The following is a 144179-nucleotide window of genomic DNA, read 5'->3' as shown; positions in this document are numbered from 1 at the left end:
TTTTGGCGGAATTTCCGTACAGTTATCCGCTTCAGTTGTAATAATGACCATCTGCATATTTCTTAACTTTGGTGTCTGTTTGTCGGTTTGATTGTATGAATTATTATAACTTGAAAACTACTGAATATATTTCTACCAAACTTGATATTTAGAATCCACCTGTCCTTGTGTAGGTTTTAGGGCCAATATTATTTCTGAATACCTAAATTTACTGGGGGTTTATCCGAAACCGGAACCATGATTTTGCACTTCCTCAAAATATGCACATCCGAAATTAATCGAAATCTACAATCCTTAATGGAAATCAATTTCTAAAACTTTTGTTTTCATGTCAATTTTTCGACAGGAGGATTAATAAGTGAGATATCATGAACGGTTGGTTTTGCAGGTTAAGTCCGGCGGACGTAGCCAAAATGTGTTGTACGTGGAGCAGATTCCTTATCTATCTATATAAATAAAATCGTAACGACTGTGTGTGCCTGTACATTGACTATTTTGGTGAAATTTTCGTACAGATACCCGTTTGAGGGGTAAAAATGATCGTCTGCATTTTTTTTTGGTTTAATTTCCTGAAAGTCATAATTTTTACCCCCTCACCCAAAATCCAGATTGCAGCATAATCTGCCAGACAAGCAACAAAATTGAAATTTGGCAAAATTATACGTTTCAGCCTGTAACGAACGAAAACCTTCACAGATCTTTAATTTTTCATTTTTTATCCCCGAAGAATATCGTAATATGGAAGCAATTTTAATGATGGTGCAGACCTTCGTTTCGAGGTATTTCGTGGGATAAACGGGAAGTCCTATCACATAACAGATGGCACAATCTTCGTTGAATTAGGAGTGATCTTCAGCCTTGGTCTTATGACTTTTTTCGTATCTGTATCGCTTATACGTTAAAATTGAGAAATTGAGACGAATCTAAGTAAATTTGGACTCTTTACCTATAAAATTCATGCTTTCAATCACTTACAGGAAATATAGTGTGATCAAACTCTACACGAACATTGGCCCACCCAGTACCCATATGTGAGCCAAATGCTATGTCACATAATTATCCGAAAAGTAATGCAATGTAAGATAATCTTGCACAAATTTCAACCTATTCAACGTTTCTGACTCAATCTGACTCATGAATAGATGAGATGCGAGAAAATATCGTAGGACCAGCCATTTAGATCGCTAAATACTGCGCCTTACGGTACTATCCTTTGTCAATATGACGTACCGTTTAGCAGCAGTTAATCTGTAAATGGAGGTCTGCAATATTGTAAACATGCATATACTTTCGTATGTCCATCTATATATATTCACTAGCGAATGTACCCGTGCTTCGCTACGGTATTCTGCATTGTATTCGAATATCGAAGTAAATAGTGTACATGCAGTAAATAAGATTGTTTTAAAATTGCATGTCTCTTAGTGTTATCCGAGAAAGAGCATGGGGAGGTCCCCGTACGTTGTTTCCAATGTAAAGTGTTTGTTATGGATTTGTGATATAACGGCAGGCTCACTTGCCTACTGCCATTCACAATCGAGTTGGGAAGTTTGCATTATAATTGCAGGCCCCATTGCCTACTACGCGGACAGAATCGATTTGGGAAGTTTTCGTTAAAATGGAAGCCCCCCTTTCCTACTTCCAGACAGATTACAGTTGAGGAGTTTTTATTATAATGGCAGGCAATTACCCTACTATCACTCGAAATTGAGTTGTGCAGTTATCATTATAATGTCAGGTCCAGTTTCCTACTTCCAGCCAGCTTACTGCCAGTCACACCAAGTTGGTGAGTTTCCATCAAAATAGCAGGCAACTATGCCTAATGCCAGTCACATTTTAGATGAGGACATTTCTTTATAATGGCGGGCACCCTTGCCTACTGCCAAACACAATCGGGTAGGGGAGTTTTAAACAAAACTGCATGCTCACTTGCCTTCTGCAAGTCAAATCGAGAAGTGAACTATTCATTAAAATTGTAGGCCTTCCTTACATATGACAGTTACACAGGAGTTGGAGAAGGAATCCTTTCATACGGCCAGTCAAAGTCGGTGTGAGGAGTACTGATTACAATAGCAGACCCACCCTCTCTCGATCGCTACAAATCGACATCGGTGAATATATATAGATAGGCATACGAAAGTATATGCATGTTTACAATATTGAATACCTTCATTTACAGATTAACTGCTACTAAACGTACTTCATATCGTCAAAGGATTATACCATAAGACACGCCGGATTTAGTGGCCTAAATGGCTGGTCCTATGATATGTCATCTATTCTTGGGTCAGATTGAGTTAGAAACGTGGAACAGGGTAACGTTTTTGTAAGATTATCTCACATTACATTACTTTTCGGATAATTATGTGACAGCTACATACAGAGCATTTGGCTCACATATGGCTACTGGGTGGGCCAATTTTCGTGAAGAGTTTGATGATTCTGTATTTCATATAAGTAATCGAAAGTATGAATTATGCATGTGAAAATTCCAAATTGACTTAACATCGATTAATAGAGAAAAATCAAACGTAAAAGGGATACAGATACGGCAAAAAGTCATAAGACCAAGGTTGTAGATCATTCCAAATTGAACGGAGATTGTGCAATCTGTTATGTGATAGGAATTTCCGAAGGTCTGCACCATCATTAAAATTGCCTGCATGTTTCGATATTCTTCGGGGATAAAAAGTGAAAAATTTAATGATCTTGGATGTTTTCCGTTCGTTACAGGCTAAAACGTATAATTTTGTCAGATTTCAATTATCTTCTTTTTCTTCTGGCAGATTATGCCGCAATCTGGATTTTGGGCGAGGCGGGTAAAAATTAGGACTTCCAGGAAACTAAACCTAAAATTATGCAGATGGTCATTATTACCCCTTAAACGGAAAGCTGTACGAAAATTACGCCAAAATAGTCAGTGTAGAGCCACACAGTCGTTACGATTTGATTTATATAGATAAGGAATCTGCTCCATGTAAAACACCTTTTGGGCTATGTCCGCTGGACTTAACCTGCAAAAGTGACCATTCATGATATCTCCCTTATTAATCCTCCTGACGAAAAAATGCACATGAAAAAAAGGGTTAGAGGTGGAATTCCATCACGTTTGGTCGATTTTCAGTCAGGTTGGTCTTGTTCTGTATATATTGTGGAAGAGTAAAATCACCATTTCGGTTCCCTATAAACCGCCAGTCCATTCCGGAACATGAAATGTTATTTACGTTTAAAACCTTCCTTTGGACAGGTGGATGCTAAATATAAATTTTGGTTCGAATGTCTTCAGTAGTTTTCAAGTTGTAAGGAATACGCTTTACACGCACCCGCTCGTGAGTAAAGTCCGATGGGACTTGTACAGAAAAACGGTCCGTTAATGATATCTCCCTTATTAATCCTCGTATCGAAATGATGCATATGAGAAAAACGGTTTAGAAATTAATTTCTACCAAGGTAGGTATATTTCCATTAAGTTTGTTTGTGTATATTTTGTGGAAGTGCAAAATCACTGTTTCGGTTTCGTATAAACCCCCAGTCAGTTCAGGGATTTAGAAACAATATTTGCCCTAAAACCTATCAAGGACAGGTGTATTCTAAATATGAGTCTTGGTGGAATACATCCAGTAGTTTGTTGCACTCGCGTACATACGGCGTGATTAAGGAAGAAATAATACAGTTAAGAAAGTTGAAAGTAATAGAAAATTGATTATAACTGAGGACAGCCGGATAACGACAAATATGTAAATGCCAAGTGAATGTATTGGAAAATCAAATGCCCCTCAATAAATAATGCTAGTGTGAGTTATGGATATAATAAAGCGGTAACAGAGGAGAAATTTAGGTCCAGTGATTCCTAGGTAAACAAATAATAAGAAGATGACTAGTGGTGTTATTACTTAATCTATTCGAGGGCGGTTATAACATCCAACGATATTCCGCCAATATCCCGCAGATAGGCCGATTGCCTTCTACCCAAGGAACAACCACGAATTTAAAAGCATGATGAGGAAAATGGCAATACGTTACTTCCCTACTGGCATGCAGTCAGAGACGTTGCCATGGTAACCTGTAGGTTCGTTGTTGGTCTGTCGGTCACTCAATGCAGAGTGGTGGTGGTGGTGGTAATTATTGTTTTAAGAGGAAGTACAACTAGGCAACCATCCTCTATATAACACTAATCTGAGAGAAAAATGGAAGGAGTCCGACACTTCGAAAAATGAAGGTATCGGCCAAAGGAAGACAAGCGCCACGAAGGGCGTGAAAATGAAAGACTCCCTAGCCCTCGCAAACCTAATAGCGTCGGGGTCGGAAAAGAACAAGAGTTGACCAAGGAAGGTCGGATAGGAAAGATGAAAGTGAGGAGCCTGGCACAAGTAAGTGGAAGCAATGCCAGGACTCAGCTAAGGGCCCCGTGGTCGCCAACCCACGCTCCAAAGTTCAGAGCCCCTGAGGCCTCAATGCAGAGCATGATACCAGCGGAAAATTGTAAATTTCTCCGTCATGTGAAGAGTAAGGTAAATTATGAACATAACGAAAGTTGTTTATGATGAAGAGACGTTTCACGTACGGTAAACGAAGTTTGCAGAAAATCAATAGTATAAGAGAAAATGGAGGAAACCCATTCTGGTTTTCCTATAAACCCCGCATCTATTCAAAGATTTTAAAATTATATGCATATCGAAACCTTCCCCGGGATGAGCATACCCTAAATATGAAGTTTGGTTGAGATCTATCCAGCCGTTTCGAAGTGAGGGTGGAAAAACCATTGTGATTTTCCTATAAACCCCCGGTCTATTCAAAGATTTTAAAATAATATGCATTTCTAAACCTTTCCTGGGATGAGTATACTCTAAATATGAAGTTTGGTTGAGATCTATTCAGCCGTTTCGACGTGAGGGTGGAAAAATCATTCAGGTTTTCCTATAAACCCCCCGTCTATTCAAAGATTTTAAAATGATATGCATATCGAAACCTTCCCCTGGATGAGTATACTCTAAATATGAAGTTTGGTTGAGATCTATCCAGCCGTTTCGACGTGATGGTGGAAAAACCATTCTGATTTTCCTATAAACCCCCCGAGTATTCAAGGATTTTAAAATGATATGCATATCGAAACCTTCCCCGGGATGAGTATACTCTAAATATGAAGTTTGGTTGAGATCTATCCAGCCGTATCGACGTGATGGTGGAACAGACAAACAGACAGACAAACAGACAAACAAACAGACACGAAACGTAAAAACCACCGATTCGGTCTTGAGTTGACTTAAAACGGATAAATATCTGAAAAATTGGCAAAACAAAAGAAATTACAGACAGCGGACCCCCTACAATTTTATTTATATAGATTGATGTCGATTTGTAGTGATCGAGAAAGGGTGTGTCTGCTATTGTAATCAGTACTCCCTACACCGACTTTGATTGCTGGCAGGAGGAATGGGGTCCTTCTTCAACTCCTGTGTAACTGGCATTAGTAAGGAGGGCCTACCATTTTAATGAATATTTCACTTCTCGATTTGTCTTGCAGAAGGCAAGGGATCGTGCAATTTTTGTTCGAAAGTCCCCTACCCTATTGTGTTTGGCTCTAGGCCAGGGTGCCCGCCATTATAAACAAATGTTCCAATCTAAAATTTGACTAGCGTTAGGCTTCTATTTTCATGGAAACTCACTAATTCTGTGTGACTGGCAGTAAGCTGGTTGGCAGCAGTAAAAAGGGCCTGTCATTATAATGATAACTGCACAACTCAATTTTGACTGGTGGTAGGGAAGTTGCCTGCTATTATAATACAAACTCCTCAACTGTAATCAGTCTGAAAGTAGGAAATGTGTCTGCCATTGTAACTAAAACTCCCCAAATCGATTCTGACCGCGCAGTAGGCAATGAGGCCTGCAATAATAATGTAAACTTGCCAACTCGATTGTGAATGGCAGCAGGCAAGTGAGCCTGCCGTTATCATCACAACTCCGCAACCCTCACTTTACATTGGAAACAACGTATGGGGACCTCCCCATGCTATTTCTCGGATAAGGCTAAGAGACATGTAATTTTAAAACAATCTCATTTACTGCACGCACAGTCTTTACGTCGATATCCGTATACAATGTAGAATACCGTAGCGAAGCACGGGTACATTTGCTAGTAATAATAATAATAATAATAATAATAATAATAATAATAATAATAATAATAATAATAATATGGATAAAGTGTGCCTTCTAATAATAACCCAAGTGAAAGCTTAAGGAACTTAAACTCAACTTCAAAACTTTCAAATACAGACACGCAACTCTTCCTTATAGCCTATTTCTACAATTTTACAATTGATCCAGTTCCTGACAATTTTCCAAATAATGTAAAAATAAGGCAGTTACAGAACTATTTCCCCTGAACGATATAACCGTGACGATAGATGGGCAACACAAGTGCTCAATGTAGCCATGCGATATTACATTCAGTAATACATTAACATGTATATAAAGTACACCGATAAAATTGTAATTCGTAAATCAGAAGTATGAATTTGTGAAATTGTGTCTTTGACTTGGTTTAGCGTCAGTTAATGAGCACAGCAATTTACTACTCGCACCTATCACATACGTTTCCCGCTTAAAACTATAAAAGATCACTCCACAGCGTAAAGCAACATTGGTTCTGAACAATTTGATGATACAGTCCTCTATCAGGTCATTTGGTAAAGAATGACAAGTTTACGGGGGTACAGAACCCAATTCATTCACATTGTTACTTCCGAAACCGCTCGTGGTTAGTTAGTGTGCTTTTGACGTATTATTATTATTATTATTATTATTATTATTATTATTATTATTATTATTATTATTATTATTAAGCCCACATCTATTTCTGATTAGGTATGGTGTTCTTTTCTGTGCAATATGTATTCCGATATCTCCAGCACATCGGCTTCTCACCGCTGGATAACCGTGGTTCAAATCTCGGTCACTCCATGTGAGATTTATACTGGACAAAGCGGAGGCCGGACAGGTTTTTCTCCGGGTACTCCGTTTTTCAATGTCATCTTTCATTCCAGCAACACTCTCCATAAACATTTCATTAATTTTCACCTGTCATTCATTAATCATTGCCCCAGAGGAATGCGACGGGCTTCGGCAGTCGGCACATTTCCTATCCTCGCCGCTAGATGGGGACTTCATTCATTCCCTTCCTGACCCGGTCAAATGACTGGAAACAGGCTGTGAATTTTCACTCTCATTAACCTCTCGTAGTCTCATTCTTGGCTTTTGACAATATGAAAGTGACTGAAGTTTGAGCAATACTAATAAGAGCATTCCTTATGCAGGCGGTCACGATAATGAACGCTGTTGCTCATAGAGTCGTTTGGCAGACTGATCTGTAATAGCCCCTTCTGGCTTAGAGAGGAAGGCAATGGTAAACTGCCCCACTCCTCATCTCCCTAGTCCACCTCCTTTGTTACGCATTGGCTATCTATGACAGTCGATTGGCGCGGGGGTGGGGGTCCAAACAGAGGCCTGAGCATATATGTAATAATATGTAACATTAGTTTTGCGTACCACGAACTTCTTTTACGGTTTTCAGAGACGCCAAACTGCCGGAATTTTGGTTCGCAGGAAATCTCGTACGTGCCAATAAACCAACCGACACAAGGCCGCGTATTTGAGCACTTTCAATTCCACTCGACTGAGCCAGGATCAGACCCATCCATCAACTTGGTTCTACCGTCTGAGCCACTGAGCCCAGTATATGGTACTATTTATTTATTTATTTATTTATTTATTTATTTATTTATTTATTTATTTAAGAGCTCGAGGGTCATGACACTCTTCTTGTTGTCTGTTCCCACACTAATATCCCACCAGCTCACACATTTGCAGTACTTATCGAACACATGATTCGTAGTTTACGACTTTCATTTACTTCTGTGATCAGAATAGCAAATCGTCGAGGAACGCGCGATTAGAATAATCGATAACGAAGACATTCAGTGACTCATTTGTATTCCGTGGATTATTTTAGCGGATGAGTGACAGGAGTGTTACGTAACGCAAGTTAACTTTATCTACTTATCATCTTGAATAATTCTACCTTAACAGCCTAGTGATTCATGCTGATGAAACTTGCGCTTTTGAAGTTTTCTTGTTTAAAGTCTCGGAACATAGTAGTGATGAGTCTTGAACTGGGTAACCGAAAACCTCACATCCTATTTATGAAAGGATGCAATCAATGGTAGGGAATAAGTTGAATGAAAACCTGTGCAGTTTCAGACCACGAAGGGGCTATCTAGACCAGATTTACAGGATGCATGAAGTAAATTAAAATTACTTAGAGAGGAACAGACAGTGTTGTTTCGTAGATTGAACGAAAACGATAGAAAACTATACTGTACATGCTGAGGGGTTATGGGATCAATGCATTCATGTCGACAATTGGGTCATATTAATAATTGATGGCAGGTTGAATTTTCGGTTCAAAGTAGTTACAGGAGTTATCAATCTATCAATCATACTGATCTGCATTTTGGGCAGTCGCCCAGGTGGCAGATTGCGTATCTGTTGTTTTCCTAGCCTTTTCCTAAATGATTTCAAAGAAATTGGAAATTTATTGAACATCTCCCTTGGTGAGTTATTCCAGTCCCTAACTCCCCTTCCTATAAATGAATATTTGCCCCAATTTGTTCTCTTGAGTTCCAACTTTATCTTCATATTGTGATCTTTTCTACTTTTAAAGATACCACTCAAACTTATTCGTCTACTAATGTCATTCCCCGCCATCTCTTCGCTGACAGCTCGGAACATACCACTTAGTCGAGCAGCTCTCCTTCTTTCTCTCAATTCTTCCCAGCCCAAACTTTGCAACAATTTTGTAACGCTACTCTTTTGTCGGAAATCACCCAGAACAAATCGAGCTGCTTTTCTTTGGACTTTTTTCCAGTTATTGTATCAGGTAATCCTGGTGAGTGTCCCATACACTGGAACGATACTCTAGTTGGGGTCTTACCAGAGACTTATATGCCCTCTCCTTTACATCCTTACTGCAACCCCTAAACACCCTCATAACCATGTGCAGAGATCTGTATCCTTTATTTACAATCATATTTATGTGATTACCCCAATGAAGATCTTTCCTTATATTAACCCCTATTAGATAAGGCAGTAATCCTTCAGCCTTATTGTTCGTAGTATACATGGAACTGGTTACACGGTTCGAATTGTGTAGCTGTTTGTTTGTATTTGGGAAGTAGTGGGTTCGAAATCCACTGTCAGTAGCCCTGGAGATGGTTTCCATTGTTTCCAATTTTCACACAAGACAAATGGTGGTGCTGCTACCGGTAGCAGGTAGGGACCCTCTTCGGAGGCAGCCCTGCCCAGGGAGTGGCGCCCCTGCCTATGTAAGTCCCAGAGTACACTGGCCCGGTGTGTATCATCTGGTAAGGGTCCCAGCTCAGGGTACGAGTCAAGACTTCAACGGCAGTGAAGGCGGAGATGAAGATCATTTGTACGACGGAAATGGCAGAAGATGCACCCTTGCTTTTTGGGATAGTAATAAAAGGCCTATTTAAAATCCAGGTGCGTCTGAGTTGTATCCACCGGCTTCCTGGTCCGCGTCTGACACCTTGTGGGTGCGGTGGCAACAACAAGCTCCAGGAACTAACAATCCCTGGTTCTAAGCACCCAGCACTGCTGGATCTCCTATTAAAAGCCAAACATGATTCGTGAGCGTAGTAACAACATTACCCCAGGTGGTACCCAATCCACCCGTCGCATTGAGACGGCAACCAGGCTTTCGGATTCTGAAGACATGGGAGAGAGTCTGAGCTCTCTGGTAAACTGTCCCACAAAACCCCCACATACATTGATACATTTAATATCAACACTTTGATTCAACCAGGAAAATTACTAAATTTAGTTACAGAACTTGATGGGCAAAAAAGTTCTTATCCTTGCCCTGCAGGAAACTCGATTTACTGATGAAGCAACCTTGGATTATTGAAATTATCCTCTATTCAAAAGTAAAACAGACCAAAAGATTCTAAATAGGGCCCCTTTATTTGGTAAGAGCTTCGTAGTACATAAAAGTATACTGAACTCGATCCAAGAAGTTAATTCCATCAACAATCGTCTAATGACCATGAGGATTCGGTGTGCCAATAAAAAGTATACATTAACAAATGCACACGCCCTTACAAATATAGACAACAATAAGACCCGCCAAAAAATTGGACAAATTTTGGAACAAACGTGAAAATGTAATGTCAAAAATGCCAAAGGATGACGTCAAAATACTCTTAGGCGATTTCAATGCACAAATTGGCCGATAAAAGGAATACAGGAAAACCGTCGGACTCTACCCAGCGCATAAATTTACCAACAAAAACGGTTCAAGACTCATTGAACTATATCAACAGTGCAACCTTACAATCAAATCCACATCTCTCAGGAAGCATCCCAAGACACAAAAACCTCGAGGTCCCCCATTGAATCCATTGGCGAATTTCAGATTGATCATGTAGCTATCTCATATCCACCACAGAAAGAGGTACACGATGTACAAGTGAGAAGAGGAGCAAACATCCGCTCTGATCACTATCTGACAAGAGTTAAAGTAAAATTTACTCCAAGAAAATAAAACCCCAAGAAACAGAAACTTGACATGAAAAGGATTCCTGCTACCGATCTAAAAGAAGCATGGGAAAATCAACCAGCGAAAACATGGGAAGAATTCCACACCAAAATCATACAGAAGGCACGAGAAATGGTGCTCTTAAAGAGGAATACAAAACACCCCTGGTGGAACTCAACATGTGACCAAGCCCTAGAGAAAACAAAATCTGCATATCAAAAATACAACAGTAGAAAATCCCAGAAAACTCAACAAGAATTTTATGATACCAGAAAACAAGTATCCAAAACCACCAGACAAGAAAAAAAAGAAAACACCTGAAAGAACAACTGGACTCAATTGAAGAAAACTTTAGAAAGAACAACACAAGGGGTTTCTACAGAACGTTCACAGAAAAAAAATCAGAGGATACATTCGACAGAACTTATGTTTCAGGAAACAAGACGGACAAATGGTGAGCTGGAAAATATCCTGAAAGAAGAGCGAAAAATCATTAGGAAAATTTTAGGACCAAGATACACAGAAGAAGGGTACCGCCTCCAAACCCGGAAATCCACAGAAAAATGATCTAATATTGCGGCAGACCTCAGTAAAAGAAGGCTAAAATTTTATGGACATGTTACGAGGCTTCCAGAAACCAGACCAACCCACCAAGTTCTTGAAAGAGTTAATAAACTGAAGAATTTCCCTTGGATACAACAAACAAAAGCGGACATGAAGAACGCACAAATTCAACCTGAAGACATTTTGAATCGAAATATATAGAAAGAAAATTGACAAGTAGGAAGTTACTCCAGAGAATGAAGTACCAAAAAGAGCAGGTGCCAAGTGGACGGATGAAAGAAAGAAGATCTTTTAGTCAACAGATGAAAGCATCATGGATCCTCTGCAAACAAAATCATGAAGCTTCGTGTTTTCCGAAAGGGACCATTCACGCATAATAATAATAATAATAATAATAATAATAATAATAATAATAATAATAATAATAATAATAATAATAATAATAATAATAATAATAATATATAGGCCCACGAATAAAACTATGTCTGTTTTATAGATCTAATTTAGTTCAGGATGACCCTATTAGTACACACGCGCATATATAGCCTACACACAATTATATTCAACCATAAATGACTACACTCCAGTAATTGCTGTCTATTTACTAGCTCACAGCAGGACTCCTGCTGAGCAGTCTTCTCCTAGTACAGGCTATAATCCTTACTAACGGGCTCCAACTTTCATTTTCGCTCGCACGCTCAGCCAATTCACACACAACAGTTGCATACAGACAGGTATGAACACAGGGCTGCTGACCACCACAACACACGACGACTGTTCCTTGGCTAGACTCCAGAGAAAGTCCGCCACTCACATAATCAGCACAATCAATTCATGTGGCCGCTCCCCAAAATGAATTACTCAACTCCAAAATGATGCGTACAGTTAACCTTGGGATGATATAAAGCAGTTACACGGCACAGACATGAAAGTGACAAGATATAACTCTCTACTCATAGGACTATACGACAAGCATGCTCCAGTTAGTCAAGCTAGAATCGCTAGCTCGCCTGCAACTTGGTTAACTAGCGATATAAAAGCAACAATGGCTCGCCGTGACGCAATGTTCCAACGAAACAAATAATGAAGCAGATTTTGAACAGTTTCGTCCTTTACGTAACAGAACAAAGCAATTAATTCGCAATAGCAAATTTCATCACATTGAACATATAACAAGGAACTTAAATGCACGTGAAACCTGGAACCAACTTCGAGCTCTGGGAGTTGGAAAATCCCAAGAGCCACATGTGCCAACTATATCTCTCGATACACTTAACTCTCACTTCGTAACTAACCCAATAAATAAATCTCAACCTCAAAATCATATCCATCTAAATAAAAGATGTGACCCTACAGAAAACGAACATAATTTCTCTTTTCATTCCGTCAGTGTAAATGATGTAAAGCGTATTTTGAATTCAGTTAAGTCACAAACTAAAGGAGAAGATAACATTCCATCAGGCTTTATTAAAAAAACATTATTGGCGCGGTCCTACCAATTATTACCCCTATTGTAAACTACTGTCTCACCACAGGGACGTTTCCAAGTGCATGGAAGGATGCTCTAGTAACCCCATTATTAAAGCATACCACAGCAAATGCGCCATCTGATTACCGGCCTATTTCGATTCTTCCCCCCCCCCCCCCCGTCTCTCTCTCTCTCTCTCGAAAGTTCTTGAACGAGTTGTGCACGAGCAGCTAGTAGAATTCTTAACCAGACATTATCTTTTCGACCCATTGCAATCTGGCTTCAGAAAGGGACATAGTAATACGACTGCACTTCTTCGGGTAACAGATGACATAAGATTAGCAATGGACAAACGGCAGGTGACGATACTGATACTCCTTGACTTTAGTAGTGCAATTGACACGGTAAATATAGACATACTATTATCCAAGCTCCACTCTCTGCATATCGGCCAGATAGCCCTACTTTTTTTAAGCCGTACCTTACAAAACGTTGCCAGTCGGTAGTGGTAAACAATTAATGATCCCAGTGGGCTGTAAAATCATCCGGTGTCTCTCAAGGATCTGTTCTAGGACCCCTATTGTTCGTATTGCATATTAATGACATATTATCCACACTTCAGTATTGCAACTACCACTTATATGCTGAGATCTTCAGATATACAAACACACCACTACAAACAATTTACATGAAACAGTTCAGCATATTAATTCAGATAATGAAAGGCTTACTGCCTATTCTAAAAACAACCACTTAATCCTAAATCCTCGTAAAACACAAAGTATTATCATAGGAAGCTATACATTATTACATGTAATAAGCAATACCAATCCTCCTCCAATCATAATCAATGACATTGCTGTACCGTACCTTAAAAATATAACTAATCCTGGAATCTCCATCAATGAGAATCAGACCTGGAATGAACACGTAATGTATGTAGAAAGGTTCGTGCAGCTCTGTATCCCCTGAAACGTCACAATAATTATTTTCCTCAAAAACTTAAATTAAAATTAATCTAAGCACTACTATTCCCAATTTTAGACTATTGTGATAGGGTACTAGTCAGTCTGAATGCTGAACAAGCTTTGAGACTTCAACGAGCACAAAACTCATGCATACTCATGCCTTCCAACTGCGACATGACGCTCATGTTACACCATATTTCAAAACATTGGGCTGGCTACGCATAAATGAACGAAGGAATTTTCACCTAATGACACTTGTTTACCAAGTGTTCTCGACGAACACTCCTACTTACTATCTTCTAATTTTCGTTTCCTTTCCTCATTCCATGAAATTGATACCCGTTCTGGTTCCCTACTTGAAATTCCACTAAGTCGAACGAATTCCTACAATCATTCCTTTTTAGTTACTGCATTGAGAATCTGGAATATACTCCCAATGGGCATTCGGCACCCTACTTCCTCTCATAAATTCAAATCTGCCTGCCGAAAGATTTTCCTGGGAACATATAACTGAGTTCTGTGAGTAATTGTGTGTATGTTGTGTGAATGGGTTTTCTTCTTCTATTATGCACTTCAGTCATTATTTTTATTATAACTATATTTCCTCTTTATAGTATTATTATTATTATTATTGTCACACTAATTGCCGTACTGATTTGTAACTTTTTCTTGGAATTATCTGTTCGCAGTATTATTTCTTTGTAGAATTACTATGTCTTACCTTTATGTTTACATTTTAAAATTTTATTGTGTATAATGGTTAAGTGTAGAAGAGGACCGTGAGCCCTAACTTCGCCACAAATGCAAGTCAGGAATAAATAATAAATAAGTAAATAAATATGGAAAACATATATGAGGTCGGGAATACACATAAGGTATAGCGGGCATAGCACGTTACTCGAATCCTTCCTTATGTTATTTCTACCACGCTGATAAACGACGGCAGATATATACCGTGCGGTTAGCGGCGCGCAGTTGTGAGCTTGCATCCAGGAGAGAGTGGGTTCGAAAAAGAATATATATGTATATACATACAACGATCCGAATGACAGGATCAGTTACAATCATAATCATGCATAAAATGCATTGCCATCACTAGCCTACAGAGAGGCTAGACAGCACGAAAATCGTAATATAAAGGTTTTTTTCTATTTGCTTTACGTCGCACCGACACAGATATATCTTATGACGACGATGGGATAGGAAAGGCCTAGGAATGGGAAGGAAGTGGCCGTGGCCTTAATTAAGGTAGAGCCCCAGCATTTTCCTGGTGTGAAAATGGGAAACCATGGAAAACCATCTTCAGGGCTGCCGACAGTGGGGTTCGAACCCATTATCTCCCGATTACTGGATACTGGCCGCACTTAAGCGACGTAATATAAGCAGGCATCGTCAATCGAGAGTGAAATGCCTTCGGAGCTAGTTTGCTCCTCGCTCTCGAGGAATGAGAGCAGCTTAGCGAGCAAGCAGGGGAAGAAGTAGGGGAAGTGCATGACGTAGTACGTACTGAAGACCAGTGGCGCACAGGTATAGTACGGGCACGGTATGCAACCCGCCTGCCCGCTGCTCTCTTGTCACGTGACTGACAGCCGTCCCGAGCTGAGCAAGTAACACCGGCTCCCTAGAGCAAGTACGTGATGACGTCTGATATAAAGCATAGACCCAAATGTTTGTACTAGAGGACTCCGGGATCGTTCCTAAATATAATATAGGAGGTTGGGAGAATATAATAGAACCATTTACTTACAATTAATTTATATATAACATATTATATTTCCTTTCAGCGGAAAACAGAACAAACAAAAAATCATTACAACAAGGAAATACCTGATCAATTTAACAGTGTCATCCATGGCATTTGGTAATAGAACAATCCTCTCTAAGTTCAAAAAGGATTTATACAAATAATGTGAGATCGATAAGGCTGATAGTAATCTTAACTTGAATTCAATTCAAACCCTACAATCTTCACAATCTTAATTCGATAATTGCAAAATACACCTTTTATCAATGAACAAATCGTCTCCCAAATGAAAGGGTTGCAATATTAACAAACTAACATCACGAAAAAGATTAACAACCGAAATGTGAACACGACACGCCTATGAGGTTTTCACAATGAGGAAAATAAATGACAATAATTAAAAGCTGACCGAGTCAGGCAATAACTCGAGAATTTACAAAGACATTTACATTTACAACAAGCCGTTAGACGTAAAGGGTGTTAAACAATCTGTTTGAGACTGATATAGATAGACTTATAATCAACACTATTCCAAGGGATCATGTTTTCTCTGCACTTATATGGGCATTTATAAAGTTGAATAAAGAAGGCAATGGCAAAGAAGTGGGAATAAAAGGAATTCGGGAAGTACAAAGAGAAGAACACATGAATTAGTCCATAAGGAGGTCATGGCAGGCACATATTCAGATTCCGTAATCTGCCTCAATATACATGATATTTGGTTCCGTCCCAAAGAAAAAAAAAAACAACTGTCCAGAATATAGTTCAGGTTATACGTGTAGATCACTCTCCCAAATCCCGCCAAAGTTGCCATAGAAGAGAATGACAGATAAGCCTTTTGTAAAGTTGTCTCCATATCACTCGCATGATGAAACCTCTCTCTCTGATGAAGTCCTTTGTGCTCATACATGGACTATGATGGAATGTGAAGGAATCAGCTGATCGTCCAATATGGCGGCCAGCCTTTGGTCGGCGGGAGCGGGTGACAGTTCGTAAAGTAGAAGGCGGACAGTAGAAGATAAGTCCCAGAAATATGTGACTGTCTGAAGCGGACCACACAATGGGAATTTGATAATAATTTGATAATAATTAAAATTAAATCCGATAAAATATTAAATGCGAGTAACAGACAATACCATGCGCTCATTTATTTTTGCGTGACTATGCGTAAGAACGCATCTTGTAAGAATAAATATACACTATAATGAACACGCCGGATAAATTGCGTATTTGGGAGTTAAGCAAATCTAATCTTCAGTCTTCCAGATTAGGTATCTCCAAGGGTGTCCTCTTCATAACCTAGGTAGAACAAATGTACCTCCACTTCTTAATTATTTGGTCAGTGGCTGTCTATGGTGCTTGAATTGTGACTATAGGAACACACTTGCGAACTCCTATATCAGTGGCAGCCTACACCATAGCAAATCCATGGTGGAACGAAATATTCACAAATATTCTTCACAATGCTGTCGAAAATATTATTAATTTACAAGAAGCTTTTTATTTTTATAAATTAACATCGGGTAATAGATATCGAAAGAGCTCTTTATACAGTTGATTGCGGTATTTTAATTAATAAACTGGAAGAAACTGGCGTGAGGAGTGTTGATGTGATCCATGAGCATGTTGTTCTAAATAATTATTTACAAGAGTTGTTATACTGAATAAAGGGGCACTGAGAATACTTTTTAAATTGCCTATTGTAACTCATACTGAACAATTGTACAGGCTATACAATGTTCTATCACTTGATAGCCTAAGTCAGAAAGCTTCATTGGTCATGGTGCATAAAATTCCTCCTAATTTGGAAAAATTTCTAAAAATAGTTCAGTAATTCACTATTATAATACAAGAAATGTTAATTATAAGTAATTCATAGTGGCATTATTCTGGTAGTGTGCAGAATAAACTGCCAGAAATTATAAAGAACGCTTCTTCACTACAAATGTTCAAAACGAGGATAATGAACTGTCTTAAGTAAAGTAAGATTCTAGAGGTTATACATTTTGAAATTGGCTGTTATATTTTCTTTAATATATATATATATATTTACTTGCTTGGTTACTCTTACAGTAAAAATGAAATGGCGTATGGCTTTTAGTGTCGGATGTGTCCGAGGACTTTGGCTCGCCAGGTGCAGGTCTTTTGATTTGACGGCCGTAAGTGACCTGCGCGTCGTGATGAGGATGAAATGGTGATGAAGACGACACATACGCCCAGTCCTCGTGCCAGGGAAATTAACCAATTATGGTTAAAATTCTCGACCCTGCTGGGAATCGAACCCGGGACCCCTGTAACCAAAGATCAGCACGCTAACCAGTTAGCTATGGAACTCTTACAGTGTATCAGTATAAAACATTTAGACTAAAAACAATCTTAAACTTTAAGATTCACATAAATCATTCTCATAATCATAAATATCAGAATAAATCAACACAACCACTTATTCTTCATATAATGTACTGATAATATGCATATCATTATATTTCTATGATATATTCATACTGTGTTTTTTTTTACAAGCTGCTTATCTTCGCACTGACACAGATAGGTCTTATGGCGACGATTAGATAATAAAGGGCTAGGAGCGGGGAGGAAGCGGCCGTGGCTTTAATTAAAGTATAGCCCCAGCATTTGCCTGGCGTGAAAATGGCAAACTACCGAAAACCATTTTCAAGACTGCCGACAGTGGGGTTCGAACTCACTATCTCCCGGATGCAAGCTCACAGTTTACCGCACGGCCAACTCGCCCGGTTTGTGTGATGATAATGCGTGTGTAATGTGTAGTTCCTCGATCTAATCATGTAACCAAAATATTTGTTGAACTGTTTTGCTGTTACAAACTTATAACACTGGAGTGAATTAATTTCTTTTATAAATAACTTACTTTGTAGTCATTATAATATTACAATGTACTGCACCACAGTGAGCTTTAGATCAAGTGCCTTGACAAATACTGTTGTGCCTTTCAGCGTTCAGTCTGAAAGCCTCTGTGAATTTACTAAACGTCGCCACAATCCTCTATTTGCAACTAGTGCTGTGGCCTCATTTAGTTCTATGCCTCTTAGCTTTAAATCGTTAGAAACTGAGTCTAACCATCTTCGTCTTGGTCCCCCTCTACTTCTCTTACCCTCTATAACAGAATCTATTATTTTCCTATTTAACCTATCCTCCGCCATTCGCCTCACATGACTCCACCACCGAAGCCGGTTTATGCGTACAGCTTCATCCCTCGAGTTCATTCCTAAATTAGCATTTATCTCCTCATTCTGAGTACCCTCCTGCCATTGTTCCCACCTGTTTGTACCAGCAATCATTCTCGCTACTTTCATGTCTGTTACTTCTAACTTATGAGTAAGGTATCCTGAGTCCACCCAGCTTTCGCTCCCGTAAAGCAAAGTTGGTCTGAAAACAGACCGATATAAAAATAGTTTCGTCTGGGAGCTGACTTCCTTCTTACAGAATACTGTTGATCGCAACTGCGGGCTCACTGCATTCGATTTACTACACCTTGATTCAATCTCACTTACTATATTACCATCCTGGAAGAACACACAACCTAAATACTTGAAATTATCTACCTGTTCTAGCTTTGTATCACCAATCTGACATTCAATTCTGTTGAATTTCTTACCTACTCACATCAATTTAGTCTTCGAAATTCTAATTTTCATACCATACTCATTGCACCTATTTTCAAGTTCCAAGATATTATACTGCTGGCTTTCGGCACAATCTGCCATTAAGACCAAGTCGTCAGCATAGGCCAGACTGCTTACTACATTTCCACCTAACTGAATCCCTCCCTGCCATTTTATACCTTTCAGCAGATGATCCATGTAAACTACGAACAGCAAAGGTGAGAGATTACAGCCTTGTCTAACCCTTGTAAGTACCCTGAACCAAGAACTCATTCTATCATCAATTCTCAGTGAAGCTCAATTGTCAAGATAAATGCCTTTATTTATTTATTTATTTATTTATTTATTTATTTATTTATTTATTTATTTCATGCCTTCATTTGTGGCGAAGTTAAGGCTCACGGCCCTCTCTTACACTTAACCACATATCTAATAAACTTTATAAAACAGAATAATGAAATAATTTAATCAAATATAAATCCTAACTTCATTCATTCTTCCATTCATACTGCCATTCATACAAGCTGGTTATACATTTAATAGGTAATCTCGGCAAGGCCGCTTGAAAGAAGCTAACGAAGTGCAATTCCTAACACTAACTGGAAGGGAATTCCATAGCCTTGCACCAGACACTTGAAAGGAGCGGTTAAATGAAGATGAGCGATGCACAGGAATTGCGAGTGTCGTAGTCGATCGTGTGTTGTGTTCATGAGAGGAGGAGAGTAAATTAAACTTTGAGGATAAATACTGGGGTTTAGATTCATTCAGCAGACGAAATGCGAGAGTAGCAACGTGAAGATGTCGTAGTTCATCGATTTTTAACCAGGAGAGAAGTTCATAATAGGGGGAGATATGAGTTGAAAATTTAATTGAAAATATAAACCTAATGCATGAGTTCATTGCCCTCTGTAATTTTAGTGTCTGTTCCATGGTGGCATCTATCATTACAATATCACAATAATTAAGTATGGGAAATATGAGGGTCTGGATAAGTTTAATTTTCAAGCTTAGTGGAAGAAGTGATTGGCGAGTTTTGAGAGGGTGAAGTGACGAGTGAATTTTCCTACAGATGCTTGTTATGTGCTCACTCCAATCTAGTGTGTCACTTATGATAATTCCAAGATTTTTTACCGATTTCTGAAATGGTATAGCTACACCACAAAGCAAAAGTGAAGGCAATAATTTCTTATTAAGGATATTTAACTGCCTTTGTTGCCCTATTATAATAGCTTGTGTCTTTTTAGGATTAATTAATAAACAATTCTTATTAGAATAGGAGCTAATCAGATTTAAAATGGAATTCATCAGACTCAATATCAATAGCTTTACAGTGATCGATTTTAATAATCTACCTTTAATTCCGTAAATAAATAAATAAATAAATTAATTAATTAAATAATAAATAAATAAATTAAATAAAAGTATTGCGGTATGTATATGTGTGTGTAGTAACTACCATAACGGTCTGTAAAACGAATAATAAAATCTAAGTTATTTAGACCATCATCGTGTATTAAGAAGGGTAGTAAAATATATTTTGTTGCACTTCATCTGTTCTTAAGCCTATAGAGGTTAGATAGTAGGTGTTGAAAATCTGCATACCGAGTGAGTTGGTCGTGCGGTTAGGTCCGCGTAGCTGTTAGCTTGCATTTGGGAGACAGTGAGTTCGAACCCCACTGTTGGCAGCCTAAAAGATTGTTTTTCGTCGTTTCCCGTTTTTACATGAGGCAAATGCTAGTTATTTAAGGCCATGACCGCTTCCTTCTCACTCCTACCCCTTTTCTGTCCTATCGTTGCCATAAGACCTCTCTGTGTCGGTGCGACGTAAAGCAAATAGTAAGAAATATAAAAAATCTGCGCTAAGATGGAAAACAATTGTCTTCAACAATGACGAATGAAAAGCTCTCTGGTTCTTGGTTCATTTTCACTCATTCAACGAAATCTGTTCGTAATTATTCCGGATAAGCGCATCGAGTTAAGAACTACTATATTCTACCTGGTAACTTCAGTGGTTCAATCTTTTATATGCACACTATTTTCGTTTATGGAAAATTTTATGAAATGCTCATTTGAGGGAGTTTGGTTCGACAGCATTGTTATCGAGGTTCAAAGCTACCAGCAACTTTCACGTGCTTATCCATAATCAATTCAGCTCTACAGTAGTATGACTAAGTTCGCCTGGAAGAAAGCTACGTTTCCAGTTGAATGTAATGTCGTTGATGCTCCTGACAATGATAACCAAAAAACTGAAGATTCGAGTTGCTCAAATCCCTATTGAATAAATGATTTACTCATCCAGTGTGTAACCATACACTTTTGTACTTTAGAAATCCAATAACAATGTTTTATTTTCACGTCCCTCTAACTACTTTTACGACTTTCGGAGGCGACAAGGTTGCTGGAATCTTATCCAGCAGGAGTTCTTTTACGTGCCGGTAAATCCACCGACACCTGCTGACGTATTTTGTCTCTTTTAAAAACCACTGGACTAAGCAGCGATCGAACCCACTGACATTAGCTCACAAAGCTACTCTGCTCGACGGAGATGGAGGAAAATATCCTTCTGCCGTAGCCTTCACGGTAGGAAGAAAAGGATTCCAGAGTTTTCGATAGAGAAGTCACCAGAGTCAACAATTAACAAGCTTGTGCCTTCGGGAACATCTCAGTAACGAGCATAAACTCTTGTTACACTGGATGGCAGGAACTACCGACATTTATGAGCAGACAAAGGAGTCACGTAACAGAGATAAACCAGGATTATTATCCCTTCTAGAACATCTGGATGATCTATGGCTGCACTATGAGACAGTTCAGACGTTCATATGAGGAAGACCGACAGTAAGCTATAGCAGAACTAAGAATAAATAATGTTGATATGTACGGATGTGTTAGTACTTGATCTTATTAATATTTAATATTTTTCCCGACGGTACGTTTCATCCTTATCCCATCCAAGTCAGGGATCAAGCGTATGAACAAGTGAGAAAATATCGTTTTACACCTGATGGTGTTCTTGAGTGATGACGTTGGGAGCATTGAACAGGCCTACTTTAAAGATCCCGAGGAGTTCTTCTCCAGCTGCCACTCACAAACTACCGATTGAGTTGGCCGTGCAGTAAGGGTCACGTAGCTGCGAGCTTGCATTCGGAATATGGTGGGTTCGAATACCACCGTCGGCAGCTCTGAAGATGGTTTTCCATAGTTTTTCTGGCAAATGTTCGGGCTGTTCCTTAATTAAGGACACGGCCGCTACCTTTGCTACCTTTCCGGTCCTTCCGTCGCCGATAACCTTCGATGGGTTAGTGCGAGCAAAAGTATCCCTCACAAACTGATGGACAGGGGGGAATTGACAGTGTGGTTAGGGGCGCGCGGCTGTGAGCTTGCATCCGGGAGATAGTAGGTTCGAACCCCACTGTCGGCAGCCCTGAAAATGGTTTTCCTTAGTTTTCCATTTTCATACCAGGCGAATGCTGTACCTTAATTAAGGCCACGGTAACTTTCTTCCCACTCCTAGGCCTTTCCTATGCCTTCGCCGCCATAAGACCTATCTGTGTCGGTGCGACGTAAAACAAATAGCAAAGAAAAGTGATGGCATTGACTATTTAGGTAACTCAAACACCTAGGAATCCTAAATTGTAAAATCAATCCAGATTCTTATTATGTGTTCTACCAAAGCTATTACAAGTAGTTAATAATATTGATTTGCACGTTCTGGGCCGTGGAAATGGAATATTGTTCGAGGTTAACAATAAACTGAATATAATTATTAATTTTCAAAATTTGAAACTGAAATTGAATTGTATCCACAACTTGTATGCGTATTCATATTTTCATGTCTTCGACAGAGTAATGCACAAAACATATTTAACTGAAAAATATGTTACAAATCATGAACCTGATCTTAAAATCTGCATTCCAGTGAGTTTTACAGGAGAGGAAAGAACGGTTTCCATTGTGGAAATAACATTCTTCCTGATAGATTATGTTTTAAGTTACCTAAATATTATGTCTCTTTTTAAGCACCGTATTTAATATTTATCAAGGTGACTTGGAATTAGTAATATAATATGTAGCCGATTAAAGTCGTGCCAGCCGCCGCGGTTATACGTAGGGTTAAAGTAAAAATTATTAGTATAGAAGTTAGTAGGTTTTTACAAGTTTAAAGGTAGATTTTTAAGGTAGAATTTTGAATGTACGTAGAGCTTCAAGGGAGATATATGAAGCTTTGAAAATTGGATTATAATCTCGGATTAGATACCCTGTTATTCTAAATGTAAAGATTTTTACTTGAGTAGTAACCGGCATTGAGTTTCAAATCATCATCATTGCATTTAGGTGGTTTGGAAACAATGTTTTAATCTCATGCTTCTTTGTTTTTTTAGAATGTCCTTTAAAACGAGCTACCAAACCAAACCAAACCAAACCAAACCAAACCCCATGGCACTACAGCCCTTGAAGGGCCTTGGCCTAACAAGCGACCGCTGCTCAGCCCGAAGGCCTGCAGATTACGAGGTGCCGTGTGGTCAGCATGACGAATCCTCTCGGCCGTTATTCTTGGCTTTCAAGACCGGGGTCGCTATGTCACCGTCATATAGCTCCTCAATTCTAATCACATAGGCTGAGTGGATCTCGAACCAGCCCTCAGGTCCAGGTAAAAATCCCTGACCTGGCCGGGAATCCCGGGGCCTCCGGGTGAGAGGCAGGCACGCTACCCCTACACCACGGGACCGGCTTAAAACGAGCTAGAGAAGGTATTTTGTTTCCGCACTTTGTCAACGGTGGGTTCCAAACATCATCGCCTTAGACGAATTTCGATACCAAAAGAAAACGTTGAGATAAGGTTTTAGCATTATGTCGAAATGGGAAAAATATTAAATGTAATATTCATTGAATGACTTCGTAAGTACAAATATTGCAAATGTAGTGTAAGCAAGTGTAAGCAAATGTAGAATAAATTAGGGATAGGAATAACTATGTCTCAAACGTAGAACTGTGCACAGATGTGGGATGTTATTATTTCTCTGTATCGAACCACTAATCCTTGACTCGGTAAATCTCTCAACGCGCTTGTCTAAAAGAACAGGTCTTGAAATCTGATGCTGAATATGTTGTTCTGTGCCGGGATGAGTGGCTCAGGCGGTAATGCACTGGCTTTCTGAGTCCAAGTTGGTAGACTCCAGCTTGGTCCGATGGTGTTTGAAGCTGCTGAAATGCGTCAGTCTCTTCTTGGTAAATTTACCGCCATTTAATAGAACTCCTAAAAAAAAAAGTTAGCACTTCGGCGACTCCGAAAACCTTACAAATAGTTAGTTTCACATAAACATTATCATCATTATGTTCTATAGATTTAGCCCAAACATTATCCTAGCCTACCATTATTATTTCATTTTAAATTTCTAAATTTTTTAAATCTTCCGTGGAATTCTCGGAAATAGGGAAATATGACCCACGAAGAAGTTGAACGATAAACGTGAGAATTGTTGCCCAGTTCTACTTCTGCTTAAAACAATAACCACGACCACCGCCGCAATCGCCGACGCCGTCAGCGCCACAACTCCACGCCTGCTCTAAAGGAATCGTCCATGGAAAACGAGGTGAGAATATAAAAATATAATTGTATAGAACTCTAAAATTACTCAAATCCTGTACCGCCACTGGATATAACGATTGTCATTAGTTCTGCTTCGTTTAAGCACTCATTGTCTCCAAGTCTGCGGTGGTAGGTGCTTGATTTACACCAATGACCATCGCTCTCCTTTGTGTTAATAACACATGACAGGCTCTTGGGACGTTATCATAACTCAGATGAAGTCCCCCGCCCTAGTGTGTGTTTTGTGGCTAGTGGCCCACGTGAAGCCTGCGCTGTTACTGCGATTGTTTTCAAGAATTCTGCGTGGCTGGGCAGGGCTAATGAATATCAAACAATTAGGTAATGGAGGTTCTTAAAGGTGAACGAACAATGGCTTATAAATTGCATATTGCGGGGATTACAGCCTCCTCCACTAGCACACATGGCAGGCAAGGAAACGAGCAGATGATTCACGACGCTTATGGGAACAGCATTCTCTCTTCCTTGTAATTAATGTCGCTTGTTTACACTACTCAAGTAGATGGCTTGATTTGATGACAGAAGAATTTACCTGGTGCAGGGGGGGGGGGGCATGTACATCTTTCATTGGTTTAAACCTAGTTAATTTTATAGCTCGGGAACTATAAACTTAAGTAAAATTTTGTATGTTAAATATCGCTCCATAACAGGCAATGTATCTTCAGTGCCAATTTCCAAAATTTAATAGGAGACACACATAAAAAAAGAAAAAAAACATGGTACTAGGACTGGCACATCTCCGTATTTTCCGCGTTGTCCCTTATATGAAATCTTCCATAAAATGTTTATATGTTTTTAAAATCATGCGCAGAATAGGTGAACTGTAACGTAACTGCAACTCGATATTTTCTCAATAATCGGTAGCAAATTCCATACTTCCTATTAAACTTCAAGGTTTGATTCTTGTGTTAGTGAGCTACCTGTATGTCGAACCCATGTCTTGTTCCTCTACGGGGTCGGGTGTGAAGTGAGATGAATCTCCGTAGCGAGTTTGTACAACCGGATGCCCTTCCTGACGTCAAACTAATCACAGGAGTTAATGAAATAAATAATGTGATACTGTATATGATAGTAGGAAGGGAGAAGGTGAAACCCGGAAAAAATATTGGAGAAACAAGAGAAAGTGAAGAACGGAATTTTTGACGGAAGAGAAAGAAGGCTCTTATGTAGGCGTATGTTTACCTTACAAGTTGTCTGAAATTTCCATTATTTTTGTAAAGAATTTTTGAACCTTTTAAAATCCAGTCCAGATTTTGTTAATGCAGCCAAGTCAAGTTCGGAATATGATCTCACATAAACAGCTTCCTTTAAAATTAAAAAGAATAGTTTACACTAAACCGGTTTTGCAAGTTTAATACAAATTAAACAGGTTTTGCTAGTTGACGTTCGGCCATCTTGCAAACATATCCACTTGCAAAACCTGTAAATTCACCCTACACTTCCAAAATGCTAAATTAATATGTTTGAAATAACTGCATCATAAGCCTTCTCACATAGACATTTCTAGTAATATTTAATAATTATGAGAGAAAAGAAATTGGAAAAGTTTAAATACAATTTATTTTTATTCACTTTTTGAAAAATAAAGATAAAATGAAAATACAGCAGTCTGGGATACGAAGGTAAAGAATTTCACGCACTGATATTTCTAACAATATTAATGTACTTATGAAATTTTGGGTATCCTCTTCGTCTAACAGCTCGAAACGAGCGTCGACGTCGTTGGTGTTATCTGCAACTCCTAGGCGTTGTTGATCTTTGAAGATATCGGAGGAAAAAGGTCAGGTGTTCAGAATCTTCCCATTGATCTCCGTAGTGTTTCTTTAAAAGTGTTTGAATGTCTTCAGCTTTCTTTCATTTCAGAGCGACACATTTAGGGATAGGAACTGGAAGGCTCTGGTTCTTGAAACTCTTTCCTGGTTTGTTTAAATATTTGGGATCGCCACTTTCGAAGTTATAGAAAAGTTCTCCTTGCACCAAGCACACATTATTGCTATTGATTTTGGTGATGATAATTTTTTTCTTCTGTTTTTGCCTTTTGGAACTTAAAATGCCAGTTCCTTGGTTCTTAAATCTGTCCATCTGCAAACGTCGTCCAGTCTCGAACAGGGCAATCTTCTCCTCCCAGGCCGATGACGGTCGCGTGCTTCTTCACGATGTCCATGTAGATTTGTGACCTCTCAATCTCGACAATCTTCCGGAACTGTTGCTCTAAATTTCCGAATACTCAATCGGGAGGAATGAAAGAGTGTCACACAATAGGAAATCACATTTGAATTTCTTGAATTTTAGCGGGAGCCTCGTTCAGAAACCAGTGCATCAACATGCCTATCACAGTCTTGTTTTTATTTTTGCCTCTGCACCCATCTGCAAACAAGCGGAGCTTCGTTATTCCTTCAAAATCTGGTTGCTGGCATAGGTTTTGATGGATGGCGGAAGCTATTTGGTTTGATGCTTTGGCAAAATCAGTTTATAGCCATGTGTACGCGAACATGTTTTCCGGACTTTGGGAAGAGTGCGAATTTCCATGTACATTGTGAAGTTGAATAGGTACATTTGACGTAGAAAATAAGTGGCCTGATCCGGGAGTTTCGGTTGCACAAGGTTTTTCTTGCAATGAGAGCTGAACGTAAGCGTATCTTCTGCATTTTCTTTCAATCTTTCGTAGAACACGGCTGCTCTCTTTTTGTGTGCCATAAGTTGAAGTCTCAGATCTGCCTTCTCTTCTTCGGTCATTGCAGCTTGGATTCTTGACTGAATGCTTGCACATGTTGAGTAGGTGTCGACACTGGGCGAGCCGAAACTGATGTTAAAATATTAACAGAAAATTCCTCTATAGTATTCATACTGAACTGGAGTTTGCGGGTATTGTTCTCTGAACATCTGGTGCATCTTTACAATGGTAAGATCTCAGCTAAGGTACTGTCCTTCACTGTTCTTAGCTCTTGAGTGGTGAGCTTCGAGCGGTCTCCTCCCCACATTTCTGGCGGGGTTTCTGAACATCTCAGAATCTTAGAACACAAACATTGCAGCCGGTCTCTTCCCACTTGAAGAACTGATAGAAAAGTTTCTCAGCAGACTGGTATGTTTTCGGTGACACCTTCTCTCCTTTTTGGAAAAATGTACACCGTGCTGAATTGTCTTTTACTGCCCTCGGTGCTTCGTTTCGGCGTTGAAACTTGTACGTGTCGCAAGATGAAATTATTTTGTGCAAGTAGTGATTTTTCATCATTAATTTTTCGGACGTCTTGACAACTCAGTTCATTAGAGTGGAAGCACTTTCCTTTGTGTGAACAGGTCGGCATTTTCGGGAAACATTTGGAAGAGTACCTGACGAACAGAAAATCGAAATTTGTATCGGCTACGTTGCTCACTTATGATAATTCATATCAGTGTTGGGATAAATTTATTCTGTTACACTACATATACTGTTATTTAAACATAACATTTCTTACCTTTTTTTCTTAGCGACATTTCTTTTCCAGGTTTATGGACGTGGTTTCTTATCACGAGGAACTCCTGTCCCCTTGCAACCTCGTTCCGAGTTGGAATTTTGTGGGATAATGTTTACCTCCGCACGATCAACGTCTGTAAACTGAGCCTCGATTGCTACAACTTGAATATTACTTCTATTTATTTCACTGTCACTCATCTTCAATAACTATTACTTTAACGAATACTACAGTCCTTGCCATGCACACAATTTGGCTACGGTTAACTTCAACATGTAATAAATAGTCCTTTGCTGATTATAACCTATGCCACCTCCACAGGGTGGTTGAAAGCAGTGGTGTCAACATAACTCCGTGAAAATCCGTCAAACAAACCATAGAGAAAGAAAGCAAAACATTGTCTCTGAATCCTCTCAATGTAAAGTTCTGAGATTTTAACAGGGTTTGTATGTGTATCGCTCCCAGGCAGTCTTCTTGCGATTATGATTTAGCTGAATTTGCAAGTGGACTGTTTTTAACAGGTTTTGAAATTGTAGCCATTGCACTTTTGACAGATTTTGCTAGTGGACGTGACATTTTCATCGACTTTTCAAGCTATTTCAGCGGGTTTTGCTAGTGGATAACTTCAGATCTTTGTAGACGACACCGAGACCTTTCAAAGGATTATAATAGTTGATTTAAAAAAAATGTCATTTAACAGGTTCTGCATGTGGACGACTCATATATAGTCACTAAAAAGAGGAGAGCACAGTATTACGTGCTCCTCGCATTTAATAGCCAACGGCCGTAGCCGCGTTGAAACACCGGATCCCGCGAGATCTCCGAAGTTAAGCAACATTGGGCGTGGTCAGGAGTTGGATGGGTTGCCACGCGCTGTTACTGGGGCTAAGGGAATGGAGGAGCGGAAAGGAACTGGCCACCCTACCGCACGTAAACTCCGGCTCAGGAACACCTCTGCGGAGGTTCGGACCTGCCTTCGGGCAGAATAACCCTTACCTTACCGCATTTAATATTTGATCAGAATTAATTTTAATTATTATCAATTTTTTTATTCATTTCTCGCGTAGATACCATTCCTATGGATACCCGAAACAAACATTCCATCTAGAGTTTCAGTTGTTCCTGAGAAAGTGTACCTGCGAGGAACTTATACAAAACCATTCGCTTATTCTCTTTTTTCTTTTTTAGAGCCGCTATACCTATCCAGCTGGATTGTGTATGTAGTTTTCTAAATCCATGTCATAATAGTATTAAATCTGGCTTATTTTCACCTTTAATATCTTGCAGCCCTACATGGTATCAAAACTTCCGTGCATGGTAACACCATGGACTCACATTTAACGCTATAGTTGTGAGGAGTACCATTAAGCTTATTTAAAAAGTATCATAACAAAATGGCATAAAACGAAGTACCTAAAGAGAGCCAATGATTTAATAAACAACTCTGTCTTTTCATTCCATTTTTTTCAGTACTTCTATCTTCTGTTGACCTCACGAAAACATTGCACTACTAAATTTGATTAAAAGCACACGCAAACAGTAACATTCAGCCAAAATACGGTTGCTATAGACAACGTAAGCTCGATGTTAGATCATCGTATCTAACTTAAATAGAGGGCACTTGTGGTACTCTTTAAGTTTGTTTTCTTTTTCTTTCTATAATTTGCCTTATGTCACACCAACACACATAGGTCCTACGGCTACGATGGCATCGGAAAGGGCTAGGAGCGGGAAGTAAGCGCACAAGAAAGAAGTAGAGGGATATGATTAGTGGAAATGTGGACAGTAAGCAGGTTCAGAATTTGGAGGGAGAATGGATGGAATGCAGGGTTGCCGCAGAATAAACAGCAAGGGAATGCCTAGGAACAACTCTATGTAAATATGTGGAAAAGCTAACGTCTTGCTGGAATGATGACGTCAGGGCAGCTTGTAAACGTAAAAAGAGGACGTATCAGAAATGACTGCAAACAGGGAGTGATGCAGATAGGAAATCATACGTATATGAAAGAATCAGAGTGATATAAATCATTGTAAAATCCAAGAAGAAATCATGTGAAGATTTCGGCAATAATCTGTGAAACTTTCTAAATAGTAATAAAGAATCTTAGAAAGGGAAGGATAAAAAAAATGAATGGTATTTTGGATAAATCAGGTGAGCTCGCAGTAGATCCCAGGGAATCACTGGACGGATGGAAGGACTGTTTTGAAAAATCTCCTCATCATAATAGGAACTCTTCTGTTCACGTCGCGAACAACCAAGCTCTTGGGTAAGAGGACAACCATGTGAGTGAAATTAGGCTTGAGGGAGTGTAAAGGATAGTAAATAAACTCGATTTTCAAAAAGCAGAAGGAATAGATTAATCTAGATCTGAAGAGGTGAAACATAGTGGAAATGCAGGAATGGACCTGGTTGGATGAAAGCAGCAATTGCACCTCTCTGTAAGCAAGGGAACAACAAGGACTGCAACAACGTTCACAGTATTTCATTGATAAGTGTAACAGGCAAAGTATAGGGAACTACAAGGACTGCAACAGCGTTCAATGTATTTCATTGATAAGTGTAACAGGCAAAGTATAGGGAACAACAGGGACTGCAACAACCTTCAAACTATTTCATTGATAAGTGTAACAGGCAAAGTATAGGGAACTGCAAGGACTGCAATAACGTTCAAAGTATTTCATTGATAAGTGTAACAGGCAAAGTATAGGGAACAACAAGGACTGCAACAACGTTCAATGTATTTAATTGATAAGTGTAACAGGCAAAGTATAGGGAACAACTGGGACTGTAACAACGTTCAAAGTATTTCATTGATACGTGTGACAGGCAAAGTATTCACAGGCATTTTGAAAGGAGGGTACGATCAATGATTGAGAGTAAGTTGGATGAAAACCTAGTGTCTTTTTGGGCCACAAAGAGGCTGTTAGGACTAGTTTTTCAGTATACGCTAGGCAATTGAAAAATGCTACGGGAGGAATAGACGTGTTTGTGTTTCGTAGATCTCTAAAGGGATATGACAGAATAAACAGGGGAATATTGTTAGCCGTATTGAGGGACTATGGGATTAAGGGTAGATTATTACAAGTAATAAAAAACACTTATGTTGATAACTGGGCTCCAGAGAGAACTGATGATAGAATGAGTTATTGGTTCAAAGTACTGACAAGGGTTAGAGAAGGCTGTAATCTTTTACCCTTGTTGTATAAAGTGGCAGGGAGTGATTCAGTTAGGTGGAGATGTTGTTGATAGTTTGGTGTATTGGAACTTGGAAATAGATGCAAAGAGTATTTCTATGAAAATTAGAATTTCTTAGTCTAAAGTAAGAACATGCAGATAATTTCAAGTATTTAGGATGCTTTTTCCTAGACAATAGTGTAGTAAATGAGGTTGAATCAAGGTGCAGCAAAGCTAATATAGTGGGATCACAGTTGCGATCATAGTTTTCTGCAAGAATGATCAGCTCCAGGACGAAGCTATATTTACATCGGTCTGTTTTGAGATCGATTTTTCTGTACGGGTGTGAAAGCTGAGTGGACTTAGGATATCTTATTCATAAGAGAGAAGCAACAGACATGAAAGTAGCGAGAATGATCGCTGGTACAAACAGGTGCGAACAATGGCAGGAGGGTACTCAGAATGAGAAGATGAAGACTAAGGAACAAACTCAAATCTATATTTAGATTACCGTGTTATGTTGAGGTTCATTTCAATTTTACTAACCTCTTTCCCATTTACAGGATATCTCTTTCTTTCTTTCTTTCTTTCTTTCTTTCTTTCTTTCTTTCTTTCTTTCTTCTTTACAGTCTTTCAACAGATTTGCCACTTCGTATGTTTATTGTATGAAACATTGTTTATTTTTTTATTATGGGTTTATTCTTTTATACTCCCATCAACCACCAAATTATGCCTCTCATTTCCATTTTTGTTAACATTTGAGTCCTTGTTGCCATATTTCCTCGTATTTTACAGACTTATACTAGTGTTATTTTGGTATTACATTCTGCCCTTATTTCTTTGTCTTTCACTCTTTGGACAAACATTCTAACACAATCTCCTGTCATCCCTTGATAAATGTATTCCCCATTGGTACACTATTTGCCGGCCCCGCGGTGTAGGGGTAGCGTACCTGCCTCTTACCTGGAGGCCCCGGGTTCGATTCCCGACCAGGACAGGGATTTTTACCTGCATCTGAGCGCTGGTTCGAGGTCCACTCAGGCTACATGATTAGAATGGAGGATCTATCTGGCAGTGAGATGGCCACCGAAGTCTAACGACTGAGAGGATTGGTCGTGCTGACCACACGGCACGTCGTAATCTGCAGGCCTTTGGGCTGAGCAGCGGTCGCTTGGTAGGCCAAGGCCCATCAGGGCTGTCGCGCTATGGGGTTTGGTTTCGTTTGGTTTGGTACACTATGTAATTATGTTATATGTACGTCGCACTACTAAATGTCTGAAAGGCTCTTTGAAAATGAGTTGTCAAATCTCCGTTCCATTTTTTTACCATTCACATTTTTTTCTTCGCTATCCTAGAAACTACCAGATGACTCAATGTATTCTTTTAAATATGCATTCTTAATACATTACTCATCAGTGCTAGCGCACCCTGGCCTTCATAGCTTCCTCGGTATCTAACACTTGTACCTTGCAATTATCTGCCTCCAGAAAGCTTAGTCATGGTCGTCTTAACGGAGTGGCGGTATGGTCACCACTACTCTACTTACAATACTTTTCATAAGCAGTGACTTGAGGTGTTAAAATCTGTCATACTTTTCAGCTCAAAGTATTTACTTATCTTGTGCCGCAAAACGTGAAATAGCTCCGTTTATACATTATCAAAGGCTAGTATCCGCTCTGTATGGTTTGAATCGTGTTTTCCATCATATTTCTGAAGTGGAAAGATTTCTGTCCACATGACTTTTCTTTCAAGATACACTGACTGACAGAGCAAATGCAACACCAAGAAGGAGTGGTTCGAAAGGGATGAAAGTTGGGGAAAAAACAGAGACGGCACTGACGAATAATTGATGTTTATTTCAAACCGATATGCAGGTTACACAATGCGCACGGCATCGACTCAGTAGGATGTAGGACCACCGCGAGCGGCGATGCACGCAGAAACACGTCGAGGTACAGAGTCAATAAGAGTGCGGATGGTGTCCTGAGGGATGGTTCTCCATTCTCTGTCAACCATTTGCCACAGTTGGTCGTCCGTACGAGGCTGGGGCAGAGTTAGCAAACGGCGTCCAATGAGATCCCACACGTGTTCGATTGGTGAGAGATCCGGAGAGTACGCTGGCCACGGAAGCATCTGTACACCTCGTAGAGCCTGTTGGGAGATGCGAGCAGTGTGTGGGCGGGCATTATGCTGCTGAAACAGAGCATTGGGCAGCCCCTGAAGGTACGGGAGTGCCACCGGCCGCAGCACATGCTGCACGTAGCGGTGGGCATTTAACGTGCCTTGAATACGCACTAGAGGTGACGTGGAATCATACGCAATAGCGCCCCAAACCATGATGCCGCGTTGTCTAGCGGTAGGGCGCTCCACAGTTACTGCCGGATTTGACCTTTCTCCACGCCGACGCCACACTCGTCTGCGGTGACTATCACTGACAGAACAGAAGCGTGACTCATCGGAGAACACGACGTTCCGCCATTCTCTCATCCAAGTCGCTCTAGCCCGGCACCATGCCAGGCGTGCACGTCTATGCTGTGGAGTCAATGGTAGTCTTCTGAGCGGACACCGGGAGTGCAGGCCTCCTTCAACCAATCGACGGGAAATTGTTCTGGTCGATATTGGAACAGCCAGGGTGTCTTGCACATGCTGAAGAATGGCGGTTGACGTGGCGTGCGGGGCTGCCACCGCTTGGCGGCGGATGCGCCGATCCTCGCGTGCTGACGTCACTCGGGCTGTGCCTGGACCCCTCGCACGTGCCACATGTCCCTGCGCCAACCATCTTCGCCATAGGCGCTGCACCGTGGACACATCCCTATGGGTATCGGCTGCGATTTGACGAAGCGACCAACCTGCCCTTCTCAGCCCGATCACCATACCCCTCATAAAGTCGTCTGTCTGCTGGAAATGCCTCCGTTGACGGCGGCCTGGTATTCTTAGCTATACACGTGTCCTGTGGCACACGACAACACGTTCTACAATGACTGTCGGCTGAGAAATCACGGTACGAAGTGGGCCATTCGCCAACGCCGTGTCCCATTTATCGTTCGTTACGTGCGCAGCACAGCGGCGCATTTCACATCATGAGCATACCTCAGTGACGTCAGTCTACCCTGCAATTGGCATAAAGTTCTGACCACTCCTTCTTGGTGTTGCATTTGCTCTGTCATTCAGTGTATTTCCAAACATGTTAAGAATTATACAGCTATCGTGTAGAAATATGAAGAGCAGGCTGATGAATAAACAATATTTTACTTGAAATATACTGTCAGCTGACTGTATTAGAACGTGTTGTGTACATCCCAGAACAAAAATGGCCAACCGGAAAACTTCGGATTTCGCGTCCAATGCTCTGTGTGGTATCTGAGCTATAGGTATAGCACTACGGTCTCCGCAAGTGAGGAGTGGGCGGTGTACCACTCGTTTGATAAATTTCATGCCAGGAAGTCCACGTTTGCTACCTTCCCATTCCGAACCATTTTCTGTTCCTGCGTCCTCTGTCTGTATTGGTGCGACGTCCTTCTTCTTATTCTTAATCTGTTTACCCTCCAGGGTTGGTTTTTTTCCCTCGGACTCAGTGAGGGATCCCACCTCTACCGCCTCAAGGGCAGTGTCCTGGAGCTTCAGACCTTGGGTCGGGGATACAACTGGGAAGGATGACCAGTACCTCACCCAGGCGGTCTCACCTGCTATGCTGAACAGGGGCGTTGCGAGGGGATGGGAAGATTTGAAGGGATAGACAAGGAATAGGGAAGCAAGCGGCCGTGGCCTTAAGTTAGTTACCATCCCGGCATTTGCCTGGAGGAGAAGTGGGAAAGCACGGAAAACCACTTCCAGGATGGCTGAGGTGGGAATCGAACCCACCTCGACTCACTTAACCTACCGAGGTTGAGTGGACCCCGTTCCAGCCCTCGTACCACTTTTCAAATTTCGTGGCAAAGCCGGGAATCGAACCCGGGCCTCCGGGGGTGGCAGCTAATCACACTAATCACTACACCACAGAGGCGGACTTGGTGCGATGTTAACCAATAAAATCTGATGGAGACGTGTGCCAAAAACTTTATTCCTGTGCATGGTAATAATATCAGAGATGAAAATATGTTATTGTTAATCCATCAAATATACGATAATAAAAGGACATAAACTAGGTGTTCAGAAGAAATGCTTGCAGAAATCTTACACGGCTTGCTCACTTCTATATATGAGAACTGCAGTGGAACTGATTTAAGCAGATCTTAATTTTGAATGAGAGACGTTTACTTTGTATGGACGATATTCTCTGCTTTCACACTCGGTATTGTGATTGTATCTTAATCCAAGTCCTTGAGAAATTTTATTAACCAACACTACTAATTTCAGGGGTTACTTTAGAAAGCACACATGTCCATTACTGCTGGTTTTGAGAAAAGTGAACCGAGCTCGGTAGCTGCAATCGCTCAAGTGCGGATAGTATCAAGTATTCGGGAGATAGTGGGTTCGAACCCCTCTGTCGGCAGCCCTGAAGATGGTTTTCCGTGGTTTTCCGTTCTAGACCTTTCCTATCCCATCGTCGTCATAACAACTATCTGTGTCGGTGCGACGTAAAGCAACTTGTTAAAAAATAGAGGAAAGTGAAAGGAAAACTGCCTACAGCTTCTAATGTTTGGAATTTGTGTCCGGTTTTTATACGAATTATTTATCAGACCTTTTGTAATAATTCTGATCATCTTTGTAAAAATCGACTGAAATTTACTGGACACGTGTGATTTATGAAATGAATAAACTCTTGTCAGCAAAGACACATAACAAAATGAGGTTATCTAATGCTTACCAACATTTAAGCACACTACCTATCACAGTTTATTTATGTAATTAAGCTTCATATTTTTTCTTCATACAATAACATTTGTACGTCTTAACAATATCACTTATTACAGTATTTGATACCAACGAAAACCAGCCAGAAGAAGCCGATGCGGAAAAAATAATTTATGAAGAAACGGTGGACTTCTATAAGCAAAAGTGTAAGCTCTCATCTATCTCTGTAATGGACTTGATGTTAGGTGCTCGAGGCACAATACCTAAATTTGTTGTCAACTTTTGCAATACATTTGGGCTGAATAGGGATTTCATCCATAACATCGCCATTATTACTCTCAAGAAGTCCATCATGATCTTCAACAACCATGCTTGCGGACCTCAGATAAATGTTTGCCTACTCTTAAGCACATACTATCTGTACCCAATATTGTTGTTAAGGTACTTTTTCCTTGTGCAACTTGCAGTTGAAGGAAGATTGTATAATAATAATAATAATAATAATAATAATAATAATAATAATAATAATAATAATAATAATAATAATCTCCTTCTCAAAAACCAAGGTCATGTACATCCACCGCAGCCTCCAGAATTTGAACATGAAATTTGGCACAATCGAAAAAGTAACTGAGTTCCGATATCTCGGAGAAATTGTAGTACCAACAGGAAAAGAACAGAAGGCCCTCGAGGTCTGCATCCAGAAAATGAAGAGAGCCCTCGGCCGAACGCAAAACATTTACAACAAAAAATGCCTTTCAATTTTCACCAAAATTCGACATTACAACACTGTGATCAAACCTGAAATACTATACGCGAGTGAAACACTTTATCTCCACAGGAAAACAGTACTCAAAGACATCCTGAAAGAGGAACGTAAAATCATCAGAATAATTCTCGGCCCTAAAACTGACTGACGAAGGATACAGACTGCAATCTCGTACAAAAACCGAGGAGCTCTCAAACCTTGCGGCCGACATCAGAAAAAGACGCCTGAAATTTTACGGACACATCAAACGCCTTCCAGAAAACAGACTGACAAGAATCTTACTTGAGGCAAAGGAAAACATCAAAACAAATAGGCGGACAACGGAAATCCGCCAAGACCTGGAAATAAAGGAATCAAAGTGGCCGACATCGCTGACCGAACCTGCTACAGAACGAAAATCAGCAAGTGGGAAGTAGAGTCAGAGAGAAACCACAAGACGAAGACAGGAGCTAAGTGGACAGAAGAAAGAAGAACCACGATGAGAGAAAAATTGAAGGCTGCCTGGCAAAGAAGGAAATGCACAACTTCTAAGTGAGCTTTGCGTGATCATTTTTCTGGTCTTTTTCGCATCTAATAATAATAATAATAATAATAATAATAATAATAATAATAATAATAATAATAATCTTATGGCCTCAGCTACCGCGTGTAGACATTTTGAATTTGGCACCAATTGCTGTCTGCTCGTCAATTTCGACGTTCCGTTTCACTCTAGGCCTACTACAGTATATGGCAGACAGGGTAAACGGAATTTCTGTTGGGCGTCTGTGGCTACGACTTAATTAATTTTGCCGGGTAAACACCAAATGTGTTCACGGAGATCTTTTACACGGCGACATTGTACAACATGCAGTGTCGGATGCACTATTTTTCCGGCCTTAAAAAACCCGTCTACCTCTGTCGGCTTTGAACCCGTTATTTTGGGATCCGCAGGCGGGCACTCTAGCACTGTTCCACAGAGGCAGTTACTCTAGTACATCCTCCCTGTTAACATATTTAAGCACCTTCAAATATCACCGGACTGAGCCGAGATCGAACACGCTAACTTAAGCTCAGAGGGCCTGCGCTCATCATCTGATGTACTCAGCCCAGCTGAAGAAGAGGAGTCAAAGACGACTCCGCTAGATCAATGATTCCCTACTCGTGACTACTCGATCGATTCCATACATTTTCTCTACGATCTTCCACTTGTTTTCCTGCTTACAATATACACATTTAATTGCCAGCTCACTTGCTGCGTGTCCATTACACTCCTCCTCGTTTAATTAAAGTGTATATGGTCTGCCCTAGACACATACTAGACCACCAAGGAATCAGATTGTCGCAGAGATCAGATTGCCAGTGAGTGGTCTGGGCGCCACCAGACAGACTTGGCTCGCGACCCGCGCTTCCCGGAACGTACGCCGCTTACATGCTAACTAGGGGACATCCTGGTCGCCTCGCCATTCACTACATGGAAAACTGCCGGGTCTTAGGATACTCCGAGCACCCTCTTCGCGATAATAATAATAATAATAATAATAATAATAATAATAATAATAATAATAATAATAATAATAATAATGTCTACAACAATTAGCCTATCCTCGTTGGTAATACACTCATACAGCCCTACGAATGTTGACTGCTAATTGACTCAAGTTTAAGGGTAGTCTAATAAATTCAGAACTCCCCATACCTAGACCGCCATTTGAGAGAAAAGTCCGAAAGACACGTATCAGTAAATTGACTGGCTTGGTGAACTCTCTTCCTCGACAAAATTCCGGCAATTCAGTGACTTAAAATCTAGAGCAATTTAACGAACGTTAAGTATAAAGTTCCATTTTTTAATGTTGCCATTGATGCTTTCATGGCCCGTCCTTATGAACATGATACTGTTTGGGCTTATGCCATGTCAAGGAAATACGGTGAAATTCTTTACGTTTCGCAGAGAACTGTGCTCTGCGTCATCAGAAGAAATCTCAACTGTCCACGAGAAAGGCTTCTTAAACAATGACTCTTAGAAGTTAGACGTTATAATAGAAGTGGAAATGGTACGTTCATTCGCCACCAGATTGCTCCCAGGACGTGGCACAGCGCTAGTGTTCGAAGCGGAAGCTGACCGAGCCATCAGAATCAGTGTAAGAGGTTCACATAACATGTGTACGTAACGTATGGTATAGACACAAACCTGGAATGAAACATCTGGCGACGGGGAACGTACGAATTTGGAAAACACCGAGACGAAATAACAATAGTGAAGGGACAGGGAAGGGAACTACCTACGTAAATTCTTAATGGCTGACAACCAGGTATTACTTAATTGATAACCGGTGTCCCTGTTGAAATTGTTAGGATTTCTACGTATTTCCACAGCTTCCCGTATAATCCTGGAGCTGTAGTGTCTAGTGTAGGTAAGAGCTCGAGCACCTTGAAACATGGCATCATGACCCGACGATAGAGCGATTTGTCTGGTTGGTTGAGACGAATATTACGTTCATTACGTTTCGGCTATCTGTGGACCACGCCAATTCAACAGCCTCCTTCCTCGCTCTTTAAATCATTTGACGGTAAGATTCTCGCATACGTCTGCGAGGCATCCTGCACGTCTGCTCAAGACAGCGACAACGAGAGCCGCAGGCACATTTTACCGGTCGATGGTGGTGCGCCGAGATATCGATGTGGACCTTGAGCCTGAGGGCCTACATGGTTCAAATGCTAATCATTAGAGCCCGGATTCCCATGCAAATGCATGTTCCTGAGTAAGCTGCTTACACTTCTGAAACTTTGCAAATATCCATTTTATGACTAATCAATTCCAAATAACCGTACTTTTTCCGTGCATGTTTGCATGCTTTGGCCTTTTTGGGAGAAAATTCATGCATAATGTATTTTAGAAAATTTTGGATTTAATAGCGAATAATTGGATATTTATAATGGATTATATGACTTTTCTTCTGACTTTGACGCATATATTACATTAACTTGCATGATAGTGCTTTTTTGAACATTGGTTTGCAGAATTTGGGACCGTACGTCCACGTTATTTGTCTACCACAGAGAGAATATTTCTGGCATACTACTTGACAACCAAAGTTAGAAGTATAGAGGTCCTATATTTTAGTTAGCCAAGCACTTTCTTATCTGTTGCTTGAGTAAACATTGACAGAAGCGGGAAGATCCCCGCGTCGAACGCTCTAATCCCTAGAAATAAGGTGTCCCAGTAAAAAGTGAACCCTAAATTTTACTAAATGACGACTATTTCTTTTTTTCGTCTATGTTAGACGTTGAATCACACTTCTGTGACGCCGCGTTTCTAAGAGAGCAGCTTACAAACCTTGGTTTTGCACTGAATTGCAGCAATTGCTGCAATTATTTTTGTTTTCCTGGAATTTCCTACCCCGAACTCCAACTGGTCATATGTCTGAGGCCAAAATAATTGCGAAAAGAAGGGAGTTGGACAGCAGCACGTTAACACGCTTCAAATTGTAATTTACCGGGCGAGTTGGCCGTGCGGTTAGGGGCGTGCGGCGGTGAGCTTGTATCTGGGAGATAGCGGGTTTGAATCCCCATGTCGGCAGCCCTGAAGATGGTTTTCAGTGGTTTCCCATTTTCACACCAGGCAAATGCTGGGGCAATACCTTAATTAAGCCGCTTCTTTCCCACTCCTAGCCCTCACCTATCCTATCGTCACCGTAAGGCCTATCTGTGTCGGTGCGACGTAGAAGCAAATTATAAAAACAAAAAAAAAAACAAAAAAAAAGAACACCAGTCTATGAAGAGACCTCGTGTCTAAATGGATTGAGGGAGAGGAATATCTTAAGTTATTTTATTAAAAGAGATAATTTCAGGTATACTTCGTCTTAAATGTCTTCGTTCCAGTATGAACCTGCCATTTCTTGTGACGTAGGAAGATGATTTTCTGAGTTCAAGATGTTCTGTCAGATAAACGAATGAACGTAAATGAAGAAAATGCAGATAAATTAGTTTTGATACAGTGTTTCAAAAGGAAATGAAAATATAACAATTTGGAACAGAATTTTGATAGTGCATATTTTCTAGTTTATTGTGCATGTTCCACCATTTAATAGTGCATGAATGCATGCATATTATGAGATTTGATAGTGCATGGAAATCCGCCGGGCTCTACTAATCATCTTCTTCAGAACATACTAATGCACATGTCCTGTGAATATGAACTTCCTACCTCTAGTCTTTCAAGGTGTTCTGTTTTTTATGAACATAGTGTACAAAACACATGTGATGCACTACTTCTTTCGGAATATTTAGACCTCCATTTATAACTATGCAAAAAAACTGGATAAAGAATAAATATCTTAAAACTTCGATCTCTAATTCTACAACAGAATGTCAGCCATTTGTAATAAGCTGGTTATATAGAAATCACATTTCCCACCAGCAAAATCATAATCATTAAAGTACTATAAATTAGCGGAAAAAAATAAGTTCTATTATTAAAAAATGACTATTGTTTTCTTTACAGATACTATTTTTAACGTAGCTTAGTCATGTCAGTAACAGAATAAATATCCCCAATAACTTTGAATATTTTGCAGCGAAGCAGTCACTTAATTACATTCCAGTAGCAATGAAAAGGAATCCATTATTCTAATTTTATCTCATGAAAAATCCAAGAATTGAGTGAATGGAGAAATGAAAGCTTATCGTATCGTACTATCTCCTCCTGCAATCGTAAGTGTCTACTAACCAGCATCTGAGATCTGAATTTGCTCCAAGGCGATACTCTGCAGTTTGTACAAAGTAGATAAGATGGTTTGGCATGACAGCAGGCTTCATAGCCTGAGCCACGCCATATAAAACAAGTCAATAAATAAATAAAACAATTCAACAGCATCTCGCCAGCGATTCAGTGTACCGCAAGAGAATACTTTCCTCCCTCTTGTACTTTATCAACACGTTTCGTCATTGGTAAGAGAGGAAATCTTAACCTACTTTAAAATGTAAGCATTTCATTATGACGCGACGGTGAGACTGTGTCCGCCAATCTGATTGTGTCTCAGCCTGCCAGACTAAAGATTCTATAATGGCTGAATCTACTTGAAACTAATTTGGTAAATTTGGTGATGTACTCTGGATTATCCGAAATTCACATTTGGTGAAACCGTCGCTATTGTAAAATAAATAAATGAACAAATGAATGAATTAATTAATGAATGCAATAGAATATTCTTCTCTCCCAGTTACGGATGACCTTCAAGAGGTATTCATTTACTGTAATCGTAAGTAAATATATGGAGTTATATTTTGATAATACAAAATTTCAAATATATTCCAGTTAACAAAAGGAAATCATGCATATTATATCATATAAGGGCTTCTGGGGTTTTACATAGACAATTGTGGTGTCACATGGACGTAAACTCCGTCATAGTGTCCAAGATACCTCCTTATGTATATCTTTACTATTATCTACAAGCATATTCTGTGTTTTAATCTTCCTTACATATCTTTCCTACATTTCTCTGGTATTATTACATAGTTATGCAATCCTAGGTTTCTTCCATTCTCTGTTTAACAACGCCAAATGTTTTTTTTTTTTTTTTTTTTTTGCAAGTTGCTTTACGTCGCACCGACACAGACAGGTCTTATGGCGACGATAGGACAGGAAAGGGGTAGGAGTGGGAAGGAAGTGGCCGTGGCCTTAATTAAGGTACAGCCCCAGCATTTGCCTGGTGTGAAAATGGAAAACCACAGAAAACCATCTTCAGGGCTGCCGACAGTGGGGTTCGAACCTACCATCTCCCGAATACTGGATACTGGCCGCACTCAAGCGATTGCAGCTATCGAGCTCGGTAACGCAAAATGAGTACAGTGTTGAAGTGCATTTTCAACAAACATTTCTCTCTGATTTACTACTTCTATATCTGTATTGCATGAAATGTATTCATTTTCTTTCTTTTCTTGGGTTATGTTTTTATTTCTTATATAATCCCATCAAGAAACAAATTATCCCTCCCGTTTCCCTTTTAGTCAACATTTCAGCCCTTATCTATACTGTTACTTCTGACACTTTCCTAAATCGCTGACTAAATTTACAAACATATAAATCTGCATTTATATTGAAAAATCTGAAATATCTGCATTTAAAATTGAAAATCGGAACATTAATATTCATTAAATAAAATACACACTCGTCGGACCTTGTACTGACACTTACTTGTTACCTGCTTACTTACACATACGTTATTTGAAGGGCGCCAGCTGCCACTCAGTGCAGCAATAATAGAATGAGACTCTTGACTATCTCTAGGGTGTGGGGTAATAAGCTTACTTTTGACAACATACCATATAAGTTCTGGGAAAAGGAGATTGGCGTTCGGTTTCCCCATTAATTTTGAGGTTAAGATATTTTACTGTCATTGAAATAAAACTATGAATTCGATTGATAGAACAAAATATATTCTTTAAATAATATATTTAAAAAATAGTGAGTCTTGTTGCGATAAACAGATGAGAATATGAAATTATGACATTGTAACTGAAAGAAACTAGGCATGAATTTGAATTATTCTTGACCGGACATTTAACAATTTATACGAAATATTTCCCTCACTGATTCACTTGACTGTACCTTCAACACTTTGAGTGTAATTACGACGTATTCCTTTGATCTGGTGTTTACTGTAGATGTGTCACGCCTAACTTGGTGATACATCCTTGTGACTGCTTCTTCTCCATATTATCTGACATCTTTGTAAGTCAATATGGCATTACCTCTTGGCAGGTCCAGGGTTTCCCTCTCTGACTCCATGGTAAGCCCTTTCGTCCGTATCTTCCACTAAGTGACGGACCAACCTTTGGCCTCACTCTCTCAATGACCAATGATTAATGGCTCACTGAGTCTTCTCCATCTCTCGTTCACACTCGTTGACTGACCGACTGAGGCCTCTTCATCTAGTAGACTACTTCACTGTTCAGCTTCCGTTTAACTAATGACTGACGCTACAATATGCACCCACCTTTTATAGACGTTGATTGACACAGCTACGTAATCTCCAGAAATAACAATGACATACTCCCACAACGCGGCAAATATTACATATAGTTGTGAAACCGCCCCCGGCTCGCTGGGTTCCTCAAAGAAAGTGAGCTCAGTGCTAACTAAATACGATGACGTAGCCATGACGTGGCGATGACTTGGCAGAATCGCCAGTAGTACAAAATATAACGTCATGTCCAACATCTGATATATAACAATTCTCACTGTACATGTATTGAGTGTTATTTTCCACACACGTACACTGACTGACAGAGCAAATGCAACACCAAGAAGGAGTGGTCAGAACTTTATGCCAATTGCAGGGTCGACTGACGTCACTGAGGTATGCTCATGATGTGAAATGCGCCGCTGTGCTGCGCACGTAGCGAACGATAAATGGGACACGGCGTTGGCGAATGGCCCACTTCGTACCGTGATTTCTCAGCCGACAGTCATTGTAGAACGTGTTGTCGTGTGCCACAGGACACGTGTATAGCTAAGAATGCCAGGCCGCCGTCAACGGAGGCATTTCCAGCAGACAGACGACTTTACGAGGGGTATGATGATCGGGCTGAGAAGGGCAAGTTGGTCGCTTCGTCAAATCGCAGCCGATACCCATAGGGATGTGTCCACGGTGCAGCGCCTGTGGCGACGATGGTTGGCGCAGGGACATGTGGCACGTGCGAGGGGTCCAGGCGCAGCCCGAGTGACGTCAGCACGCGAGGATCGGCGCATCCGCCGCCAAGCGGTGGCAGCCCCGCACGCCATGTCAACCGCCATTCTTCAGCATGTGCAAGACACCCTGGCTGTTCCAATATCGACCAGAACAATTTCCCGTCGATTGGTTGAAGGAGGCCTGCACTCCCGGCGTCCGCTCAGAAGACTACCATTGACTCCACAGCATAGACGTGCACGCCTGGCATGGTGCCGGGCTAGAGCGACTTGGATGAGGGAATGGCGGAATGTCGTGTTCTCCGATGAGTCACGCTTCTGTTCTGTCAGTGATAGTCACCGCAGACGAGTGTGGCGTCGGCGTGGAGAAAGGTCAAATCCGGCAGTAACTGTGGAGCGCCCTACCGCTAGACAACGCGGCATCATGGTTTGGGGCGCTATTGCGTATGATTCCACGTCACCTCTAGTGCGTATTCAAGGCACGTTAAATGCCCACCGCTACGTGCAGCATGTGCTGCGGCCGGTGGCACTCCCGTACCTTCAGGGGCTGCCCAATGCTCTGTTTCAGCAGGATAATGCCCGCCCACACACTGCTCGCATCTCCCAACAGGCTCTACGAGGTGTACAGATGCTTCCGTGGCCAGCGTACTCTCCGGATCTCTCACCAATCGAACACGTGTGGGATCTCATTGGACGCCGTTTGCAAACTCTGCCCCAGCCTCGTACGGACGACCAACTGTGGCAAATGTTTGACAGAGAATGGAGAACCATCCCTCAGGACACCATCCGCACTCTTATTGACTCTGTACCTCGACGTGTTTCTGCGTGCATCGCCGCTCGCGGTGGTCCTACATCCTACTGAGTCGATGCCGTGCGCATTGTGTAACCTGCATATCGGTTTGAAATAAACATCAATTATTCATCCGTGCCGTCTCTGTTTTTTCCCCAACTTTCATCCCTTTCGAACCACTCCTCCTTGGAGTTGCATTGTCACTGTCAGTCAGTGTATATATGCATACATCTAAGTACAATCCTGCAAGCGACAAGCATTGCAAATTGAATTGAACAAGAATTATAACAAAATAATAGTAATCTCACAGATAAAATAATAATAATAATACTGACATAATAATAATAATAATACAACAATAATAATAATATACATATTATCTTGTAACGGGATTTGAACCGTTACAGTTCTTCAACACATTCCTCTAGTGTTCTCTTGCTGTTATAATCTGTCCTCATTGTTCTTACACAATCTCCTGTCATCTTTGAGAAATTTGTTTCGCAGTAATTCTCCAACTACAAGTCGTCTAGTAGTTTCTTCACCCTCACTCACACATTGGATGTAAATGTACTCACCACATTTGCTGTTTTTACTTCTTACGTACGACGTCCAATGCATTCTAGAGCGTGTGTGAAGTTACTCTTTGACGGACCTTTAGTTGCGTGTATATCAAGTACAAATACTAAGATACAAATATCTCCAGGCGTCTATTACAGTAATAATGCAAATTCATGGACCAGAATAATTCCTGTCATCTCTGCATTACCGTATGATATACCTCAGAGCTGAAGCTCTGTTAATAGTTAATTATGTCACAAGGACCGACAGGAGGTTTTACGTATTGTGATATCCGTGCTCCAGACGCTTCATTGGGAGAATAAGCAGCTGTTCTTCTGTAATGGATTGTATGAACAAATTATCTACACAGTTACAAATAAATTAGGAGAACTATATCTCCGAACGATCATCTGTTGCCATGTTGGCATGCGAGAGTTCTGTTTGTCAGTATCACCAACATGCATAAAAATTAAATCACTACCAGCTGTGAAACACAAAAGCACCCAAAAAATATATCTAATACTTATAGAACAAGCCAGTAGTTATTAATGATCTCAAACAACGTGTGAGTTGATGTGTTACTGAGGGAGTGGCTGTGCGGTTTGGGTCATGTAACTGTCATCAGATTGCATTCGGGAGATGGTAGGTTCGAGCCCTACTGTTGGCAGCCCTGAAAATGGTTTTTACACCTTAATTAAGACCACGGCCGGTTCCTTCCCACTCCTAGTATTTTTCTATCTCATCGTCTCCATAAAATTTTTCTGTAATATTATTATAATATTATATAATATAATATTATATAATATATATTATATTATTATTATTATTTCATTTACCGTCATAATTTTAAAAACTGCCCTACATTTAGAAAGGGTCATATCATACTGAACCCATAATTCTACGGAGAGAAAATTTTTTTTTCTCAATATTTATTTGATATCAAGAAACTACTTTTATGTTTGAGGGCAGCCATGTTGCGCTCCTAAGAGCCCCGATGTCGCGTGGGAAGGATCTCACGGCAAGCTCGTGAAATACCGGGACACCTCGGTGGAACTCGAGTGCCCGACAATTCTTTAAATTCATGGAATTCTATACAACGAGGGATTTTGGCAACACAGTAAATAAAGAAATAAATAATTAAAATTATTCGTACACCCTACGTGAAGACAGAGCCCCCAGGGAAAAACTTAAATGCAGTTAAGCCTAAGTACATGTCAGTATCAGATCAGTGAACTAGCTACACGTGCCAAGGTCAGGGGATGAAGAAAACGCGCGAAACGCACGGGTAGAAATAATTTATTTCCCCTGTTGTGAGTGTGGTAAAATTATAAGATTAACATCTAAAATAAGTGCAAGCCTGTCCGGAGTTCTGGGACAAGTCTCATCAAAATCGGTCTATTAGACGCAAATTTAGCAGATTACACAATCAAGCCTCATAGTGGGGATAGTGTCCCTTCTGAGATTATAAAAGAAACCCCAACCGTAAATTTTTCAGTGTCGATCTGGAACTTGAAGCCGCGGGAACTTGTGCCCGTCGTCATTGGAAATTCGCACCAGATTGATCGACAAATAATTAAATACATGTCCGTGGCTAAGGTCCACATACTCGGGTAAGAAGAGAAAGTGATTGGAAAAGTTCTGAACGTTTGCCGACGAACTAGGAAAGTGTAGGCTGGTTGAAATATACACAGCAGGTTTTATTTATATCATCTCATGTACGCTTGAAAGTGAAGAGGGTTTGGGGAAGCTATTCAGAGTAGTTCTGCTCCCTTTATCTGTTGAACACCTGTTTTATTGGAGTAACCGAGAGAGACTCTGGGAACGAGTCAGACAGTTGTAGTCGACTGCAGAACGAGGGAAGTCGTGGTGCAAATTACAGAGAAAGTGCCTGATTTATGTGGTAATTTTAATATCGTGTGTGAGAAGGGTAGTGTTTGTAAGAGTGAGATTTTGGAAATGAAAATGTTATCTGTGAAAATGTACGGCTAAGCACGAGGTCTGCTGGTGACGATGTGACCAGAATGCTGGGAATGATACCATGTGCAGGTCTGTCTATATTTATATTACGTTGTAGTTAGTTTAAATTGTTCTGTCCCAACAAAATTTTCAAGATGATTGTCGGGTTGATATTCGTAATTATCAGGCGAAAGGTGTTGTAATTTTGGGTCAGCGTGTGAAAGTTTCAGTGTGTAAATTTCATGTCAAGAACGGTAAAAGCGACGTTTAAATTTTGGTGTTAAATGTTCGATGAGATAGTGTCCAAAGCGTGGATTTTTTGGAAAGTTATAAGTGTAAATTAGTCGTGGCGAATATCTAAATTTCAAATATCAGTTGAATTCAGAAATGTTGGTCGATAATAATAATAATAATAATAATAATAATAATAATAATAATAATAATAATAATAATAATGTCTACCGCGGGATAAAGAAATTTTCTATGTTAAAATTGCATTTAACCAGTATATTTATTTGTTTACAAGGATCGCAGGCATATTTAGATAATTTCAGTAAAATTTGATAGAGTTACAGTTATTAATGGGAAGGAAATTTTGAGACATCGTGTATATCAATGATACGAAAAGTAGCTGTGTGCTCTTGGATTCTCGAGGTCTGAAAGTCGTAATAATAGTAAAGTAAGAGATGTGCTTAATAATGGTTGTCGTTTTCACCAGGGGATTGAATTATGAAAAAGGGTCGTGGAAATATAAGAAAAAGGGGATTGAGAGCGACGAATTTATATGTATGTGGAGATGAGAGAGGTGGATGAAATGAAGCCTGGATTTTAAGTGATACCGCTGGAATAAAGCGAGGAGAATGAGTTTGAGACAGGCTATATTTTTGAAGAGGAAGTATTTAGGAAACAGGCTGTGTTGAGGCAGGCTGTATTGTTTTCCGCAATCAATCCGAATTTGAGACGACTACTGTGTGAAGCACCGTAAATTTATAGAAAGATCCCAAGTGAAAACGACTGCAGTAAAATGTTTAAATCTTGGTAGTAAACGTACAGCTATTTTCTAATTAAAGCCCGTTTGATATTAAAATGATGCGATCTCAAGGATAAAAAGAGCACTTTGGACACACGGTTGGTGTTATATTGAATTGGTTCACTGGATATGTCATTGATATAAATAGGTGGAAGTGACGATAGGCGATTTGTGAGTTTCGAATGCGGTAGTGATGATTATTATTTTGTAGGCGTCCACTAAATGGTAAACGTGTGTTGGGAATTTTCATTTGCTTCCCTAAAACTTCAGTGCACAGGCTGAGATTGTGTTCGAGGTGGAGAATCATTCGTCACGTATAATTATTTTTGGGTTCACGTATTGTAATGAGGTAGAGACTTACTGTATTTTTCGACTTGCATTCATTTGATAGTAAGAGACGTTGGTTCCGTCGTGCGTTATTTGTCTGACCAGATTTAGTATTAAATGTCGGAGTTGTTTGAAATTGCTAGTTCGCCTGATATGTTAAGGGATGCGTGGTACGACCCACTTTGACGCCCGACGATAGATTTAGGACGTCACATGTTATCCTTGGTGTCACTGGTGATGAGACGTCCTAGTTCACGCCCGACGATAGAATTTGGAAGGTATCATGTACATAGTGATTAGTGTTAGGATGTACAGATTTCAAGTGAGCCCGACGATAGGTCTGGGATGGCAGCTGTACACACTCAAGTCTCAGATTAGATGTTTCTTTTGTTTTTTTGTTGAAGTGGCCTGGACGAAGGTAGCATCTACAGTATGATATGATTTATGAAGAGGGTCAATGCGTTGCTCTCCATTGAGATAACGGGACCGCTATCGACGAGTGAGGGTTGTCCAAATATTGGACCTCGACCTGATGGAGATTTAATAGTTTTACTGTGATTCTCCGCGCGCGTTGAGCTGTAATGACTTCGAGATGTTAATTTTTTTTTTACGGACTTAATTGTTTTATCGTTTTGACGTCCGTTTCGTTTGATAGTGTGCATATTGACACTCAGTGTATTAATGTGAGACTTGAGTTGCGAATGCGGTTTCGATTCGTCAGCCAGTAACAATATTTTATTTTCGATCTTGTCGTACTGTCATTTTATCCATAGTTGAAGTAATTAGGTATCACTTTACAAGTAGTGTGTTGGGACAGACAATAAATAGATAGATCTGTACGGGTAGCAATGTTTTCCAAGGGAAAGAATTCCTTAAAGTTGTAGTAATGTTTAACGTGGACTGGTAATTTTATTTAGCATAACAAACCCTTTCTAACCTGAAAATCGGTTCGATAATAATATTTTCCAAGTGACTTTCCACTTTTTAATTAACGTCAGTGTTTGGCATTTCTTCAAAATGCATGATTAGTAAGTGTTTCCTGCATTTCGCAGTTTTGTTCCTTTAGAACGACATAACGTAAGATCCTCACGGATCCTGTTGTTGTTGGTTCCTTCCGAACAGCTGTTTTGGGTGATGCACATTTAGCATCGGGATTACCTTGTCACTTAAGGGTGTCATGAATGACAAGTACATGGTGGGATTTTATTTCAATTGTGAATGATGCTGTTAACTCGTAGTGAACACCATGCTTTCCCATAATATTTCGCAACCTATCCAAAGCAACTGATAGTCATTTTGGTTCGATTAAGGGTCCATTCGGCGGGTGTTCCGTATCCGTGAAGGGTATTCGACTGGTGGATAACCTTAATTGAGAGAAAATCAGGCGTTCTACTTGTTGAAAGTCAGATTTTCCACGGATCGTGTGGATTAACTCTCAGTTCTCGTTTGGAATAATAGGTGCCCGGTTTTCAGGTCTTCCCCTTTTCAGTTTTTCAGTTTCGCTGTCCACTAACATATTAACTTCTCCGAAGCAACTCTTCGATAGTGTAAGAAACAAATTGACGTTATGTAATGTGACTGTGTTTGGAACATTCAAAAATCAATAATTTATATTTTTTATTTTTTTGCAAGAATGCATATTAAATTAATGATGTTATCGTGCTATTTCAATTTAATAAAAGTTAGTAAGCACATTTTTGCTCCTCATTTCAAGTAGTTAGGCTCTCTTCTGAACCCCATCGTTTGGTTAAGATCGTGACCGAATTTATTCCCGCAACGACCCAAGATTTAAGAGTTCTAGATTGTTCTACTGTAGCAGCCGTGGCCGACCAACGATGGAATGGCAAGTTCAAGGGTTAAATACATGTTTAAAAGGTGTAGAAACAAGAATCAGACTAGAATTAATAAGACACAAATAAAAAATAAGAACTATAGTATTAAGGAAACCGTTACCAGTAAACAAATGTATCGAAAGACAGCGGATCTTCAAGCCTATCACGGTAAACTTGCATAGTTTCCACTTTGTGGAGCAAGTCGTGAAAAATCTAAAGATACACAAGATATACCTTTTAAACACAGGAACCTTCAACGTTACACCATACATTACACGAGATAAAGGCAAACTTTAAACACTAGATGCTTTAACTCAAAGCAAGTCCGTGAGGAGTAACTTAGTGAGTCTAAGCGAAGCTGCACAAGTCCTAAAATGTTTCGCATAAGTTATTGCATTTGCCGCTCGGCAAGAAACTATCCAAACCGTTCCTCAAGTTCTGAGAGATGAGTGAAATTTTAAATAGGTAGATTTGGTGGGAATAACTCTAAGGCAATAGAACCATCCGCCAGCTGTTAACACAGTTCTTAAAGGATAGAGATCCATTAGTTTATCTCTTGAGATCTATGGACAAATTTCGTTCCATGCAAGCTTGAGTCCAAATCTACTCCTGGCAAATATTCTCTCGAAACACTAAAATAACGGGTAAAACACGAGGCAGTGCACTCGAGAGATGCTGTAACAGAACTCTTCATTATTCCAAAATTTTAATGTTAAGTTAACTCGGTTACTCTAAATTACCACCTTCTCACATAGTTCAAATATTTAAACATTAAACCAATAATATTTTGCAAATAGCTGGCAGTACAACCCCGTTGCTAGTCTCAGCAACATTGGGCGTGGTAAGTACCTGGACGGGTGATCGCTCATGTCTAGCACACACCGCCGACTATAAGCCGTGTTAGTCATTTTTCTCACCAGGCTGTGATCGAATGTGATATTGAATCCACTATTACTTCTACGTGAAGATCACAAGGAAATAAGTCTTAGATAAGTAATTTCTCTCACTCTGAAACAAATTCAAATACATATCTTCCTAAAACGAACACTTCTCTCTTACATTACTAGTTAAAAGACTATTCCTCAAAACTTATTAACTAATCAACATTACAGAAATGACAAATAAATCCTTACAATACCGGGTGAGGAGCGCTTAAGTGTACACCGGTACCAGTAGAAGCCAGACGCCCTCCCCACCTGAGGGGAGAAATTAGTCTAACATGCTACAAGATATCCCTCGCGTGCGAGGCCTATCCCAGCCAAATCACGATTTTTAATAAGTATGCCATAAAGAGAGGGAGTGTCGTACCTTAACCGTTCTGCCACACTGTCCGTACAAGATGATCGGGCACAATAAGACAAAGTGCAGTCATCCCAACCCCTCCACCGCGTGGCACCGCCTCCAACATGTTATTTCTATTAAGGGAAAGTGGCGGCAGGGAGGATTGGAAATAATTTATACTTAGGGAGTATCGGCCTGTCCCCATTATACACATGCCACCAGGCAGATAAGGTGATGAGATACAATAATCAGGGAGTAAGGACCAGCGTAAAAACACTTCGGCGGAAATAGAAAGATGCGTAGATATAAAACTGGCACAAAGCGCAGAGAGGTGTAAGGTCTTATATACGGTACGTGACGTACAAGTATTTGTGTGGTCATAAGCAGCGGAGAGAAGGATCTTGAAGTTGATGTGTAGATTGAGAGGGCAGCAGAGACTTGCTGTTACATGGGATAAGTATATTGTAATTTACTCGAAACGTCGGCAATCTGCTTATAACGCATATAGAAGAACGATGCAGTATAATCCGCAATGGGCATTGTCCTTCAAATACTTCAGTGAGAAGAACGAGAACCTACCACCTGTTTTCCAGTCATTGACCGGGTCAGGGATGTAATGAATGAAGCAGATATAGGCTGTTAGTACGATGGGGTCGCCACTCCCAAAGTGATTTATTAATGAATGATAGATGCAATGAAATGAGAATGGAGAGTGTTGCTGGAATGAAAGATGACGGGGAAAACCGGAGTACCCGGAGAAAAACCTGTCCCACCTCCACCTTGTCCAGCACAAATCTCACATGGAGTGACCGGGATTTGAACCACGGTATCCAGCGGTGAGAGGCCGACGCGCTGCCGTCTAAGCCACGGAGGCTCAATACTTCAGTAAATACCGTTTTTCACACTCACGTTTGTGTATGACTTTTATGCACAATCTGGGTGGGCGTTTAACCAATATATAGGTGACAATTGTTAAGCATATATTAAGTTTGAATCCCCTCTATTCCGTGTGTCTGTAATGTAATCTACCAGTGACAGATAAACTTGCTATATGTTAGATGTTTTACATTGGGGACCAGATGTCCCTAGCAGCAATTTTTCCAGTGCTACCTTATATCTGGTACTGTAACTAACTATTGAGAATATTTGTGTGTGGAGGTTTGGTAACCTGTTCCCCCTTCTATTGTTTATTGGTTATTCTGGAGTTATCATCACTGTTATAAAGTTTATTCACCTGTCAAATGTATCCTTATTAAATACTACTCCACCAAAAAAAAAAAAAAAACTTGGCATTACTGTTCTAGAACTATCTGCCATCCCAGTGATCCTTTGAATGTGCTGCATTGCTGAGGAGGTCTCCCTCGGGAAATGTTGAGGCGGGGGCTGCTGTGAGAAGTTGGCTTCACAAGGTAAAGGCAGAATTTTAACGTAACTATGTGAGCTTTTACTATGTGTGATTAAAAGGAAGATTCCAGCATTCCCCTTTAGCATGTAATGGTTAAGTCGATCTGCGTTTACTTGGAGTTCATCTTTTATTTTAAACTTATAATGTAAGTTTTTATAGGCAGTCTTCGGACTTAAATGTTATCACCCCTAAAGGGGATTTTTTGTAAAATGTAAGAACGCACGAGTGTGTACCCTCGTTTCCCTTCTTCAGTTTTCGTTTTTGGGTGACCAAATTTTTCTATTTTCTAAATTCATTTACTTTTTCTTCGGACTTTAGTTTTGCTTTCCTTAGTCACCAAGTAGTATGGCTTATCCATTGTGTCATTGGGTCTTATGCCCTATTAGATTTTCCTTTAATTTTAAATATTGGATGCTTAAGTTTTCAGCCTCCATTATTCGTATTTTTTCTCGGCCTTTCTAGTGTTCATTTATCTCTATCCTTTTTTCTACCTCTCTTTTCACGGTCGTGTAATATGGGCTTCGGCCTCTGTAAACTTTCTGGATCTTTTGGTCCTTTTTCGAGTGTGGCTCCCCCATAAGATAAGGGTAGTGAAGGTATTACCTTATTAATTGTTAAAGCAAAAGGTTTTTACTGCTTTGAGTGTGAGTGGTGTTAGACTATTGATATTAATGTGAACTCCCGGCCCAATAAAGAGCGTTTGCAACATATAATCGTAAAAGCTCCAGGATTCGAGACCCGTCGTTTGTAACTTAGTTCTAAAAACTTCTAATTTTTCCTCTGAACTATACCTGTTCTATATTTCTCTCGGTTATGTAATGGCTAGCCTATCTTTATAACTAGTAAATTTATAAGACGTATTGGTCTGTATTCTCTGACTGACAGTCCAGATGGGAGTTGTTCGCCCCATACTGTATATTTTCTGAGCTCATAAGCTTCTCTATTGTAAATTTCCGAGCTTCTAAGCTCCCTTTGTGATATATCACACTTGTTGAATTTTTGTTTACGTTGTCAAATAACTAGAATAATAAAAGAAAAAAACATATGTTTTTAAATATATAGAGTTGATAACATTTAAACGTTGGTTCGTGCTTTGTCCAGCCATTCATCCCTAACGCTTCTTTCCTTCTATGAACCACGGAAATCACCGAAACAATATGTATTTCTAATTGATAGTCAGAATGTAACACGGTAGTCTCATCAAGAATCAATATTGGAGTTGTATGCACTGTAAGATCCTTTAGATCTTTTTGTACAGGGGTTGGGCGAGTGTTACCAGGTTTAACTTCCCTCCTCCACTTGAGCACTACAACTTCTTTCTTCTCTTTAATTGAAACATAAAATAATTTTGGATCATCAGTTCAAAGACTGGTTTGATTGAGCTCTCCATGCCACCCTATTTCTAACTACTAAATCCTACGTCTACTCTAATCTGTTTATCATATTCATACCGTGGTCTATCCCTGCCTACACTTTACTCAAAAACTAACTGAACAAGATCTGGCTGTCTTAAGATATGTCCCATCATTCTGCCTCTTCTTCTCGTCAAATTTCGTCAGATGGTTCTCCTCTAACCAATTCGATTCAGTACCTTTTCATTCGTGATTCGATCTACCCCACTTCAACAGCATTCTTCTGCAACGCAACATCTCAAAAAAATCTATTCTTCTTCTTCCTGAGCTAGTTATCGTCCATGTTTCACTTCCATACAATGCCACGCTTCAGACAGTCTAATTCCTATATCCGTGTTCGAATTGAGCAAACTTCTTTTCAAGAATGGCCTTCCTTGCTTGTGCTAGTCCGCATTTTATATCTTCCTTACTTCTTGCTCTATTAGTTATTCTATTATCCAAGTAAAAATATCCATCTACTTCCTTTGAGACATTTCCTAATCTAATATTTCCTGCATAAGCTGATTTCATTTAACTACTCTCCATTGCTTTTGTTTTGGATTTATTTATTTTAATTTTGTACTCACTCCATCTTCAGGACTGTGTTCATACCATTCAGAAATTTATGCAGATCTTCTGCAGAATCAGATAAAGTTACAGCATCATCGGCAAACCTCAGTGTTTACATTTCCTCTCCAAGGATTGTGATTCCTTTTCAAAATTCCTCTTTGATTTCCTTTACCGCTTATTCTGTGTAAACATTGAAAAGGAGATGGAACAAATTCCAGCCTTGCCTCACTCCTTTCTGGATTGCTGCTTCTTTTTCACAGCCTTCGATTCTTATCATTGCAGACTGATTTCTGTACAGATTATAGATAATCCTTCTTTCTCAGTATCTGATCACGATCATCTTTTGAATCTCAAATAGCTTAGGCCAATCAACATTATCGAATACCGTTTCTAGATCTACGAATGCCATGTACGTAGGTTTTTCTTTCTTAATTCGATACTCTGATCAGACGTAAAGTCAGGATTGATTCACGGGTCCCTACATTTTTTCTGCTGCCAAACTGATCTCCTAACTCAGCTCCAAATTGTCTTCCCATTCTTCTGTAATAATAAACATGATTAATTGAATTTCTTTGCTTATTACATTCAAAGCACCACCTGCGACCTATAATAATAATAATAATAATAATAATAATAATAATAATAATAATAATAATAATAATACCGGAGGTACACCCACCCCGTGCATTTAAGACTAGCGCCTTGTAGAAGGCCATCTAGATCAGAAAATCTGAAATTCATTTAGGAAATAATTTGAACTTTTCTCGTCAGATGTCGCTACTATCAACTTACGTTGTGCCCTCTGGGGTGAAGATGAACTCTTAAAATTCAAGATAAAGTTTGTGTGTTAAAGTTTCCTAAACTGAATTGTTTATTGATTGTTGTTGGTATTTTAAAGTTTTCAACACTTATATCTCTTCCCGTGAAATTATTTTGTTAACCAATTAGAAATATTGTACATTTATTTAAGTAACCAATCACGGTTTTTTATATTTATTTGATTGTCCAATGAAAAATTGGGGTGTGTCAGGGTCTTGGCCAAGAGTTTTCTGGACCCTTCCTCTCCGCTATAGAAGCTGTGACATTTCGGGTCATGTTGTCTTTGTGATCGCTCCAGTAACGGAGGCGGGGCTGCCTCGTCCATCTTCGGGAAGTCCACCAGCTCAAGGTAATGGCAGATTATGATTAGCAATGTGGTAGTCTTTGAAAGCTAGCTCGAGAGGAATGTTTCAAACTTTTAGTAATGTAAATTTTTATTTTCTCCAATGTAAATTTCAAACTTTACATGTAAATTTCAAACAAGTCGAAAGAACTTAACCGAAATCAGGGAATAGAGAGTGTGGTACCCTCTTGTATTCCCTCTCAATTTGATATTGAGGTGACTATGATTTTGTAACCTTTAAAATCTATCTATTAATTTCTGTAATTTAAATATTTTTCTCCATCTAGTCACCTCCGCAGTATAGGCTTAGCCTCTGTAACGTCCGGCCATAAGCCCAAATAGAGTTTTAAGTATTTCATGTAAATTTTTCAAGGAGTGCAAGTGTTTGCCTGCTCGCCATTTTGATTTTCGGCCAGTAACTTTTACCTTTTATTTTTACCACAGGGCATGTAGAATAGGTACTTGTTACCCCTGTTTTAAACTCATTCATTTCATGTTAAAAGATATCAGACTGTTGATCAGTTAAGGCAGTGAATACTGTTTAATTTTGTTAAATGTAGGGGCTTCAAGCTGATGTTGTTATCTTGTTATCTTATTACTCTTGCCCCTCTAAGTTGTTCCTCAAGCTAACGAGCTAGTTCTGTACCGGAACTATTATTTGATTAGCAAAGTGTAAACCTTAAAATTTGAAAAGAAAGAAAAAAATGTTAAGTTTTAAATTAATCTTCTGACTTTCATCTATTCATCCATTCATCCCCGCACCTTCTTTCACCTCTATAAACCACAATATTTCCGTAACAATAATAATAATAATAATAATAATAATGATAATAATAATAATAAGAAGAAGAAGAAGAAGCATAGTAATATACTTCAGTTGTCCAAATATACGCATGACATGTGAAAAATGAAAACCTACAATCTGTTTTCCAGTCAGTGACCGGGTCAGGGATGTAATGAATGAATCATATATAGGCTATTATTACGATGGGATCGCCACTCCCAAAGTGATATATTAATGAATGATAGATGCTACGAAATGAGAATGGAGAGTGTTGCTGGAATGAAAGATGACAGGGAGTACCCGGAGAAAAAAACCTGTCACGCCTCCGCTTTGTCCACCACAAATCTCACATGAAATGACCGGGATTTGAACCACGGTATCCAGCGGTGAAAGGCCGGCGCGCTGCCGTCTGAGCCACGGATGCTCTACGCATGACATGTATCAACTTGTAATGAAGTCCAACCCTTGTCCCGTTTCCCTACGGGGTCGGGTATGAGGTGAGATGAATTTGTCGTGGCGGTTTTTTATGACCGGATGCCCTTCCTGACGTCAACCTCATCAGAGGAGTTAATGAGAGATGAAATGAATGACGTGATATACGATAGTAGGGAGAGGGTGAAACCCGGTGCCGCCACATAGCCTACTCCTGTCTGCTCAAGGCTTAACGTCCCCATCCGACGGACGAATCACCATCAACAGCGTCATATGCCCTCACTCCATATGAGCACTGCGGAGAGGTTTGGAATTTAATCCAGGCTTTTGGCACGCAATCTAGTGATTATAGATTGTATACCACCACCTCCCCTACCCTGCCGGCCAACATTCTGATGGTGAAAATTTTTTCGACCAACGGGACTCGAACCGGCTAACCTCGGTGTTAGACCGTTTTTAGACTTCAGCGCCTTAACGATCATGGCCACCAGGCGGGCTATGTATCAACTTGTAATAATAACTCTAATAATGTTATCGGCTGTACATCCCACTTATGATCAATTTGCCGTCCCTTACAACATACTAAGCTTTGTCGGTGTTGTTATAAATCACCAAACTACTCATATGACGGTTTTCAGAGACGCCGAGGTACCGAAATTTTGTCCAGAAGAAGGTCTTTAATGTGCCAGTAAATCTACTGACAAGAGGCTGACGTATTTGAGCACCTTCAAATACCACCGGACTGAGCCGGGATCGAACCCGCCAACATGAGCTTGGAAGGCCAGTAGTCTACCACCTGAGCTACTCAGCCCGGCGTATTAACTTGTACAAACGAACATGTTTTTCAGTATTACGTTGGCTAAAATATATTTATGTAATTTCGCTGGAAATAAAAGAGATTGACATTCCTGAACATGAATTACACTCCAGATTCAGATGATTTGTTCAATGAACCAATTAAAAAACACTGTGCACTGTGTAGTGTGTACCTGCACATAGTGTGTGTAACTGCCGGAACTCCTTTTAAACAGCTATATTCAACAGAATAATGGTACATCATGTAATCCTGAGTGAGGTCCATACTTCCATAAGTTAAAACGATCTCTCTTTAATGTATTCATTGGTATATTTCAGACCAAGCAGTAGTAGTAGTAGTAGTAGTAGTAGTAGTAGTAGTAGTAAACATTATTAAAATATTGGTAGAAGCGCTTGAATACCCAGTCATAAAAATATACCCTTGCCTCTTTAATGAAATTCTGTATACACCACTCTTTAAGAAAGTTAGCTCTTTACAGCGAAGGAGGCAAACGAAACATTTGCTGTTGTTGTTCCATAGATTCTAATGAACTAACACTTCAGGATCCGGTGGAATCAATTCAGAGTAGTAAGTTTTTACACTAATTTAGGAGATCTTTAGAAGGTAAAGGTGAGACACAGCTGAGTACCATAAGATTTATAACCTGCAAATTTCTTTACTGCAGGGAATAAAATTATAATGAAGCAGTGGATGAAGTTGTTTCGATGGCCAGTGAATTGAACTCTAATAAAACAGCAGGTGTGCATGAGATCAGACCAGAACTGTTGATATATGGCTGGAACACGGGTATTGATGACTCAACAAAATAATAGGATTGGTAAGGAGGTCGCCAGCCTGTACGTACACAGGTTTATAGACCACGAATTAGAAACAGGCATGATTGTAGTTTTACATGTCTCTTAGTATCGTGATCATGGACACCGACCCAGTCGTTTTACGTGGAATCCTAACTGTAGGGACATGACTTTTTTTCAAGTATCTCACCTGTGTTGGCCGATTATTGTAACTAATGCCGTGCCTTGATCATAATGCTCTGACCATGCCATTCAACATTCACGCCACCTCTTCCCTAAACCAAATTGTAGAGCTGGAGAGTACTTTAGACATTCAATAAATAAATAAATAAATAAATAAATAAATAAATAAATAAATAAATAAATTTATTGAACGAGAGAGGGGTTGCGTGGTTTGGGCCACGTAGCTGTCAGCTTGCGTTCGGGAGATAATGGGTTCAGACCCCAATGTCGACAACGCTAAAGATGGTCTTCCGTGGTTTCCCATTTTCATATCAGTCAATCTTAATCAAGGCCACGGTCGTTTTATTTCCACTCGCAGCCTTTCCTATCTCATCGTCGCCATTAGACCTATCTGCGTCGGTGCGACGTGAAGCAAATAGTAAATAATTACAACAACATTAACATTATTATTAATAGTAACAACAATAATATAACTATTAGGGTTGAAAATGGCTCGAAAGTAGAACGCTGACTTTCTTGACTCAAGTTAGTAGGTTGTATTCTGGCTCAATCTAGTGGTATATGAAGTTGCTCAAATGCGCCAGCCTGATATCGTAGCTTTAATGACAAATAAAACAAAACCCTGCGGAACAAAATTCCACTAAAATTAGCTAGTGAGACGTACAAGTAATATTTCCCGTTTGCTATTTTTTTGTACGTCGCACCGTCACAGACGATCAGATAGGAAAGGGCTAGGACTGGGAGGGAAGTGACCATCGCCTTAATTAACGTACAGCAGCATTTGCTTTGTGTGAAAATATGGAAACTACGGTAAACCATTTTCAGGACTGCCGACAGTGGAGTTCGAACCCGCTATCTCCAGGCCTAAACCGCGTAGCTGATTTACTCCGTTGTAGATGGAAAACCATGACGGAAAAGGGTGGGATTTATTTTTCTTGCTCCAGTCTCCAATGAATATTTAAGCCAGGAATTATTCTAGTTCTTTCTCATGTTATAAGACTGTATCTCCGTTATTATTATTATTATTATTATTATTATTATTATTATTATTAATATTTATTTATTTATTTATTTATTTATTTATTTATTTATTTATTTATTTATTTATTTATTTATTTATTTACCATAGGATATTAAAGTAGTAGAAAAGTGCATTTCTCTTATATAATGAGCTTTAAGATAGAGCATAGGAGAAACGGGTAAGACGTCACATGAGAATCAATAAGAAATTCACGAAAGTTGGTCTCATAGCGAGTGTTTGAAGTCCATAAACCAGTGATGTTCGATCACCTGGTATATGAAGAACGCCTACGCATTTGGACGTGTTTCTCTCTCCTATATTGACTCGCGTGGACAATTACTCTGTTTTTCTGATTCTCTTCTGAAGACGCGGGGCACAGTTCTCTGCGAAACCTAAAGAGTTTCACCTTGCTTTCTTGACACGGCATAAGTCCTAAAGCCCATATCATGTCTACAATTACTCTGTTATTTGATTCATCAAACTAGAGGAATATTATACTCGCAAATATAGGAATTCAGGTTTCATCCGCGAAATATTTTGCGGAGACACCTAGATACTGAAAACATTGATATTAACGATGGGTGGCTTTACCTGTGGCAATGAACAATACTGATGTTTCGTTACAGGAAATGAAGAATTATGCAGTTCGAAAGTTTGAAAACGAATATCCAGAATGTGGATTTAACCTTGGTCATTATTATTATTATTATTATTATTATTATTATTATTATTATTATTATTATTATTATTGCCGGCCCCGTGGTGAAGGGAGGCGTGCCTGCCTCTTACGCGGAAGCCCAGGCTTCGATTCCCGGCCAGGTCAGGGATTTTTACCTGGACCTGAGGGCTGGTTCGAGGTTCACTCAGCCTACGTGATTAGAATTGAGGAGGTATCTGACGGTCAGATAGCGGCCCCGGTCTAGAAAGCCGAGAGAATTCGTGTGCTGACCACATGACACCTCGTAATCTGCAGGCCTTCGGGCTGAGCAGCGGTCGCTTGGTAGGCCAAGGTCCTTCAAGGGCTGTAGTGCCATGGGGTTTGGTTTGGTTTGGTTTATTATTATTATTATTATTATTATTATTATTATTATTATTATTATTATTATTATTATTACAGATAGGTGGTATGTTTCTGTGGAAGGAAAATTTCTCACATTCAGTCTGTTTATAGCAGGTAGCAGTGAAAGCATGGACAAAGGAGCTTATTGGAAATTCCTAACGAACTCAAACTTGACGTCGGTCTTGTGTCGCTATATTTACTGAAACATTAAAGAACTCCTTGCGGGACAAAATTTCGACACCTCGGCGTCTCCGAAAACCGTAAGAAGTAGTTGTAAAGCTAGTAAGTTATTATTATTATTATTATTATTATTATTATTATTTCGTATCCCAGGCATGCAGTCTGTCTTCTTCTAATCAATCAATCAATCAATCAATCAATCAATCAATCAATCAATCAATCAATCAATCAATCAATCAATCAATCAATCAATCAATCACCACTGATCTGCATTTAGGCCTGTCATATAAGAAGAAGGAAAGTAAACAAATAATAGGGAATCTGCCACGTAGGTGAGGATCCTCATCACGACGCGCAGGTCGCCTGCGGGAGTCAAATCAAAAGACCTGCACCAGGCCATCCGAGCATACTTTTCATTATTATTAACAAGTACATCGCAATAGGAAAATATCCTGGTGGCATTGATCACTTACAGTCGTGTGATGATAAAGCAAAATAAGAACATAATTACATACGTTCATTCGTTCTACTTTTCATTCAGGGGTGTACATTTGATTGTAAAAGTTACAGATGTTGAATTTTATTTTAAGTGTAAAATATAAGTATTTGAGCACTAAAATAGGCCCTGAATCAATGGGGAATGAACGTACCACTTCCATTTCTATTATAACGTCTAAATTCAAACCTCATTGTTTGAGAAGCTTTTCTCGTGAACAGTCGAGATTTTCTTCTGAAGACGCAGAGCAATGTTCTCTGCGAAACGTAAAGAATTTCACTTTATTTTCTTGACACGGCATAAGCCCAAAACGTCAACATATTTTTATATTTTCCTGTTATTTCTTAAGGAACAAAATAAGCATTTGCCTTAAAATCCCAGGTCTATTGATAACACACTATACCACAAACACAATATTCAAGGTACTAATTTGATGTGATTTTATGAATCTCGGGTGAGACTAAATTGCAACAGTGGTCAATTGTTTTATGCTGTTAAGTAAAGATAAAAGATTGATTGTATTTTGCTCTACAATTTCAGGCTCTGTTTTCTGTCCCACATAGTAATGTGACATCATTTGAGAACAAAGCAGTTTAGTGTAAGCTCCTTACTGGGACCTCATTCAGCCTCCTTGACACACTGATGGATATCGCGATAAGGAGATCAGAAGATCTTTGAACAGACTCCAGCAAGTGCTAAGCAGGGATGTCACCATTGTTAGTGTCATGTTAAACGGCATTAGTTCTCAGAATAACGTTTAAAAACAGTAACAATACATTTAATCTAGAAATGTATTTCATTTGGGGTGGATCAAAATACTATTTTATGAATATGTTTACCGAGTTGAGAGTGTTAGAGTAACCGAGAAATGATCCCCAGTCATCAGGTTCGAGACCTAAAAAAGAGTGTAGTGTTTTCAATTCTATTAGCTTTTCCCAAAGACACAATAAAGTAAAGAACACTTCTTCTCACAGTCTTCGAAGATAATTGAAAAAAGTGTTTTGGTTATTTTGACATTCTGGTGGTAAATTGCCTTTTAAATGCCAAATATTAAATAATGAATAGATGAAAAATTCTTGTCTAATGACTATTTTCTCTAATTTCTTACGGGGATAAAATTGAAAGATCTGTGAGATGAGTCAAGGTTATTTTTTAAAATTTCTCTGTACTTGTCTTTAGTAGTAGTAGAGAAGTTAGCAGTCTTTGCCCACTCTTGCCAAATTACTGTGAAAAATTAGAAATATAGTATAAAATAAGATAGACTGAATATTCCCCCAGAACCATACCGGTCCTTCCGAATAGAGACAGCCGCTGTTTTCTTCAACGTGAAGGAATTCGGGCATACCCTCATTATCATAAACAGTAAATAAATGGGAAGCAGGCAGTGATTTCGTACCTTCATGCCGTAGCAGCTGCTGAAAATGATTTCCATTCTCGTTTGTGCAAATCTGGCATCTGAAAAGGAATTCTGTGACACACGTCGTAATTCGTCTTCTGTTATTCCACTCATTACTTTCCTAATATCATTTGTCAGGGCCTCAGCTGTATGCATATTGTTTCGATGTACTGTACTTTCTGTTTCAAAATTTTCCCACAAATGGAAGCCTGATATCTGGAGAACGAACTGGCCGTAATCCTCTTCTAATTATTGGTCAGCGAGTTGGTCATGCGGTTAGTATCGCGCATCTGTTAGCTTGTATTCTGGAGATCATGGGTTCGAATCCCTGAATGTAGTTTTCCGTGGTTTCCTATTTTCATACCAGGCCAATGGTACCTTAATTAAGGCCACGTCTGCTACGTTCCCAGCCAAGTCATTCCCCTTTCTCTCGTCGCCGAACCTTCCATGTGTTACTGCGACGTTAAACAAGTTGCCATTAATCCGGCCACCGAGCACACTGCTAATTGCAGCCAGAAAATTACGTGTTGTGTTTGCCGAAGCTGTTGAAAGTAGACGAAGTTTCTCTCTCCGTCAGTCAACATGTCGAAGAAAGGATGCGAAATAGTGTCCAGGTATCGTCCGGAGGCGTTTCATTAAAAAATATGCTTCTAATTATCATTCGTCCAGAAAATGCACATCAAACACCAAATTCCGTGTCATGAGTTTCAGTAACATATCAGATGTAAGACTTTTCAGGCGTTTCCTCTATTAACCAGCGTTTCGCCTTAGGTCTGACACTAGACTCGTCAGAGTAGGATGTATCATACCCTGCCTACTGACACTGGGTGTATGCAGGTGAGCTTATCAGAAGCATATATAAGAGGCACAGTCTGATAACTGCATACAGGAGATAAATCTCCACAATGGAATTATTGCCCGCCTAGCAATATGTTTTTGACGTGCTCTATTGGTGAAAAATATCTAATTCCCTCCATGGGAATTTAGAATTTTCCATTATGAGTTTCAGTGACAGTGTGGAGTGTTCTGAGAATTAATGCACTCAGTGAAGTGAAACCAAGCTTTGTCAGACATGATCAAAAGTGAAGGATATTATCTCCGTCTCATGCACGGATCATAGCGCAGAAGTTAACACGAGCGATATGATCCGCAACATTTAACTTGTGCACTAACGAAACCTCAGAGGCAAAAATGTTCAGAATTTTAAGCCCTCTTAGCACTGAATTATGCGAGATACTAGACCTGTGCTAAATGGCTAGAGGTTTTAAGAGGGCTAACTTGAAGTCTAGATCGCATATTTTCAAGTTTTTCGTCAATTAATGCACTATTTTTATTATGCCCTTTTCTGAATTAAGACGGATCCAGTTGCGCACTACTTTCCAAACAAAGCCCGGACATATGGTTTTGATGATAGAGAACTTGCCGGAAATCGTTTATAATACGCCCACTCACACGTATCGAACGATGTAAGAAAGTAAGTTTGAACAAAAAAACACTCGAACTGGTGGCGTTAACCATGATGACTGTTACTGTGAACTTTATAATCATGTTCGCTGAGCAAGTCGAGTAAATCATGCATCTCATTAGCACAAATCCAGAGCGCAACTAAGGACCGAGCACTACAGGACAGAGGATAGAAGCAAAGAAGGTGTTATCACCCGCCAGGTAGCTCCTTCCTCGTCCCTTGAGAATAGAGCCTGTCCTTACCATCAGCTCGCTATGTGCTTCTCTTGAGTTTGCCGTAAACTCTTGTTTGGTGGTCACTAAACAAACATTTAGTCAAACTAATAAAAATTTACAGTATATTACGCTCTATCTCTCATTCATTGCCAGCGGCCGCAGCCGTGTTGAAACACCGGATCCTGTGAGATCTCCGAAGTTAAGCAACATTGGGCGTGGTCAAGATTTGGATGGGTTGCCACGTGCTGTTGGTGGGGGTAAGGGAATGGAGGAGCGGATAAGAACTGGCCACCCTACCGTACGTAAACTCCGGCTCAGGCACACCTCTGCGGAGGTTCGGACCTGCCTTCGGGCAGAATACACCCTTACCTTATCTCATTCATTCATCACGATTCAAACCTTGGTTTAAGCATCTGAAGATGTACTACAAGTACTTTCTGTATGAAGTCCTAATTACACTAAGGCCCGGTTGTATAAAACTTTTGATCTGAGTTTAAAGAGGAAAAATGGCTGCCAGTCAAGTTGAACTTCGATTTTCCGTTGTATAAACGCTAACCTAAGATCATCTCGTCTTGATCTAAGTTGAGATTTGACTGCCGAATATTCGTCGGTTAATCTCCTTGAACTTAGATCATTATCATTCATATTAAACATTGAACTAGACCTGAAGACTTGAGAAGTGTTTCCTTGTATCGTATATGCGTAAGAATACCGTACCTTAATAATATCGAGGTGCGTTATAAATATATTGAATGCTAGTAGTTAAATAATGCTAAAGATCGCTCGATTTTTTCAGAAGTGAGGTTATGTGAATATCATATAAACAATAGCCTACTGCTATACTAACATGTTCTTACTTAGTTTTCTATTATGTTTCAAGTTTACAAAACAAAGCATATATATTTTCTTTAGCAGGGATGTCAGATTATTCCGACTTTTCGTCTGATGAAGAGTTGATTTTACAACGAGCTCCTCGCGTCTTTCGGCACAGACGGAATCCGATTATTGAATTGTGTGAAATGTTCAAAATAAGATTTTGTTTATCGAAAGATGTTGTGGAACGACTGGAACTAAAGTTAAGGGACACACTACAAAAACCTAGTCAAATAAATTATCCCCTGTCACCCATGTGTATGTTCCTAACAACTCTTAGGTTTTATGCTACAGTAAGTTTTCAAATGGTTGTTGGAGAGCTCTTTAACATTGACAAGTCAACGGCTTTCTCTTTCAACTTTGATGTCACCATATAGGTTCTTTTATTTTATATTATATGTTTGTACCTTGATAGTACAATATCCACCAGATCGCCCTTTTCTTTCTGTGTGAAGTTCCTTCCATGTTTACTTCGCGAGATTACAATATTATCTTCTTCTCCTTCTTCGACAGTCACGGCAATTTCGTATTTCATTTGTTGACAGTCACGGCCAGGTCAATCCCACTATTTAAGTATTATCCAACGGGCCGAGCTATTTCGTATTTCATTTGTTTTGCGGTGTTGCCACGTCCAATTTTTTTGAACTCCGATTACATTTGAACTACACATGTGTAAACCGAGTTCAGTTTTATACAACGCGATGAAGTCGTAATCTCAGTTCATTTTCAGAACTAAGTTCTTAATTGATCTCCAGTCAGATGTCTTTATACAACCGGGCCTAAGTCATTCATGTCGTGGATGTTGCTCGTAACTGAATACCATAAACTGATTCCTGTAGCAGCAGAGAGTAATTTAGACAGCTAATCTGCTAAAGAGAATGGTAAGGTGGTTAAAAGAGCGTGTATTATGGTGGCAGAAAGATAAAGTCAATTGAATTTTGAGGACAGATAATGCGGACATTTCTCAGTTAGGAATCTGAACACTACGACGGCTACAAGGAGATTTTCAAGTTCTTCAAATTTCGAAAAGGAACGTTGTTCATAATAGCGTGTAATATGTGTGCAGTAGCTTAAAGGATCTAGACGAGTTGTTTCTTTTTACACAATACAAACTCAAAAGAAGTTCACGTCCATGTGATTTTATAGGATTTTCCTCTGCGTACTGGTCTAAGGAACAACACATTTTTTTCTACAGAAGAGCTCGGAGTCCCGAAGGTAATGATTAGAACATGGACACGACTTTTACAGAACTGAGAGAAGGTGAGTCCTGGTTTTAGAAAAGAAATACATTTTTTGCGAGATCTTGCTATTTAATCTCCTTTTCTTTCTAGTTGAAGAGCAGTCGGTTGCCTAGGTGGAGAAGAGCGGCCTAATCCGTGTCGTTCCCGGGAGAAGCTGTCTGTCAGTCGTGCGATTACTGCCGTGTCGGACGGCCTGTCAGGGTAGGAACCTGCTTACACTTAACAGGTCACAGGTCCAATGACTCCACAAGCTTCTAACTGCTCACATGCTCCTTTTACACTAGTAAACAGTTCTCTTTTGAAGTTTCTAGGTTTAAGTTACCTTATATTGCCAAATGGCTACGAGGAGTTGTTCCTCACCAACAGTTCTCTTTTGAAGTTTCTAGGTTTAAGTTACCTTATATTGCCAAATGGCTACGAGGAGTTGTTCCTCACCACATCTGTTGCTCGAAGCCATCAAATACTCGTGTATTAACTGCCTCGGTGCGTCAGTGGTAGTGTCTGAGTCATGTTCCCAAGATCGCGGTTCGATCCCGGCTGAATCTTTGAAGGACGGTCAATAATCTTTGCACTTCATCCCATTGTTGATGGCACGTTAACAAATCTGGTGACCAACGCAGCGTCAGCCGATAAAATAAAATAAACTCAGTCAATATATCCATCCAATAGAATTCCGCTTTCGTTACTAGAGAGCAGCGCAAACAGAATGTCAAAATTGGTAAGCAGGCTGCCTAAATGGCACCAATCAGTTGCTGACGCCATACGATATAATAATAATAATAATAATAATAATAATAATAATAATAATAATAATAATAATAATTGTTATTCCTGGCCTTTCTCCCCAATTTACAGGGCCAGCCTTTGATGCCCAGATTTATGGCCTTCCCTCACGCCAACTCTATGTCGAGGGAAGTATTCAACATGACGTACTTTTATGGTGGTGTGTAAAGTAGTGTTTGGTACAGAGGGCCTTGTATTCGATTTCCGGTCGGGTCGGGGGGATTATAATCGTGTTTGGTTAATTTCTCTGGATCCGACACTGGGTGTTTTTGTATGTTCCAACACTCTGATTTTCATACACTGCCAACCAACACAGAAACACCTAATAGTGATATATCCCTCCACATAGTGTTGGCGTCAGGAAGGGCATGCAGCAGTGAAACAGGGCCGTGTCCACAGATAGCACCTGTGACCCTACTAAAGTGTGAGAAAAGCAATATAATAATAATAATAATAATAACGAAAATTCACAGCCTGTTTCCAGTCATTTGATCGGGTCAGGAATGGAATGAAAGAAGCCTCCATCTAGCGGCGAGTATAGGAATTGTGCCGGCTGCCGAAGCCTGTCGCAGTCCTCTGGGGCAATGATTAATGACTGGCAGATGAAATGAAATGATAGTGGAGAGTGTTGCTGGAATGAAAGATGACAGGCGAAACCGAAGTACCCGAAGAAAAACCTGTCCCACCTCCGGTTTGTTCAGCACAAATCTCACATGGAGTGACCGCGATTTGAACCATGGAACCCAAAGTTGAGAGGTCGGCACGCTACCGCCTGAGCAACGGAGGCTCTAATAGATAAATAATAATAACAAAAAAATTCGTGTGGCTATTTCTAGCCGAATGCAGCCCTTGTAAGGCAGACCCTCCGATGAGGGTGGGCGGCATCTGCCATGTGTAGGTAACTGCGTGTTATTGTGGTGGAGGATAGTGTTATGTGTGGTGTGTGAGTTGCAGGGATGTTGGGGACAGCACAAACACCCAGCCCCCGAGCCATTGGAATTAACCAATGAAGGTTAAAATCACCGACCCGGCCGGAAATCGAACCCGGGACCCTCTCAACCGAAGGCCAGTACGCTGACCGTTCAGCCAACGAGTCAGACAATAATAATAATAATAATAATAATAATAATAATAATAATAATAATAATAATAATAATAATAATAATAATATTTGCTTTACGTCCCACTAACTACTCTGTTACGGTTCTCCGTAGACTCCGAGGTGCCGGAATTTAGTCCGGAAGTTCTCTTAGGTGCCAGTATATCTACCAGCACGAAGCTGACGTATTTGAACACCTACAAATACCACCAGACTGAGCCAGGATCGAACGTGCCAAGTTGGGGTCAGACGCGCCTCTCAGTCCGGCAATAATAATAATAATACTAATAATAATAATAATAATAATAATAATAATAATAATAATAATAATAATAATAATAATAATAATATAGTCCCGTGGTTTTGTTGCATTTATGTTATTTCTGCAGAGAAACAAGTTCTGTAGAACTCGGAGCCCAGGTGACTAGAAAGAATTTCAAATAATCTGATATTTGAATCAAGCATTTCATATAGTGTAGCCCTGTATCCTGATATGGGGTTGAGGATGATGTGAGATGAATTTATATGGCATGTTCTTAAGTCCGGGTCAACCTCTTTTGAGGCTCTAATAAAGTTGAAATGAATGAGGGTGAATGAAATTCGGTAAGGAATCGGCAGGTGGGATGAATCGGCTGTGGCCTATGATTAGGATCTGTCCCAGCATTTCCTGGAAGTAAAAATAGGAAACCACAGAAAACTATTCTCAGACAGGCGACGTTGAGGTTCAAACCCACGCGTGTCCCGAATGCAGTGCTTGCTTGACCACTCCGCTCGGTAGTTTGAATAAACCATTATTATTAGTATTTAGGGGAAATTGGTGGTGTTGGATTCCAAATCAGGAAGTTCCCCTTTAGTGGAGCAAGGGTGGCCGAATATTAAATGTTATTGTTAATTAAATGCTTGGTTGTAGTGAATATTCATAACTAAATCACCTACTGTGTGCAAACTACTGCAGGGATAATACTGGAATATTCATCAGTGCTGTAAGGTAATTAAAATATTTTACTAAACTGAATTCGTTTAGATATGTAGATATAGTCATTATTAAGAATTTTTAATATTAATTAGTTTTAATATTAATTTAGTAATGTATTTACATTTATTCTCAATTCTATTAATTTTTGTAGTTTTAACTACTGTATTTAAGCATCTCCGTATTTTATTTAAGAATTTGATTAGTATGTGGTTAAGTGGAAGAAAGGGTATCGAGCCCTAACTTCGCCGCTTTAAAAAAGGTACTAATAAATAAATAAATAAATAAATAAATAAATAAATAAATAAATAAATAAATATACACTGAGTGTCCAAAAGTCACGGGAAGGGGGGCCCATTAGAAAATGTGCCGTGCATGACCCTTGAGCGTTGCGGCTAGCTACTGCGTTGCTGTCCGGCTCGATGGTTAAATGGTTAGCGTGCTGGCCTTTGGCTACAGGGGACCCGGGTTCGATTCCCGGCAGGGTCGGGAATTTTAACCATAATTGGTTAATTTCGCTGGCATGGGGGCTGGGTGTATGTGTCGTCTTCATCATCATTTCATCCTCATCGTCCAGCTCCATGGCTAAATGGTTAGCATGCTGGCCTTTGGTCACAGGGGTCCCGGGTTCGATTCCCGGCAAGGTCGGGAATTTTAACCATAATTGGTTAATTTCTCTGACACTGGCTGGGGCTGGGTGTACGTGTCGTCTTCATCATCATTTCATCCTCATCGTGACGCGCAGGTCGCCTAAGGTCGTCAAATCCAAAGACCTGCAACTGGCGAGCCGAACTTGTCCTCGGACACTCCCGGCACTAAAAGCCATACCCAGTTTCATTTTTTATTCATCCTCATAACGACATGCAGGTCAACTACGGGTGTCAAATACCTGCATCTGGCGAGCCGAACTTGTCCTCGGACACTCCCGGCACTAAAAGCCATACGCAATTTCATTTTTACTGCGTAGCTGACCAATCTGTCACAGACACCAGTGTCGTGAAGATGTAGCGAGTTAACCGTCTTTGAACGTGGGATGATCATCGGCGTTCTGCGCATGGCTCTTAGCATTGCGGAGATTAAAAATGAATTCTGGTTTCCGAGGTCAACAGTGTCGACAGTGGATCTTCAATATTGCAGAGAAAATGTTACCACCCGCGCGAACCACCGCACGGGAAGACCACATGTGTTTAACGAACGGGCATCACGCCGCCTCCGCAGAACCATATAGGGTGCTCGACGGACCACTGTGAGTAAGTTCACCGCCCAGTGGAATGTTTCTACCAAGACTGTAAGGAGGCAACTGCACCGTATAGGCTTCACCAGCCAACGACCTACTCGTGTCCCTTTGCTGACACCTCAGCGACGTGCATGGGCCCGCGAACATTGGCCATGCACCATGGAACAGTGGCGGTGTGTGGTATGGTCCGATGAATCCCGGTTCCCGTTGTATCGATCTGATGGGCGCGCAAGAGTGTGGCGTATGGTCCAGATCCTGCGTGTCAACATGGTTGTGTCCAGGAGGGAGGTGACTCAGTTCTGGTCTGGGCGGCGTTCTCATTGTCGCAATTAGGCTCCATATTCCGGCTGCAGGGAGCGCTGACAGGTGAACGTTATGTAGACATTCTTTCAGACCCTAGAGTACGTTGATGGAGATGCCATGTTTCAACAGGACAATACGCCATGTCACCGCTCTGTGCTGGCACATACAGTGGCTCAAAAAAGTATTGGTCTGCCCATAGCCGTGGTATGAACGGAGCTGTATGGTACAAATAATGGTGCATATAATGGAATTATACATATGCAGATATGTAAGACAGTCAAATACATCAGTAGGTTGAATTTAGAGCCAAGGAGATTCACGCTGTTTGTAAAAGGACCAGTAATATAACGGCGTGCGTCATTACACGCCAAACTAGTATTGGTCTAGTACACAACATCATCGTGACATCGTGCTGTCTGCTGCATCTGGCTCATTGTGTCTGTGCTGACACGAAGGAAGGTAATATTCAGCACTGTTTCCGTGTTCAGTCACCAATGGGAAGGAAAATGAAAGAAACAACCGTGGAAGAAAGGAGGATTGTACTGCGACTATTTCAGGAAGGTAAATATTTCAAGGTCATAAGTGAAATTATTGGAAGAGCTGTTACAACTGTTAAAAATATTGTGTACAGGTACAAACAAACAAAGACAATAGAAAATAGACAAAGAAGTGGCCGTCCCTCAAAGTTATCAGAACAAGACAAACGGCACATTGTGCATAAAGAGGCCCAAAATCCTCAGGAAAGTGCGCCGAAGATAGCAGCTGCGTTACAACAAGATGTAGGAGTGCAAGTGTCATCTGAAACTATCCGAAATGTGCTACGCGAAAGACGATATACGGGAAGAAGAGCCCTTGGAATGCCGTATATCAGTAAGGCTAACAGAAAGAAGAGACTTGCGTACGCTATAGAGCGCAGAAATGACAGCTATGAGGATTGGAAGACAGTCGTTTTTACTGATGAGAGTAAATTTACCCTCTTCAGGCCAGACAGACGAGTGACTGTGTGGAGGAAGATGAATTCTGAACTTGAAGAGAAGAACCTGACAGCTACTGTGAAACATGGAGGTGGTTCCCTGATGGTGTGGGGTTGCATGAGTGCGAATTGTGTAGGTGAATTAGCCTTTATTGAAGGGACTATGGATCACAAAGCATACATTAACATCCTCAAGACACATCTTCCATCAAGTGTACAAAAAATGGGACTCTCAGCAAAGTATACGTTTACGCAAGAGAACGACCCCAAACACACACACCTGAACACGAAGCTATGGCTGTTATATAATACACCGCGTTTGATGGAAACTCCACCACAATCTCCCGACATCAACCCCATCGACAATTTGTGGCACTGTTTGGAGCAAAACGTGAGAAAGCATGCAATATCAAACAAAGCTGTCCTGAAAGAAGCCTTACTCACCGAATGGAATAACATAGCACAGAAAACTACGGAAACCTTGGTACGATCGATGCCAAATAGGTTAGCTGAGATCATAAAGAGGAAAGGAGGACCTACCAAGTACTGAAACGTTCAAGAAGGATCAAGAAATTGCGTTATGTTAATTCAGACCAATACTTTTTGGTGGCAAGTGAAAATGATTTAAGTTATGGCTTTTTAGTTATATGGACATGGAAGAATTAGGTTTTTCTTATATTGAACATGTTACACAAGATGATAAATAATCAGGGATTCTAGTATATGTCAAATTTTTTAATCATTCTCTTAGATTCCTCGTCCTCATATGTAGCATATCGCGACAGACCAATACTTTTTTGAGCCACTGTAGGTGGTAGGAGGAGCACTCAAGTGAAGTTACGACCATGATTTGGCCCTCCAGATCTTCTGATCTTAATCCAAACGAGCGATGCTGGTGTACGCTCCATGAATCCCGCACTAAATACATTAACCAATTGTGGGAAGCAGTGCCAGATGCCTGGGGTCCAGATCTCTCCAGAACGATTCCAACACCTTGTATAGTGGATGCCTCGGCGTACTGCTGCCATTTTGAGGGGTCACAGAGGAGCAAATCGTTATTAACATCTCATTCAGCGTCTTCACATGACCTTTGGCCACTTTTCGAGCGCGTTGCATACACGATCTTTTATACTCTGCACGGCCTTACTTCTAAATTGCAGTTTCGCAAAAGAAATGAGCATCGCCTTTCCTCTGTTGCCAGCGCGCTAAGCCGGCGAGAACAGCTGATGCAATACGACCGCGGTAAACAGCCCTTGTAAAATACACTGACTGACAGAGCAAATGCAACACCAAGAAGGAGTGGTTCGAAAGGGATGAAAGTTGGGGAAGAAACAGAGACGGCACGGACGAATAATTGATGTTTATTTCAAACCGATATGCAGGTTACACAATGCGCACGGCATCGACTCAGTAGGATGTAGGACCACCGCGAGCGGCGATGCACGCAGAAACACGTCGAGGTACAGAGTCAATAAGAGTGCGGATGGTGTCCTGAGGGATGGTTCTCCATTCTCTGTCAACCATTTGCCACAGTTGGTCGTCCGTACGAGGCTGGGGCAGAGTTTGCAAACGGCGTCCAATGAAATCCCACACGTGTTCGGTTGGTGAGAGATCCGGAGAGTACGCTGGCCACGGAAGCATCTGTACACCTCGTAGAGCCTGTTGGGAGATGCGAGCAGTGTGTGGGCGGGCATTATCCTGCTGAAACAGAGCATTGGGCAGCCCCTGAAGGTACGGGAGTGCCACCGGCCGGAGCACATGCTGCACGTAGCGGTGGGCATTTAACGTGCCTTGAATACGCACTAGAGGTAACGTGGAATCATACGCAATAGCGCCCCAAACCATGATGCCGCGTTGTCTAGCGGTAGGGCGCTCCACAGTTACTGCCGGATTTGACCTTTCTCCACGCCGACGCCACACTCGTCTGCGGTGACTATCACTGACAGAACAGAAGCGTGACTCATCGGAGAACACGACGTTCCGCCATTCCCTCATCCAAGTCGCTCTAGCCCGGCACCATGCCAGGCGTGCACGTCTATGCTGTGGAGTCAATGGTAGTCTTCTGAGCGGACGTCGGGAGTGCAGGCCTCCTTCAACCAATCGACGGGAAATTGTTCTGGTCGATATTGGAACAGCCAGGGTGTCTTGCACATGCTGAAGAATGGCGGTTGACGTGGCGTGCGGGGCTGCCACCGCTTGGCGGCGGATGCGCCGATCCTCGCGTGCTGACGTCACTCGGGCTGCGCCTGGACCCCTCGCACGTGCCACATGTCCCTGCGCCAACCATCTTCGCCACAGTCGCTGCACCGTGGATACATCCCTATGGGTATCGGCTGCGATTTGACGAAGCGACCAACCTGCCCTTCTCAGCCCGATCACCATACCCCTCGTAAAGTCGTCTGTCTGCTGGAAATGCCTCCGTTGACGGCGGCCTGGCATTCTTAGCTATACACGTGTCCTGTGGCACACGACAACACGTTCTACAATGACTGTCGGCTGAGAAATCACGGTACGAAGTGGGCCATTCGCCAACGCCGTGTCCCATTTATCGTTCGCTACGTGCGCAGCACAGCGGCGCATTTCACATCATGAGCATACCTCAATGACGTCAGTCTACCCTGCAATTGGCATAAAGTTCTGACCACTCCTTCTTGGTGTTGCATTTGCTCTGTCAGTCAGTGTATAATACCGTGCTCAGAAAAACTAGTGATTATGGATTGAATACAAATTCAAAAAAAGTACACTTTCTAACAACATCTGACACTGATAAGAGAATGCATTATTAAGAATAAAAGAGAATGAGGAAATAACACATCACTCATCGCTAATGGCTGGCACAGGAAGGAGGTTATGGCCTACAAAGGGAACACTCCACTGATCTCAGAGTCATTAGAACCCTCCAACAATAATGAAAACACACTAGTTACTAAAGGAAAATGCAAAAGATCGCGAAGCATACGCTGAGCGAGATAGGTTAACCACACGTGGTGAATGTAAATATTAGAGTTGGCAACTGGGTTTCGAGATCGTGCTCTGCCGATATAAATCGATATGAATGGCATATTGGGATTGTCTATGCTTCAGTGCATAACCACCAGACAGAGCCAAAATCTGCCAAAACGTCAATTTAGAAGTAGAGCCGTGTGGAGTATATACAGTCGAATTACCATAGTTATTTCAGAAAAAATTAAAGGAAATATCACATTTTGTTTTTGAAGTAACCTTTCTAATGGAAACCGGTTGTTGTAGTAGATTGTTACATTCGATTCCATTGCTATCAAAGACGTTATTCAAGTTTAAGCTTGTAATAAGTTGATGACTACTAATAAATAAAATCATGAATAAAAATATATAAATAAAATTACTCAAAACTTAATAAAATTAATAAGCATAATTAACCGAAATGTCCGTAGTATGGGCGCCAGAGTTCACCAGAATGGATCCCTCGAATTTAGATAAGAGCATGATAAACTTTATATCCCAGGGCGTGTACATAATGCTGCGTACTGGTACATCTGCTGCAGGCCTTACCTAACCTCCTGAAAACGACTAATTAGGTAGGAACTGCACCTAGGTTTATCAATAACACTGATTCTAAAATAGCTAACTATATTCTGAACAAATTCCGTGCATGAGCACCTCATCAACATACAACATTATACATATAATACACACATAAAATATTGCTGGAAGACTCCATATTTACAACAACAACAATAATGAAAACCGTGGGAAAACGAAAGCGAGAACTAAGCTACCATTTGTAGATAGTCCGATGAACAATGTACATGTATGAAGATAAATACCCTTCACTGTCTCTATATCAATTCGACTTACTGATTCTCATAATCGGCAGTTATCACATCACACAGATACTGTACCTTGTACTTCTGTGTTCACATATTTTAACACTTGTTGTAGAGATATATACACACGTCTGTCGATCCTCAACATAAATTTATGGAAAGTCTGAGATAGCTTTCACCAACATATAATGCTAGGCCGCCACAAGTGCTACACTACATAATGCGCAAGCACTCTCCACAATCAGCCACTTTCCACAAACATAACAAGACTACGCTCCACGTACGTTTGAAGTCCAGTCCATTGCAGCCGTGTCACTCCAGTACCGTGTATCAGCACCACTTCCTTCCCGTACAGTGTCTCAGTTGTAGTTGTAGTTGTAGTTATCTTCCTTCTCGTTCCTTTACAATCACCTCTACAATCACCCTTACAATGTTCCTTACAATTCTCGGTTGCCGCCGTATGATCAACCTTTATAGACATCAACATTCCCCTCCTCTCAGATGAGACGTCTTGATTGGTGCTTGCCCACCAATCATGAGTGAACCTCTTGTCAAGACCAAGCCCTGAACTACTTCTTCCTCCCAAGACAATAACAAACACTCGGGAGTTTTACATGAATCACCAAATGTTCCTAATACAACAACAAGCTTATCTCATCAGGCTGGGATATATACATGACTCATACGAACTTCCCGACGCAAGTACATCACAACAGACACTGGGGTAGCCATATGACTCATTCGAATTACCAGAGTTATTAAAGCAATGTTTTCCCACTCGTGCAAAACAAATTACTCATACCTACATATGTGGATATCTTCCAGCTTATAAATATAAATGACAAAACATACAAATGAAATACCGATAATAATAATAATAAATCGAATACTGACAATATCTCTACCTTCTACATATAATTCGGGGGTGTGATATATGTACTATCACAAGCTTGTATCAACAGAATCATATAAAGATTATGTTCAAATATGAGCTAAAAAGAAAAATTGTATGTCACCTCTCCCAATGTTCAACTTGTACTTGGATATTTGTGAATATTTATAGCAATATAACTAGATTAAAAAGTCTTTATTTTGAAAATTTCGTATTTTAAGCAAGATTGTTGGCCATTCCGAAACCAAGTATACTGTATATCACTATTACAATCCGGCCCTCTAAAACATATTTTGAAGTTCTTGAAGTTTCTACGAATAGTTTAGATATGAAAATGAAAATCCACATCCAGTTTCCAGTCATTCGACCGGGTCAGAAATGAAATGAATGAAGCCCCCATCTAGCGGCGTGGATAGGAATTGTGCCGACTGCCGAAGCCTGTCACACTCCTCTGGCGCAATGATTAATGAATGGCAGATGAAATGAAATGTTAATGGAGAGTGTTGCTGGAATGAATAATGACAGGGAAAACCGGAGTAGCCGGAGAAAAACCTGTCCCGCCTCCGCTTTGTGCAACACAAATCTCACATGGAGTGACCAGGATTTGAACCACGCTATCCAGCGGTGAGAGGCCAGTGCGCTGCCGCCTGAGCCACGGAGGCTGAATAGTTCAGATATACAGGAACCTAAATTTCTTAAACATTGGCCGGATTGAATATTTCAAGTACCCTTATGTAATAATTTGGGAAGTCCTATGAAGGTTCGTGTAACTCACTACGGAATAAAATATTTAATGATTCCTAGAGTAAATAATGGTTTTATTATTTGTTTTTCTTCACACGAGCACAAACAAGTCTTACGGCGACGATGGTTTAGGAAAAGGTTGGGACTGGGAAGAAAGCGACTATGACCCTAATTAAGGTTCAGCCTCAGCATTTTCTTAGTGTGAAAATGGGAAACCACTGAAAACCATGTTGAGAGCTGTTGATGTGGAGTTTGAACCCAGTAAGCTGACAGCTACGTAGTCCAAACCGCGTAGCTACTAACTCGATACGTAAATATTTATATAGGCTACTAGTCCGCCAACTTCCATCCGTTAGAACGGAAGATAATCAGAAGGCATAGTCAATGGTTTCCCACCAAACTGACCGCTGTTCGTATCCCGGTAAATGCTTGTGTTATTTTTGACATGGAAGAGAATGTTCCTTTGGTTCGGATTTCACGTAAAACTGGAGGTTTCGTAGCTACTATCACGATATCAACAGCCTCGTAAAACTACAGACTTCTGAATGGTCAGCGTACTTGTCTTCCGTTCAGAGGAGCGTGAGTATGATTAACGTCCGGGCCGAGGATTTTAATTGCGTATAGTTAATTTCTCTGGCTCGGGGACTGAGAAATCTTGTTCTGCTCAACATCATTTTCTTCGTCTACATGCAGCACATCACACTGCCAATAACCCCAGAAACACACAATAGTCAGTACATTCCTCCACATACGGTTGGCGTCACGACAGGAATACGACCGTAAAACTAGGCCAAATCCACTTCTGTTGCCGACGTCAGTAAATAAGGAAAAGACCAGAAATAATAATAATAATAATAATAATAATAATAATAATAATAATAATAATAATAATAATAATAATAATAATAATAATAATAATGAAAATGAAAACCTACAACCTGTTTTCCAGTCTTAGACCGGGTCAGGGATGTAATGAATGAAACATATAGGCCTATAGGCTAGTATTATAATGGGGTCGCCACTCCCAAGGTGATTATTAATGACTGATAGATGCAATGAAAAGATAATGGAGAGTATTGCTGGAATGAAAGATGAGAGGGAAAACCGGAGTACCCGGAGAAAAACCTGTCCCGCCTCCGCTTTGTCCAGCACAAATCTCACATGGAGTGACCGGGATTTGAACCACGGTATTATTATTATTATTATTATTATTATTATTATTAAAACGACAGGCTTTATTACTTTTCATGTCGTCTAACGAGGGGCGTGGTAGTCGAATGACATAGTCACTGGCTTCTCACCAAGGTGACCACGAATCGATTCCCTGACCAATGTATGTGGGGTATTTGAAATAAAAACATATGACCCTCTGGTTCTGATTCCAGGTGAAACTGGCTATGATCACGATATCAACAGCAACGTAAAATTGTTAGCTTGGTGATCTGTCATTGGCACATGCAATGCGAGAGAAATGCGCGTCGCAGCCAGTTGGAGTTGCGACAGGGACACCGATGAACAAGTAGTGCGACACGTGAGTGTACATTCACCAGCTCGGCTCGGCTCGGCTACTGCCGCTGCATTATTTACGACCTGACGTGGCTATAAGGTGGAGTCGATAGCAATAGTTTTGTTACTCATTACCCATTGTCTATGATAAATTTTACACTTGCGCATAAATAACTGGTGAACAATGTTCCAAGCACGAGCTTGTGTTTTGCAAGGTTGACCCCTGCTGCGAGCGCCCACTGGAGGACAACACCACAATCAGCTCCAATACAACATCAAAACTACCAAAATATTAGAAATATCTAGTATAATTAATGTTATTTGCTTTACGTCCCACTAACTACTTTTAAGGTCTTCGGAGACGCCAATATCCAGTATGTATATAACCGTGCTTCTTGTGGAGTTGTGATCTAAAGTCTCTGAGTCACTCTAGAAATCACACGGTTCCCCTTCTTACATTGACAAGTTACATACGCCGATCTGCGTGGTTTTGACGGTAGATCTCAAGTTGACGGATTCGATCCCGACTCAGTCCAGTGGTATGTGAGGGTGCTCAAATACGCCACTGGTTTGTGGTGTGGGTTACTGTGGGCCCGCCCTAGTTCGTGAACAATGGGGAAATAGCCTAGCAAGTAGTTCTGAGAGTCGGGATACCAGTTGCTATGGCTAGAGCCCTGCGGATATCCTCGAGGTGAGAGTCTTGGCGGATACAAACTCTATGGCAGTGCGGATAATTTTGCTGATAATTTCTGAATAATGAAGTTTATTGATTTTCACTCAGGTATACTCTTATTTTTGCTCGTGGTTAGACGACCCTTGACTTTGGTGCGGGTGAATGTTGGTCGTAGGACCATAACGATGTAAATCTGACCTAAGCCTAACTGGCTCCTTCCCGCAGTCAGTGGAAGGAAGAAACACAAGTGAATACGTCGGCAGTTATCTCAGAGAAATCCCTCATGAACCTGTGACTATTCGGGTTCTGGTGCCTATTGCAACAGGCCAATACCTTGGGTTTTGTAATATACTGTAGGTAAATATTTACAGTATCCGCGGATAACCATTCGCGGATGAGGATGCGTGTGCGGATATGGAGCAGATGCGGATAATATTTTTTATATCCGCGCAGGGTTGTAGCTATGACATGGGAGTGGGCATCTCGGACATATTTCGAGTCATGGCCCTCCTTGTGCTCAGGCGGCTAGGACTTAACAATCTACCGGTGGTCCCTAACCCGTTAGAGGAGTGATCCTCAGTGTGATTATGTGTTAGTAGGGTGTTAGCTTGCTCAGAACATTTTAAGCAAGTCTCGGACTTGTGGGAGTAACGGAGTCCCACTTCCATTTGACAGGCGAGGCACTATTTGGAAACAACTTGGTGAACGTAATGGAATTCGAATGGGGAGCTGTCAATATCAATGGGGTTTATGGCAGAAAGAAAACAAAACTCTATTGCCATTGTGATATGTTTTAAGCCAGAGATCCCTAGGATTGTCTGGCTGCCAATGTTGTTGCTTTCTTAGCACCACCCAGGGGTCACGTGTAGGGCACTTTGAGGTTAAACCTACGGACGTGAAGCAACAGCGTATCTATAATGTGATATGTTAGCCATACGCTAAATAAATAAATAAATAACATAACTTACTGAGTCAGCAAAGATTATGCATCTGGACGTGTTAGAAGTTAAAGATATTCGCGTAACTAGAAATAACGAGGAAGAGATGAGAGATTATAAGGTGTCTTCTTAACAGGTGTTAAAAAGGGAAGAGTACAGTGTGGGGTAGGACTGTTCATCAGCAATACTATTGCACGCAATATCGTTTCTGATAGGCACGTACAACTTCGAATCTGATAACGCAAACCAGTACAGTGCTGCAAGGCGACCCACTCAGCACCCTGCTGTTTAACATAGCGACATACGATGTGACGATGGCAACTAGGCTTGGAACAGTAAATGTTAACATATACTTGTACGCAGATGATATGGTCATTGGTGCGACTTCCCTACCTGAATTGCTAATAGCCATTGACAATCTAAACAGATGGGCACAGGATAACAAGATGAAAATCAACACTGAGAAAAGCGTAAAAACGGCGTTCCGGAAAGGAGGCAGAGAAGCAGCCGGTGACAAAATTTACCTAGGATCAACTCCCCCACGAATCAGTAAATTCATTCACATAATTATCATTTTTTTTTTTTAAAGTTGCTACCTCGCACCGACACAGATAGGTCTTGTGGCGGCAATGGGACAGGAAGTAAACAACCGTGGCTTTTATTAAGATACAGCTCCAGCATTTGCCTGGCGTGTAAATGGGAAACCAGAGAAAACCATCTTCAGAGCTGCCGACAGTGTGATTCGAACCCACTATCTCCCGCACATATCTAGGATTGAGATTACAAACAACGGCTAGAGTCTAAAGAGCCCACATAAAGTCTCGAGCAACGGCGGCAACCAAAGCCATATATGATATTAAAACAATCACGAATCTTTCACTGGGAATCGCTATGAGATTATTTGACACAAAATTAGCTCCCATCGCTACATACGGGCTGGAAACCATCTGGGAGAAGCCGATCATTGCGGACTTGAGGACACTCGAAGCAGTAAGCCGCGCTTTCTGAAAGCTACCCATGGGATATCGAAATACGCAACATCTCGACTAGCATATGAACTTGCCAAGGAGACCTCCTTCATCGTGGATCTCCAGACAAAGACTAACCAATATCTGCGACACATTTTCAACTCGATGGCGGTACATGGATACCACCATAAGTTGCCAAATAAAGAGTACTTCCATGACCCAGACGAATCCTGCGTATGTAAATTATGCGGTGTGCAATACAGCAGATACCATGTGCTCACTTCTACTGTAATCTTTTATAAAAGTGAGTGTTGTAAGTAATTCTAGTGCATTCTCAACTCTATGCACAGAAATGGTGTATCGATATAGACAAATCATGGTGAATCCCCACCTCCTCCCTTAACGCATCGCTGCAGCTAGACAGCGCTCTACAAGACTTCGTTGTGATTTAAATGGGTAAAGTGGCGGATATATAGCAATACACACACTGTGGCTTCAGCACTGCCCGTTCACTCCCTTCCCCTCGTTTTCACTACTGGAATGGGGCAGTGCTGATTGTTTATGTCGGGACACCATTTCTGTGCATGCGTATACCCGACTTAATTTTAATTATTATCAAATTAGAATTCACCTCCCGTGACGATACAAACCCTTTGGATACCAACAACAAATATTATAAGTTAAATTGTTTCTGAGAAGTGTGCTTACAGGGAACTTATAAAATAGCATGTGCTCATTCCCCCCCCCCCCCTTTTTTTTCGAGCGATTGTACATGCTCATGAAAACATGCATGATGGCATTGGGTCAGAAGTCCACTTCCATTACTGAGCTGTAGTAAAAATACACGCGTGTACTCATCCCAACGTGGTGCAGCTCTTTGGAGGTGAGCTCCATGTAACATTTCAACTACATGCCATTCTTATATTTCTGGCAGTACCGGCAATAGAATCCGGGCCATTGGGGACAGCAACTAACAACATTAACCGTTGCAATGAACCTCTCCGTCTGCTAAATCTTCAGCTCGGAGGTTGGTTGGATTTTCAAATGTCACTACCAAAGTTTGTACAGTTGTGGTGGCGCCATAGTGAGGTGTACAAGACATGATGGGGAGTGAGGTAGTTCTCTATTTTTTACCGGGAGAATTGGCCGTGCGCGTAGAGGCGCGCGTATGTGAGCTTGCATCTGGGAGATCGTGGGTTCGAGCCCCACTGTCGGCAGCCCTGAAGATGGTTTCCCATTTTCACACCAGGCAAATGCTGGGGCTGTACCTTAAGGCCACGGCCGCTTCCTTCCAACTCCTAGGCCTTTCCTATCCCATTGTCGCCATAAGACCTATCTGTGTCGGTGCGACGTAAAGCAACTAACTAACTAGCACTAGTTCTCTATTTTTTCCGCAATGGGCCAGAAAATGCCGTTGCAGCACGACCGGCCCTGTGAGTAACACCTATCATAGCGTTCGAACGCCCTTGCAGCATTCCAAATACCGAGCGAGTTTCTTCGCGGTTTGGCTCATGTAGTTGTCAGCTCACATTCGGGAGATAGTGGGTTCGACAACCACTGTAGGCAGCCCAAAATATGTTTTTCCGTTTTTTTTTTCAATTTCACGCCAGGTAAATGCTGGGGCTGTGCCTTAATCAAGGCCACGGCCGCTTTCTTCCCACTCTTAGCCCTTTCCTGTCCCATCGTCGCCGTAAGATCTAACGGCGGGAAGTAAAGCAAATTACTGCCCTGAATGACGTCATCATACTTCTGCAGTTTCCGTAGGCTGCAGTTCCAGGACTGAATGGGTTTGAACTGCATTTTGCTCTGGCCTGTGCTAAGAGATAGGTGCAAAAATACTGCTTCCCTCAAGAAATACAGTAATAGGTTGCGTCACGTATAGTTCACGAATTCAGATTGTATTCTACTCTGTGTGGCAACACACATGACCTCTGGTGGTTAACTCCACAATCGGATAAGACGGTTATTCTCCTCCCACATGTCAAACACAGTTCAAAGTCATTCATTTCATTTCTCATACAATGCACTCTTATTACTATTGGATCATAAACATAACACTCTCTGTGTTATTCAGAAGAGAAAATATTCCTTCCTGTGTAGTGTTCCGTTGAAATATATACTTCTTGTATTTTCTTTGCCTCTCCTTTCTCCCATTCCTTTTATTTCAGTTATCTCCAGAGGGAGCTGGTAGGTGGAAGGTAATACAAAATTCAATAACGTCAAAGAAAAGGAACAAGAACAGAGGAGAAGATATAAATGATGAGTGTGCCTCTAGTGGACAGTTCCAAAGAGCTTCGCTCTCTAGTCTTTTGTTTTGTTCGCGACGTTCTTCTTTTTTTGTGACGTACTGTATCTCTGGTCCATGGCGACGCGAGAACGAGAGGCGCGCGTGTTCGGGTGCCTTGTGGGGATTTCCAGTTCTGATGAATGAAATAGCTATACAATTCAGACAAATTGGCTACACTGGGATTATATAAACAGCATTATGCAAATGCGATGTCACTATTAGTAGTTTCAACTACAATTGGAAAGCTTTCGCCAATAAAGTTGTTAGTGTCAAAATTATTAATAGGAGAAAATGAAGAAAATAAAGTATTTTATGGCCTTATTCTTCCCACGAAGTTTTATAGCCGTTGTCTACTCTCCGGGTGGAATGTGCATGCATTTACTTACAAACGTTAATCTTAATTATGGCATTAACAATCGTGTATTCATTGGAAATTAGGCAGCCTAAAATTTCAGCGAATCCGGATTCTTGTACACATTTCACTGCTTTCCTCCAGAAGCTCAAATTAGACACTAATTTTGCGATACTATTGCTTGTTAAAAAAATAAAGAAATATGGTGTATTGGTTTTTGATTTTGTCAATTTCTTAAATAATAATCATAATAATATGATGATGAAAATATATGCTCCCGGAGCCGACGAATACCACTGCCTCCTGATAATAGAACTAATTTTTACTGAATTTAGTCGTGAACACCGGAAAAATTCGCCAGAGATTGAATCTGTACCTTAATGGAAAATACTAATATATTCTACTCTTACCTTTAGGAACATGATGACATTTAAAAGATGGCTCATGAATTTTGTTGAAAATAGACATTATGCTCAGATCCAACTCTGGTGAGATACAGTTTTTACAGCTACTTTGTATCGTCTGATATCGACTAGAGCATGTTTGTTACTGTTATAGACCTGTCTCGATCTAATCTTTGGCTTTGATAATATGAAAGTGACCGAGGTATGAGTGATGCTAGTAACGCCATTCCTTATGAAGATGTCACTCGGAGGGTCAGTTGATGTGTGCAAGTTTTTGGACTTGGAAGACCGATATGGAATATATTTTACTTTATGAGGAAAACAATGGCAAACTAGTTCATTCCTCTGATCTCTACTATGCTTCTTCAGTGACTTCTAAGTTGTTGGGGACCACATCAGTTGTGAACTCTACATACAGTCGGCAGAATGAAGAAATCAAAGAGAATAATAGTAATAACAACAATAATAATCATAAAACAATGACGTATGCATTAATGTAGAACAGTGCCCCCCAATCTTTCTGTCTGAAGTACTACCTCTCCTATTCCAATTCTTTTAAGTAACATCAATAAATTAACTAAATTTAAAAAACCGAGCGAGCTGGTCGTGCAGTTAGGGGCGCGCAGCTGTGAGCTTGCATTCGGGAGATAGTGGGTTCGAACCCCACTATCGGCAGCCCTGAAGATGGTTTTCCGTGTTTTCCCATTTTCACATCAGGCAAATGCTGGGGTTATGCCTTAATTAAGGCCACGGTCGCTTCCCTCCCACTCCTAGCCCTTTCCTATCCAATCATCGCCGCAAGACCTATCTATGTCGGTGGGACGCAAAGCAACTCGCAAAAAAAGAAAAAAAAAAAAAGAAAAAAGAAAAATGTATTTTGGAAGGCTGGATTATATTCTAAAAGGTAATAGGCCTATATTGTTTGTTAATGACAGACTTATTAATTAGTAATATATATATATATTGTAATTTTGTTTTCTTCTTCTTCTTTTTAAACTTTATACCGTCCAGGGTTAGTTTCTCCTTCGGACTCAGTGAGAGATTTCGCTTCTATCGCCTCAAGGGCTATGTCCTGGAGAGTTACACTTTGAGTCGAGGGATACAACTGGGCAGGAGGGCCAGTACCTTGCTCAGGTTGCTTCACCTGCTATGCTGAACAGGGACTTTGGGGGTGGGGGGGATGGGAAGATTGGAAGGGATAGACAAGGAGGAGACAAAGAAGCCGCCGTGGCCTTAAGTTAGGTACAATCCCGGCATTTGTCTGGAGTAGAAGTAGGAAACCACGGGAAACGACTTCGAGAATGGCTGAGGTGGGAATGGAACACCACTCTACTCAGTTGACCTCCCGAGGCTGAGTGGACTCCGTTCCAGCTCTCGTATCACTTTTCAAATTTCGTGGCAGAGCCGGAAATCAAGCCCGAGCCTTCGGTAGTGGCAGTTAATCATATTAATCACTACACCACAGAGGCGGGCTGTAATTTCTTGTAATTCTAAAACTCTGAAAGAAGTTCACGCAGAATTTAGATGCCACTCCTTGAGTACCAATCATCATTCTATCATCTCCCAGTTTCAAAGTGGGATGCAGTATTTCTTCTCTAGATGTTTAAGGCACTGTTCTGCAGTGCATATTCATTTCAGTACCAACCTCTTCTGCCAAAATTCTTTCTGTTAATTCCTATGATATCAACACGCTTATGGGGATCTTCAGATGAAATACATTACAATTCTTAAATACTTCAAACTCGCTGAACGTTTGGAGACACGTAGCAACATAGTTCCAGACCCTGTGTTCGTATTGTTTCTTAATAGATCTCCTTTGCGGCAGAATCCAAGAACACGGGAAAAGGTTTAATTCCCATTGCAGCGATGGCGACTAGTTTTTTGGCTACTGTCAGAGATACTGCGGATTGCGATGACGTTACAATTCATTTTAATGCATTAGTTCGTTCAGATGAAGTAAGGCCTTTTCTCATGTGGAAGTCCAAGTGTTTGGTTTTGACCATTCCGAGAACTGCGATACCCCTCCACTTCCACCACGGAGAGGTAAGTTATTCCAGATCTCATACTGTTTATCTTTCAAATGACCTTTTTTCAAGTTTCCGCACGGTGGGCACCTCAACGGTATTGAAATCCGGATATTTTAAACTATCCTTGATTTCGCCCTCGAAATTCTTAGACTTTACGATAAGTGGGCCAGCGATGAACTTGAACCGATTGCAGATATTCATGTGTTAGAGCAAAGCTCTCTAGGATGCTCGAACAAATTCCAAGCCGCGGAACTTCCTGCGGTGTAATGGTTACAATCAAGACTTTCTAGCAGTAAAACCATTTTTTAACCTATGAATTAATCTGCGAATATCATCTAAGAAACTTCACCTTAGTTTTGATAAAGTGGCACATTGGAATGGATAAATAAAGGTGGCCCAAATATTCATTATGTTATTTTACGATCAGGCTTAAGAAACTCTGAGTTGTTTATACTGCTCTTTAACATATTTATAATATATTTGCATCAAGAACTATTTTTCCCAGATACTTATTTCTTTATCACCTATCGAAATGGTATGGGTTCCGTCCATAGTTCTAATAACAACTGATTTCAGATTCCCATTTTCAATCAATATAGAATTTACTATAATTCAACATTATTAAATACAAGACCAACTTGATTTAAGTGTTGGTTGGCATTATCATTAATTGAAGATAATGTCTTTATTTTTAGCAATTAAATCAATGTACCCCGCGAGATCTAATGATGCTAGGCTACTCTGACAAAGTTGATAACTGAACTCAAAGGCATAGTCTCTCAGGTTTATTTTCTTTAATTACCAAGTCAACACAAATTACATTGAATCTTGAGCTACATCCTTACGGGAAGGAATTTCCTTGGTGTGAGTGGTCAAAATAATTTCAGTATTCACAGAGCTGGGTTTCAAGAGAGAATTAATCGAGACTTGAACCGCTGTTTGAGGGATCATTTGTGTTTAAGGTCGATTCTAGGTGTTTGTGGCCAATAGTTTCAAAGACTTTGGAATCATCTAAGAAAGTAATAGATCAGCGTGTTTTCTTTTGTTTAGAACTCAGCGACCGCCTTTCAATTGCGGCGAATTAATAAAACAACTTCCTGATGTCGACACAAAATCTCTTTCCTGGGAGATAATTTGACATGTGGTGTATTTATTTTACTAATAACCTCTCAACGATCCTCCTCAGAATGGCAAAAATGGTTAAAGGACGCCGATTAGTGATTAAATAAGAAGATTCCGACTTCTATAACGAATTGGTATGGCCCTTCTTGATCGTGTTAGGAACATAATGCTAGGTTAACGTTACAATGGCAATTATACCGATAATCCTGTAACATAATTTCGTTGATTACCTTCAGTAGTACTATATCAGGACCAGGAGCAATATCTTCATTCATTCCCTTTACTACTAGTTCAATTTCTGTCTCGGTCACGCAACATTCGGGATCATTACTTTCATGAAAGTTATACGCATTTATACGCCTATTTTATTGAAGTAGCATTCAAACATTTCTGTGGATAGTAGTTTACATTGTTTGTTACCTGTAATGACCATAACATTCTGAACTGCCCTTTTTTCTCCTATAATAGTAGTGCTGTAGAAGATCAAATTCCTTATTTTCTTTTCTTTCCATTGAAACGTTCACCCCTACATTCGGGATTGGTGCACTGTGAATACTGACAATGTTCTCGTACTGATTGCCTCGCTTCCCTAGCTCTTCGTGGTTGCCCACTTGTACTTTCTCTTAAAATCACAATCACCACCACCACCACCACCACCACCATCGACTGCGGGTGACAACTGGAAGTATACTCATATTTTCTCCTTTGAGTCCAACAATCTGCCCATTTCTCTGTGCTCCAGAAAATTAGAAGTGTTAGAATGAGAATTAAAGACACACATGGAAATAAATAAATAAATAAATAAATAAAGAACAATCAACACAGTCGTCGTCAAGATATAGCAAAGTTTCGATGTTGGAAGCCAACACTGAGACGTTGTAGGGAACTTCCAACGTTTCTGAACCGTGGCGTCCAAGCCTGCAAAAACATCGCTGAAGGTTTAAGCGAAGAATGACAAAAGTAGGCTACCATAATTGAGATACATTGAAGGGATGAATGCAGGAAGAAAACATAGAATTACAAGCAAAAGAGAGGAAATATCAAGGAAGACTTATATTACGATGGGGTTGGTTAAAACATCATAGACAAAGAATTAAAAGATGCAAAGGATCAAAGCAAAGCCATCTCTCTCTCTTCGTGCCCTCGGCACTTGGTGTGATAGAGTGGCTAGCTCTTCGTCCGGCCCCCGTTCTCCTCATAAATTAACCTGGTACTCATTTTTGGTGTAGGCTGAGTGAACCTCAGGGGCATGTGCACCTCTGGAAGTGGAAATCTCATTTTTTAAATGTTTCGACTTCCTGAGGGGGAATCAAACCTTCGTCCTTCCGGGTCAACCGGGAACGTCTCTACTGCCCCGGACAGGCCTAGTACTGGAGTGAAATGGAGAGGAGAGATACCTGTCTCGATCCCAATAGAGGTAAGTGACGGTGGTGATGTTGATGATAATGGGTGGGTAAATATAATGCATTCTTCATCTATCGTTTACCGGACGATTTGGCCGTGCGGTTAGGGGCGCGCGGCTGTGAGCTTGCGTCCGGGAGATAGTGGGTTCGAATCCCACTGTCGGCAGCGCTGAAGATGGTTTTCCGTGGTTTCCCACTTCCACACCAGGCAAATGCTGGGTCTGTACCTTAATTAAGGCCACGACCGCTTCCTTCCAACTCCTGGGCCTATCCCATCGTCGCCATAAGACATATGTGTCGGTGCGACATAAAGCCACTAGCATCTCTTGTTTCCTAATATAGGCCTAATCGCAGTAATTCTTGTGTAGTTAATACTGGCATGATGGCGTACTGCATATAGGAACTTTACTGGGGTATCTCTATATTTTGACGTGTATGAGAAAACAGATCTCTTTACCTTTTGCAGATTCTCAGTAAACTAAATTTCGGTGGAAAAGTAGTAGATGAGTTAATATTTGACTTACTGTGAGAAGTAAGTCTGCCTCGATGAATCACTGAGACGGTAGAGGCTCTTTAAGCCAAAGTTGGTGGATTCAAACCGATGGATCCGGTGGTGTTTGAAGGTGCTTATATATACCAGCCTCGTGTCCATAGATTTACTGGCAAATATAGCAACTGCGGGAGAAAGTTTGCAGCATGTTATCGTCTCGGAAAACCGTAAAAGTACATAGGAGCTGTACAACAGTTTTTATTATTATTAATATTACTATTATTATTATTATTATTATTATTATTATTACTCAGTTCTGTCTGAGGTATATTTCTTGATTGTGAATATAAACGACTAAACGACTGTACTCGTACCTGTGTAGTGCTACCTTTCGGTATGTTTCGTGGCGCGCGTTACCGGACTTCAGAATTTGCAAACTGTTCTTCGGAACGCCTAGTGCATAAGCAGCTGTCGTTAACCATTGCTGCTACTGCTGCGGAATTCTCATTTAATTATATATACTTAATAGTGTCCGGTGAAGATTAGAAGGAGCCGAATCCACATTCTTAAGTGTGAACCGAAAACGCCTTTATTGCTTCGGTTAGACAGTTCTCCACTGAGAGTGGTTACGACCAGTACATGCCGTATTTTTTGACTATTAATTGTACTTCATCATCACGCAAGACGTTCAGAGCGAACTTGATTTGCTTACCTTCGGAGGAGCGAGCAGGCGAGCCAACGACAGCTGTGTGTGTGACGTAGCTGCAGGGATAGGATAGACTACCCCCCTAACGCCACGTGTAGCCTGCATGGCCTGGTATGTTCTGGATATGAACGTCTCGTCTTCGCGAACATTCGATGTGGAAAAATTTTTAAACTCCTATAATAGTAATCGCAGCGACTTGAGCGATACGTCATTTTGAAGAGGATAACATAAAAGTCTCAAATTATGAATCTCATGAAAATCCATCGAGGAATTAATGAGATAATCCACTTCAAAGGGATCACGTTATCTGATGACGTATGAGCCCCAAACTGAATATAAGCTGAGCTCACTTGACCCTGATCAGACAGTCATAGCTAGGTGTTCAGCCTGACTCTCCACGCTGCAGTGTTCGTCGAAGTGCTGACAGAGGCTATCTTCGAATATTCAAAGTCTTCATGTGGGACTTAAATTCTGACAGTCGTCTTGAAATTATAAATTGTGCGCGTGTGAACTCTAATGTATAACAAAGTCTTTATAATGAACATAGAGTCTATCAGTTAAGCTGAACTTGTTATATTTTGCGTGTGATGAAGATGAGATTATTCAAAGTCTTTATATAGTAGACTCGGATTATATCCGTCAAGTTGAACTTATAAATTTTGCGTGTGTTGGAACTCTGATTATGACAAGGCATGTATTGGACTTATGTGACGACAGTTGAGTTGAACTTATATTCTGTGCGCTTGTAGAAACTTCTCGATGTAACTTACTTCCATGCTTGTAGAACTGAGTTCATTACCACGTTACCTGTGTGAAAATTAGTATCTATATCTATATTAATTTAAATGTGACACTACTGCAATATTCTAGGAACTGTGATATTTCGTTTTAAAATCTCAGTTAGCAAAACTTAATCTCTGAATATATATCTTAATTTCAGTGTGACACTACTACATTACACTATTAACTGTGAAATTTTGTTAAATCTCAGTCAGCATAATTTCATTCATAAACTAGGGTGTTTATGAAAGTGTTCGAACTTTCACATTGATGTTAATGCAAGTGATTACCATAATCGTGTGCTACGACACCAAGGTTTCACTCCGAACTCAAACTGGTCTTTATCCAGGTCGAACAAAATTGTGTATTATTTCTTCTGAACAGTGTGTAAATTATTTGTGTGTGACTGACAGCAGTGTCTTTGATAAACTCTCGAACAGTCACCCATTTTTTATATATCAAGTGCGCCTAACAACGAACTGTACTTTTAATTTCAACCTTAGCTCTTCGTAAAAATGTTTAGTATTTTATCATGACTGACAGCAGTGTCTTTCATAAACTCTAGAGCAGTCATACATTTCTTTCAATGTCAAGTGCTACTTAATTTAGTGGAAAATCACCACGAACTGTGCCAAGTGCGTGAACAAGTTTCAGTTTCATTATTTCCATTCATGAACTGTGCTTTATTTTTTACAATCTCGATGCTACCCGCATCTTCATCTTTAGTGAAATAAATTCTGTTTACAAGATTTGAGTGAATTCGACTGCATATCACAACCACATTAAATGAAACAGTTGCTGTTAAACCAAAGTGTCGGGAGACTACGTAATTCTGGACACTCGTATAAGTTATGTGACGAGTGATTACCTCGCAACATCGTCGGAGATCGTCGGAGATGGTCCAGAACGTCGAAAGTTCGAGACTCAAACCCATAGCAAACCGACCAGGGTGTTCCGGCCTTATCTCAACGCATATTGGCAACTTGCAGAACGTGTTAAAGTCCCGTTCAGCCTGGTGAACTGGGAGCACGGGTCGTCAAAAGGCGATGTTAAAGACAGCGACTATCAACTGTAAGGTGATGTGCACTTTAAATGCATTTTCTGAATAAAAGCTATTATTCAATCTATTTAAACTTTTTCTTGTAGATAGGACCATGCCTCCTGTACCAAGTATTGCCCTGAGTACTACGTCGTGCTAGCTTTAAAATTAGTTCATAAAGTCGGGCTATTTTACTGGTACAGTAAATTCTGGAAAAGAAAACCCAAGCAATAAAACAGGTATTATTTATTTTTCTAATTTTTTTCCCTACTTGTTTAACGTCACACCAACACATCGAAGGTTTCCGGCGACGGAAGGATGAAAAAGGTCCTTTCCCACTTACCCACCAGTTTCCATTTACTGTACTAACCATTGCGGTCTTGACCTACATAATCCGGGTGATAGTCAGTTTTGTGTCCCCAGAGAATCAAATTCATCATCACGCAGAAACTGCAACAAAACTTTCTGCTCCATGTTCATTCTCAATTACTTTTCAGGTACAGTGGCAGTTCCTCTAGTATTTCAAGAACTGCGACTTCGACTTTATTCTGACTGACTTGCGTTTGTTTGTAGTTGCAACGTACACAAAGTACAAGTGCCAGGCTCATATATAAATCTGCAGTGTAGTGGGCAGGTACCACCGGCCTACGAGTGGCTAGCCTAGCTAAAATTGGGAGATCACAGGAATTTACATATTTCCACACAGGTGGGTAAACTGTTGATGACCTCGACTCCAACGTACTCGTTCATCTCCGTCCATCCTACAGTAGCAATTGTTCTCATTCATATCCTTACTGGAACCAAACATGTTTCTAGGTTCATCACTTTCTTTGGGATTTAATGAAGCGCTTACAGTGAAGGTATCGTGATCAGAATTCTATAACAACAGTTATAACATGATGATGTCCATTGGATCTTTGACACTTGGAATATATATAGTTAGGATTGCTGCCATCCTTGTTGAGACTACGATGGAAATTAATGTCCTATGATTACTACCGGTCGAATATTAATTATGTGACCAAGTTCCGTCAGTGTTTAGAACAGAATTTCAAAGGTTTGGGAAGTACTAATGTTTGTAAACAAGCTTCCGAGTAATTTATTAGCAATTTTTTGTTTTGTTTTGCTATTTGTTTTACGTCGCACCGACACAGATAGGTCTTTTGGCGACGATGGGACAGGAAAGGCCTAGGAAGTGGAAGGAAGCGGCCGTGGCCTTAATTAAGGTACAGTTCCAGCATTTGCCTGGTGTGAAAATGGGAAACCACGGAAAACAATTTTCAGGGCTGCCGACAGTGGGGCTCGAACCCACTATCTCCCGATTACTGGATACTGGCCGCACTTAAGCGACTGCAGCTATCGAGCTCGGTTATTAGCAATTTGAGAATAATTATTTTATTATTATTGTCTCCAGTATTCTTTGTTCGAAGGCAGCTTGTTAGAAGTATGAAGAATGAATTAAATGCGAGATCTAAAAAGAATATACGATTTTATGGAACTAGGTTTTCCGGGGTTCTAACTCCACTATCGACAGCCCTGAAGGTTGTTTTCCGTGGTTTCCTATTTTATTACCAGACAAATGCTGGGGCTGTAACTTAATTAAGTCCACGGCAATTTCCTTCTCACTCGTATCCCTTTCCTGTCCCATCGTTACCATAAGACCTATCTGTGTCGGTTCGATCCTGGCTCAGTCCGGTGGTATTTGAAGGTGCTCAAATACGTCAGCCTCGTGTTGGTAGGTTTACTGGCATGTAAAAGAACACCTGCGGAACTAAATTCCGGCACCTCGGCGTATCCGAAAACCGTAAAAGTAGTTAGTGGGACGTTAAGCCAATAACATTATTAAAAATATAGGCTATATCCTTCCGATGGCTGGCCGTAAAATTAAAATCCAAAGATTATATAACTCAAAATAGAATGTAAATTATTTTTAAATTATTGGCAGGAAATCGTTTGTAATTTCTGTCAATATTTTATATTTGACCGATTTGTACAGTTTGTTAAAAAAGGAAGAGATATTCTCCAGAGTCGACTTAGCTAATGTAACTTTAAAGTTCTTCAGCTTGTCGGAAACACTATGACACATATAAGACTATAACATACCCGAAGCAAATGGCCACTATTAAACAAAGAATGAACTGTTTCGTTCTACAAGAACATCCTCAGATTCTATCCCATCATTTTATATATATAATATTGTACAGAAACATTTCTCTCTGTTGATAAGGTGACAGCTGAGAACTACAACAATCAGTTTGTTATTACTTGTTCATAATATCACCAACTCTTAATCATTGACAACTTTATGCAACGCAAACAATATTGCATATTTATACGCATTATTTAGAGTGACTTAGTAAAATCTGCGGATATTCTTGTCGAAAGAAACATGTCATTGTTTAATAGTGGTATTCTTTTAAACGTTTTGTACGTGTTATAATTAGTGTTCTTTACAGACTAAAAATCTTTCAAGTTACGATTTATGCACTGAATTTTTACCTATGCATTATATAATCAATTGTGACTACTACTGTACTTCCTCTTGTCCGGCCCTGCGGTGTAGGGGGCAACGCGTCTGCCTGTCACCCGGCGGCCCCGGGTTCGATTCCCGGACGGGTCAGGGATTTTTAATTGTAAATGATTACTATCCCTGGCCTGGGGTCTGGGTGTTTGTGTCGTCCTTAATGCTCCTTTCCTCACATTCAACACTTTACACTTCCGCCATTTCCAAATACACGCAGGTTCACAACATATGGTGCAAAGTACGGGCAAAAGATCTTTTTTAGGTCGACGCCCCGAATAAATAGCATTTAAAAAACTACTTCCTCTTTTTTGCCGTCTCTCGGGCCAGGAGATTTATGGTGGTGATGGAGACGTTTGGCGAAGGTGAGAGATTTGGCGGTCGTGGCCTATACTACGAACTGCCCCAGCATTTTCCTTAATACAAGAGAATAGAAAATCATGGGGAAAACCATTCTGAGGACAACCAACGGTGGGGAATAACGCCTCTACTCGGTTGGTCGGTCGGTCGGTCGGTCGGAGTGCAGAGCTGTCGGACCACGAACCAACCGTGGCTACTTGTAGGCCAAAGTGTACCCTGTAACCGCTGAGCTCAATTGCCACCATGAGAAACCGTTTTAAGCATTAAGACATGCTATGATTATAGGCATTTTAAGTTCAAAATTTCCTTGCAAATATTTTTTAGTCATATCAGGGGCTCGAGACGTATTCGGTGATAAGTGCAGAGAACTTGTGCGTTTTATGATGATATACTGTATACAGTAACGGTAAAAGTATTCCAACTTAGAATGGATATTAACTTCTTATGAAAAGCAAACAGATTGGTTGTTTTAAGTGTTAGTTGGTATCCTGATCATGACCGCGATACCCCTTGTTTACGCGGAATCCAAACCACAGGGACGTGACTTTTCATTTCAAAATTCCCACATGTATTGATGTTAACCCACTGCGACCATATTGAGTGTATGTATGAAGGTATGTTTCTAAGTTTGGGGAAAGGGGTAGTTAAAAATATATTAGGATTGTCTGCTACTGCTTATTGTGAACACTTCTTCAGTATGTTGCTAGCTGATCCCCGTCCCTGGCGGAGGTTGGCAGCACTGCTGACTCTGCACCAAGCACTCAATCACACAAGGTGAATGTATAATTTAGCTGTCCGATTCCTCACCAACTATTGATCTGTGTTTCAACCTGGACTTGTTTTCAATTGCATCATGTCAACGATCTCTGGACATGTGTTCGCCACCAGGATAACGGGAAAATGTAGCCAGCAGTGGAAGAAACTAACTGCCACCGATTCAAAACCAGGCAGGGCAGAAGATCTTTCATTTTCAAGAGTCAATTTCGTAAAACAATTGTGTGAAGAGAGAATAACATGTTCTTGTTCAGTCAGTCAATACTATGTACGTACCTGTCTTTTTTCCTATGAACTAATTTCTATTATCTTTTCTTAAGCATTACATGTCTACGTACTGAGTGTTTCTACATAGATTTTTTCAGTTACGACATTTACTAAATAGAGTTGATTTAATTTTAGAAGTTAGTATTATTGACAACTGATTTATCCATTTAGTTACAATAATAAGAATAGTTTGATTTTATGGAGTAAATCAGAGAATGATAGAGTAGGAAAGCTTTCTTGTTATATAATCGTTGGTATACATTTTATGCAAAATGACTAGTGTTTACGGAAATACCTTCCCTCCAAAAAGAACGATGAATGATTTGCTATAATTAACACTCACAGAGAGAGAGAGAGAGAGAGAGAGAGAGAGAGAGAGAGAGAGAGAGAGAGAGAGAGAGAGAGAGAGGGGGGGGGGGAGAGAAATTCTGAAATAAGCCATTATCTGTCGTCTCTGAAAGATATAGAAATATACTTGAATTAATTCCTACCTCTCTCACGGTAGCAAAGGGTCTGAACAATATTCACCACTGTCCCTTGTTCTGAGGAACATGGTCTATGTCAGTGTGATGTAGCATTTTCCTCTTTTTCTCCTTCAATCCACTTCTTTAAGTAGTTTCATGTCTTATCAACCTAAAAATTCTTAAGATGAAAATAATCCCGTTGACAGGAACTATTGGATGACGATCGTCAACTGATATCCTCGGCAGCATGTAGTTGTAGATTCTCATGGTCTCAGGGGGTTACGGACTCTTCTGTCACTTGTTGACATAGATCGACGGGTTATGAAAGGGAATCTATTTTACGTGAAATAAAATCCAAGAAGTTGGTTAAAATAAATTTAATAAATCAAAAATGAAATTTATGAAGATTACGAAAGATGTGAAGCGTCAACAAAGAGAAAAAATGTACATCACAGATGACATACAAGTAACATAAAATGTGAACTAAATGTAGGACTTTCCTAAAATAAGCTTCTGTATCACTTATTAGTTTACTTGAATGTGAATTATCACAGCTAGAAAAGAAAAGAAAAATAAAAGGAAAGAAAAACCTGAAAATTTTACATCGGATTTCGAGTTAACACCGTTTGTTGATTCACTTGAGCCATGAAAATTTAGTTTCAATGCCCGGTCTCTTATTTTCCGTTAACTAAAATTATTCACCGATTATACCGTAACACCACGCAGGATACCAACAATCATCGAATGGGCCCTCAATCGAGTCGAAGCAGTCTCTAGTTATAGTCTACGGTATTAGAATCGATCATTATTCAATTAAAAGAGTTGATTTAATAAGCAAGGTACCGAACGAGTTGGCCGTGTGCTCAGGGGCGCATGGCTGTGAGCTTCTATTCGGGAGATAGTGGGTTCGAACATTACTGCCGGCAGTACGTTCCCCATTTTCACACGAGACAACTCCTAGCCCTTCCCTATCTCATCGTCGTCTGAGCTCCACACTACCATAGTCTAGCCTCGCAGAGGCATCATTTTCTTACGGCGCGTTAAAATCCCACCTTACATTAAAATGTTCATGCTTATCGATTTCATAATAATCACTGTTCCCAAATGGAACCAACACAAGAAAAAGTTTACACTCCGCAATGAATATACAAGGACATAAGAGCCCATTCTATGTGACTTTAATGGTAAAAGAGAAAGTTTGTACATGACCGGCCATAAACGAAAAGGAGGCGAAATTCCTGCACTCTTTCAAAAAATTGTTAATACCCCAAGTGGCCTTATGGCCCTAAGATACGGAGGATGATCTTATACTACACCGGGGTGACTAAATTTGAAACATTAGTGCCACAAAGATTTACGACCGAGCCCGATAGCTGCAGTCGCTTAAGTGCGGCCAGTATCCAGTATTCGGGAGATAGTATGTTCGAACCCCACTGTCGGCAACCCTGAAAATGGTTTTCCGTGGTTTCCCATTTTCACACCAGGCAAATGCTGGAGATGTACCATAATTAAGGCCACGGCCGCTTCCCTCCCACTCCTAGCCCTCTCCTGTCCCATCATCGCCATAAAACCTATCTGTGTCGGTGCGACGTAAAGAAAAAAAAACACGAAATTTAGAGGTTTTGGAAACTTTAGTCAGCCCATACAAGGCTGAATGGAAAACAACAGAGGTTGATCACTCTTTGGTCCCTTACACACTTCCCCGTAGGGAATAAAACCATACAGTCCTCAAACTTGCCGAAAATCCTACATTGAAAAGCAGCAGTTTAAAAAATTACATTAAAAGAATTGTTATATTATGTTATTTGCTTTACGTCCCACTAAATACATTTTTTACCATTTTCGTGGACGCTGAGGTGCCGGAATTTAGTCCCAGGTAAGTTCTTTTACGTGCCAGAAAATCTACCGATACCAGGCTGACGGATCTGAGCACCTTCAAATACCACCGAGCTAAGCCAGGTTCGGACCTGCCAAGTTGGGGTCGAAATCCATTTTTTAAGCCGTGTTAAGCCGTGTTTGTGTGTATAGTATGAGTGTCTAGGTAGATATTGAAAGATGGCGTGGAATGGCATTAGTAGACCAATAAGTTTGAGTGGTGTTTTTAAAAGTAGGAAAGATCGCAATATGAAGATAAAGATGGAATTCAAGAGAATAGGGTGGGGAGTTAGGAATAATTTACCGAGGGAGATGTTCAATACATTTCCAAATTCTTTGCAATCATTTAAGAAAAGGGTAGGAAAACGACAGATAGGAAACTGCCACCTGAACGACTGCCCTACATGCAGATCAATGTTGATTGTTTGATGGATTTCAATCAACGAACAGAACTTGTCTGTTGGGCTTTGGTTTGTTTTTGAGACCAGGGATGCGGTTGTACAGGTGGAAGCTGCAAAATGTAGAAGGTCGCGAAGCTTCATTGCCGCCGACAAAAGTGATATTGGACGCTAGTGAAAACTTGAAAGAAATGTATATACTGTTTGTAAATTCATTGTTGAAAGAAAGGAACAGTTTTGGGTGATAAAAGTAGCCAATTAATTTTTATAGTTAGAATGTAAGTAATAAACAGAAGAGGATTCCTATGATTAATCATATTGTATGATTATACTGGTCATCATGTTACGTTACCGGGCGAGTTGGCCGTGCGGTTAGGAGCGCGCGGCTGTGAGCTTGCATCCGGGAGATAGTAGGTTCGAATCCCACTGTCGGCAGCCCTGAAGATGGTTTTCCGTGGTTTCCCGTTTTCACACCAGGAAAATGCTGGGGGTGTACCTTAATTAAGGCCACGGCCGCTTCCTTCCAACTCCTAGGCCTTTCCTATCCCCTCGTCGCCATAAGACCAATATGTGTCGGTGCAACATAAAGCCACTAGCAAAAAAAAAAAAGTAAAATGATTGGCTGTACTACGAGATTGTCGGTGATATACGATGACAAAGAGGTCACTGCCATAACAGCTAGAAAAGGTCTGTCCATGAATTCAATTATTATTCGAGGATATATTACGTTGTCTTGTTAGCATGTGTATCTATACTAATATTATAAAGAGGAAAAATTTGTTTGTTTGTAACGAATAGGCTCAAAAACTACTGAACCGATTCTAAAAATTACTTCACCTGTAGAAAGCTACATTGCGAGTGAGTAACATGGGCTGTATTTTATTTTCAAAACAATTCCAGCTGGGTGGCACGGGGGGGGGGGGGAGATATAAAAATAATAGGCTAATATAGGCAAAATATCGAATTTGTCGTAGAGGGACGAGACAAAGCTCAATTTAATCCTCTTGACGCAAAGAACAAAACTCGGTAAGCCCTACGGGCCCGAAAACCATGTTTCAAGGCCCTATAACCAACCGTTACGGAGATATTGGCACCACACTACCCCTCCTCTAGGAATTGGATAAAGTAATGAACTGCCGTAACCATGGCAACGTCAGCTCTAGGATTTTACAGCAGCGAAATTATCTACAATAAATCACGAAAACTTAACATTTTATGGACATGAAAATTGATATTTGGAATCTCCTTTAAAAATAAAAGAACACAAATATTCGTTTTCACAAAATCCACTTAAAGGGGGGGGGGGTGCGTGAAAAGAAGTGAGGAAGGTGTTGAATTATTTATATGAGGATACATATATCTCAAAAAATGAAAATGTTACAGACTTTAACATTGGTACTTGATATCTCTTTAAAAATGAGCACACTCATTTTGGAAAATCCAATTAAGGGGGTGAAAAGAATAAAAAAGCGTGTGAATTTTTAAAAATGAGTATCTTCTTCTTCTATCGCTTTACCCACACCTGTGAGGTTGCGGCTACGAACTGTGTCGCACATGAGGATTTGACCCTGTTTTACGGCTGGATGACATTCCTGACGGCAACCGTATGTGTAGGGATGTAATCTATACTTCTATACTAATATTATAAAGAGGAAAAATTTGCATATTTGTTTGTAACGGATAGACTAAAAAACTACTGAATCGATTTTAAAAATAAGAGCTACATTGCCAGTGAGTAACATGGGCTGTAATTTATTTTCAAAACAATTCGGGGGGGGGGCGAACGCGAGAGATATAAAAATATTAAAATAATAGGCTAATATAAGCGAAATCGAATTTGTCGTACAAGGACGAGACAAAGCACATTTTAAGCCCCTTGACGCAAAGAGAAAAACTCGGTAAAACCTTCGGACCCGATGACCATTTATTAAGGCCCTAAAACCAACCGTTATGGAGATATTGGAACCACACTCCCGTGCTCTAGGAATCGGATAAAGAAACGAACGGCCGTAGCCATGGCAACGTCAGCTCCAGGATTCTACAGCAGCTAGATTATGCATGTACGTTTGGGCATAGCTGCCAACCAAAATTGATACACGTATGACTTACTATCTGGAAAAAGCAAACTGTTGTGTAAGACGCTGATAGCACTCCTTTGGGCGTGAATGGAAAGGGAGTGAAGTATAAAAAGAATAGCCCCGGAGATCTCCTTAGTACGGCGACCAGCGGTTGCCGACGGACCTCCGTTTTTACGTAATGGCTCAAGTTTCAGCATTTTGCGGAGTCTGTTACCTATAGTTTAAACTATTTTCTATCAAATAAGGGAGTAGTAGGATCACTGAGATGAGAATTATAATTCTCGATAATTATAGTAGTTTCTTTTATGCATCGCGTATTTCCTTGATCATTTGTAATAGTTACGAAATGTCGGATCAAACAAATACATTCAATAATATTTATATTTGTGGTACTATCTGGCGAAAGTATACTTACACTAAACCTGGAGCTTTGTGAAGGGAGCAGGTATATCTAGGTGGGAATGAAGGAAAAACATGGTAGCAAAAGATCTTAGAGGTCGACGCTAATTAGGAACTAATATTTAGAGGCCCCATGAAGAAAAGAAAAGAAGATACACTATAATTCCAAACATGACAAATAATTCCTACGTACTTAAGTAAATACACCAGTGATATAAATATCTAATGAAGTCAGTCACACCGATAGTATGAGTAACTGAAGCCAGTTTCTGATAACCCGTAAGAAGAACGGGTACTTCTGCTAATAATGCCTAAATTCAGGCCAAGACCGTTTGGTCATGTAAATATTTAAATTTTTTTCTTTGCAAATCAAGATATCATGTGCGGATGAAAATGGGAATATCATGTGTAAATTTTGTATCTAATAATCTTGAAATATAATATGAATATCGTAAAATCTCGTGCGGGTACCAGGAAAATATCATTCAGATACCAGTTAGGTAAAATTCCATGTATAATAATAAAAGATGAGTGTCATAAATATTTGTGCGGGTATCGGCTAAATTTCCGTTATGCCCTAATTTAAGTAGAAACCAACGCTGCAGTTAAAATTGTTGTGACAGTTGCATTTTGATATTTCAGTAATGCTAACTTTTGTAGTTTATTCCTTAAAATGCGAGAAAATTGACATGATAAAACGAGCCATGGGAAGCAAATACACTTTTGAAGAAAAATGTAATTGTAATACCTTATGTAAAATAATTTAGGATCAATAGGCGTGTTTTGTGGTCAGTAGAGCTGAATTATGTTGGGAAATCGAACCACGAAAATTGGAAGTCTGGCAGAATTATAGTGAACTAATTATCCAGGAGCCAGTCCCGTGGTGTACGGGTAGCGTGCCTGCCTCTAGAGCGAAGGCCTCGGGTTCGATTCCCGGCCAGGTCAGGATTTTTTCTCGACCTGAGGGCTGGTTCGAGGTCCACTCAGCCTACGTGATTAGAATTGGGGAGGTATCTGACGGTGAGATGGCGGTCCCGGTCTCGAAAGCCCAGAATAACGGCCGAGAGGATGCGTCGTGCTGACCACACGACCCTACGTAATCTGCAGGCCTTCGGACTGAGCAGCGGTCGCTGGGAAGGCCAAGGCCCTTTCAAAGGCGTTAACTGCCGTGGCGTTTGGTTTGTTTTGGTTAATTATCCAGGAAGTGTGGATAATAAGGCGTCTGGAATACAGTAATATTGGTTGTTGAATTTGTGTCCGGAAAGAATTGGAATGCCCCGTGGATATATGACAATGCTTGAAATGCTATGTGGATAGATGGGTGTGGTTCGGGTTCCACGCGAAATCAAACTTGGTCGATGGAGCACCATTTCAACAGAAGCCTCAAAGTCTAGAAAACTATGTGTTCTCTAAGAATTAGATGTTGTGAAGCATATACGAATAAATTCATTGCGATGTTAATGCAGAAATCAAGCTTGTTTTAAAGCAATCGTCAAGTATAACTTCCAAATTCAATTTGCGATTCCAAGCCAGGTGTCATTTTTTATTTTTGCTTTACGTCGCACCGACACAGATAGGTCTTACGGCAACGCTGGAATAGGAAAGGCCTAGGAGTGGGAAGTAAGCGGCCGTGGCCTTAATGGCATTTGCATGGTGTGAAAGTGGGGAAACTACGGAATATCACCTTCAAGGTTGCCGACAGTGGGGTTCTAACCCACTATCTCCCGGATGCAAGCTCACAGCCGTGCGCCTCTAACCGCACGGCCAACTCGCCCGGTCAAGCCAGGTGTGTCATATCACAACATGTCCGAAGGGAGGCGAGTTAAGGCTACAATACTGTTATGACGGGTGATACGTTTGAGGCTGCCGTCAGACACATTGTCATTTCACAGTCTGGGTTATGATAACAATAACTGGTAAACTTTCATTAGTAACCGTGAACATAGATATTTCGGATCTCCAAACTTAGGTTTGTTTACGATGTTCATGGTGATGGATAAATAACTTCGTTCTTGGAACATAAATCTCCGAACTTAGGTTTGTGTTACGTTTAACGGGACCCACAATAGACTTAAACGATACCTCGTGTGTTGTAATTAACTATAGATTATTATTTGATGTTTAGATAGAAGGGGTCATTAAGTGATTTGCGTTTTGCTGCTATTTAGTAGGATCCATGATAGAATTTGTTGAATATAAATTATATGGATTTAATAATTGATCTTTACCCGACAGGGAAATTTAGGAGTAGTGTGTTCATTATGACTGTCAATGAGCCAGGGGTGATTATGATGGGTCATAACGTTACGCGTTATAGAGTAGGCAATGATATACCTTCGAGATTCTGTACTATATTATCTAGTCAGATTTAAATGATGCCCCATGAAAGTCCAGCTGACGGTGTGTATTTCGACCACTATTCCATAACTTCAAAGTTGATGGCTTTCCTTTTTACAATTAGAGGTTAGGATTAGTTTCGTTTTCCGGGGTTTACTTTATTACTGTGATGGTTGAATTTCGTTAATATTAGAGATGTTGTTTACCATGCGTTATCCGAATGCGAGTAGTCTCTTAGAGGATGGTGTTGTTTATTAAGATTAGGAAACCACACGTGATTGTTCATTTAATTTTGCACTGAGTTATTTTAGTTTTTTTTTTAAAAACGACAACGAACGTATTTTATATGCCATCTTATTTCAGACTTTTGAGCAGCTGTGGACGGGGAGGTCATTACTTCGATCTTGTTTTACAGTTTTACTGTAAATGTGTCAGTGGTGACTATGATGGGCAATAACGCTACGCTTTGTAGAGTAGACTGTGATATACCTTCGAGTTTCTGTAGTGTGTTATCTAGTCAGATTTAAATGATACCCCATGCCATTTTATTTCAGACCTTGGGAGCAGCTGTGTGTGAATGGAGAGGTCAGTACGTCGATCTCCTTTAACAGTTTTGTTTTACAGTTTTACTGTGAATGAGCCTGTGGTGATTACGACGGGTCATAACGGTATGCTTTATAGAGTTGTCTGTGATATACCTTTGAGATTCTGTACTGGGTTATCTAGTCAGATTTAAATGATACCCCATGAAGGTCCAGCTGGCGGTGGACACCTTTACAGGGGTACACCTGTTTTTATTGAAGTAATGATTGTTGAAGTCAGTACTGTTTCACTTTATCATAGTGATGGTAATGATTATTAAAGTCAGTTTTATTTCATTTTTCGATTATGAGTGATTTTGATGATTAAAGTCATGTCTACGTTATTTTGTTAATGATGGCGATGATGATGATTACTTAATTCATTTTTATTTTATGATACCATCTGTACCAGGGGTACACCTTCCCCGGCTAGTTAAAATGCGCGGCTTCTCTAAGGCCATCTCACTGGCACGTAAAGGAACACCCGAGGGACTAAATTCCGGCACCTCGGTGTATCCGAAAACCGTAAAAGTAGTTAGTCGGACGTAAAGCCAATAGTATTATTATTATTATTATTATTATTATTATTATTATTATTATTATTTAAAAGGATTTCACAAATCCTTAGAATCTTAAAACGCGTTAACGTTGCAGTCTCTTACTAAAATATTCTGAGAATAATCGAATAATCGACCACACGTGCAAATTCTGATCCACGAGTAACACAGCTCCAGACTCATGCTTCGCGTATGAAAGAGTGATCAGTCGCTGCCGCTTCATGTTTATAAAGGCTTGGGCTTTGGCGCGAACACGCTAGAAAAATATTGTACAATATGTGCAAACTTCGCTATCTGACTGGTTTTGAAAACATTGTTCAGGTCCACACTGTTCAGAAAATTTCGGCCATCACGAATTTCCTGGTCTAATAGTTTTGCCACGACCCTTAATGGACCTAGATATCTAAGCGTCACTTTGGTCGATGTTCGCCCACTCTTTTCTGATGCTATGCTTGTGGTAATTTTTTCTGTATGGTTCCCGCGGTTCTGTTGAAATTTTATCCACTGGTAAATTAAGTTATTTGTTTCTTGGCAATTATTTATGCATTATTTGGCATCTCACCTTGCTAGTTTATCTTCTGATAAGTGTCAGATTAATTTTGTAAATAAATCCAGGCATGTTTGAATCTTCCTGGAACTTCCTGCTGTGATCTCGCAATATTGGGGCCAGTCTGTTCCCAAAATTAAATTATTTCCTTATCCCTCACCTAGCGGCTATCAAATGAAGAAGAAATGTATTTTTATCAATCGGTTGGCAACAGGGTGTTCGTCAAGTCGTGACGTTAATGGACACACTATTCCCGCGGCATAGTTCTTAGCGAAAAAGGATGATATGGGTTCAACAGGTTTGTACGAATGTCAACACATATAGCTTGTTTTATTGAGACATGTACTTGTCTGGTAGGAGATTTATCTTTGTAATGCTAACAGACGAAGTGGTGTCTTCGATTATTTTAAATAAGTAGTTTAATGAAAGCAGCTTGGGATAGCTGTAGCGCAGTCATGTTATGGAACCACCTACTCAATACCAGTAAAAGACTATAGCTGTAAAGTCTTTTCAAATTGTTGTTGTGTTTGGGCGATATGATTTATAGAAGAAACAGGAACTTTCTCTGGGATGTGGGGATTGAGGTTGCAACGTTCAAAATACAAACTATGGAACAATTCAGGGAAGACTGACAAGGGAACATCGGCAATGGTTAAGTCGCCGATCGCGATGAAACTTCGAAAACACATTGAGGTACACGTAAAAAAGATGTAGGAATCAATTTTGGGTGCCAACATTCATTAGGGCGTTAACTAGGGGGCCTAAAAGTTGCGACATTTCAAATACCGCGCGATCAGCGATGAATACCTGCTGGCCAATGAATGCTAAGCCGGCACACTGCGTGCCTGGAGACACGCGTCTGCACCTCCTCCCCTACGCACCACCGCCCCTCCTTCTGGTTCGCCACCGCACGTTCCCCTTCTCGCCGCGCCAGCCAGTCAACTTAGCTGTCGAAGAGAACCGGTGCTACACTTTGCGTACTCTATCAGCCTTCCTCATATCTCTCCTTTGTAATTTCCACATTGTATTAGTTTACGTTTTCTGAAATGTTTATGAAAACGTTTGCACCGGGCGAGTTGGCCGTGCGGTTAGAGGCGCGCAGCTGTGTGCTTGCATCCGGGAGATAGTGGGTTCGAATCCCACTGTCGGCAGCCCTGAATATGGTTTTCCGTGGTTTCCCATTTTCACACCAGGTAAATGCTGGGGTTGTACCTTAATTAAGGCCACGGCCACTTCCTTCCAATTCCTAGGCCTTTCCTATCCCATCGTCGCCATAAAACCTATCCGTATCGGTGCGACGTAAGGAAATTAGCAAAAAAAAGTATGGTGCCTGTTGTTAATTGTGTTTTGTTTCGGTTTCCTTTTCACTATTTTTTAATGTTTCGAATAGATTGTTTTTGTTTACTATCAGTTATTGACGGGGAGTTTGTATACGGAGTCATTTATTGTGTTGCCTTGTAAGTGTTTGTTTTTATACCAGTTCATACAATAGCCATTTAACCTTTTGCATATGTAACTGCCATTATACCCAGAAGACTGTAGTGTGATACTTAAATATCGGTACTTGTTGAATACATAGACCTTCGTCAGCTATAACGCAAAAGTACCGGTAAAGTATGACTACAGGCCTGCCTGTGATTACTGTATATGTACTGCATATATAAATGCACACCTTCTTTACTTTTTAAGGCTTTTCTTATTACGTCAAACTTTACTGCATTCCATGTCATACTCATATCAAAGTTTCCTATGCATTACATTTATTTATATTCGACAACCATTGCTGCAATTGAAATTTGTTGTGCCTGTCACTGCAAAACATAAATAAATCGTTCAGTACAAACACAAATAAAAACATTCTACCTATAGGCCTATTCCTTATACCAGAGTACGCAATACGGAAAATACCAGTAGTTTCAACCTCGGAGTTTATAATTGTTATTGTCGTCCGCGATGTCGTTTCGTTATGACACAACTGATAGCGTACAGAAAATGGCGGGGGGGGGGGGGGAGGGGACATAACAAGAAGATCTGGACCTATAACCAGGTTTTGATATCCCGAGCTACCGAATCTCATTACATTCATTGAGATCCTCTAACCGGGCACGTAATTTCTTTACATAAAAAGGTATTTAACGTTGTTGAAAGGTGGGAGATTTATTTAGTGGTGGGTGATTTAATTAATTCCCCATGTATGTCCACTCTAAAGGACACTATCGACAGCTTTAAGGCGTTTTAAAAGTAAATAACAATTTAAGCGTAGGTAGGACGCAGTACCCCATCCCACGTTTGACCACGTCCGGTGGTACTTAACTCGGAGTTGTACCCACGAATGCGACAACTCACCGGAATTAGCAGGAATGAAAATATAACCTTTGAATAAAATATGGGTATATTAGTTTAGGTTATTTATTATCATTATGTGTGAAACGGAACGTTATTTAAAGGATTTCAATAATTATAGTACGAAAAGAAGCAAAGTATAGAATCGGTCCCGTTCAACAGCTAAGCAGCCGTCAAGCGCGGGGAGAAGGGAAACGTGCGGGGGCGAACCAGTTGGAGTGGGGAGGGGAGGAGGTGCAGAGGCGTGTCTCCAAGCACGCAGTGTGCCGGCTTAGCATAGGCCACAGGTATTCATCGCTGATCGTGCGGAATTTGAAATGTAGCAACTTTTAGGCCCCGTAGTTAACGCCCTAATAAATGTTGCCACCCAAAATTGATGCCGACATCCTTTTTCCGTGTACCTCAATGTGTTTTCCAAGTTTCATCGCGATCGGCAACTTAACCATTGCCGATGTTCCCTTGTGACTACTATGAATCGATCATACTAGTAATGCAAGGAAGTATTCATTCCCTCTTTCCTTGAGGTGGAAAATCGTGAAAAACTACTACCCAGCACAGATATTAGGGTACTTCGTGGTCGCTGTGATGACATCTTCATCCGCACTACTCATCTTTCTTGACTCGATCCACTGCCTGGCATCTCAGTTGAATTTTCGAGACTGGGTGAAGCGTGCCAGTCCCTACTCCAGTATTAGAATTCTTGGACTGACTATGAATCGAAACAAGCATCTCTGGCTAAGAGACAGACACGCTACCATACAGCATGGGGCTCATTACGCACAATAAAGTATGCCAAAAAATTCAAAGCAAGCGAACTCTTCTTGCTTGCCCCAAGCAACTCTGCAAAAGGCAGAGCAGCTTAGTTTGCGCGTCAGCAAAGCAAGAGTGCACGCGTACTGAGTGTACAAGCAGTAGACGCCAAACGTCGGTTCCGTTAAGCCTGTCAAGATTCACGGAACCCGTTTGGACTGCCGAACTTAACGAGTGTATGTTCTACTATGTGTCAGTGTAGCTACGTACTTCGTTCAGAGCAACTCAGTTGTTGTTAGCGATGCAAGCATCAGGAAAATAAACGAACCTCCTGTAACGGAATTCGAGGCGTGATTAGCAAGTGGTGGATTTATACTACAATTCCTACACCTAATAGAACTGGAAACATTTTAATGTTTTACGAGCATCTATCAAATAAGACAGTAGGTTCCTCGCAGTGCAATTTCTGTGAAAAGCTACTAAGCACACATTCAGGACTCTTTAAGTATGCTACGACATGTTTGCAACTTTGACCAAAACTTACCACAATCGATAAATAAGTATTTTTAAAACGAGTTAAAATATGTAATGGCTGACAAATGCGTGAAAATGTGCGCCAAGGACTTGAGAACATTTAGTACCATTGAAGGGGAATGTTTTTTTTTTTTACTTGAGGCCAAACATCGATTGTAATGTGCAAAAAACATTGCTCGTTGGATATTAAAAATATTACACCCTCTCGAATCACAGTAGCCAGGAAAGTAAAAACATTCGCAGACAAAGTGAACAGTAAAACATTTTCAGATTTCGCATGCTATTCAGTGTAGCATCTGTGCATGTATCACTGATCTGTTGACAAATAATCTCAGAGAATGCACTATATAAATGTATAGTGATATTTTAATAAATATATACTGTATTAGTGTGTTCGGCGTTCCACGACTTCCCCAAAACTGGTGCAAATATTCGCAGTGAATTGGAAGGTTGTTTGAAAGATCTACGTGTTTGACATAAAGATATTTGTAATGTTACATTTGTAACAGACCAAGAAAGCAATATTATTAAGGACCTCAGCAACACCGCGACACAGTATTATTAACTACAGTATTACAGTAAGAAGATCAAGAGCGTGATTAAGTTCAGAGTCTCACTCAAGAAGTTAAGTAGTTAGTTCAGGGTCAGCCAACTGCGGGTACGTGTGATGTCAGGTAACACGTCACGCACTCTGATCGGGCAGCGAAACGAAGTACTTAGTATTGTAAGTGAGAAGTGAAGGCTAGAGGGGCGAGGGGAAATACAACGTCATTCGTAGGGGGAGGCCCAAGAGCTGCAGGTACAATGCGGCATGTGTAGTACATATTTATCGCTACATATTTTATTGTAACGAAACTTTGTTATGAAGTAGAATAAGAGATATAAATCAACTTTATTTCTACATATACAAACTAAACATTTAGCTGTAGCATTCCTTTTAAACAAATAAATATAGATATTCCCATAAAGATAAAAAGATCGGAGGGCTAGGTAGCTTGTCGCACCGTGATGTGCCCGGTTCATCCACACGTACTGTACCACTACCACCACCACTACGTATAGCACTGCACGTGTTTACTACAAAGCGAGGCTGTCTCTTCGTCTCACTCTACGACAGCGTCTCCCCACCTTCTGTGCTCATACGTCACATGTGCTATCCGACGTCACACGGGCCCTCTTACACCACACGCCAGCCAGTTGGCTGACCCTGAGTTAGTTAGTTAGGTCATCAGCCCGAAGGCATGAATATTATTATTTATACGATCTTGAAGCATGTTCTGAACGAACCGTTCTTGGAGAGAAAATGTTCCCAGTTAGTCATTATGCATTCAGCAAAATTTCTGGTTGCCTAATGAGTGATAGTACAATCATCGTTGAATGAATACGTCACCACTCAGTGAAACAGCTGTTGTAAGATTCTACGGTCAATTCACTCTCAGATGGATGCCGTGAACACTGTTTTAGAAAACGAGGGGCTCGACCGATAAAATGATAGGCTATGATCAAGACATTACTTGTCAGCTTATAGCGTTTCTTAAGATATTTAATGGAACCTTAATTTATTGACCGTGAGGATGAAGAGGAGCTGACCTTAGTGGTACGTTTTGTACCACAGTAGGAAATCAAGCAAGCCAGGTTGCCTGTACCTTCCCAAGTTGGGCTGAGCTTGACTTGGACAGTAGTGCAGCAGACTGGCTGTACTGTTGTTGACTTGCGACCAGCTCGCCTGCCTGCTCTACAAGTAAGCATGGACAAGATAGAAACGGAACCTGCACTCTTCTGATTTGCAAAAAATAAAGAATAGTTGAGAAACATCTCTGACTGCTGTAGACAATTCCTTCTAATGGTCTGCCTTGGACAAGATATAAACGGAACCTGTACTCCTCTGATTTACAAAAAATAAAGAATAGTTGAGAAAAATCTCTAACTGCTGTAGGCAATTCCTTCTAATGATCTGCCTTCCCGATTTACAAGTGAATATTTACCGTATTTTTTTTAGTCTTTTTGCGATGTACCCCTTATTTTACTGGAATAATAGGTCCTGCTTATATGCTTTAAGAGTTCTTAAATGTAAGATCAATGTCATTTATTATTATTATTATTATTATTATTATTATTATTATTATTATTAACCTGCTGTTAGAATCGTAAGAAGTTCACTTTTATACAAACTCCACAAATACCCCGAAGACATGTTTGTCTAGGGATTAAAGCGTTAAACCCGTCACTAGAAGTGCCAACTGTTGATCCTCGTTAGTGGCAAAGGTTTCTAAACTTGTTTCTAACGTGCAGGCGGTTTCAGAGCGATACGACCAGAGACAGAGGTATTTATCTGGGGATAGATTACCTAATATTTCAATCTAAGAGACACGAGTCAAGATACACAGCGGATGTTGTGCCGAGTATATAGAATAAATTTATATCCATTCAACTCATTCTGATTTGAGACCTGGCTGGAAAGCCTTTAAATGTACGATCGGCGTTTCACTTCATGAAGCTTGAATAGTAGGCTAATTATGTAAGTAAGTTGCAGCTGACTGTACCTATCGCTGGGGATCAAAATGTGTGTGCCGTAGTTCGCGGGCTGCGAACATAAATATGAAACACGACGTGCACTAATCAAGTGATTGGAAAATATCGCGCATGTCCGCTATTTATAGGCAAGGCCATTGCGAGCGCGTCCTTTTTAACGTGGTGAAGATAGGAGTTACTCTTTACTACGAATTAACCATTTTATTTTCTCTCCTAGACAGTCAAAGCTTTCCCTTTGGAATACGTCACAACCTTCTGAACGTCTTCCGAAGATCCTTGCACTTCAAGAGGTGGGTTCTCTTCTAAAATAAAAACTTTCCTCAGCTTATCCCAGTTATTTCTGGGGTCACTGGAGTCACTCGGGTTCATTTTCGTTCTGGCCGGGGTTTGCTCTTACTTTCACCACGTGATTTTAAAAGTGAAACTTCAAGACGATTGACCGGGATTTGAACCTTAGCCTTCTAGGTGGGAAGTCAGAAGCTATGCTACTGAGCTAATCACGCCATATGTTCATTTTAATAATAATAATAATAATAATAATAATAATAATAATAATAATAATAATAATAATAATAATAATAATACAGACTACTGCCACTTTTATTCTAGCTACGTGACCCAAACCGCGTGGCCAACTTGCTCGCTAGCCTTGTATGATATCGCCTTCTTGTTTTGCATGCCACATATAACCATGTAGGCCTATTCGAGTTTTTTTAAAGTGGCTGTGGGTTTGGCTCATGTAGCTATCAGCTTGTATTCGGGAGATAGTGGGTTCGATCCCCACTGTCGGCAGCCCTGAAGTTGGTTTTCCGTGGTCTACCATTTTCATATCAGGAAAATGCTGGGGTTGTACCTTAATTAAGACCACGCTTGCTTCCTTCCCACTCCTAGCCCTTTCGTGCTAGTTGCTTTACGTCGCACCGACACAGATAGGTCTTATGGCGACGCTGGGACAGGAAAGGCCTAGGAATGGGAAGGGAGTGGCCATGGCCTTAATTAAGGTACAGCCCCCGCAATTGCCTGGTGTGAAAATGGGAAACCACGGAAAACCATCTTCAGGGCTGCCGACAGTGGGGTTCGAACCCACTATCCCCCGGATGCGAGCTCACAGCTGCGCGCTCCTAACCGCACTGAGCCCTTTCGTATCCCATCGTCGCCGTAGGATCTATCTGTGTCAGTGTGACGTAAAGCAGCTTGTAAAAAATAAAAATCCAGTTTATTAGTAATGTTGTCAGACTACTTGCCTCAATGATCGGAACCGTGGTCTCATTTCAGAGGACCATGAGCTCGAATAAGAAAGTGGAGCTACAAGAACTCGGTGGAAAGAAAGGAATTTCGTGAGAAATATTCTATTACCATAGAAAAATAGAAACTGGACATGGAAGAAAAGGAAAAACGACGACTCCTACAGGTACATTTAAAAAAAAATCACAAATACGATGTGGAAACGAAGCTTGAAATTAGTAAGAATGGACGAAAATAGATTGACAAAAACATATTCTAATATATTGTAGGATTGATGGTTATGATTATGCTTGTTGTTTTAAGGGGCTTAATATGGAAGGTCATCGGCCCTATCGTAGGCTTAAGCACAATCACGACGTGGGTGGAGGAGGTCAATAAGGATGTAGAAGGATAGTGATTAGCAGTGGCGGCTGGTGGTATCTGAAGCTGGGAGTTGCACCAAAATTTTCAGTGTCACATTTTTATATCTTACAGAAATAACAGGGAACTATTATCGTTAAGTAATGAGAATTGATAACTTGCCAAGATGTGGAGTAGTGATCATACAAGGGATATGGTTGATTCTAACGTTTAAAGATCGCATGGTGACAGCTAGCTTGGGTGGGATGTTTCCGGGAATTACTTTCTTTTAATAATCCGAAAAAGTTTGAGGTGAAATAATTGTTTCCACTTGTAAAACTCTTATCATCATATCGATCTCCCTTGTTCCTTGCGGCTTACAGTTTGTACTTAGAATAGTAATGTACTACATTCCTACTAAAACTGTAATATATCTGGCAATTACAACCCAGGAAATACGAGGCTAATTACACACTGTAACTACAGTTACTCTTAATAATAATGTTATTGACTTTACATCTCACTAACGACTTTTTACGGTTTTCGGAGACGCCGAGTTTCCGGAGTTCTTTTACATGCCAGTAAATCTACTGACACGAGGGTGACGTATTTGAGCACCTTCAATATAGTTGATTCTAACATTCTAACCTTCAAATACCACCGGACTGAGCCAGGATCGAACCTGCCACGTTGGGGTCAGAAGGCCAGCGCCTTAACCGTCTGAGCCACTCAGCCTGGCACAGTTACTTTTGCCTCTCTTGAATAGAAAATTTACCGTCCTGTTTTTCACTGAAGCAAGATGTTGGTAAAATTGTGGGTGGTCTGATATGGTGTGGAAAAGAAATTACCCCGCAAGTTGGCCGTGTGGTTAGGGTCGCGTAGCTGTGATAGTGGGGGATAGTGGGTTCGAACAGCACTGTCGAAAGCCCTGAAAGTGGTTTTCCGCGGTTTCCCATTTTGACACCTGGCAAATGCGCACTTTCCTATCCCATCGTCGCCGTAAGTCCTGTCTGCGTCGGTGCAACGTACAGCGAAATTTGCAAATTTAGAAAATGGGAATGAAATTACCTTTGCGAGAGGAGAGGAAGCAGGAATGAAGTAATCTCCGCAGACTGGCGCGATCTAACGGGGACATTTGGAACTGTTTCTCAGTAGAGGACTTGCTTGTCTCGTGCAACTCCCTGAGACCGATACTGGCGAGCATGCTACCTGATGCTATACAGGCTAGGCTGGACCCTGCAGAGGTACACTACGCCGCGCTGTCCGCTAGAGAGTTGCCGTAAGAAAGCAAACCCCCTGAGTTTGATTCGAAGCCAGCAGCATTTATTGGTCCGTTAGAAAGCATTAGTACAGCGAACGACCCAAGATGGTTGATTTTAACATGTTTTCAACTATATGTTACGTTTATTAAACTAAAACATGAGAAGAAAACACGACAAATGAAGTGAAAAATTATTGGGAGTTGTGCAACCCTGCAACAATACCACGCACCGCCCCTGGTGATTAGGTTACAGCAGAGTTGATCTACAGCAGAAAGTAGTTCAGGAGTTCAATCGACAACCTCAAGAATTCCAGGAGCAGCAAGTAGGCTCACACTAATAATATTCGAGGAGCAGAGAAAGATGAGAAGCAAAAGAATGAGGAAATTTATGACAACATAACATCTGAAGTTTTACGCACTAAAAAATTGCTCAAAATGGAAGGCACGAAAATAATTACGGCTTTACTTTTGCAGGCGTTTCCAATTTTCTGCAGTTGCCTGTTCTCAGATGCCACATATTCTTATTCTGCCAGTCTTTTGCGGGTAGACCTTTCCTCTCCATAGCTTTAGCTATTGTTCACCTCCAGGTTGCCCTTTGTCTCCGTCGACATCTTCTCCCTGGTGGACGCACGCTCTTCCACCATCCGTCGGTCATGCCAATACCATGCCCATACCAATTCAGTGCTCAAACATAAATCCTATCCGTAACATGTTCTTCTGCATCCGTTTCTATTCTTATATATTAATTCCTCAGCCGATCCAAGTGGGTACCTGTCATGTTGAGCCGTAACACATCCATTTCAAAACCCTAAGTATTACACCTTTGTCTCTCGTCAATAATAATAATAATAATAATAATAATAATAATAATAATAATAATAATAATAATAATAATAATAATAATAATAATAATAATAATGCTGGGTGTAGAAAATGCTGTCAGAAAATGAACGTTTTATTGGTCAAGAAGAAACAGCAGGTCCATGCAAAGTGTCAGAACGAGCCCCATGGTCCTACGTAGACCCAAATGAAAATAACAATACGAATTCTCCTGACAGTCCGGCTCCTTGACTGAAAGGTCAGCATCTAGGCCTTCGGTTCAGAGGGTCCAGGGTTCGATCACAGCTGGCTTCTTGAATTTTGGCAGCATGAGGTTAATTACGATGGCTCTGGAAGCGGGTGTTTGTGTTTGTCTTAACGCACACCTCTTCACGTGCGCACAACGCAACCTACCGACCACCACAGAAACACGCAATAGTGTTGGGCTGGCGTCGTAAAGGGCCTCTGGCTATAACACAGAGCCAAGTTGATATATGAGGCCCGCCTGGTTAACTAAAGGTATACTATAGCCCGAAATAGAAGGATTTGTAAGGCAGCAATTCAGGAGAGTGCCAGGGAAACCCGCAATTTCAGAAGGACTAAACAACAACTGATACATCGCGCAAGTGTCAACGCTGAACTGAAACAATTCATAATATTCTCACAGAATGGCGAGTACCTCTACAGAAAGACTAAGCACGAAGACATGACAACAAAGCTAAGATGATCTGCCAAGGCCCGTGTAAGCAGTGTTAATGAGCAGCATATGGAGATCTATATTACAGCCTCCATCCACAAGCTATAACTGTAAGTTACAAAATATATTGAGATTCCTCCACCATCACCAACAGGACAATAATTGTTAACAGAACCCATTACCATAGATAAACTGGTAGGACCACAAGGATCATAGACATAAATGTGCCAAACTCCCGTAAGATACAATCCTTAGAGCCAAGAAAAATCCAGAAAATACGTGGGCCTCGCAGCAGAAGTCAAATGCTTCTGGAAACAGCAAACAATTTCTCTAACTGAAATTGTGATCTTAGCAACTGGAGTCGTACCAAAACAGCTACAGCTCTCCACATACTAAATCTACCGTACATCATCTATGAGAATGTACAGAATTCAGTAATACTGGACAGCTATCATAGTCAGAAAATTCCTAAATACTAACTGGGCCAGCAAAACTTCTTAAGTGTAACCTCCGAAGTCTTACTAACGAAATAAAATAATACTAATAATAAACGAGTGTCGTAACTGAATGATCTGAAGGAGTTTGAAGTAGATGACACGTCCATAAATCTCATCACAGACTGTCACCAACACAGTGTCGAAAATGGAATTCATATATGAGATCTCAGAGCTATTTTCAAAACTGGTGTCAGGCAAGGCGATGGAACTCCTTTTCAACTGCATCTTGGAAAAGGTTGTTCAAGACTGATGGAAGACACTGGGGCAAGAAGAAGGAAATAAAGATAGCTTCGGATTAGGTCCCATACTCAAAGGAGGTGTACGTTGACTGTCTTGACTTTTCAGATGACTTCGTCAATTTTGCCAACAGCATCAGTTCAGTAATAAAGAACAAAAGCAAACAATAAAAAAAGCTCAGATAATATCTCCTTTGAGAAGACAAAATACATTAAAAACATCCGATGGTCCAGAACTGAGGGAAGGTTGGAAGGATAAAGACATTCAAGTATCTGGGCGAAATAATGCAGCAGAATGGAGTAGTGCAGGAAGCGATCGTAAGTTTATAAATATCTCAGGATATGAAAATTGGACCGGGCGTATCAACTGCCGAAAATCACCTACAATAACAAGTCGCTGAGTAAAGGTAAAAGCTTAGACCCTACAGTATAGTACGGTTGTTCAGCCGGGAGGATTGTATGCTTCAGAGATTTCGACTATGAGTAGACAAGGACAAGTTGATCGGTTAGCAAACAGGGAACGAAGGATGTTACGGTGGATTCTGGGCAGCAGGTGGATTGACTTGTAGGAACTTTTGAGATCCAGTGAAGAACTCTAGAACAAGATAGAACCGATAACATCATCAAATAAAACGAAAATATTACTGTTCTATAGTCACATCTTCCGTATGACTAATGAAAATCTGGAGAAATTTCATAAAATCAAAAGCAACACAGCTGAAGTTGTTCCAAGAATGTGAGAAAAACATGAGATGGACCAGTATCTCTCAAAATGATATCAGTGACAGGAATGAATTTAGATGAATATTCAAAAACTATCAGAGATTTGAAGTATAATCGGAGTTTAGAAGACGGAGGGCACCTTGTGGTGAAGAGCATAAGAAGGCACTAATAGATAGGTTGGAAATAATGAATATTGAAGTACGCGTGACAAATAGGGACTAATATAGATTCCGACCAATACCTGATTAGAGTCAAGATAAAGTTGACTCCAAGTCCAACAAGAGACCTCCACCCATAGTTAAGAGATACCAAACTACTGAACTGGAGATCAACCAGAATATTTTTGAGAAGTACCGACGAAAGGTTGAGGTCTTGGAGTTTTCGAATTGGGAGAAATGGCGAGAAGGATTCACGAAGCAGCTGAAAAGACTTTGACGCATGTCTGACAGAGGAAACACCCAGGGTGGAATGGCGATTGTGAATTATGCCTGCAGAGACGGTCAGAGATATGGAATTAGTAGCGTTCTAGTCCGGCTCCATGGCTAATTGGTTAGCGTGCTGGCCTTTGGTCACAGGGGTCCCGGGTTCGATTCCCGGCAGGGTCGGGAATTTTAACCTTAATTGGTTAATTTCGCTGGCACGGGGCTGGGTGCTTGTGTCGTCTTCATCATCATTTCATCCTCATCACGACGCGCAGGTCGCCTACGGGAGTCGTATCAAAAAGACCTGCATCGGGCGAACCGAACATGTCCTCGGACACTCCCGGCACTAAAAGCCATACGCCATTTCATTTTTTCAGTAGCGTTCTAGCCAGAAAAAAAATCCTTCCAACTAAGAGCATAAGGTACGAGAAAGAATAGCTACTCCACAGAGAGTAAAATTTCAAGAAAAGCAACACGAGAAATTTCTACCGAATGTTCAAGGACAAAAGCAAAAATTCCCCACAGAAAATCTGCGGTTTAAAATTGAACCGGGAAAATTCATCCTTGGTGACAGGAAAAACATGCGTACTCCCGGCTGACTATTTCCAAAAATTCTGAACTCTGAACCTGCCGAGGAGGGATTGTTCTCTGGAGATCCCCTGTTTCAATTAAGGTATTCACTCCGACCGAATAAAGAAGACATTAAATATATCATTAAGGAACTGAAAGGAAACAAAGCTCGGAAGAATAGTAACTGTTCCACCTCGTCATCAAAACACTTGAGGAGATGAAAGTTATTATCTTGGGACACATGAATATTAAATAAACTATTTGTGGCTTGCCCGCAAATTGCCACGCAAATAGAAACAATTAACATTCCATGGTTCCCCATTTCTCTATGTAATGTTTGGGCGCCATGGTTACAGTTTTAAACAAAACTGTAAACCAAAATTTATATTTACTAGCATAGAGACTTATACTTAGATCACAGGGGTAGAATTTTAAATAATTAACCATTAAGTATCGCTTAAGAAAGAAAATTAACGCAATATAAAATACAAATGAATTTATTATAAAAAATGAGATGAATCGGAAAAGTTTCCTTAAAGCGTGGAGGAATTTATAATTTACTGAATTTACTATTGCTTGCTTTATCTAATTGAAGCTCACCAATTGCAGCTTCCGTTGAAGTCATCTGGTTTCCGTGGTTACTTGTTCTCTTCTCCTCGATGTAGAATTTGCTGCTTGGGCATCCTTCCTTCCTTCTCTGATATGGTACGGGCTATCTGGACTAACACTCCCTACTTGCCTAGTCTTTAAATTAGACATTGGCCCTATACTTGTAAAAACTGATCAGCGTTGATCGTAAGAGGAGAAAATTCAGAGATATGAATTTTTCCATATTAGTAGAAATCTCAATCCAACTGAGCTATACTATTTATACGGTACAGACTTGTACCAAATTTCCGTAGACTTGAACTAAACATAGTTCTTCGTCCACAATATTTACTGAATATCACACAAGCCATAAGCTTGTTTCGTTTCTCGTAGATCCGATAACATAACCGAAAGTAAGTACTGTATCGAAGTGATAACACATTGTACAGAAGTAACTATGTCGCTGAGCGACCACACACTGTTTCAAAAATCAAATCACGTCGTTCAAAGTAGGTGTTCACAGTAGAAGTACTAGTGATGGAGTTCACGTAGTTAGGTTGTAAGGTTGTAAGGTCCTAAGGTTGTACGGTCCCGTTCTCGTGTTGAGAATCAGTATATATCCGGGCTCACCCCCACTCTTGGTAACAGCTTAATCTCAAAACTCATATACAACGAAGTATCTGATTCGATAGATCGAAGCATCAACTCCCTTTCTCTTCTTCCTCGACAAGTCCAGAAGGCGTGGCGATGATATAGCTGACCAGCTTGCAAGCCTCGCGCACGGGTCGCTGTTTACTAGCCTTGGTCATAAAATAAACCCATGACTCACGCAAAATCCCAAGCTTCAAGAATAACCCTCCGTATACACAAACATGAGATGAAATGAAAACAACTATGTCTCAACATATTGACCGTATTTACAACATAATGAATTCTTATCCTACATAATATAATAATTTAAATAATAAAACTATGTTATCATATATACAATATGATTCCAAAATGCCTTGATTACAAATGATTGACGTTGAATAAATATGTTATTACAAATAATTGCCGATGGCGGATAAACTTGATATCAAATGATATCGCGTAAAATGATATTATATTAAATTAGTAGGGCTGGAGAAGCCTGGACGGTTACAGAATGACTCGATTACTGCAGAGCTATTGAAGCATGTTTGGTAAATTGTGGTGAATAAACTAGAGGAATTTTTTGGTCATATTTGAGAGGCAAAATAAATCCCTATTTATTGGAAGAATACACTAATTCACCTTTTCACAAAAAAAGGAGACTGAGCCAACGTCAGCAACTACAGAGGTATTTTCCTTATTCCTGTAACATAGAAAATCCTCTAAAAAACCTTGCAACGTGAAGCTCATCTAGACAAATTGATAGGTGAATATCAGGCAGGGTTCAGGAAATGACGTTCGTGTGTAGAGAAAATATACATTTATCTCAAAATCATTAATCAAAATAAGATCAATGAGAAGCCAGAAGAGGACAATCTTAATTTTTGTTGATTTCAAGAAGGTGTATGATTCCCTACATTTTGGAGTGCTGATAAAACGTTTTTGGAGAGTTTCGAGTTGACGAAAAATCCTTGGCTGTAATCAGGCAAACCCTTACAGGCACTTTTTTTCGTACTTACATTTGAGATAAAGGCAGGTCTAAGGCAAGGAGGTACCCTGTCTCCATTCCTCTGGTAATTGCATCCTGAAAGAGGTCATCGGCTAATAACTTTTTTTTTTTTTTGCTATTTGTTCAACGTCGCACTAACACATCGAAGGTTTTCGGCGACGGAAGGGTGGGAGATTGGGAAGGTAGCGGCCGTTGCCTTAATTAAAGTACAGCCCCAGAATTTGCCTGGTGTTAAAATGGGAAACCACGGAAAACCATCTTTAGGGCTGCCGACAGTGGGGTTCGAACCCACTATCTCCCGAATGCAAGCTCACAGCTGCGCGACCCTAACCGCACGTCCACTTGCTCGGTGGTAATAGAAATCAAGAGTGAAAATGGGGTAAAGAAGAATGTCCTCATGTTGAACTGTCTAGCCTTCGCAGACGACGTCGTTCTGTTAACAGACAACCTTCACGATGTCAAGAAGCAAGCGGAAGACCTATAAAATGCTGCGACCAAAACAGGGTTCATGGACTCAGATAAATCAGATGACAAAAATTGTAATAAAGTCTGGAGACAGCTATTGCGTTCATAAGTTTAATGCCTGGGAGAAAATCTCACTCCCAATGGTAATGGAAAGGAGGCAGTAAAAGACAGGGTGAGGAGAATGGAGATGGCCTTCACACTATGCAGTGAAACCTACAAGTCCAGATCCATCTCCATTCAAGCCAAATTTAAACATTACTAAAGAGTAGTCGGAACGGAGTGCCTTTATGGAACGGAAACACTGACACGGGTGGCAAACTCAATCCTTTAAAAAGATAGAAGAGGTTTTTTAAAATCTTTAATCTAAAAAATGTTGCAAAGTGCCCAACATACTTTCCGGTTGAAATCAAACCAAGAATTCCATAAAACTATCGATACAATTACGATGACGATGAGGAAAAGGAAACTGACCTTTTAAGTAAACATTAAAAATATGAATCAAGAGAGGTTGGCCAACAAAACAGTCCTTTTGAAAGAAAAATAGAGAACACACCTTGGGTGGCTTACTTTTATGCACAAGGATCTAGCCGAAGTAGGTGTTAAGTAGGGAAAGATACAGAACAGAACAACATTTCGGAAAAAATATTGCGGGAATGAACGATGCACATGATATGTCACTGACCTAGCCACGGAATATCTTGGTGGAAAAGCGCGAAGGGAGAAGTCGATGACTTAAGGATCTTTGGCGAGAGTACATTGAGAAGGGCATTAGTCTGCGAGTAAACGTGGCCCACAGGTGGCCGTATTCATTAATAATAATAATAATAATAATAATAATAAGAAGAAGAAGAAGAAGAAGAAGAAGAACGTAGTCTAAATTCAAGGTTAGCCTAAGGTCCAGATTGCATAAACCTCTCCACCGCGACAAGGAGTCACACACATTATAGCAGCTTGCTCCATAATCATTCATATCCGTCCTTGGCGGCAGTAAAGTGCAGAATACTGGTTCATATCACGGACGCGACAAGGCGATGGAAACAGCTGTAGGAGCAGGCTGTACCGTAAAGAAGGACTAATGAGGCCCAATTAGCATACATTAGGATAAGGAGCGTATTTCATGTCACTTGTGGAAGTATTGCCTCTTTATTGCTAATATTGGCGAGCTCAAATTGTATAAAATACTGGCCGTTCTTCCACTGCACGGAGGCGCCAAATGGACAGCAGCAACAATTGCCGAACATGGCCATAGATCCTACTGAAGCTATACCAAACAAAATAGTATTAAGCAGACAGCTTTCAGTTTATGTGGCTGTTAATCTCGTAATCATAAGCCACGCCACGAGCAGTTTTATGTGGAATAAGAACCACACAGATATAACACTTTATTTTTAAAAGATATGTACAATGTATAAAATTCGAACCACAACCATCTTCGTGAGGAGTCAGCGGTGATGTCACTCGACTATCATTCCGCCAAAGTAATTTATGGGACAATTAAGATATCTCTATTTCTATATTAACCCTCGAAATGCACTTATCTGCTGTAGGATATTATCAGCCTAAATTAATGCCTCTACATCTTTTCCGAATTTCTAGACTTTCTTGGGATAAAATGAATGTCGTCCTTCAGGGTAATCCCATCACGCATCCACGTACGTGCATATATTATAGTTACAGACCAAGCGAGTTGGCTACGTTGTACGGGTTTTGTAGGTGTGAGCTCGCTTTTCAAATTCGGTATTCCTGAAAATGGCTTTTTGTGCCTTTCTATTTTCACACCAATCAAATGTCGAGGCTCTTACCTACTCAAGACCATGCGGCTACCTTCCCAGTCCTAGATATTTCCTATCACTGTGTCGCCAAGTATGTGTGTTTCTTAGTGTGACAATAAAGAGATAGCAGGAAAGGAAAAAATATCATGAGAGACTTGTCATATCTTCCAGCATTTTGTCAGTGAGTCTCGGAAATCAAGCTAAACTTTTCAACTTCTCAGTTAGCGTTGTAATCTACTCCGATACTTTAAATCTCACTTTGAGGCCGTGAAAATAATATTCGTCTCCTATATCTCTTCTATCCTGTACAGTTGGTGAGCAGCCTCCTAGTGTAATATCCTCGTATATTACTGATCTTAATGCCCTAGTGTTACAAATTTGTGATGAAAAAGTGTCCGGCGTAAACCAAACACGCAACTTCAGCAAAAGAATGTGAGAGCAACAATGAAACACGGTGGGTGGGTTCCCTCGTGTTATAAATTTCATGGATGGTACTAAGTGCAAGGATATAATATAGATATGTATTTGGACATACTGAGAATGAACCTTAATTTAAACGCAGAAAGGTAAGATGTAAAGAACTGTTTCTGAAGACAGTAATTCGAAACATGATGTTCATAATTTATGCATGTGGCTAGTCTACAATTGACCTCAAATAATTCATACCCATCCACAGTCCCCAGACATCAATTTGTAGGCTTTTTTAAAGGAAAATATCCGCAAACATCCCATATCTAACAGAATGATATAACACCCTTCATGAGGAATGTGATAAAATTGATGCCAGACAGGCATAAGGCGATGAGAAAGAGCGGTAGTCTTCACACACGGTACTACTTGTTCTTACTTGTGCCTTACAGATGGAAGACTTACAGACTGTATCACTTTCGCTGTGATGTCTCAAATGTTGTCAGACTGTGTATTAATTTTTGTACGTTTATGTACTATTTCTTGAAAATTACTGAACGATGTGCACGTTATATGATAGTTGTTGACAAATGGTGCAAATGCAATGGGATCTTTTTACTTCAATAAATTCAAGGATAGTCGTACCACTTTCACGTGAGTCACTGTACAATATAGGGCCTATGTGTATCTGCTACAAACTTATTTTTCCCTTGTTTGTTGGTTGGTGTTTGTACTTATGTCCAATAAAAAGGTACCTTATCCAAAATCTTATGCTATTACATTGTGCTTTTCTGGCGTTATTTTACCAGTTGTAACTTTATGGCCATTAATCTAAACTTTTTCGTTCGTTATTTTGTTAGTTTCATCTTCCTTCTCCCGTATCTGAATTTAGAAATATTCAGTTTTACATACAATTCAGAAGAGGTAAGAAACTTATATTTTTAAATATCGAACCGTGACCTCCTGGATGAGAAGCCAGAGACACTGCACCTGAGCTATCACGCCCTAGAAGCAAGGTAGATGTTGCTGGGTCACCTTATGCTGCCTGAGAGAGAGAATGCCATGTGCTTATGGACATTGTTTAGATATGCCGTGTTGACTCAAGGTCCGAGTGCACGTTCAATATTTGCTCAGCCTTTCACTAGAGGCCGAGGAAGTGAAAGCTGGTACCATCGCGTATCGTGTTCTGGCTAAGAGGACAATTGATAGGCATGTTCCATCTAACACGTGCGAGCTGGAAGAATGACAGCTCTTCGTCAAAATAATAATAATAATAATAATAATAATAATAATAATAATAATACAGCGCAACATTGTTAATTCGAATTCGTGAATAATTTGAACTTTTATCGCGATCTCTTGACATTTCTATTTCCTATATACAGTAGGTAAGGTAAGGGTTATTCTGCCCGAAGGCAGGTCCGAACCTCCGCAGAGGTGTTCCTGAGCCGGAGTTTACGTGCGGTAGGGTGGCCAGTTCCTTTCCGCTCCTCCATTCCCTTACCCCCACCAACAGCGCGTGGCAACCCATCCAACTCCTGACCACGCCCAATGTTGCTTAACTTCGGAGATCTCATAGGATCCGGTGTTTCAACACGGCTACGGCCGTTGGCCTATATACAGTAATACAGTGTTAAACATTCATGTTTAATTCAAGTACTAATACCGTATTAGAACTTCCATATTTTCAAAGGGCTATGTTTAGGCATGATGCGGCGCTGCCTGAGTTGATGAGAAAAATAGTGTATATTCATGCTGGTGCTGGAAACGGCTCTGTACTTACGAAACTAAGAAAAGATTCAAAGTTCTTGACCACGTGAGTGTATTTTTACTTTTTATTCTTCTTTGTAGCCTTTTTTTCTTCGGATCAGCACTTTGTGTAGATTTGGTCTGTTTTACGCCAAGGTGCCCTTCCTGACGCCAACTCTATGTGGAGAGATGTACGCACTATTGCGTGATTCTATGGCGTTTGGTAGGATGATGTGTTGATGAAGATGTGTACTGAGACAAGCACCCAGTCCCCTAGGTAGAGAATTAACCTTACGAATTTAAAATTCCATCCTGAACGGGAATCGAACCCGAGGTCTTCTGAACCGAAGGCCACTACTCTGATTATTCAGCTAGGCGTACAGACAGTATATCTTCCTTCTTGAATACTTTTTATAGGTAGCAAACTTTGAGTTTCGGTAACCGGGGAATATGCTCATTAGGCCTAAACGCAGAACACCACGTGGAGTTAATTGACAGCTGTCAGAGATTAAATCATTACAGCAATGAGGCCACAAAGGTTCATTTAAAATGTGAAATGAATTCTATTATATTCAGAACTGTCGCCAAATTTTTCGATCATCCTGCCAACTCAGAGAATCACGTTGCCACAGCACAGATCCTATAACTATGATCACGATATGAACAGCCACGTGAAACTACAAGCTTGCTTGGTTGCTTAGTTAGGGACTGGGGTTTCTGATTGTAACTAGGGTGGTGTAGGAAGATTTTCATTTAAACGACAGGAATTTTAAATGGTCGGGTGACTGATGTTTATGTAGACTTTCGTAAGTAAACGTACATATAACTACGTCTTAATCTGTCAATGTCAAATCCTCCATATAATCCATGGAGAGGCTTCCAGATATACACCGGAAATAGGCTGCTATCGTGGTCTGTGAGATAGTAATGTAACTAGTTACTTGTAACGAGTACTTTTTAAAAGTAATTGTCAATTGTAAAAGTTACTTCTTACAAAATGTAATTTTTACTCGTAATTTACGTCATGAAATAAAATTGTAATCACTGAGCGAATTGGCCGTACGGTTAGGGTCGCGCAGCTGTGAGCTTGAATTCAGGAGATAGTGAGTTTGAACCCCACTGTCAACAGCCCTGAACATGGTTTTCCGTGGTTGGTCATTTCCACATCAGGCAAATGCTGGGACTGTTCCCTAAGGATACAGGGTAAATTTGTTGATAGAACTAACCATGACAATACATGTTTTTATAATGCCACCTTATTTTCGTCCTATTACACATAGAACACTCAAATTGTACACATGCACTATATAGTTCTTCTTTAACCCAAAACAAAAACTATGGTATGATATATGCATTCATTTCCAGAAAAAGATATTTTTTAAATTTCATGTGTAAAATATTATTTTAATGTATTTTTCTCTAAAGGTGCACTTTTCGCTGAATGTGTCCCAGAGAGAACAACTAAACTCCATACGTATGATTTATAGGCGTAGATTTACGTAGTAGGTGAAATATTATATTTATTTTTATTTGGTCATAAAAATATTAAAATTGGACCACCATATTTTGATAGTTTTCGGTATTTAATACTTTTTCTGATCAACATTATACTTATTTTCAAGATATCTTTCATCTGTTATACAGCTACTATCCCTGTGGATACCTTTAACAAATGTTGCTTTAATTGGTTCAACGATTTCAGACATCATCATCATCATCATCTGTTTACCCTCCAGGTTCGGTTTTTCCCTCGGACTTAGCGAGGGATCCCACCTCTACCGCCTCAAGGGCAGTGTCCTGGAGCTTCAGACTCTTGGTCGGGGGATACAACTGGGGAGTATGACCAGTACCTCGCCCAGGCGGCCTCACCTGCTATGCTGAACAGGGGCCTTGGGGAGGGATGGGAAGACTGGATGGGATAGGCAAGGAAGAGGGAAGGAAGCGGCCGTGGCCTTAAGTTAAGTACCATCCCGGCATTCGCCTGGGGGAGAAGTGGGAAACCACGGAAAACTACTTCCAGGATGGCTGAGGTGGGAATCGAACCCACCTCTACTCAGTTGACCTCCCGAGGCTGAGTTTACCCCGTTCCAGCCCTCGTACCACTTTTCAAATTTCGTGGCAGAGGCGGGAATCGAACCCGGACCTCCGGGGGTGGCAGCTAATCACGCTAACCACTACACCACAGAGGCGGCTTCAGACATAATGAAGTAATATTTTATCCGTGCGAACTTCGGCATCATTGCAGACCAATGCGAGAAAAAGTCAGAGTGGCCTTCTGTAAAGTAATCGTAATTGTACTTTTAATTTTACTGATTACTTGTTGAAGAAGTACTTTGTAATATTGTAATTGAGGTTCACGGTGAGAGTTTCATTTGTTCAACTGTAACAGTGGACCTCTTTGTTAAGACAGGGTGCATTAACTGAAGGTTATTGAAGAGTCAAAACATTGTCATCAATAATACAGGGTGAAGCGTAATTCGCGCACTCGGGCGTCGCAGCGCGACTCCTCACATGCCAGCAATAAAAAAATGTCTCTTACAAAATTTCGTCTTGCGAGTATATCCGGTAGAAAACGGACGTTAAAGAGTAGCAGTCTGGCAACACTGTAACCATATGTAGGGTAACTATCATACCGCTGTCAGCACGTCCCCGTCGTGCTGTACAGTTGGTGCAGTGGGTGGAGTTTTTGGTTGGCATGCAGGAGGTCGATGGTTCGATCCTGGGTTGAGGCGCATTTTTAATTTGCTAATTTCCATCTGACATTACCTACTGTAATACAGTAAGACACCGTTTCTGAGGTCACATGTATCCTACATTTACAACATAATAATAATAATAATAATAATAATAATAGCCGCCTCTGTGGTGTAGTGGTTAGCGTGATTAGCTGCCACCCCCAGAGGTCCGGGTTCGATTCCCGGCTCTGCCACGAAATTTGAAAAGTGGTACGAGGACTGGAACGGGGTCCACTCAGCCTCGGGAGGTCAACTGAGTAGAGGTGGATTCGATTCCCACCTCAGCCATCCTGGAAGTGGTTTTCCGTGGTTTCCCACTTCTCCTCCAGGCAAATGCCGGGATGGTACCTAACTTATGGCCACGGCCGCTTCCTTCCCTATTCCTTGCCTATCTCTTCCAATCTTCCCATCCCCCTACAAGGCCCCTGTTCACTATAGCAGGTGAGGCCGCCTGGGCGAGGTACTGGTCATACTCCCCAGTTGTATCCCCGGACCAAGAGTCTGAAGCTCCAGGACACTGCCCTTGAGGCGGTAGAGGTGGGATCCCTCGCTGAGTCCGAGGGAAAAGCCGAACCTGGAGGGTAAACAGATGATGATGATGATGATGATGGTAATAATAATAATACACTGAGATACGTACTAAACAGCATGCGGTTACCAGACGCAACACGCAATGTTGAAAGGCAGAATTATTGGGACCATGGTGATAACACATACAAATTGTAACCGAGTTTGGACATTATTCGCAGAGCACGTTGCTAGGCCTACTGGTAACGTAAGGCCCTAACGAAATGTAATGGACCTGAACGAGGCAAGAATAATAGTTGGTACTAATCTATGGGACCATTGGAGGAGGGTGGTGCGAATAAATTCACGCCCACGACGTGGAAAGGGCGCCTTTCAAAGCTGACCAATGAAAACGATTGTTCGTCCATTTCTAGGATCGTAGTATGTAAGTGCAAATGGTTTCTAGAGGACCCACTGCAATCGCTGTTGACGATTATGTTGCCAGATACCATACCACCTGGACTACATTTACGAAATAAAAAAAACATACGCCTCAACCCAGGATCGACCACTCGACCTAACCCAAAACTCTATCCATTGCACCAACTGTACAATACGAGTAATATCTGCTGACAGACGTAGTTACCCTACATGTGGTTACAGTGTTGCCAGATTGCTAATCTTCAACGTCGTTTTTCTGCCGGATATACTCGCAAGATGAAATTTTGTAAGAGGCATTTTTTTATTGCTGGCATGCGAGGAGTCGCGCTGCGACGCCCGAGTGCGCGAATTACGCTTCACCCTGTATAAAAATAATCATATACGAAACACGAGTACCAGACAGCACATCCCTATACGATTCGAAGAGTGTGAAAGCACGGATCCCTCACTTGATGATCTGGGGATTTTAATTATCGACTAAGGGCTGGAACGGGTTCGCTCAACCTCGTGAGACCAGTTGAGGAGCTACCTGATATGAGAGTCAGAGGACCCGGTCATGAAGCTGAGAATGTTGTCACTCTTCCCACGTGCTACTCTAATATCTGCAGGCTACCTGACTGGACGGTACTCGTCGAGGAAAGCCAGGCTCAAAAACAAGACGCCTGCTTTCTAAGAGGTATCAGTGATCTGAGGTTCATTAAGTTGTCACCAGAAAAGAGTACTCTTGTTAATTCCTGGGGGCGAAGCTCTACTTTGTACGGAGAGTGGAAGCCTTTACTTCCCAGTTCTCCACATGCCTTCGTGGCCTGTACGGAGATGGCTTCGTTACTACTAGTACTTGTTTTGATGCACTTTATATAACAATTAACTGTACCTCCTCACAAAGCAGATCTTCACCAAGAAATAACGTTTAATTTATGAATCAGGAACTATGGCGAAGTAAGTGTTACGCGTTTTAGCGATAAAGGAGTGAAATTCTCCATTGAATGCGCTAACGGTAATGGTGTACGTGCGCTAGATCGGTTATCTGGTTCACAATGATGATGGCGCCCCGATACTATGAGGAAATGGCCAGAGCAATGGAGTTCAGGCTAAGAGATAGAAATATCTTGTGCTGTTAACTCGGCTGTTACCGACCTCGGTTTGTACTTGTTCCTATGAGTTCGATCCCGTTTTGTTGCGACAATTTTGTGTGGTTGTCTTACAGAACTCCTGTGGGACAAGAAAACCAGGGTTGCCTTCCATCAGATATTTGCCGGATATGTCCTAATTTTTTTAATTTGCCTGCACGTCCACCAGAAAGTTACATTTCATTTTGATTTTACAATATTAAATAGCAGTACTCATATTAAATGTACATTTCGAAGTTAGAAACGGCGGGGGGTGGGTGTTAGAAATAAATGAACGCGCAGAATTTATGTTTGGGAAGTTTTTTGAAGTCGTCTTTCAAATTGGGGTCGGGGGTCTCTGTCGGAAAATTGATGTGACGCTTTTCATGTAACACAGAAAGTGATTATAACTCATGAAGTATTGCATACATGGAAATGGTTTGTATAGGCCTATTACTTTAAAGTAGAAGGATGAGTGCACAGGGTATGATCACGGTAGTACAACGAATAGAATAATACAATGAGCTGACTTGGGCTAGTTCACATATTCCGCCGCTGCAGAGCGCTAGTTTTGTCAGGTGGTGGTGATTATTGTTTTAAGAGGAAGTACAACTAGGCAACCATCCTCCATATAACACTAATCAGAGGGAAAAAATGGAAGGGATCGGACACTTCGAAAAATGAAGGTATCGGCCAAAGGAAGACAAGGGCCACGACGGGCGTGAAAGTGAAAGACTCCCTAGCCCTCGCAAACCTAATAGCGTCGGGGTCGGAAAAGAACAAGAGTTAACCAAGAGAGCTCGGATAGGATAGATCAAAGTGAGGAGCCTGGCACAAGTAAGTGGAAGCAATGTCAGGACTCAGCACAGGGCCCCGTGGTCGCCAACCCACACTCCAAAGTTCAGAGCCCCTGAGGCCCCTTTTAGTCCCCTCTTACGACAGGCAGGGGATACCGTGGGTGTTATTCTACCGCCCCCGCCCACAGGGGTAGCTAGTTTCGTCAGTAGGCGATTGTTCGATGTAAAGCACATTGCCGTCATAGGATATAAGGTCATTTAAATTATTGATTGAAATTAAGTGAGTGCTTCTGATTTTATTATTTGTTGTGCTCCAGTGTTTACGAGCATCTGACAGAGTCTCATGCAGAAAGTGTTCACGACGAATATATAAACAATTTTTGTAATTGCGACTGAAACCAGAGATATTCGCCAATAAATATTTTTCAATTGGTTGTTATTTTATTCGGTAACTTTGCTTCTTCTGTCTTTTCATTGATAAAGTGACTTATTTTTGTTCGTTCTTAGTCACATACACCATAATAATAGTGCGAAAATAGCCGCGACAGAAGTAAGTGTTAACACCGTAACATAAAGGTGAGGTGGTTTTATTAGGCAAGTGTCCAAATATTGTCTACGCATTTTATAGTAAGGTGGTCTGATGTCATAAATGGAATAATCCTGTAATAATACAACATGCTTAAATTCATTCAGAACTCACCGCTCTTGAGTAAATTAAATATTACGAGATTCAAGGCCTATATTAGATTTGCTATTACCATAATTCTCCCCAGTTCTAAATATAGGCTACGTGTATTACTGAAATAAATTACTAATGGCATAAACACATACTTTTTAAAATCCGTAACGTGTAACTACCCCATTAGAGCAACTAGACAACATTCTTAACTTTATGTAATAAGTTATTTTGTGTCGCTTCAGTAAGTCATGACCGAGCTCGACAGCTGCAGTAACTTAAGTGCGACCAGTATCCAGTATTCGGGAGATAGTGGGTTCGAACTCCACCGTCGGCAGCCCTCAAGATGGTTTTCCGTAGTTTCCCATTTTCGCACCAGGCAAATGCTGGGGCTGTATCTTAAGGCTACGGCCGCTTTCTTCCCACTCTTAGCCCATTCCTGTCCCGCCATCACCATAAGATGTATCTGTGTCAGTGCGACGTAAAACAACTTTAAAAAAAGTAAGTCATAGACTGCAAACCTTTGACAGCTTTCCGATAGCTTTAGAGGATTTTCAGGCTTGCATTTATTTTGCAAGTTCTTTGATTCAGAGGAAAAACGGGCATATGATGCAATTGAAAATAAGTTGTAGAGCAATGTCCAGCACATGTTCACGGCTGTAACCTAGTCCACTGTTAGCTGTGATGTTAGGAAGATGATCTAGGGACTCTTGAAGTATGTCGCTCCATGAAGCTTCTGGTACACTGAGACTTCTAACTCCTGTTTTCTTTACATTAGCAAGTAGTGTCAGTAGTTCTTCCGAATGGTGGATCAGGTAGTTGGATGTATTTTTGTATTCTCTCTGTCTTGTTAACGCCAAAATATACTTTCACTTGTTTCTTATGAGCTATCTTGAAGGGATTGTATGCATGTGACATACTCAGTTATATTTTTAGGGTTATGCACTATATAACCACAGAAGTGATGGAGGACTCTCATTTTCAGGTGATTAAACAAGGATTATTCCAATTCCCAGATGAATGATGGAAACTCTTCAACGGTAAGTTTTACAGTGATTTCATGTTCCAATGAATATCTGATTTCTGAATTCTGTATTGCAACTTCTTTTACCATTGTTCTGATCTGACTTACAAATAAAGTTAGGGATATGTCTACATCAGGTTGGCAGTTACCTCCTTTAGGCAGTGCAAATTTTAATGGGACGTAAACAGACTGTGGCTGTGGAGATGTTAAAAATCCACCGTAGGGAAATGGTCATCACAACTAATTGATCTGAGAACACCAAGGTGTCGCTCCAAGGGATCTTGATTAAACTTGGAAGTACAGTAAATAGATAAAAGAAAAACCACATTTGCACAGGTACTCTAAAGTTATATCGTGTTTTTTGTAGAGTTACTGCTGGAGATTCAACTGCTATATCACAGTCAAATGTGTGACCAACGTCCAACAAATGATTGGACTTTTCACAACCAACAAACAGAACATCACTGGGTATCCGAGCAGTCAGGGGAATCAGCAAGGTCATGCATGTCTCTAGTGAAGGTTTTTGTGGTTTCAATCTCTTCAAATCCAACGGTATGTATTTTATGAAAAAAATAGATGACGTTTGTCATACTTCTGCTTAGCAGCTGAAATTCTAAGTGGGCACTAATCTTCTGAGCATATTATCAAACTTGAAGAATACTTAGCAGTATCATTTTTATACACAAGCCTGTGGTACTTAGAAGCTAATGATGTGGCCTAGAAGGGTAATATTTTATTTGACATATAAATAATTTATGCTGCACTTGAGTACATGCACTACATCACAAAATGGCAAGAATGTTCTTTAAGGATGTGTAGAATTTGGAATAACAGCTGAAAACTTGTTTGTTTTACCATTAATACTAAGATATAGCCAAGATTTCTTTATCAGACTGACTTTCATCGCACACTAATCCAACTACGTGAATCCTAGCACTTTCCAGCTGAATAATTACTTGTATAACTACACAATTAAAAAAATTAGGGGAACATGTTTTTGAACGTATGCCATTCTCCACAAAACAATACCTCACACCCTGGTATATTACCAACTAAACCTTTGTTCTTTACCGTTGAAGTGTACAACAGAACATCGAGGGATTCACGTTCATTTCCAGAACACAAACGGAAATGTCCAAATAGGTGCGAAAACAAAGTGATAGCAGTCCTCCAGGATGGATTTTCATCACAGATGCAGAGCTTCAGTATGGTGTATGTCTTCCATGAGCATTTATCACAGCTTGGCACCTGTTCGAGGACTTGGCGAGTCTGTGGTGGAACAGGACGCCCACGAACACTTCTCTCAAGCCTATCCCACACATGCTCGATGGGATTAAGGTCGGGACTCAGTGTTGGCCATTCCATCTCTTCCAGCTCTGGTGATGCGCGCTACATGAGCCCTGGCATTGTCGTGCATGAGTACGAATTCAGGGCCAACACCGTACGCAGAAACCAACACATGCTGTAGCTCGATGTACCCCGCAGCGGTAAGATTACCACGGATGATGACGTGATCCGTACGACTATCAATACTGATGCCACCCCACAGCATCACAGAACCTTGTCCGAATCGTTCGCCTTCCTGGAAAACATTTGGAATGTACTGTTCACCACGGCATCTCCATACACGTTGACGTCCATCACGCCGTGTCAGGGGAAATCTGGACTCGTCTGTGAACAACACAGGTCTCCATTGGCGAAGTTGCCAGTTGACGTGGGTACGGGCAAACAGAAGGCGAGCTGCGCGATGTTGCTGCGTTAAACGGGGCACTCGAACAGGACGTCTGGGTCGTAAGGAGACTTCTCTTCACCTGTTCCTTATTCTCTGGTCAGACACCGTGACTCCAGCGACCCTCCTGAGGTCTTGTTGCAGTTCTCTGACAGTTGCTGAACGACGCCGCAACGCACAGATGGTCAGATATCGGTCATCCTGTGGGGTTGTCATGCGTCCACGACCTTGTCCAACCCTCCTTGTGAACTGTTCTGTCTCAATGTAGCGATTACACAAGCGGTGGATAACTGACGGAGAGACATTGAGATCCACAGCAACACGACTAAAAGTCCATCCATCCTGGATCAAATTGACGCCGCTTGCGACTTGAACCTCGTTAAGATGTCCCATGGGTTGTGCTGGTTGACGTACAACGTTCTCAAATGACCGCAGTAGCCTGTGTACGTCACAACGACACACGGACGTAACGCTATTCACTTTGTTTTGAGGGGTCACCTGACAGTTTAATGCATGGTTACGCCTACAGATGGAGTATAACTTCGATTTGACACAGTCTGAGTAGCTAAGGTCTCAAGGTATGCTGTACGACCATTGGAACCCCATATACTAAATTAACGTTTACATATCTGACGTTACAAAACGTGTTCCCCTAATTTTTTGAATTGTGTATTTTAGAGAGTATATCGCTAGGGATAGAATCTCTTCTGGCATATACTGCGATAGCTTGAACCCAGTTCTGCAGGAGTTGGAACAAATACGAAAACAAAAGCATGGCATTCTTCAGATGTAATAGTGCCAAAATCCACATATCCAACAATTTTTCAAAATGTGCTACTGAATTTTATTTCTTCAATTTAATCTCTTTGAATATCAGGATACCTAACCTATTGTTGTCATTATCACTATTGTCAAATGATTTAGTTATGGCATTTGCTGAATGCATGTCAATGCCATAAGATCATTTAAAGCCTTTCAGCAAGCTGCGAAGATGAGATGCTGCTAGCAAGAGAAGTTTTTGTTGTCAGCAGTGATTTATATCCTTTCGGAGACTATATTTTTAGCAGAAGAGCTTCCTATAATAATGCAATGTACTATCATACCGCATGCCTTGTGGTGTTTTACACTTTTTGTTATTCTTAATAATGACATCCATTATCACCTTTTGTTTCCTGCGGAGCCTGCCAGTAATAACCTGTGCTGTGGAAGATTTGATCTTGTGATTTCCGTAACAAGCTCAGCGCTCTGCCGTTTTTTCTTTTCATCTTGAATTTATCACTCTGAATGTTGACTTTTATTTCAGGAATTGCAATTTTCCTTGTCAAGAAAAAGTGTGTGGTTTTCACTGTTTTTGATTTTAGCTGATTTATCACGCGAGTCCTGTAATATTGGAGTGCAAACAGATGGCGAATTCGGAGGGGTATTCTTTTCAATAACCAGTGTAGCACTTTAAATATTTTTCTGAAATATCCTTTCACATGAAGACCTTTTTTACCGGAATTTTCTGTGACTTATGGGGAATATGTGTGGCACTTCTACTATTTCACCATTAATTGTGAAGCGGTCACATTCTGAGAAGTTCACTTGCAAAATGCAGGTCACGAATAAAACTTTTGTTGCTTAAAGGCAGTCTTGGCGTCGGATAGCTTTCGAATAATTCGCAAATAAAACCTCGTCTTTTGGTGGCGAGAAGATTATTCTTTTCATTAGAATTACGGTCGAAACCTGACTTGTAACCTGAAACATAGCAGTGTAAATTCACGCTTATTTTGACCAATTATTCCACACCACAGATCTCTATAAGGACGATTGTATATTTAAAAACAGCCCGGATGAAGAAAACATGAAGAAATGTCGCGCAAATCCAAGCCACGTGATTGAGATGACCTCGTCGCACTTGTTCTCTTTTTATGATTGTAGCTTATGTAAAGCACATGACGTCATCACAAGATGGCCGCCAAGTTAGGTATGTCATTTAATGTGTGATGTAGCTTGACGTGTACGTGTCACGCAGAGACGAGTGAGATGTAATTTGATTTCTCTCCACGAGAACTATTAAAAAAGCACCAGGTAAATTAAAGTATAGCAGTAAATTTTGAAAAATATTCTAGATTTTGCTGTGCCTCCATATCGCCGGCGTCTCACCTGCGTCTCACCGCTGGGTCCCGTGGTTCAAATCCCGGTCACTCCATGCGAGATTTTTACTGGACAAAGCGGAGGCGGTACTGGTTTCTCTCCGGAAACTCCGGTTTTCCCTGTCATCTTTCATTGCAGCAGCTCTCTCCAATATCATTTCATTTCATCTATCAGTCATTAATCATTGCCCTAGACGAGTGCGACAGGCTTCGGCAGCCGGCACAGTTCCTATCCCCACCGCTAGATGGGGACTTCATTCATTCCATTCCTGGCCCGGTTGACGGTTCACGGTTTTGTGACCGAAAATGACTAGTTTTGCGAAATTGTCTAACTATGCATAAAAGCCTGTAGCAGAAGTATGCAGAAGAAAAGTAACTCAAATAAGGAATCGAAAAAGACCAAGAAACATCTGCAGAACGAATGAGATGCGGGAGCGTCGCAAATTTGAGGCTGCGATGCGCAGAATGGCGACTGTTAACTAAAGGGTGGTGGCAAGAACTTCTCGTAAAACAACTGTTGTATAGACAATGGAAATTAATGAAACAGTGTGCAAGACGTAAACGCGAGTGATCAGATTAGTGTACCGGGTAATATGGGCTCCCATATTGGAGATACAATGAGCGAAGTGTTCGGCAAAATACGTTGAAAAGACCTATATTAATTACGTTTCTAGAAAATACTTCAAATTAACAGCGCCTTCTGGTGATGAAGCGAATACATTGAATATAACTTTTATAAGTTGAATGTTTGTAAGAAACTTTGATGGTGAATGTACATCATACATATCTTACTGCTCACATTATTCACCATCTATATATATAAAAGCAAGTCGGTCTGGAGCGATGTATATATAAATATTTAAAAATGAAAAAAGACGTGAATTAATGAGGCACTTCCAGAAATCTCAGAAATTTGAAACTCGGTACGGGAGAAGCTGATGACCCCGAGATCCCTAGAAAAATCGAATATTCTCAAAATTCCTTCAAGGGGGCACGCTGGGGGCCTCAAATTTTGGGCTCAGCATAAGAACGCAGTCGTATAATTTATCCAAAACGACAACCTATAGGTTTCGTGGGCTTAAAAATTTTCGGGAATTTCCTAATTTTTTCCCCCGTCCCCCCAAATCAAGCTGGCGGCACAACCTGCCAGACGAGGTAGAAAATTGAAATTTGGTGAAATTATAGCATATCATAGGACCACCTATTTATGTCGCTAAATGTGGCCAGAAAGTGCGTCTTATCGTACAATCCTTTTTTTCGATTTGATGTATTGTTTAGCAGCAGTTATTCTGTAAATGAAGGTAAACATCCATACACTTCCGTATGACGACTATATTCTTTCATTGACGTCGATTTGTAGCGATCTAGAAAGGGTTTGTCTGCCATTGTTATTAAATACTTTGCAAATCGATAGTGACCGTCAGAAAGAGGGCGTCTGCTATTGTATTCACTCCTCCCCACATCGACTTTGACAGGTGGTAAGAATGGGGTCGTCCTCCATCTCCTGTGCACTATTTTAATGCATAATTCGCTTCTCGGTTCGACTAGCAGAAGACAAGGGAGCGTGAAATTTTTTTAAAAACTCTCTTACCCGATCCTGTTTGTCAGTAGGCAAGGGTGTCATCCATTATAAGCAAATTTACCCATCTAAAATGTGACTGACGTTAATCACAGTGGTCTGCTATTATAATGGAAACTCACCAACTCGGTGTGACTGGCAGTAAGCTGACTGGCATTAGAAAATGCGTTTGCCATTATAATGATAAGAACGCAACTCACTGGCAGTAAGGAAGGTCCTTGCAAATATATTAAAAGTTCCTGAACTGTAATCTATCTGAAAGTAGGAAATGGGATCTGCCATTGTAATTAAACCTCCCCAAATCGATTTTTGGCCTCACACTAGGCAATGGGGCTTGGCGTTAAATGAATATTACCAACTTCTTTGTGAATTGCAGTAGACAAGTGGACTTGCCATTATCATCGCAATTCCGCAAATCACACTTTCATTGGAAACAACGTCTGTGGATTTCACAATGCTGTTTCTCGGATAAAGCCAAGACACACCCAATTTAAAAATCTTATTCACTTCATGTGCAGTAATTTACTTCGATATCCGTATACAATGTAGAGTACCGTAGCGAAGCACGGGTACATTTGCTAGTTGTTCAATAAAATTTCGCTATTGCTAAGCATTGTGTAAATGAATAATTAAAACGATGTGAAAATATCTAGTTACAATACACGATAAAATTCGCGTAAATAATTCTAGCGGCTCTACCTACATTAGTACAGCCTACCAAGTCCTTTTGTTCTTTATTTTGCCGAGGCTCTTGTAACAACATCGGATTATCTTCGTTTAATTCCAATCTCACTGCAGTACTGGTCGTTACCCTGTCTTCACTCAGACTGTTCCCTACTCTCCGACTCGACTTCACGCGGCTACGTCACCATGCTTCCAAACTTATCTATGGTGTGCTTCTCGTGTAGGCTACTGTTTCCGAGTGCTTCAACTATTCATTGATACATTGGTGCTGGGTGGAGAGGGAGTAACCTCTATCCCCGAGTTCGTGGGAATCTTTATTTCGAGCAGAGCTGTCACTCCTGGTATTTTCCACCCAGATGTCGGTTATTTAGTTTCGGCTTAGGTTTCTAAGCTTTTAAAACAATTTGAGAAAAAAATAGGTGTATGGTTTAAGAATTGGATGTATGGGAAAAAATATGACTCGCATTTCGCCAGTGGACTCTCGTCTTATGGATGGTTTGTTTTCACCCGAGCAGAGTGGGAGTCGGCTCATCTCGTGCGAGTGCTGGATACTTGAAATTTATATTTATCCTTTACTTTCTTATTGTGAGCAACGGACTTGGATCATGAGACCAATAATATAATTTTTCTACGAATATTCCGAATAAAGGACATTAGCTTGGTCATTTCATAAGTTACACTTTTTTAAGAGAAGTAATATTGAGTTCACCCAAAATACTGTTGTTCATGATGATAGCGTGTTATTATGAACTTTTACTCAATTATGTTTTACTATCAACAATTCAAAAGTATTAACAGAGTTGGGAGCCCAATAGTAATAATACCATTGGATGCAGCCAATAGCCATTGATATTAGAGTGTATACTTAGAGTTATTTCACAATTCGGCGTTACCGAATTGAGTCAAGGATACGTTTCTTTTCTTACATTTTTCCACATGGTACCGATCACCAATTTTCCTACAAAAATAACATATACATCCTTCAGTCGGCGTATGAGAATATTTTGAACTACAGATCTTGTTGCGAGATGTCCCAATACATAATTTGCTTCAGTCCATTCATTCCTTTCCAACCATGGCATCAGTGGCATATAAATCATTCCAAATATCTGATTTCTTCCGGTGATGGTCTCTAAGTTTATTTATAGGGTGGTGTAGATGGGAGTGGCAGTTGTAAGCGCAGATCTTCTAAGAACAAAGGTTCTGCACATGCCTCATACACTAATCCTGGAGATCCATAAAGCTGTTTTCAAAAATGTTGCCCTCAGTTGTTCTATGTCCTTCATATTTGATTCTTTTTGTGTATTCCCATATTATGTGAAGACCATATGTAATTATAGGCTGTAGCTTTATCCTGAAGCGATCCATTGCTGTCTTCAAAGATAACTCTTCATGGTGTTGAATGTCACTGATGGCTAAAATTGCTGCTGAGAGACTTTCTTGCGAGTGAAGCCTGTATGTGGTTCCAGATGATTGAAAAGTCAGGGCTGAATATTTAAACTTAGTCGCAAATAATGTATACTACCATACTACGTCTTCTTCCCCGTTTATAAGTAACTAGCACAGTCTTCTTCTTGCTCAATGTTAAATCATTTGATTTAGCTCAGGTCGTCAGTTTGTCGAAGGCTATCTGTAACGCATCCCTGGAGGAAGACGTCAAAACCATATCATCTGCATACATATACAGTACATTTGAACTCCTCCTGTTTTTATCGCTTGTGTAATATTATAAGTTAGTACATTAAATAAGACTGGACATAATGGTCCCCCTATAGAACACCTATCGTTTGCTCAATTCCTGTAGATGTAGAGATTGAGCAGCTTATCTGTACTCTATTTTTGGCCACTATATCCTGTATTAATTACACAAATACATTTTCCTCGCCTAGTAAAGTTTTTAGTTTTCCCCTGAGTATCAATCATTCTGTTAACTGAGCCAAACGCTTTTGAGTAATCCACAAATATTTTGATCAATTTTACTCTCTTAAGCCTAAGGGCCTCTCGAATATCTTTTTGCAGACATTCAACTGCATGTAGTATGGAACGGCCCTTCCTGAAGCCAAATTGCGCATCTTGGATGTGCTCCTCTGTTAACACTATAAGTCTGTGTTATCAGTTTGGTAAAAATCTTTAAAAGGGTACACTTTAAAGCTGCACCTCTATATGCTTCAGGATCACTGAGATCACCCTTACCTTTATACAGCAATTTAAGGTTAGAGGTCGTCCATCTGTCTGGGATGTACCTCTGCTTAAGGCACTCGTTGAATAGCGTCGTTCATACGACCACTAAACCTGGGGCCGCACTTTTGATATGTTCGTTGTATATATTATCTGGTCTACAGTTTTGAGTTTTCAGTTCGTAAATAGTTGGGTGCTATCAATATTTTCTCTTCTACTAGCATGCTTGTCAGGCCTTGTGTCCTTTGATTGGAGTATGTGCTCAAACTGAGTAACCCACCATTCGAGAGGAATGTCTCTGGGAAATTTTGGTACTTGAGGTTTAAGTGCTTTATAAGGGACATTTTTTTTTTGCATCCTCAATTTGTTTCCTTCTCATAATCTCGTAGTATTCTGATTTTTTCTGTTTTATGAGAATTTGTTATGCCCTACTATTTTCTGCCATAGTGTTAGCAGATTTCGTCGTAAAACATCCCGTATTAAATTTTTGGATATATTATGGTTTTTAACGTAATTTATCTTTGTTTATAACGTGGTGCGATATATGTGACTTTTTGTGAGAGTTGAATATTAAGTTGCTGGTGATCAAGCATGTCAATAGTGGGAAAAGAGGAAAGAAAGAAAGAAAGAAAGAAAGAAAGAAAGAAAGAAAGAAAGAAAGATAAAGCTGTTAAGTCTAGCGTTGTATCAAACAATGTTGGTTCCTTTATTCTTTCACCAATGAATATTGATCAACAGACAAGAAAGCTCCGGTTATAGAGACAATATGTGCGTTTCAAACTGTGTGTCATTTTCTGTCCTAGAATTGTATGAACTGCATGCCTAAATTGAATAAAGTTAAATATTTTAAATAGGCCGATTATCCTGAATAATATGCCCTGCTTCTGTCAATAAAAATTCCGACAATTTTGGAAACAATCACCTGCATTTGGAAATGTTCACATGGTAACCGTAACCAAAGCAATTTAGGGACTAAACTAAATAATATTATTATTATCCCATTCGATCAGGGATGGAAGAGTGATTGTTACTTTAAAGGGCAATACAGTGAGCATGTCCGTCTCCAATATTCAATAATCAAAAACAAAGAAAGAAAGAAAGAAAGAAAGAAAGAAAGAAAGAAAGAAAGAAGAGGAGGAATTCCGTCCCATGACAGTGTGAAGGTACTGGCTAATGAAGATTGGTGGTAAAATGAAGACCTCCTGAAAACCGCAGTCCTTATACTGCTTGCGGTGCTGAAAAAGAATAACAATTATCCAGTGAGTTTAGATGAGAAAAAGGAAAGAGTAGCCTGGCACAAGCAATGCCAGTCTAAGTTCGTATCAAATACATGTCCCAAAATGTGTTTACCTCTTCAGGTTTCCAACCTCCGCAGAGCAGTAATAGAGATCGCGAGTTCAAACCCAGAGAGATAGTCGCACCTTTGAAGGATCATATAGGCACTTGAGCTACGATCTCGGCAGGGGAAAGGTCACTGGTGACGCATTTTGTATTTACCCAACCAAATTAATTAAAACTCAGCCAACCCTAGAGAATTCCGGTTTCTCTACCACCTGGTAGAGAAAAACGGAACGTATAAATTGACACACAGGCAGCCTAAATGGCGTCAAATCAAAATGTCTGCGCAACGTAATTGAGGCCATACATGATGACGATGGTGATGATTATTACTATTCTCTGCAGAGATTCATTCAGTCACTTCAGTAATTAAGGCAGCCGTTTGCCTTGAGTGGTAATACGCTGATACTGGATGTACAAGGAAATAAAACATTCAACGTTGACATAAAATAATACAAGCACTTCTTGCATAATGAAGAAAATAAATTAGATTTTTTTATAGTTACCTGTGAGGAAATCATAATTTACATTAAAATAGAATAACCACTCATTAGTTTCGAACTTGTAGCAGTCTGTAATTCTTGGTATGTAAATAGCACTTTCTTTATATGCACTTCTCCGTATTATTGGTTTCCGTTATGTTTATTCCATTAATATTAATAACAATTACAAGAATCTTCTTTTTCTAACCGAGGTAGTTGGCTAAGAGGTTTGGGTTACATAGCGGTAAGCTTGCATTCGAGAGATGATAGGTTCGAAACCCTACTTTCGGCACCCTACAAGATGATTTTCCGTGTTTTTCCATTTTCACACAAAGCAGGTACTGGGGCTGTACCGTAATTAATGCCACCATCGCTTGCTTCCCACTCCCAACCTTTTAATACCCCATCACCGAGCTCGATAGCTGCAGTCGCTTAAGTGTGGCCAGTATCCAGTATTCGGGAGATAGTGGGTTCGAACCCCACTGTCGGCAGCCCTGAAAATGGTTTTCCGTGGTTTCCCAGTTTCACACCAGGCAAATGCTGGGGCTGTACCTTAATTAAGGCCACGGCCGCTTCCTTCCCACTCCTAGCCATTTCCTCTCCCATCGTCGCCATAAGACCTATCTGTGTCGGTGCGAAGTAAAGCAGCTAGCAAAAAAAAAAAAGAACCCTCATCCTCCCTACAATAGATAGATCTATACACTTAACTACTCCGCATCCCCCTGTAGGGGGGCGGAGCGGTAGAATAACATCCACGATATTCCCTGCCTGTCGTAAGAGG

This window comes from Anabrus simplex, chromosome 1 (genome assembly GCF_040414725.1).
Source record: "Anabrus simplex isolate iqAnaSimp1 chromosome 1, ASM4041472v1, whole genome shotgun sequence".
NCBI classification, from domain to species: domain Eukaryota; kingdom Metazoa; phylum Arthropoda; class Insecta; order Orthoptera; family Tettigoniidae; genus Anabrus; species Anabrus simplex.
This window is presented reverse-complemented; position numbering follows the sequence as displayed.